Source organism: Zootoca vivipara, chromosome 3, assembly GCF_965207765.1.
Source record: "Zootoca vivipara chromosome 3, rZooViv2.hap1.1, whole genome shotgun sequence".
Classification (NCBI taxonomy): domain Eukaryota; kingdom Metazoa; phylum Chordata; class Lepidosauria; order Squamata; family Lacertidae; genus Zootoca; species Zootoca vivipara.
In genome coordinates, this window is record NC_142586.1 from 117,789,596 (window position 1) to 117,922,314 (window position 132,719).

Sequence of the window (132,719 nt, forward strand, 5' to 3'; positions counted from 1 at the left end):
TCACCCCTTGGAGATCGGGGTTGCACACGACAATGTTACAAGTTTCTAAAAATTCCCAGTGCTGTGATCAGGAGCTAAAGGGATATTGACCATCACAAATGCACTTCCTTGTTCTCCCCTGGACTTCCTTGGCTAAAATGCCTTGGACAAAAGAAGCGGTCATGGCAATATGGAGCTATTGGGTTACCCAGTGGAGGTAACTGAATCAGCCTGGGCCAAAAGTCAGAGGGGGGAAGGGGTAGAGTGACAACTGGATGAAATGCTCCAAATGCAACGGGGGAAGACAACTGGGCCACAGCCGAGAGATTCGAACAGGCCGAGGGCTGCTTCATACCCTCCAACATTTCTCAGTTGAAGATAGGGGCACTTCTCACTCTCCCCTTCAATGGACCCTCCCCAGGCCCCCCGCCCCTTTCCCCCCCTCCCCACCTGAGCATTTCCTATCCGAAGGAGAGCGAGGGCCACAACCCCAACACCCCAACGCCAAGGGGACCCAGCACACACACAGCCTCCGCCATCCTGAGAAAACCCCTTAATCCCGATTTTATTTTAGAAAAAGAAAAACACACAAAATAAATTTTAAAAAGGGGGAAAATGAGACATTGAGGCACAAAGCATTCTTTTAAAAATCCAGACTCCTTGTGCTCCCCGTTTCTTCCCACCTGGAGTGGCCCTGCCCTTTGCCTGCCCTTCAGGACTGGAGCATCATGTGAGGTCGGGCTTTCCCAGACTTCTATTTCAATTTGTTATTTCCTCATTTGCTGTGGGGGGGGGGGACCCCTTTCTTCTACCCAATGAAACTTGTGACGGAATTGCACTCTTGGTGCAGGCTCACTTTGCTATAATTTGTGGCTTGGGTGAAAAAATGCTATTTTTATCTCCCTGGTAAACAAATGTATCGGGCATAGTCCTGCGTGGAAGGGAATTGCCTTCCTGCCACTTAGGGTTTCTGTGACAAATGGTTTGTGTGTGCCATTGCGCTGCCTTTGGAAATTCTCTAATTTGCTGGGCTCCCTCTTTTGTAGTACTGAAAACCAAAGGGGCAGAGATGAAATGCTAGTATTTGTCTGGCACTAGAGAAGGCATCATTTTTCTGCTTTTGGTACCAAACCAGTCTGCAGTTTGAAGATAGGGTCTGTAGGTAGTTCAAGGTGGGATACCGGCCCTGTGGGATGTGATACATAAGTAGCAGTCAAGTACAACATTCCTTGTTTTCCTAGAGTGGACATGCAGGGGGATGTTTGGTCCAGCCAGTTGAAAACTTTCCTGTTTCCTCCTGGCCTGGAGCATCCTTCCTCTTGCATGTGACTGGAGGTGGGTGTGACCTTACCTGTGCAGGTAACAAAAGCACAAGGCACGCAGCACCTCCCTCTCTCTTCTGATTTCCTCTCGTCGTTGGAGCAGCTTTTTAGCTAGAGATGCCCTGTTGGCTATCAGCCAGCAGAGGACAAAGAGACTCTCTCCATATGGGATAAACTCACATGTATATACTTTGTAACTAAGTCTTCCTTCAGGGATCCAACTGTGAACTGAATGTGAGTAAACTACTTTAAAATGTCTTAAATAAGATGGTGGCGTCTTCATTCTTTCAAGAGGGAAATAAGGGATCTTACCAGTAATCTATACTGAGAAGCTTAAACAAGCCTGCAGCCAGTTACCCGCTGTGGGTTTAAAAGGGGAAAGCAAAATTTTGCTAAGTTATAGAACTTGCTAATGCAAGTTAGGAAGGATATTAATAAACAATATATCCTCTCCTGCCACCCTGAGATTCCCACACCATATAGCCCAGCATCCGGTCCTCACAGTGGCCAACCAAATGCCTGTGGAAGACCAGCAAGCAGGATTTGAGCACCTCATCTCCAGCTGTTTCCAGCATCTGGCATTCAGAAGCATTGCTATCTCCATGGCTGAGCATAGTCATCCTGGCTAGTAGTCATCAGCAGCCCTCTCCTCCTCCTCCATGAATATGTCTAATCCTTGAAAGACGGTGAGAAGAATCTGCATATATTGTGGGGGATCTCTTAAGGAAGCCCCAAAGGTGGGGAACAAAACTCACCCCAGACAAGCAGAACGCCACTGACCTGTTGGAGAAGACTTTGCTGTAGTTGAAGACCTGGACCTCCAGCATCTCGTTGACGTCAATGCTGCTTGCAACAGGCCACCGGAAGGTCTGAAGGAAGAGAGGGGAGATGTGAGGGGCATGGGATGTGATACATGAGAGGCACTCAAGTACAACATTCCTTGTTTTCCTAGAGTGGACATGCAAGGGAATGTTTCGTCCAGCCAGTCGAAACTTCCTGTTCCTCCTTCTAAATCCAGTCTGCGGATGGTCCCGGAATCAGTGCATTTTTACATAAGTAGAATGTTTGGTTTTATTTAAAATGCATCTCTGGGTTATTTGTGGGGCATAGGAATTTGTTCTTTCCCAAAAAAAAATATAGTCCGGCCCCCCACAAGGTCTGAGGGACAGTGGACTGGCCCCCTGCTGAAAAAGTTTGCTGACCCCTAGGGTAGATCCACATGTACATACCGTCTGCCTTCAGGAATTTATAACTAAGTCTGCCTTCAGGAATCCAACTGTGAACTGATGTAAGTAAACTTCTTTTATTGACTTTGAATAAGATTGTGGCGTCTTTATTCTTTTAAGAGGGATTCAAGGGAACTTAACAGGAACGTACAATTCAATCTGAGACAGACTGAACTGTATAATAGTGAGAGGCTCACACGAGCCTGCAACCAGCTATCTGCTGTGCATGTAAAAAGGGGAATGTAAACTCTGCTAAGTAAAGGAATTTGCTAGCACAAGTTAGGAAGGATATTAATAAACAATATATCCTGCCACCCTGAACATTCCCACAAGGATGTCCTGCTTTGGCCACAGAACTTATAGATGGAAAAGAAGAGCTCTTCAACCGTGGATTTGAAATTCACCATGTGCTGCATTTTGAAAGAAAAAAATTCTGGAGAGCTGCTTCATAAAGTGGCTGGATCAGCCCCAAAGGGGCCCACCAAGTCCAGCATCCTGTTCTCCCAGTGGCCAACCTGATGCCCCAGTCCCAGTGGGAAACCAGCAGTGTTTTCCCCCACTGGGGATTCCCAGCAACTGGCGTTCAGGAGGAGCCTGGAAGAGGCTTTCAGTCACAGGGCTGGGTGGGCCAGAGGTTTGACCTGGTGTAAGGCAGCTCCTTATCTTCCTGCGATGGTTTCTCAGTTTTACACACAGCTCCTCCAGAAGAAGGACTGAACCGAGGGACTTATATTAATCAAATTTATATACAGTCATACCTCGGGTTGCGATCACTGTGGGTTGCGCGTTTTCAGGTTACGGACGCACTGAACCTGGAAGTACCGGAACGGGTTACTTCTGGGTTTCGGCGCTCGCGCATGCGCATAAGCAATAGATCACGCTTCGCGCATGCGCAGAAGTGCTGGATTGCGTCGTGCGTGTGCGTCGCTGCGGGTTGCGAACTCTGCGGGTTGTGAACGTGCCTCCTGCACGGATCACATTCGCAACCCGAGGTTCCACTGTACCGCTCTTCATCCGAAGATCTCAGGATGGTTCACAAGATAAAAATACAGGATATAAATGACAATACAGTAAAGGAGATTCCAGCTAAACCTTAGGAAGTACTTTTTGACATTAAGAGCTGTTAGGCTATGGAACGGACTCCCTCAGAAGGGGGTGGACTCTCCTTCCTTGGAGGTTTTTAAGCAGAGGTTGGGTGGCCACCTGTCATGGATTCTTTAGCTGTGATTCCTGCATTGCAGGGGGTTGGACTAGATGACCCCAGGGTCCCTTCCAATTGAAGTCTATGATTCTATACAGTGCTTTTTTTCTGGGGGGATGCAGAGGTATGCATACCCCTAAAAATTAACAGTCGTCAACAGGTTTAGCATACCCATTGAGTCAATCACTCATCTCCCACTAAATTTCTGAGAAAAACCCCACCCCACCCTCCCACCACCAGTATATATAATGGTCTGGTGACTTCTGTTTCAGTGTATCTGAAGAAGTGTGCATGCACAGGAAAGCTTATACCCAGAACAAACTTAGTCCGTCTCTAAGGTGCTACTGGACAATTTATATATATATATATATATATATATAATATATATTTTGACCGCGTCAGACCAACACGGCTACCTACCTGAACCCTAAACATTTTGTGAATCTTTGTACTTTGTCCGTATACTGTATTTATTTCCCCCGATTTGAACTATAAAACGGTGGTTTTCTTGAGCCAAAATGAGAGTACATACCGCCTAGACTTTTTTTAAAGAAAAAAAAGCCACTGATTCTATGAACCCCCACTGGCTGCCCACCCCCTGCCTGTCTTTTGCTCTCAATTTCCATGCCCTCTTTGTTCACGCCGCTGGTATTTGTTTGCAAGTCCAGGCGTGCGCCCCGCTGGGCGAAACAATTGCACAGGAAGGTGAAGAGACCGTCTCCAATATCCGAGCGCCGTAACGCGCTCTCTCCTCCCGTGGAGAACAGTTCAGCAAAACGCTGTTGATGAACTGCAAGCAGTAGATTAGCTGGGAAAGGCAAGGAAGCTTCCTGCAGATTCAGCGGGAATGGAAAACTTTCAGGGGCGTGTCAAAGGCTAAGGATTTTCCTTCATTCAATACATTAAGGCAGGGGTCAGCAAACTTTTTCAGCAGGGGGCCGGTCCACTGTCCCTCAGACCTTGTGGGGGGCCGGACTATATTTCGGGGGAAAATATGAACGAATTCCTATGCCCCACAAATAACCCAGAGATGCATTTTAAATAAAAGGACATATTCTACTCATGTAAAAACACCAGGCAGGCCCCACAAATAACCCAGAGATGCATTTTAAATAAAAGGACACATTCTACTCATGTAAAAACAGGCTGATTCCCGAACCGTCCGCGGGCCGGATTTAGAAGGTGATTGGGCCGCATCCAGCCTCCGGGCCTTAGTTTGGGTACCCCTGAATTAAGGGCAGGACCAGTGCCGTATAAGCCAAACAAGCTCTAGCTTCGGGCCCCACTCTCTTGGGGGGGGGCAAAAAAATTAAAGGAAAAAAAACCACTGGATGTACATTTTCAAAATATAAGATTAAAAAAACAAATAAAATAAAACCTACATACAGCAACAGTGTTTTGTGTAGTGTATGGACCTATTAGGTCCATAAATGACCATATAGCACATATGCAGCACAAAAAACAGTGAGAATTTGTTGTTGACAAAGGAGAGCTGGACATAGAATCATAGAATCTTAGAGTTGGAAGAGAAGACAAGGGCCATCCAGTCCAACCCCCTGCCAAGCGGGAAACACCATCAAAGCATTCTTGACCAATGCCTGTCAAGCCTCTGCTTAAAGACCTCCAAAGAAGGAGACTCCACCACACTCCTTGGCAGCAAATTCCACTGCTGAACAGCTCTTACTGTCAGGAAGTTCTTCCTAATGTTTAGGTGGAATCTTCTTTCTTGAAGTTTGAATCCATTGCTCCGTGTCCGCTTCTCTGGAGCAGCAGAAAACCATCTTTCACCCTCCTCCATATGACATCCTTTCATATATTTGAACATGGCTATCATATCACCCCTTAACCTTCTCTTCTCCAGGCTGAACATACCCAGCTCCCTAAGCCGTTCCTCATAAGGCATCGTTTCCAGGCCTTTGACCATTTTGGTTGCCCTCCTCTGGACACGTTCCAGCTTGTCAGTATCCTTCTTGAACTGTGGTGCCCAGAACTGGACACAGTACTCCAGGTGAGGTCTGACCAGAGCAGAAAGGGCCCCGTTCCCTTCAGTAGCTTAGGGCCTCATCAAACCGAAATCCGGCCGTGGACAGGACAGCGATTAAATTCCAGGATGAAAAATGAAGGACTTCTTTCAAAAAATCGTTCCCAAGGTTTTATACATTGACACCAACTGTGAATTACAGAGTTTCACAAGCACAAGAGAGGTCCATAAGAACGTGTTGGCAGTTTATTAAACTGCGTGGCATGGAGAATGTGAATAAAGTGCCCCCCCCGGTGTCTCATAACTCTAGAACTCGTGGGCCTCTCAATGAAGCTCAATGTTGCAAGATTCAGGTCAGAGAAAAGCAAGGCAGCATGGTGTATTTTTGGAGCAGGACCCTTACCTTCTTTAAAATTAAATATTTTTTTCCAGTGGGGGGGGGGCTGGAACAAACATAGATCCAATGCTTGAACCAAAAATCCACTTATATCTGTAATCAATAAAGTTGGGGCCATTTCTAATCCAGATCACACTTCAAAATGACCTTAAGAGACTAGACAACTGGGCCAAAGCAAACAAGATGAATTTTAACAAGGAGAAATGTAAAGTAAAACACTTGGGCAAAAAAATGAAAGGCACAAATACAGGATGGGTGACACCTGGCTTGAGAGCAGTACATGTGAAAAGGATCTAGGAGTCTTGGTAGACCACAAACTTGACATGAGTCAGCAGAGTGATGCAGCAGCTAAAAAAGCCAATGCAATTCTGGGCTGCATCAATAGGAGTATAGCATCTAGATCAAGGGAAGTAATAGTACCACTGTATTCTGCTCTGGTCAGACCTCACCTGGAGTCCTGTGTCCAGTTCTGGGCACCACAGTTCAAGAAGGATACTGACAAGCTGGAACGTGTCCAGAGGAGGGCAACCAAAATGGTCAAAGGCCTGGAAACGATGCCTTATGAGGAACGGCTTAGGGAGCTGGGTATGTTTAGCCTGGAAAAGAGAAGGTTAAGGGGTGATATGATAGCCATGTTCAAATATATCAAAGGATGTCATATAGAGGAGGGAGAAAGGTTGTTTTCTGCTGCTCCAGAGAAGCGGACACGGAGCACTGGATTCAAACTACAGTGGTGCCTCGCTAGACAAATTTAATTCGTTCCACGGGTCTTTTCTTATAACGAAAAATTCGTCTAGTGAATCCCATAGGAATGCATTGATTTTTTTTGGATTTTTTTTTGTCCATAGGAATGCATTAATTGAATTTCAATGCATTCCTATGGGAAACCGCGATTCGCTTGATGAATTTTTCGTAAAACGAATTCGTCTAGTGAGGCAACCTCCACTAGAAAAAAACCTTTCATTAAGCGGAAATTTCGTTAAGCAGGGCATTCGTTAAGCGAGGCACCACTGTACAAGAAAGAAGATTCCACCTAAACATTAGGAAGAACTTCCTGACAGTAAGAGCTGTTCGGCAGTGGAATTTGCTGCCAAGGAGTGTGGTGGAGTCTCCTTCTTTGGAGGTCTTTAAGCAGAGGCTTGACAGGCATATGTCAAGAATGCTTTGATGGTGTTTCCTGCTCGGCAGGGGGTTGGACTGGATGGCCCTAGTGGTCTCTTCCAACTCTATGATTCTATGATCATTGTCTGTCCAGGGGTGGTGGCACTGCAAATATCGGGGGGGGGGACTGAGCCCACAATAAATAATGAACTTCGTGGTGCATCCCCCCACCTTTTTTCCAGAAACAAAGCACCAGAGCCTAGACAAGAGAAGTTAGGGTGTCTCTGCCCAAGTGGGGTGCAGCTGGGCCACCAAGTGGAAAAGAAGGGAGAGGGAGAGAATGGATGTTGCTTATACTTGATGCTTTGGTGTATATTAACATGAGCAGTTTAGGGCAGGCTGACATCAACAGGGGAAAAGCTTTAAATAGCTGGAGTCACTGCATTCCTTGGGTGCCACCACCAGCCAACTGAGGCCAATTTTATTTTAAAAACCACGACGTTCAAAGAGGAGTAGTGCTAGCAGATTGGAAAGAAATCAGCCTTCTCTGAGCCCCAATTAAAAGCAACAACAGGCTTTTCTCTGCAGCATTATTTTTAAGCTTGTATTGGCACTTTTGCAAAGCGACGTGGCTCTCTGAGTGTGAAGCGAACAGCTTGGGTACTGCAGTACAGATCAGAACACTGGCAGAAAATGCTTGCAAATACTAGAGGCACACATTGCCGGCTGCTTAGCAGGGCTGGCTGACAATTCCTCCTGGTGAGAAAATGTTCTTGGGATAAAGTGGTTTTTGTGTGTAATCTGCACAAGAAAACAAGTGTCAACATTGCTCACCGAAAGCATCACCAGGAAAAGCAGTCTGTATATATATATATATATATATATATATATATATATATATATATATATATATATTGTAGGTATGATATTTATTTATTTTTTCCCATCACCAAACCTGAACATTGTTCTTCATGCTTGTATACATATACATACATATACATACACATATACATTTATGTTTGTTTGTTACAATTTTTCGTATCGTATTTCTAATCCTCCTTTCCCAGAAAAAAAAGGGAAAGGAGAAAAAAAAGAAAAAAAGAAAAGAAAGTAAATTTTATCTTTGGACTTCCTGTTATCTCCATCAGCATACTCTCCTCTTTTTGTCGCAGAGTGTATATTCAATCCATGCTATCTCTGTTTTTACATATCGTTTGACACTCCTATTTCTTAAGGAAACTGATTACTGCAAATCCAAACAGATTTTTTCCCTTTTTTACTCAAACGCTATCATAGAAATTTTGTTCTCAGTATATTTTCTAACATATTTCTTGTACCTGTCCCATTTTTTAGAAATGCTTCTTTAACCTTTCCTCTCAAACTGTTTGTTAACTGTGCCATTTCAGCAAACTCTTGAAGTTTATTTTGCCAATCTATAATTATTGGAGCTTCTTTTTCTTTCCATCCTTTGGCAATAACAATACGAGCTATAATATAAGAGAAAACATGCTAAAGATGAACCACAGGTGGTACCTCACACCTTCCAGACTTTCTAAAATGTATAAGAACATCGCAAATGTCTGCTGGAGGTGTGGGGAAAACGATGGGAACCTGTTTCATATGTGGTGGACCTGTGAGAATATCAGGAAATTTTGGGATAAAATTCATGATGAGATCCAAAAAATTATAGGTAGGAATATCCCAAAAAGACCAGAGATCTTTCTACTAAGTATCACCTTTCAAAAAGATATTCCCATACAGGCAAAAGAACTCCTTCTATATTCATTAGCAGCGGAAAAGCAGTCTGTATAAAGTATTATCATGAGTTTGGAGGTGGGGTAGGCTATAGTCCTTGAGCCCCACTTCTAATTCCAGAGCAGCCTGGTAAAGGCCTGCTAAGTTTGGGTCATTAAGGGAACAAAGGAAGTGGCTCTGTGCCAGAGGAAAATTGGGTGGGTCTCCCTCCTTCAACTTCCCATTCCTCAGAAAGACAAAAGGCCAGAGTTGGAAGTGGGCTCATTGAGCTAGAAGTTGGAGGGAAAATCCAACAGCGGGTTGGAAAGGTAGGGAGAGAGCAAGGACCAATTTCTGCTGGAATCCAAGGCTGTGGCTATGAGAGAAGCGAAGAAAGGGGATTCCTAATATATATTAGGACAAACTATCTAACGGTAAGAGCTGTTCAAGGTGATACCCATTTAACCTCTTGACTGAGAATGCGAACCCTGGTCACCCAGATCCTAGTCCAACACTAAGGGGACATGAGTGGCGCTGTGGTCTAAACCACCGAGCCTCTTGGGCTTGCCGATCGGAAGGTCGGCGGTTCGAATTCCCACGACGGGGTGAGCTCCCGTTGCTCTGTCCCAGCTCCTGCCAACCTAGCAGTTCGAAAGCATGCCAGTGCAAGTAGATAAATAGGTATCACTGCAGTGGGAAGGTAAACGGCGTTTCCATGCACTCTGGCTTCCATCACAGTGTCCCATTGCGCCACAAGCGGTTTAGTCCTGCTGGCCACATGACCTGGAAGGCTGCCTGTGGACAAACGCTGGCTCCCTCGGCGTGAAAGCGAGATGAACACTGCAACCCCACAGTCACCTTTGACTGTATTTAACCATCCAGAGGTCCTTTACCTTTTAATCCAACACTCTAACCACTACACCACACTCTCTTAGCACATTAGAGAAAAATAGGGATGTGATTTCATTCTTGTTCCAGAGCCCTCATTGGTTCTGATTAACATCCTCTCATTCCAGCATCTTGTGCCCTCCTGAACTTTGTAAGATCCCGGCCTTCAACCCCCCCCCCATCTAACAATCTTGACCTTACAGCATTTCATTGATTGTTGCCTATTACCTCACAGAGGCTATTAAGGGGAAGCATGAAATGTGAGTTTTGCTCTCCTTTTAGCTTCGCTCATGCTAGTTAACCTCTCTCTCTTCTCATTAGCTGCTTTTGCTCAGCGTTTGCAAGGCAGGGGTGAGCAAAACAAGATTTTTTGCCTACTCACACTTCTGCATCTCAGTCTCTCTCGTAAGGAGCGAGGGAGGGAGAAAAACAAAAACCACGGCTTTGATAAAAACAATGCATAAGGGCTTAAGACACGTCTGCCAGTGGCCTATCTGGGCCAGCATCCTCTTCTCACTGTGGCCCACCAGCTGCCTGTGGGAAAGCAGCAAGGCATGGTTTCGAGCACAAGACCCCTCTCCTCTCCTGGGGTTTCCAGCAACTGAGATTCAGAAGCATTGTGGAGGCAGAGCGTAGCTGTCCTGTTTATAACCTTCACCTCCTCCATTAATTCATTAATTTGTCTCATCCTCTTTTAAAGCCATCTAAGTTGGTAGCCGGGGACCCAGGTGGCGCTGTGGTTAGACCACTGAGCCTGGGGCTTGCTGGTCGGAAGATCGGCAGTTCGAATCCCTGTGACGGGGTGAGCTCCCGTTGCTTGGTCCCAGCTCCTGCCAACCTAGCAGTTCGAAAGCACGTCAAAATGCAAGTAGATAAATAGGAACCGCTCCACGTGCTGCTCTGGTTTGCAAGAAGCGGCTTTGTCATGCTGGCCACATGACCTGGAAGCTGTACGCCGGCTCCCTCGGCCAATAATGCAAGATGAGCGCGCAACCCCAGAGTTGGTCACGACTGGACCTAATGGTCATTTACCTTTACCTAAGTTGGTAGCCATCACTGTTTCATGGGGGAGGGAGTTCCATAGTTTAACTCTCCAGTGCACGAAGAACTTATGTGTCCCGAATCTTCCAACATTTGGCTTCCATAGGATGTCCATGAGTATCCATGCCAGGCATAATTCTATAAACTTCTATCATATTATTGTCTCCTACTCACCTTTTCTCTGAGTTGCAAAGTACTGTACCAAAAGCTGCCATTTTCCTTCATATGGGAGTCACTCCCCCCTTGACTTTTTCTGAACCTTTTCCTCAACATTTTCCAGCTCAACGCTATTTGAGGTGAGGCTACCCAAACTGTACACAATATTCCAAACACAGCAGCACTATAGATCTGTACAGCAGAATTATTGGCAGAAAAGCAAATTAGCTAGTAAAATCAGTATCGGAGGTAATACTCTTATGGTGCTGAAGTGAATGAAGATGTGGGGAAATAAATTCTTGTTTGTGGAAATGTTTTGAGGGTTTTTTAAATAAAAATACCACACACACGACATGAAATTTAAATAAACATAAGCTGGAGCTTAAATGGTTTGTTGCTAAGAGACTGGGGTTCAGAAACCCTATTTATGTGAGGTTTTCTTGCTGTCAGTTTGCAGGCTTAGGTGCCGTCCTCTTCAACGATCAAATATCTCGTGGGAATTTGGTTCATCCTTCCAGCCTCTGCTCTTGGCAGGACCCGAATCTCTCTTCTCAATGTGTTTGCTGAGCTTGCAAGTTGTATGTTGTGAAGGGGAAAGTAGAGCAAGACTTTAGGAACTGAGGTTGGCTTAGATCCAGTGCTCTCTCCCCCCCCCTTTGCTGCTTTCCTGTAATTGCACTCAAGGAAGAGAAGTTGAATCTGTCATTGCCTGGAGTGTGAAGGATCCAGATTGCTGGGAGGATGGGTGTGTGTGTGTGTGTCCCGCAGCACAACTCAGATGAAAAGAGCCAGTGTGGTGTAATGGTTATGACCCGGGAGACCTGGGTTTGAATCCCCAGTTGGCCACGAAGCTCACTGGGTGTGACCTGGGGGGCTACCTCACAGGGTTGCTGTGGGGTGAAATGGGGAGGAGGAGGAGACCCATGTATGTTACCTTGAGCGTCTCAGAGGAAAAGGTGGTGCATAAAGGTAACGAAATAAGTAAGTAAATAAAACAAAAAAGTCATTCCCTTCTCGAGTACTCTTGCCAGATTGAATGTATCTTCCTCTTTCCTTTGGCGATCCCTCGTGGCCAAGTAATATTGTCTTCCATAAACACGGTTTTCACAGCGAGTCCATAAGAGACTGTGGAGGCCAATTCTGGACCCATACGTCCTTCCACAGTGGGGACATTGGCTTCTGGGCGGGAGTTGATCACGGTGTGGATTTGCCAAGCATGCCTTCCTCTTAGCACGTTTCTCCCTTGCACCCTGAGTTCGAGTATCTTCAAAGCCCATGACACCTTTGGGAAAGGCTGTTCTCCAATTGCAACGCTCGTAGGCAAGTGTTTCTCAATTGTTGGTGTTTATACTACATTTTTTAAAAAATTGCCTTGAGAGAGTCTTTAAACCTCTTCTGTGATTTCCCGAACTCCTGGTCATTTCCCAATCTTAGCTCTTTTAATTGCCTCTTGGATTTCTGGGGCTTCGGAAGACGATCATTAGGCATCCGAACGACATGACCAGTCCAACGAAGTTGATGTTGAAGAATCGTTGCTTTGACATTGGTGATCTTTGCTTCTTCCATTACACTGGCATTAGTCCGCCTGTCTTCCCAAGTCATGTGTAAAAAAATTCAGAGACGCCGTTGATGGAATCTTTCGAGGAGTTGGAGATGGCGTTTATAAGTTGTTGTTATTATTATTGAATGTATAAAATGATGATGATAGCCTTCAATGTTGAACAGAATAATGCAACATCCCAATTTTGCAAGAGAAACCAGGAGAGACGCAAAATTCAAGATTTATTTGGAGAAGAAATATAAGATTAAAAATGGACAATAAGGGAAGTGGAAGTACAAAGAGGCTGTAGCAGCAATTAGATATATTAAGGAGGAGTTAAGATTAAATGTAAATTAATTACTATGATCTCTTGATCCAAGGATATGTTGAAATGGGTTGAAATAGTGGGATTTTGTGGTTTAAAAGGATCAAGAATAATATTCATAATGAGAGTTTTAGAAGAAGAAATGATTTAAGAAGTAGAGAGTGCTATATTAGTTATAAATGGAAATGTGGAGGGGGGAAGGAGGAAGTCGACAGAGTAAGAAAATATATTGGAATATTACATTGTCAAAGAAATGTTTTCCTTTTTGTACTTTTTATGTTTTTTCTTTGTTTTTCATTTTTCTTTTATCTATTTTTGTTTGTATTTGTTATAAAATCAATAAAAATACAACAATAATAATAATAATAATTAAGAGAAAGCAGGAGAGACGCTATGACGGAGAGGAGAATGGAACCTCAGGCAGACCAGGGATCAAATGCCCACTTTGCCACGAAGCTCAGCGGGTGAACTTGGGAAAGTGTTTCTTGATGACAACGCAAAAGTGAGACCATGTGGTCAAAGTGTCAGACTGGGCACGCCTCTTGTAGCCATTCCCATAGTATGTATGTGATGCATCTACAGTATATGATGTATGGTAAAGACATGTCTGAATTGTAGAGTTGGGAAGGAACTCCCAAGGCTCATCTAGTCCAAGCCCTGGCGATGCAGGAGTTGGCATTTCAAAAGCAGGGAATCTGGAGTCAGGAGCTGACCCAGCCAGAAGAACTTATTCATCATAAGCTAAGGAGGAGGAGATGTAATAATAATAATAATTATTTATTTATTTAAACATCAAAAAAACCAAGATCATGGCCACTGGTCCCATCACCTCCTGGCAAATAGAAGGGGAAGAAATGGAGGCAGTGAGAGATTTTACTTTCTTGGGCTCCTTGATCACTGCAGATGGTGACAGCAGTCACGAAATTAAAAGACGCCTGCTTCTTGGGAGAAAAGCAATGACAAACCTAGACAGCATCTTAAAAAGCAGAGACATCACCTTGCCGACAAAGGTCCGTATAGTTAAAGCTATGGTTTTCCCAGTAGTGATGTATGGAAGTGAGAGTTGGACCATAAAGAAGGCTGATCGCCGAAGAATTGATGCTTTTGAATTATGGTGCTGGAGGAGACTCTTGAGAGTCCCATGGACTGCAAGAAGATCAAACCTCTCCATTCTGAAGGAAATCAGCCCTGAGTGCTCCCTGGAAGGACAGATCGTGAAGCTGAGGCTCCAATACTTTGGCCACCTCATGAGAAGAGAAGAATCCTTGGAAAAGACCCTGATGTTGGGAAAGATGGAGGGCACAAGGAGAAGGGGACGTCAGAGGACAAGATGGTTGGACAGTGTTCTCGAAGCTACGGACATGAGTTTGACCAAACTGCGGGAGGCAGTGCAAGACAGGAGTGCCTGGCATGCTCTGGTCCATGGGGTCACGAAGAGTCGGACACGACTAAACGACTAAACAACAACAACAACAATTTATTTATACCCCGCCCATCTGGCTGGGTTTCCCCAGCCACTCTGGGCGGCTTCCAACAGAAAAATGAAATAAAATAATCTATTAAACATTAAAAGCCTCCCTAAACAGGGCTTCCGGGGGGGGGGGGCAGAAACTCCAGTTATCCCAAGAGAACGTTGCAGCTTTCAGAGGTAAATGACATCTTTTCCAAAGCCATTTGTGAGGTCTTCATGAATTATTAGGATGGTGCAATGCTGTGCAGAACCCACTGATTGTGAAACAGCTACATTGCTGGCTGGGAAACACCCATCCATTTCGGAAATGACAGAAATGTTGTCCGGAGTTCCTTCAGCATAACACTTCTCTAATCAGATGGGGCCAGAATCTGAAGCCCTGGACAAAGTGCAGGTTGGCGGAGTCATAGAATGAGACAACTGTAGAGATGGAAGGGGTCCAGAGGGTCATCTAGTCCAACCCCCTGCAATGCAGGAATCTCAACTACAGCATCCAAGACCCAACCTCTGCTTAGAAATCTACCATAACGTTAGAACTCATGGACATCCAATGAAGCTGAATAGTAGAAGATTCAGGACAGGTGGTGGGTTTGTTTGTTTGTTTAAAAAGTCCTTCTTCACATACACATAGCATGTAGTTAAACTATGGAACTCCCTGCCACAGGAGGCAGGGGTGGAAGGCTTCAAAAGAGGATTGGACAAATTCATTCAGGAGGAGAGGGCTATCGGTTACCATGCTCTGCTTCCATCGTTGGGGGTAGCAATGCTCCACAGGAGGGGAGAGGACTCTTCTGCCCAGATCCTGCTTGCATGGTCCCCATTGGGGCAACTGCTTGGCCACTGTGAGAACAGGATGCTGGACTAGCTGAGCCATTGGCCTGATCCAGTCGGCTCTCTTTATGCTCTTAGGATAAGGTACCAGTTGGGTTGGGCTAGCATATGTATTTGCCTTCCTTCTGCCTCTAAGCATGGGGCAGACTTTGGAGTGAGCTCCCACCCACCAGTTTACTCTTCTTATTCTGGAAGTGTTAACTGTTGCAAAGGCCCCCAAGTCTCTGGTGTTGTGGCTGGCACAATAGGTTGGCATGGTGCCCTCCTGTCCAAGCCAAAGCACAACGCAGAAAAGCAGTTGGCCTCTCCCGTGGAAAAGGGAGATGCAGGCTTTACTCTTTGTAAATCAGAATTGTGTTTTGTTTTGTTTTGGGTTGAATCATAGAATCATAGAATCGTACAGTTGGAAGAGACCACAAGGGCCATCCAGTCCAACCCCCTGCAAAGCAGGAAACAACCATCAAAGCATTCTTGACATATGCCTGTCAAGCCTCTGCTTAAAGACCTCCAAAGAAGGAGACTCCACCACACTCCTTGGCAGCAAATTCCACTGCCGAACAGCTCTTACTGTCAGGAAGTTCTTCCTAATGTTTAGGTGGAATCTTCTTTCTTGTAGTTTGAATCCATTGCTCCGTGTCCGCTTCTCTGGAGCAGCAGAAAACAACCTTTCTCCCTCCTCTATATGACATCCTTTTATATATTTGAACATGGCTATCATATCACCCCTTAACCTTCTCTTCTCCAGGCTAAACATACCCAGCTCCTTAAGCCGTTCCTCATAAGGCATCGTTTCCAGGCCTTTGACCATTTTGGTTGCCCTCTTCTGGACACGTTCCAGCTTGTCAGTATCCTTCTTGAACTGTGGTGCCCAGAACTGGACACAGTACTCCAGGTGAGGTCTGACCAGAGCGGAATACAGTGGTACTATTACTTCCCTTGATCTAGATGCTATACTCCTATTGATGGTTAGGTTTGTTCCTTAATGGTTCAGGTCCGACTTTTCAACATGGATTGTCAAGCCCTTGCTACTGGAAGCCAGTTGCTGGAAACTGCAAGAGAGGAGAGTTGCTTTTCTGCTCGGATCCTGCTTGCACGTTTTCCATATTGTGCATCTGACTGGCCTCTGTGGGAGCTGGGTACTGGACTAGGAGGGCTGCTGGCCTGATCCAGCAGGTGATTCTTATGTTCTTACTTTGCAGTTGCCAGCCTGAGCAGAAGCTAATAAATACTAAGAATCCCCAAGCGGTGAAGCTTAGGAGCTGAAAAACACAACCCAAAGCACCTTTACTTGGAAGGACGAGAAAGACCCGACAATTTTGTGCGATGAGGGCTGCAGCCACAGCCTGCCTTTTCAAAATAAACATGGTCCCTGGGGAAATTATTTTTTTTATTGCAGCCAATTAAAAACAGCCATTAGGATCCTCTTCCTGGGGAGAAACGTGCTCCATTAGCATCGTGTTAATAAAGCAAAGTCCTTGTGGCTCACGTTTTGCTGCTGCGTTCAGAGGCAAGAGTCAAAGTGTTTTATGGCCCGCCCCACTCACACACGAAACAAAGAACACTACAGCCAACCACAAATGAACCACCGTATCCTAGGCCAACCCCAACATCTCTCACCACCAAAGGAGCGCAAGCGAACAGCAGAGAACCTACACAAGCGACGCTGATGAAGCAAAAAGCCCCCCCACACTAAGCAAAATAGGAACATCGCCACCCGACCCCACCCCCACCCTCCCCCATCTACCTCTTTCCCCCTTTTTCTTCCCAATGTCTCAACAAATGAAACCGATTTGTAAAGATGTTACAAGAGACGTTGCACATACAGTGACACCTCGCAAGACGAATGCCCTGCAAGATGAATTTTTCGCAGGACGAATGTGTTTTGCAATCTGATGGTGATCTGATGGTGACTCGCAAGACGAATTCGTTTTGCGAAAAATTCGTCTTGCGAATCGCGGTTTCCCATAGGAATGCATTGAAATTTAATTAATGCGTCCCTATGGGCAAAAAAAAAGAAATTTCAATGCATTCCTATGGGAAACCGCGATTCGCAAGATGAATTTTTCGCAAAACGAATTGACTCATGGAACGAATTAAATTCGTCTTGCGAGGCACCACTGTATTCTTTGTAATCCGAAATTGTTTAAAGTGTTTTATGGCGAGGTGGAGGACAAAAAACATTTTGGCCTGGAGAAAGCAGCGGTGTGAGTTTTCCAAAACTGAAATTTCTCCCCATGCAAATGAGGCTGAATTGCATAGGACGATCTGAACATTTTCTGGTGCCTGGCAAGGGGAAGCTGAAGGAGTTGCCATCAACTTGGATGCCTTTAAAAGAGGATGAAACACATTCTATAGATGACTATTGATGTCTCCTAGCCAGGATGGCTGTGTTCTGCCTCCACAGACAGAGGCAGAAATGCTTCTGAATACAGTACTGGAAAATGCAGTACTGGAAAATGAATACAGTACTGAATACATTCTGAATACAGTACTGGAAAATGCAGGAAGACAAGAGGGCTCCTGTGCTCAAATCCTGCTTGTGGGTTTCACATAATGGGCATCTGGTTGGCCACTTTGAGAACTGTGGGAATGTTCAGGGTGGCAGGAGAGGATATATTCTTTATTAATATCCTTCCTAACTTGCGCTAGCAAATTCCTTTACTTAGCGGAGTTTACATTCCCCTTTTATATGCACAACAGATAGCTGGTTGCTGGCTCGTGTGAGCCTCTCACTATCTCACTGTCTCAGATTGAATTGTACGTTCCTGGTAAGTTCCCTTGAATCCCTCTCAAAAGAATAAAGACGCCACAATCTTATTCAAAGTCAATAAAAGAAGTTTACTTAAATCAGTTCACAGTGTGATCCCTGAAGGCAGACTTAGTTACAAATATGTACATGTGGATCTACCCCATATGGGGGAATAATCCCAGTGCTTCGATCCAGCAAGCTCTTCTTCATTTCTTAGTTTGATGTGAAGATTGGTGCTCTTTCTCCCCGGGTTTCTACAATCTGGTTGAACATTTTGGATGCCAAGGGACAAGGGGAGGCAACAGCAGATGGCAGACATTCTTATTTTTTGGCCACCCTGAGCCATGCCCTACAGGTTCCTAATTCTTAACAGAGTGGAGAGGGTCGTCCAAAAGTGGTCAGGTTGCAACCCATTGGATGGAGGGAAGTCTCAAGGGTTGGAAGGGACCCAAGGGTCATCTAGTCCAACCCCCTTCACAGTAGGAATAACCCCCCTGAAACCCTCTCATCGCAGGCTTGGCTACTTTTTGCTTTTCCAGAAGGAGGGATTGGAGACTTAAATTGGCCTCCTGAATGAATGGGAGGCAGATGCTTCGGTTCATCTGCTCATCCATCTGGGTGTTTGGCGGCCTGCTGGTTGCCGGGCAACCCATAATTGACTTTCGGGAGGCTCTTTTTGGCGTTTCAGCAAACCCAGAAGCCTGTCAAAACTTTCCCGACAGCCTCTCCAAGGCATTCTAGTTTGGAAGGGGGATCGCTCTGCTTGGTAAAACGGACCCTCCCTCTCCAAACAAGAAATTACGTTGCATAGCTATTGCCATTTCACCACCACCAAATGAGCAAAAGAAGCCCTTAATGAAGCAGGACTGGCTGGCCACATTTTGAAACAGGCTTATATCTATTTTGTTTTGCCAATCTTGCTCCAGAGGAGAATATCCTGGTTTTCTGTAACTGTAGCTCCATTTGAGCAAACTCCTTTCCTGTTGCATGAATTCTGTGTGGTCTCAGATCATCCTAAACACTCTGACACCTAGAGAATTATTGGCTGCTCACTCTCCACCTTAGAACAAATCTACACCACCAGGTGCCATAGAAAAGCACTAGACATATCAAGAGATCCAACGCACCCTTGTCGTTCAAATGAATCTCTTGTAATTTTGGATTATGCGGAATGCTTTATCTGAGTGGATGTAGCAACCGAGTAATTTCGTTGTTCCCGCAAGGGGACAATGACAATAAAGATATCTTATCTTATCTTATCTTTAACATCAATCTACCAAATCTACCTTGCCAACAAAGGTCCGTATAGTTAAAGCTATGGTTTTCCCAGTAGTGATGTATGGAAGTGAGAGCTGGACCATAAAGAAGGCTGGTCGCCGAAGAATTGATGCTTTTGAATTATGGTGCTGGAGGAGACTCTTGAGAGTCCCATGGACTGCAAGAAGATCAAACCTATCCATTCTGAAGGAAATCAGCCCTGAGTGCTCACTGGAAGGACAGATCGTGAAGCTGAGGCTCCAAGACTTTGGCCACCTCATGAGAAGAGAAGAATCCTTGGAAAAGACCCTGATGTTGGGAAAGATGGAGGGCACTAGGAGAAGGGGAAGACAGAGGACGAGAGGGTTGGACAGTGTTCTCCAAGCTACAAACATGAGTTTGACTAAACTGCGGGAGGCAGTGGAAGACAGGAGTGCCTGGTGTGCTATGGTCCATGGGGTCACGAAGAGTCGGACACGACTAAACGACTAAACAACAACAATAACTTCTAGGATTCAGCTCAGTACATAACAACAACCAAAGGAGGCTTCAGAGAAACCTGGGGAACTTTTGGAGGCTGTTTGATAAGTGGCAGGAATGGGGGAGTGGGGTTCTGTTTTCTTTGAGTACTGTAACTCAATTGGGAACAGGAGGGTAGAGAGCTTGGGGAGGCTGGGAATCTATGACCATGTCATTCTGCAGATGTTACCCTTTCTGGCCTAGCAGAAGGACCCCTTCGGGCGCTGGTGCCAATTAAGATGAGCATGCAAGATAAACGAGAATGTGAAAGTGATCAAACACATCATTACAAAAGTCCAATTAAGATTGGAGTTTGGGACAAAGGCAACCTCGATGCTACGCTCAGCTCTGATAAATGATAAGGTCATGTGTCTTTCTGCTTTCAGCTGGGTTGTAAGGGATTCTCTGCAAGCCTCACTCAAAACAAAGAAAATGACCTGTGGGCAGTTCAAACTTCCTGGGGGTGGTGGGGTTTCCCCCTGCATGAACCCAGCCGAAATTTTCTTAATTCTACATGGAGCCTTAATTCTACATTAGAACTCCAGGTAATAATAATAATAGAATCATAGAATTGTAGAGTTGGAGGAGACCACAAGGGCCATCCAGTCCAACCCCCTGCCGAGCAGGAAACACCATCAAAGCATTCTTGACATATGCCTATCAAGCCTCTGCTTAAAGACCTCCAAAGAAGGACACTCCACCACACTCCTTGGTAGCAAATTCCACTGCCGAACAGCTCTTACTGTCAGGAAGTTCTTCCTAATGTTTAGGTGGAATCTTCTTGTAGTTTGAATCCATTGCTCCGTGTCCGCTTCTCTGGAGCAGCAGAAAACAATCTTTCTCCCTCTTCTATATGACATCCTTTTATATATTGGAACATGGCTATCATATCACCCCTTAACCTTCTCTTCTCCAGGCTAAACATACCCAGCTCCCTAAGCCGTTCCTCATAAGGCATCGTTTCCAGGCCTTTGACCATTTCCATTGCCCTCTTCTGGACACGTTCCAGCTTGTCAATATCCTTCTTGAACTGTGGTGCCCAGAACTGGACACAGTAGTCCAGGTGAGGTCTGACCAGAGCAGAATACAGTGGTACTATTACTTCCCTAGATCTAGATGCTATACTCCTATTGATGCAGCCCAGAATTGCATTGGCTTTTTTAGCTGCTGCATCACACATAATAATTTTTTATTTATACCCCGCCTATCTGGCTGGGTTTCCCCAGCCACTCTGGGCAGCTTCCAACAGAACATTAAAATACAATAATCTATTAAACATTAAAAGCTTCCCTAAACAGGGCTGCCTTCAGATGTCTTCTAAAAGTCTGGTAGTTGTTTTTCTCTTTGACATTGGTGAGAGGGTGTTCCACAAGGCAGGTGCCACCACCGAGAAGGCCCTCTGCCTGGTTCCCTGTAACTTGGCTTCTCACAGGGAGGGAACCGCCAGAAGGCCCTCGGTGCTGGACCTCGGTGTCCGGGCAGAACGATGGGGGTGGAGATGCTCCTTCAGGTATACTGGACCGAGGCCATTTAGGGCTTTAAAGGTCAGTGCTCGGAAACGTACTGGGAGCTAATGTAGGTCTTTCAGGACCGGTGTTATGAGGTCTCAGCGGCCGCTCCCAGTCACCAGTCCAGCTGCAGCATTCTGGATTAGTTGTAGTTTCTGGGTCACCTTCAAAGGTAGCCCCACGTAGAGCGCATTGCAGTAGTCCAAGCGGGAGATAACCAGAGCATGCACCACTCTGGCGAGACAGGTAGTGATGGAAGACTATCAATTTCAGTTTCTTATTGTTCCAGTCATTACCACATCAGTCTGTGATTTTTTAAAGAAGTCAAAATCCACACATATTTGTGTGTGCGTTTCACTTCACAACTGTACTTTTTGTGTGGAAAAGACATGCCTTTTTGCAATGAGATTTCCCCTAACATAATGCCTTTTTGTGCATTGCTTTCACCAACACAAACATTTCTTCCTCATGTTCTCCCCTAACAACATGCACTTTAGGGGGACACCTGCTTTGCTCGGGGAAACTGTGTTGCAGAAAATTCAGGAAAGAACACATTTTCAAAGGGCAGCTGTTGAATTCCGGTTTGCACATAGTGGGGAGTGCAAATAAAGGAATGAATTTCTGCCCCCTCGTTGCCCTTTCCAAACCTCAGCAGGCAAGGTGGCCTTGAGGCAAGGAGCAGCCCCCTCGCCTCCTTCAACATTGACACCTCTGCATTCAGCCGGCTGGTTCCGAAGGTTGCAAGCGAAAAGAAGCTTTTTGCAGCACATCTCGGATTTGCTGCAAAGTGGCAGGAGGAGAGGGAGGGAGAGAGGGAGGGAGGGAGGGAGAAGAGGTGGAAGAAGGAAGAACCAGGGGGACCCGTCTCCTGCAACCTGAGTGTTTTTAAGAACTTGGCAAGCGGTGCTGTGAGGGAGGCCGTTATGTAAGGATTTGCAGCACCGGAGGTTTATGTAACGAGAGGAGGAGAATCAGCTTTGCAGACGCAAAATTCGGCAGATAAACTTTGGGAGTAGCCACAGAGGAATTAGCCACCATCTCACGAGCGTGTCGCGGTCAGGCATGGGAGTCTGTTTTGAGTTGGCTGTTGCCAAAGGAAGGCTCGCTCCACCAAGGGTATTTGTGTGTGTCTGTGTGTGAAGGATTTTTTTTTAAGTTTTAAAGTTTCCTTTGGAGCATGCGCAGAGTGTTCATTGCTCATCCCCATCCATGGAATCCCAACCAGCCCACCCAGATGTGGCATGAAAAAGGGCAGAAGTGCAATTCCCTAGCTATTCGAGATGGTAAGAAGAGCCTGCAGGATCAGGCCAGCGGCCCACCTAGTCCAGCATCCCGTTCTCACAGTGGCCAAGCAGATGCCCTAATAATGGGAAACCCCTTAAGAATGTCACGAATGCTTTACCTGAGATTCCTGCATTGCAGAGGGGTTGGACTAGATGACCCGTGGGGGTCCCTTCCAAGTCTACAAATGATTCTATGACCCGAGCACCAGAGCCCTCTCCCCTCCTGTGGTTTCCAGCAAGCGTTGCTGCCTCCGAGTGTGGGGCCAGAGCAAAGCCATCCTGGCTAGGAGCCACCGATAGCCCTCTCCTCCTCCATGAAATGGTCCAATCCTCATTTAAAGCCATCCAAGTGGGTGACCCTCACTGACTCCTGTGGCAGGGAGTTCCACAGTTTAACTACGCACTGCATGGAAACGTCCTTTCTTTTCTCTGCTCTTCAAACATTTAACTTCCCAAGATGCCCGCGAATTCTAGCGTTAGCAGAGAGTGAGAGAGAGACAAAAGCCTTTCCTCCATCCACTTTCTCTACGCCAGGCATCATTTTAGAAACCTCTTTTTGTAAACTTTTCTACCCAGCTGCTGTGGCTCTGTTGCCTCTTTAGAAACCAGCAGCTGGTTCAAATATTCAGTGCATTTTCCTCTCGAGCTTTCAAAACCTGTAAAAAAAGGGATGGATGTTTTAAAAATCTGTCTGACACATCATTTCTACATCCGAAGGAGGCGCACAGATATTTTCTCAGATCAGCCCACAGAACATCTGGGCAATCATCCTGCCTGAAAAGTGTTGCGTTGCTTCCTGACGTATTTCATACTTTCTCCCTTCCGCACATAAACCAAGGGTGCAGGGATAGGACTGAACTTTCTGGGAAATGGGAATATTTTTGCAGGGACTGTCCTGAGCACATTATCTGTGATACACACCTGCCAGGTGAATCATCATAGAATCATAGAATTGTAGGGTTGGAAGGGACCAGAACAGTCATCTAGTTCAATTCAGGGGTGTCCTTACTTCTTCCTAGATGACCCTTTGGATCCCTTCCCATTCTATGATTCTGTGAAATTTGTGCCAAGGGGAAAGGCAGGCATGGTATAACAACATTGTTTTTAAAAACTGTACGCTCTAGCCTTCCCACAACGAAGTGGATGGTGCAATTCAAACAATCCATTCCAGAAAAGAAAAAAGCACTGATATTTGCACACACTATAAAATGGAAATTTTAAAAATGGAGAATTGCAAAGAAGAAAACAACTCCCTGGAGATCTCTGTCCCTCTCATCTTCATCCCCACCGAGACACACCTAACAGAACGCTTTTAAAGTCCCATCAAAATAAGGGTTGAGTGTTTTTCCCTGGCAAGATGATTCCAAAGTCTTGGTGCCACCACGCCAAAGGCCCCGTCCTGATCCTGTTTGCCACCAGCCTCGCTTTGGATGGTAAGAGTCAGGCAACCATCTCACTTGACGGACAGGAGTGAGTGGTTCTTCTACCATCCTAGTTCCAAATGGTTTAGGGTTTTCAAAACCAGCACTTTAAACCATGCCCAACATCCCTTCGAGCAGTGGTTACCAAACATTTTGGAGCGGCCACCTGCTTGGTTCCATAAACTCATCCCCTATAAAAAGCATTATTCAGAATAGCAGTTTGCACAGCCCACTAAGGAAGATAACCAGATCATAAAATCCAAAATAGTAACAATTAATTGCATGTCTATTATTATTATTATTATCCCATCCAGTTAGAACTACCTGGTTCAATTAACTCCACAAAATGGATTAATTGATCGAGCGATACCAGCTTTTCCAAGTCAGAGAAATCATTCACACCTCCAGCAACCCCCTCGCCTCTTAGCGCCCCCCATTGCCCCCTAGAAAGCTGTACCACCCATTGTGGGAAACTTTAGTCTAAGGCAGGGCTGTTCCCAAACACTCCTTGCTGCAGATTTTTTAAAAAATCCTCCGTCCTTACCTCATCGAACGGAGCTTCATCCTCGCAGTTCTCGAGCACTCGGGTGTAGAAGGAGAGGCCTGCAGGAGCCAAGGAGAAAAACAGACGTTTAGCTTTTGCAGAACAGCACAGAACCCAGAAGAACGTGTTGAGAGTTGGGCCAAGAAGTCCTCTTAGCATCAGTTTGCCTTGCTCCATATATACACCCACTGAGCCACTTCAACTGGGGGAACTGGCACTGCTCCAGGAGCCACAGAATACCTGTTCCGCTCCATCCTTGAGTGTGGCAGCCTTACCTTCCAAGTTCCGGACTGCAGAATCCGGGACCGGCAGCCATTTGACACCGGAAGTTGCGTCGATGCCCTTCCGGTGTTGCTTTGCCCTTCTATGGGCACCAAAAATGGCCGCCGCAAGCTTCGAAGGTCACTTGTACGCATGTCAGGAAGTGTGCCGACGCAACTTCCGGTGTTGCTCCGCCCATCTATGGCCATCAAAAATGGCCGCCGCCAACACCGGAAGTCACATCTATGCACTTCCAGACATGCGTAGATGCGACTTTTGAAGCTGGTGGTGGCCATTTTTGGTGCCCATAGAAGGGCAAATCGGAAAGAAAAAAATGGCCACCGGCAGGAGAAAATAACGGAGAAAAACGGGAGACGAAGTGATACGGGGGACCACCGGGAAAAGGTAAGTAAAAGGGGGGTTTTCCCGGGGGAAACGGGAGACTTGGCAGCTATTGTGGCAGCGCCTACACTGCGGAACTCCCTGCCTATCGGCACGAAGCGGATGCTTTCCCTGTTCTCTTTTCGGGGCCTACAAAAAACATTCTGATTTATACGAGCCTACCCAGACATTTATGTTTTAATCTGTATTTAGTTTGTTGTGTGTATGGAAAGAAAGAAAGAAAGAAAGAAAGAAAGAAAGAAAGAAAGAAAGAAAGAAAGAAAGAAAGAAGGAAGGAAGGAGGGTAACACACCACCCTCAGTCTCTGAGTGGTGGGAGATCCCAGGGGTCCAGTAGGGCTTATCCAAGATTCATGATTCCTTTTAGGATATACTAGCTGGCCCTGCCACGCGTTGCTGTGACTCAGTCTGTTAAATGCAGCCTCAGAGCCGCCCTTCAGACTCCCCTCACCTTCAGAGTCCCCCTGTTTTACGCATGTTATGTTTACACAGGCGTATCCCCGCGAATGCCCCCACCCTGTCCCGACCCATGACCTATCCCGCCTCCTCCTCCCCCACCCAGGCGAGCCCCCACTTCCACTCAGTCTAGTCTGGAAAGCGGCCTAGTCTGCAAAGCCGAGCCAAGATGCTGTGGAGAGGGAAGCTTTCCTAGGTGCAGTACCAGTGTAGCTGTCACTAGAGGGTGCTGTTTTGCAACTTCTCCTGTGCTCCCAGCATGCAGTTTCATATGATTTGTGAGTTCTGAAACACGGGGTTTTTTGAGTTTTACCTGGCGTAGGTGACACATCTGTCTTTGAAAACAGTATGGGGTCACTCGGGTAGTCACATTTGACTTTGTGTCCAAATTTCAATGCTATCAGTCAAGCGGTTTTGTTGAACATTGGAGATGAAGGGACGTACCCAGTTCACATTTTTATATATAGAGATGGTTTATTTACACATATGTACAACCTGAGCGAAAGGAAAGTCCGATGCTGTAAAGAAAAATATTGCATAGGAACCTGGAATGTAAGAACCATGAATAGAGGTAAGCTGGATGTGGTCAAAAATGAGATGACAAGAATAAATATCGACATCCTGGGCATCAGTGAACTAAAATGGAAGGGAATGGGCGAATTCAGTTCGGGTGACTATCATATCTACTACTGTGGGCAAGAATCCTGTAGTAGAAATGGAGTGGCCCTCATAGTCAACAAAAGAGTGGCAAAAGCTGTAATGGGATGCAATCTCAAAAATGACAGAATGATCTCGATACGAATCCAAGGCAGACCTTTTAACATCACAGTAATCCAAGTTTATGCACCAACTACCGGAGCTGAAGAAAGTGAAATTGACCAATTCTATGAAGACCTACAACACCTTCTAGAAATGACACCAAAGAAGGATGTTCTTCTCATTACAGGGGATTGGAATGCTAAAGTAGGGAATCAAGAGATAAAAGGAACAACTGGCAAGTTTGGCCTTGGAGTTCAAAATGAAGCAGGGCAAAGGCTAATAGAGTTCTGTCAAGAGAACAAGCTGGTCATCACAAACACTCTCTTCCAACAACACAAGAGACGACTCTACACATGGATATCACCAAATGGGCAGCATCGAAATCAGATTGATTATATTCTCTGCAGCCAAAGATGGAGAAGCTCTATACAGTCAGCAAAAACAAGACCTGGAGCTGACTGTAACTCAGATCATCAGCTTCTTATAGCAAAATTCCAGCTTAAACTGAAGAAAGTAGGAAAAACCACTGGGCCAGTAAGATACAATCTGAATCAAATCCCTTATGAATACACAGTGGAAGTGAGGAACAGGTTTAAGGATTTAGATTTGGTGGACAGAGTGCCTGAAGAACTATGGATGGAGGCTCGTAACATTATACAGGAGGCAGCAACGAAAACCATCCCAAGGAAAAGGAAATGCAAGAAGGCAAAATGGCTGTCCAGCGAGGCCTTACGAATAGCGGAGGAGAGGAGGCAAGCAAAATGCAAGGGAGATAGGGAAAGATACAGGAAACTGAATGCAGATTTCCAAAAAACAGCAAGGAGAGATAAGAGGGTCTTCTTAAATGAGCAATGCAAAGAAATAGAGGAAAACAATAGAATGGGGAAAACCAGAGATCTGTTCAAGAAAATTGGAGATATGAAAGGAACATTTCGTACAAAGATTACCATAATCAAGGACAAAAGTGGTAAGGACCTAACAGAAGCAGAAGACATCAAGAAGAGGTGGCAAGAATACACAGAGGAATTATACCAGAAAGATATGGAGGTCTCGTACACCCCAGGTAGTGTGTTTGCTGACCTTGAGCCAGACATCTTGGAGAGTGAAGTCAAATGGGCCTTAGAAAGCACTGCTAATAACAAAGCCAGTGGAAGTGATGATATTCCAGCTGAACTATTTAAAATTTTAAAAGATGATGCTGTTAAGGTGCTACACCCAATATGCCAGCAAGTTTGGAAAACTCAGCAATGGCCAGAGGATTGGAGAAGATCAGTCTACGTCCCAATTCCAAAGAAGGGCAGTGCCAAAGAATGCTCCAACTACCGCACAATTGCGCTCATTTCACACGCTAGCAAGGTTATGCTTAAAATTCTACAAGGCAGGCTTAGGCAGTATGTGGACCGAGAACTCCCAGAAGTGCAAGCTGGATTTCGAAAGGGCAGAGGAACCAGAGACCAAATAGCAAACATGCGCTGGATTATGGAGAAAGCTAGAGAGTTCCAGAAAAACGTCTACTTCTGCTTCATTGACTATGCAAAAGCCTTTGACTGTGTCGACCACAGCAAACTATGGCAAGTTCTTAAAGAAATGGGAGTGCCTGATCACCTCATCTGTCTCCTGAGAAATCTCTATGTGGGACAAGAAGCTACAGTTAGAACTGGATATGGAACAACTGATTGGTTCAAAATTGGGAAAGGAGTACGACAAGGTTGTATATTGTCTCCCTGCTTATTTAACTTATATGCAGAATTCATCATGCGAAAGGCTGGACTAGATGAATCCCAAGCAGGAATTAAGATTGCCGGAAGAAATATCAACAACCTCAGATATGCAGATGACACAACCTTGATGGCAGAAAGTGAGGAGGAATTAAAGAACCTTTTAATGAGGGTGAAAGAGGAGAGCGCAAAATATGGTCTGAAGCTCAACATCAAAAAAACCAAGATCATGGCCACTGGTCCCATCACCTCCTGGCAAATAGAAGGGGAAGAAATGGAGGCAGTGAGAGATTTTACTTTCTTGGGCTCCTTGATCACTGCAGATGGTGACAGCAGTCACGAAATTAAAAGACGCCTGCTTCTTGGGAGAAAAGCAATGACAAACCTAGACAGCATCTTAAAAAGCAGAGACATCACCTTGCCGACGAAGGTCCGTATAGTTAAAGCTATGGTTTTCCCAGTAGTGATGTATGGAAGTGAGAGCTGGACCATAAAGAAGGCTGATCGCCAAAGAATTGATGCTTTTGAATTATGGTGCTGGAGGAGACTCTTGAGAGTCCCATGGACTGCTAGAAGATCAAACCTATCAATTCTTAAGGAAATCAGCCCTGAGTGCTCCCTGGAAGGACAGATCGTGAAGCTGAGGCTCCAATACTTTGGCCACCTCATGAGAAGAGAAGAATCCTTGGAAAAGACCCTGATGTTGGGAAAGATTGAGGGCACTAGGAGAAGGGGACGACAGAGGACAAGATGGTTGGACAGTGTTCTCGAAGCTACGAACATGAGTTTGACCAAACTACGGGAGGCAGTGCAAGACAGAAGTGCCTGGCGTGCTATGGTCCATGGGGTCACGAAGAGTCGGACACGACTAAACGACTAAACAACAACAACAACACAACCTGAGCCTACGATGGAGGGGGTTCACGGCCTTGACACCCCTGTTTCTCCCTTAGCGGCAGCCTTGGATTCCAACAGAAGTAAAACATTCAGATAGGTAGCCGTGTTGGTCTGACACAGTCGAAATAAATAAACTTATTGTCCAGTAGCACCTTAGAGACCAACTAAGTCTGGACCTTAAAGAAGACTGATCGCCAAAGGATTGATGCTTTTGAATTATGGTGCTGGAGGAGACTCTTGAGAGTCCCATGGACTGCAAGAAGATCAAACCTATCCATTCTGAAGGAAATCAGCCCTGAGCGCTCACTGGAAGGACAGATCCTGAAGCTGAGGCTCCAATACTTTGGCCACCTCATGAGAAGAGAAGACTCCCTGGAAAAGACCCTGATGTTGGGAAAGATGGAGGGCACTAGGAGAAGGGGACGACAGAGGATGAGATGGTTGGACAGTGTTCTCAAAGCTACCAACATGAGTCTGACCAAACTGCGGGAGGCAGTGGAAGACAGGAGTGCCTGGCGTGCTATGGTCCATGGGGTCACGAAGAGTCGGACACGACTAAACAACTAAACAACAACAAAGTTTGTTCTGGGTATAAGCTTTCGTGTGCATGGACACTTCTTCAGATACACTGAAACAGAAGTCACCAGATCCTTATATATAGTGGGAGGGTGGGGTGGGGTTTTTCTCAGGAGGGTAGTAGGAGATGGGTGATTGACTCAATGGGTATGGTAAACCTGTTGAGTGTTAACGACTGCAATTAGTTCCACAGGCCAAATAGGTTGAGGGTGTGTCACAGCGCAAAAGGCCTGACATTGCTTTACATGTATTAGCAATGGAATAACGTGACATTTTTGAACGAGAGCAGTGTGCTCTTGTAGCGTTTGTTGTGATTTAAGTTGTCTGTTGTTGCTTTCATTTTCTGTATACCGCTTAGAGATTTTAAATATATATATATTAATATATATTTTATATATATATTAAGAAATAGTGTAAATCAATAAACCCCTGTATGGAGACGTCCTCGGAGAAGCAGTGGAGAAGAATCTCACACAAAAAGAGGGCCCCTTTTTGCATTACATCTCATCCTTGAACAATTCCAGGTATAGGGCAGTACAGTGGTACCTCGGTTTATGAACACAATTGGTTCCGGAAGTCTGTTCATAAACTGAAGCGTTCATAAACTGAAGCGAACTTTCCCATTGAAAGTAATGGAAAGTGGATTAATCTGTTCCAGACGGTCCGCAGAGTACTCAACCTGAAGCGTTCATAAACTGAAGCGAACTTTCCCATTGAAAGTAATGGAAAGTGGATTAATCCATTCCAGGCGGGTCCGCAGAGTACTCAACCTGAAGCGTACTTAACCCGAAGCATGGGTGTAATTGGTTCCGGAAGTCTGTTCATAAACTGAAGCGTTCATAAACTGAAGCGAACTTTCCCATTGAAAGTAATGGAAAGTGGATTAATCCGTTCCAGGCGGGTCCGCAGAGTACTCAACCTGAAGCGTACTTAACCCGAAGCATGGGTGTAATTGGTTCCGGAAGTCTGTTCATAAACTGAAGCGTTCATAAACTGAAGCGAACTTTCCCATTGAAAGTAATGGAAAGTGAATCAATCCGTTCCAGATGGGTCCGCGGCGTTCGTAAACCGAAAATTCATAAACCGAGGTGTTCATAAACCGAGGTTCCACTGTATATAAATTCATTAAATAATAATAATAATTTGATCAGACTCGTTTGCTCTAAATACATCAAAATAAGTAGTTGTCTTATTCACGCAAACTTGATAAATGGTGAAAAATTGTTTTTGAACAAGAATATTAACTGTGTGAATAATTGTTGCCTATTGTACCGGTTGTACAATCATTAGTAACAGCACAGGTTGTATTTCTTCATGATAAATATATCAAAGCTAAGGAGAGAAGCTGTTCATCCTGGGCATGTATATAAATTTGCATTCGCTTTTTATTGCTCCATTGCCGAGACTCCTCTTTGAATGCAACTTTTATGACATGGCAAGGGACGAGAAACGTTATTAAAATGTTAAGACCATCTACCGCCAAATCGAAATCAACCCTCTTCTCAAAGCCGGTAGGCTTTGGCGGTTATTAAATGTGTCCGCTTCCAGCCGGAGAATCCTGTTTGCTGTTTCTGGTTTTAATATTGCTGTGAGCTGCCTCCAATTTGCATCGGGAATGGCGGAGACTTAGAAGGTTATTCCTGTCGGTGTGGGAATGTTCAGGGAGGCAGGAAAGGGTATATTGTTTAACAATATCCTTCCTAACTCGCGGTAGCAAGTTCTATGACTTAGCAGAGTTTAAAACATTCCCCTTTAAAGGCACAGCGGTTAGCTTGATGCAAGCTTGCTTAAGCTTTTAAATATAGGACTCCTGGTAATTCCCTTTTGTCTCTCTTTTAAAAAAATAGACACGACAATCTCAATTAAAGTCAGTAAAAGAAGTTTACTCAAAGTATCATCAGTTCACAATTGGATTCCTGAAGGCAGACTTAGGTTACCAAATATATACACATGGAACTACCCCATGTGGGAATTAGTCCCATGTGACTGCAAACACGTCAAAAGCAAGATGGAGAAGAGCGAAAGAGGAAGTGTGCTCCCTGCCTTGCCCTTTTGTTACCTGCGCAGGTAAGGCCACGCCCACCTCTAGTCACATGGAGAGGACGTTTGTCCCAGCCTAGAAGGAAAGAGGAAGTTTTCTACTGTCTGGTACAACGCATCCCCTTGCATGTCCCGTCTAGGAATGTTGTAAAGGTAAAGGGACCCCTGACCATTAGGTCCAGTCATGACCGACTCTGGGGTTGCAGCACTCATCTCGTGTTATTGGCCGAGGGAGCCGGCGTACAGCTTCCAGGTCATGAGGCCAGCATGACTAAGCCACTTCTGGTGAACCAGAGCAGCGCACGGAAACGCCGTTTACCTTCCCGCCAGAGCGGTCCCTATTTATCTACTTGCACTTTGATGTGCTTTCGAACTGCTAGGCTGGCAGGAGCTGGGACCGAGCAACGGGAGCTCACCCCATTGTGGGGATTCGAATCGCCGACTTTCCGATCAGCAAGCCCTAGGCTCTGTGGTACAACAGTCATGTTGTACTTGACTGCTATGTGTTTCACATCCCACAAATTCATAGAATCATAGAGTTGGAAGAGACCACAAGGGCCATCCAGTCCAACCCCCTGCCAAGCAGGAAACACCATCAAAGCATTCTTGACATATGGCTGTCAAGCCTCTGCTTAAAGACCTCCAAAGAAGGAGACTCCACCACACTCCTTGGCAGCAAATTCCACTGCCCAACAGCTCTTACTGTCAGGAAGTTCTTCCTAATGTTTAGGTGGAAACTTCTTTCTTGTAGTTTGAATCCATTGCTTCGTGTCCGCTTCTCTGGAGCAGCAGAAAACAATCTTTCTCCCTCCTCCATATGACATCCTTTCATATATTTGAACATGGCTATCATATCACCCCTTAACCTTATCTTCTCTTCTATGCTTCTCCTTCTGGCAGACCCCCAAAAGAGTGACCCAGTAGGTAAGGGAATCAACCCATGGCAGGTGGTGCCAAGGCAATAGGTTTGGCTTGTGTAAAGCTGAGGTGTAGCCTCCAGGTGCTGCCTTCCGGCCCCTGCACCCCTCCCATGTGGCCCTCGCAGCCTTCGCAGAAAACACGCGCAGGGCGGGGTTTTTAAACTTGGCAGGGATGTGACACCCTCAAGGAGTGAGTGGGGAGGCACCCCAGGGAGACAGTCCCCGATTCCCAGACCTGCTCGTGACGCAGAGACGTCTGTGGCAGGCAACCCAGTGAACCAAACCCAGAGAAACTGTGAAGCAAGCGAGAGGACCTATAAATAGGTGGATCTCATGGAGGACGAAGGATATTGAGCAGAGTCAGGCCTGGCTGTGCTGGAGAGAATGAGAGAAGAGAAATTGGTGGGAGTCAGAAGCATAGAATTGCAGGGTTGGCAGGACACCAAGGGTCATCTAGTCCAACCCAGAGGTTGGACAAACACAGCTGAATTCCTCGCAATGCCCTCTTTCGTAGGCACTGTGTGACACACACAGTCAAGGAGCTTTCTGTGTGCCTCTTTCGTAGGCAATGTGGGAAATTTGAATGGGGGCAGCTGCTGGGCATGGATCAGAGCACCAGGGTAATTGGAGACAATAGCAGGGTTGCCAGGACTCCAGGGCTGACCCGGAGGTCGGAGAAAAGAAAGTCCTTCTTCACGAAGCACATAGTTAAACTATGGAACTCACTGCCACTGGAGACCGTGATGGTCATCGCAGCTTAAAAGACAAATTCATGGAGGAAAGGGCAAGCGATGGGGAGCACACTCTCACCTCCTGCAATTTCAAGCAACTGGTATTCAGAATCATTGCTGTCTCTGGCTGTGGAGGGCAGGGCAAGAGTCATTGTGGCTATCGATAGCCCTCTCCTCCATGAATTTCTCTAAAAAATATAATGCTTAGTATTCAAGGTGGCACAAAACTCTCTGCTGCTTTTGCTCCAAGAGGCAGGACCCCTCTGGAAATCGTTTCCAGGTTTGGAGCTCTCATTTCTCCTGGCCTCTTGGCTATGCTTTCCCCCAACCTCTGAAACCATACTCTCCAACATTTTCCCAATGAAAATGGGAACATCCTACGTTGTTGTTGTTGTTGTTGTTGTTGGTTGTTGTTGTTGTTGTTGTTGTTATCATTTATACCCTGCCCATCTAACTGGGTTGCCCCAGCCACTCCAGGTGGCTTCCAACATATATAAAAACATTAAACATTAAAAAAATCTTCCCCATACTGTGCTGCCTTCAGATGTCTTCTAAAGGTTGTGAAGTTACAGGGAACCAGGCAGAGGGCCTTCTCAGTAGTGGCGCCTGCCCTGTGGAACGCCCTCCCATCAGATGTCAAAGTAATAAACAACTACCTGACGTTAGAAGACATCTGAAGGCAGCCCTCTTTAGGGAAGTTTTTAATGACTGATGTTTTAATGTATTTTTAATCTTTTGTTGGAAGCCGCCCACCCACAGTGGCTGGGGAAACCCAACCAGATGGGTGGAGTAGAAATAAAAATTAATTATTATTATTATTATTATTATTATTATTATTATTATTATTATTATCATCCTTGGCTTGGGGGTCTCATAACTCCCTACCCTCCAATGAAAATAGGGGCGTCCCATACCCTCCACTATTTCTCCAATTAAAATAGGGATGTCCTAAGGGAAAGCGGAACATTCAAATCAGAAACCAGGATGGCTTCTGAAATCCAGGGCTGTCCCTGGAAAAACAGGGGCACTTGGAGGGTCTGTGAAACAGCCAGAACTTGAAATGAGACAAGCCTGGAAAAGGCTCAAGGCAGGCTGAGCTTGTGGAGTGCAGCTTTTCCCAGTGTTACTGTGGCTGCTCCTTCCATCTGGCAAGCACATTGAAGCCCCCTGAAGCTTCATCAGCAAGCAGGGATCTGAAGCTTCTAGGCAACAGAGATGAAGAGCACACTTTGAACCCAGCTCCTTTGCTCAAAGGCTGCTCTCTCTCCTCTGCTGAAGGCTGTTACAACACAGAAACCGACGGGGCTGATCTGTGGTTCCCATACTTTTTCCTCTGGGCCACACTCACAGAATAAAAAAATCGCTTTTTATCGATAAGAAGTCCATTGGAAAGCAAAAAAGAAACAACTCCTTGATTTATAACGTACAACACAACGATTTGGGTAATAATACTATCACAGGACATGCAGAAAGTATAAAGCAATGCAGCTACATAAGGACAGGAATCATTCCCAAAGTATAATTATAAATCAGACCTTTGCATATGTAAGATTAATATACAGTGGTACCTCGGTTTAAGTACACAATTGGTTCCGGAAGTCTGTACTTAACCTGAAGCGTATTTAACCTGAAGCGAACTTTCCCATTGAAAGTAATTTAAAGTGGATGAATCTGTTCCAGACAGGTCCGCGGAGTACTCAACCTGAAGCGTACTTAACCCGAAGTATGGGTGTAATTGGTTCCGGAAGTCTGTACTTAACCTGAAGCGTACTTTCCCATTGAAACAAAATAAAAAAATCCTTCCAGTAGCACCTTAAAGACCAACTAAGTTTGTCATAGGTCTCTAAGGTGCTACTGGAAGGATTTTTTTCTTTTGTTTTGACTGCGTCAGACCAACACAGCTACCTACCTGTAACTTTCCCATTGAAAGTAATGGAAAATGGATTAATTCGTTCCAGACGGGTCCGCGGAGTACTTAAACTGAAAGTACTCAAACCGAAGCATACTTAAACCAAAATATGACTGTACTGTATATACAAATTGTGAGAGGGGTGAGCTTGCAGTATCACATTTAAACATGTACAGTACAGTGGTACCTTGGTTCTCAAAACGCCTTGGTATTCAAACAACTTGGAACCCAAACACTGCAAACCTGGAAGTAAGTGTTCCAGTTTGCGGACCTTTTTTGGAAGCTGAACATGCTCCGTTTCGAGTGCCACACTTCCGTTTCGAGTGTTACGCTGAGGCCTGTCTGTTTTTGCTATTTATTTGCATTTTTGTTTTTGCAGCTCTTTTTGTTTTGTTTTTGCGACTGTGTGGAACCCAGTTCAACTACTGAGTGATTGATTGTGTGACTGCAGTCCATTGTTTATTGCTTTCATTTTACGGATCAATGGTCTCGTTAGATAGAAAAATTCATGTTAAATCGCTGTTTTAGGTGTTGGTTTTTAAACGCCTGGAACAGATTAATCCATTTTGCATAACTTTGTATGGGAAAGCGCACCTTGGTTTTGGAACGCTTTGGTTTTGGAACGGATTTCTGGAACGGATTAAGTTTGAGAACCAAGGTATAGTATAGTATCAAAATTAAGCCCCCCCCCCCAGAATAGGAATAAGATATATTTTCCAAAAGAAGAAGGGAGCACCCTGGAGAATCCTTGTGGTTCACATGGTGACCCAGGGAGGGTCTCCTCACGAGCAGGAGTGAGAGCAGGGCTTTGGTAAGGTTGCTCAGGTAAAGGTAAAGGTAAAGGTAAAGGGACCCCTGACCATTAGGTCCAGACAGACGACTCTGGCGTTACGGCGCTCATCTTGCTTTCCTGGCCGAGGGAGCCGGCGTACAGATTCCAGGTCATGTGGCCAGCATGACTAAGCCACTTCTGGCAAACCAGAGCAGCGCACAGAAACACCATTTACCTTCCCGCCAGAGCGGTACCTATTTATCTGCTTGCACTTTGACGTGCTTTCGAACTGCTGGGTTGGCAGGAGCAGGGACTAAACAGCGGGAGCTCACTCCATCGCGGGGATTCAAACCGCCAACCTTCTGATCAGCAAGCCCTAGGCTCGCCGCCAAGCAGCTGGTGTGCAGAACAGAGCCTGGCCTGCGCGATGCTCAGCTAGGAATCTTGCAGCCTGCAGTTCCTCTAGGGAAACTTCCTCTGTCAGCAGCAAATGAAATCTGGAGCTCCAGGCAAGCAGGTACCTCTATGTGTTTTTTTGCAGGTGGATTTCACAGCAAGGCGCTCACGCTCAGCTCAGCTGGCCTGCAGGCTTCACTTCATGGCTGAAGAGCTTGGCAGGAAGCCTCTCGAGCCTGGGTGGTTGTAGATTCAGAGGGTTGTCCCCCCCCCCCAACCATCCGGCTAGCCAGATTGCACATGGACACAGCTGCAGCAGAGAGCCCCCCACCCCGGCAACCCTGCCTGCCTCCCCTTTCCATGAATTATTATTGAACCATTCAATGATTTGGGTTGAATTGTTCTTAAGATGTTCAGTAAATTCATTCTTTCATTTATACCCCACCTTTCACGCCTGACAGGGACTCAAGGCAACTTACGGATAAAACAGGGAAAGCTAAAGACATCGTCAGGGAGAATCATATTTAAATAATCGTAATAATAACTTCCAGCGGAAGAACATGGCAGATTGAGCGTCTTATGCTGGCAGGCTGCTGGCAGAGATAATTACATGGAGATAGATGGTGGTCAGACATAAATCTCAGCCATTGATCAGGAGATTAATGTCCGGTGCTCTGAAAAAAAACTGTTTCTGCATCAGGAGACCAAGAAGCTGTCAGTTTCTGGGAACCCTGACAGGGTGAAGTGACTTGTGAGCAGAGGAATCAACATCTTGCCCAAATGTTTAGTGTTTCTAATGATGTTTTGAAGAGGTGCTCCCCCCCCAAAAAAAAACACAGGGAAGAGACCACAAGGGCCATCCAGTCCAACCCCCGCCGAGCAGGAAACACCATCAAAGCCTTCTTGACATATGCCTGTCAAGCCTCTGCTTAAAGACCTCCAAAGAAGAAGACTCCACCACACTCCTTGGCAGCAAATTCCGCTGCCGAACAGCTCTCACTGTCAGGAAGTTCTTCCCAATGTTGAGGTGGAATCTTCTTTCTTGTAGTTTGAATCCATTGCTCCGTGTCCGCTTCTCTGGAGCAGCAGAAAACAACCTTTCTCCCTCCTCTATATGACATCCTTTTATGTTTGAAACCATTAACCTCAAGCTCAATAAATATTTATGAAAAAATGTAAGTTTGATACATAGGCGCAGTATTGATGCAACAGTGCAAAGGACAACTGGATCAACCATAACCCTGAATGGACAGAAACCTATTGCATCTCATTTGGCCATGGTATCCTTTGCTCTTACTATGTAATTACGAAGAAGAGCTTATGCATTTGGGACAGACAAAGAACAGGAGAGCTATGCCAGTATGAATTATAACATAGCATGTATGCTGAATCAAGGAAGGGTTTTTTTTGGGGGGGTGCAAATCAGTTCACAGATATTCCTAAGACTTATGGTATGGAATGTTGTTGTTGTTGAGTCGTTTAGTTGTGTCCGACTCTTTGTGACCCCATGGACCAGAGCCCGCCAGGCACTCCTGTCTTGCACTGCCTCCCGCAGTTTGGTCAGACTCATGTTCATAGCTTCGAGAACACTGTCCAACCATCTCGTCCTCTGTCGTCCCCTTCTCCTAGTGCCCTCAATCTTTCCCAACATCAGGGTCTTTTCCAGGGAGTCTTCTCTTCTCATGAGGTGGCCAAAGTATTGGAGCCTCAGCTTCACGATCTGTCCTTCCAGTGAGCACTCAGGGCTGATTTCCTTCAGAATTGATAGGTTTGATCTTCTTGCAGTCCATGGGACTCTCAAGAGTCTCCTCCAGCACCATAATTCAAAAGCATCAATTCTTCGGCGATCAGCCTTCTTTATGGTCCAGCTCTCACTTCCATACATCACTACTGGGAAAACCATAGCTTTAACTATACGGACCTTTGTCGGCAAGGTGATGTCTCTGCTTTTTAAGATGCTGTCTAGGTTTGTCATTGCGTTTCTCCCAAGAAGCAGGCGTCTTTTAATTTCGTGACTGCTGTCACCATCTGCAGTGATCAAGGTGCCCAAGAAAGTAAAATCTCTCACTGCCTCCATTTCTTCCCTTTCTATTTGCCAGGAGGTGATGGGACCAGGGGCCATGATCTTGGTTTGGATGGTATGGAATACCGTATCCAGTTCTGGGTACCACAATACGAGGAGGATGTCGACAAGCTGGAAGATGTGCAGAGGAGGGCAAGCAAGGCGATCAAGGGTCTGGAAACCAAGCCTTATGAGGAATGGTTGAAGGAGCTAGGTATGTTTAGCCTGGAAAAGAGGAGACTAAGAGGTGATATGAGAGCCATCTTCAAATATCTGAAGGGTTGTCACATGAAAGATGGACCGAGCTTGTTTTCTTTGCTCTGGAGGGGACGACACAAACCAGTGGCTTCAAATGACAAGAAAGCAGATTCCGACTAAACATCAAGAAGAACGTTCTGACAGCAGGAGTTTGTTTGGCACTGGAATGGTCTCCCTCAGAAGGTTGTGGCCTCTCCTTCCTTGGAGGTCTTCAAGCAAAGATTGGAGGGCCACCTGCCAGCCAGGATCTATTCCGCTAGGATTCCTGCATTGCAGGGGGATGGACAAGATGACCCCAGGGGATCCCTTCCACTTCTACAATCCTATGATTGTATTATTCTGTCTACCCAAGAGCAGGGTTTCCTGCTCAGAGCTGCTAAATTCACAGCTGCGGCACAGAGGCTGAGATAAGAAGCACGTTCAAAACGCCAGAGAAAGCCACATAAATTGAATTTTACTCTTATCTCTGCAGCTTCCTTGTATGGTGTTATTTAACTTCTTCTGAAATTGCTCTGCTGTCTCCTTTTAATCAGAGTTCCATAACAACCCTGCTGGTTATACGCGATTTCATTTTATTATGTGCAAAACAGAGGCGCGCAGGGAGAGAACTCCTAGATTTTTCACTATTTCCGGGCCGGATTCAGTCACATGCCAACGAGTTCAGGATGCAGAACTAAAGTGATTTTGGAACACTTGCAAAGCAGACTTGCTGGTCTTTTTTTAATATAAGGGGTGTGATGTGGAGATGAACTGGTCAGTGTGGGGCTTTGAATCAGTCATTTCAGGTCCCCTCACTTCCTCCCAAAGGAGCCCAGGAAAGAAATAAAAAAAGGCAATGTAACTTTAAAAATAAATTTTTTAAAAGCATTAAGAACAGGGGATCTCAAACTTTTTAAACAGGGCACCAGTTCACTGTCCCTCAGACACTGTTGGGGGCCAGACTATAGTTTGAAGGGGGGAAAAGAATGAATTCCTATGCACAATGCACTTATTTTTCCCCTTTTATTTATTTTGGGGGGCCCAAGAGAGTGGGGCCCTAAGCAGTGGGATGTTTGGGCATCTGGGCAGTGGGATGTTTGGGGAGGGGGTGATGGAGGGAGGCGGCCTGCTAGAGGAGGGGCGATTTTGTGGCAGGAAGAGGAGCTCTCGATGCTTCCGCACACCTGCAGCCGGGAAATCCTCCTTCGCTTGCACACACTTGCACAAAATACACACAGAAGGGGATTAAGAAGGAAACACTCAGATGGCCACAGAAATGCAGCAAGGCACCTCATAGAATCATAGAGTTGGAAGAGACCCCAAGGGCCATCCAGTCCAACCCCCTGCCAAGCAGGAAACACCATCAAAGCATTCTTGACATATGTCTGTCAAGCCTCTGCTTAAAGACCTCCAAAGAAGGTGTGAGGAGGGAGGCCGGCTGCGAGAGGAGGGCCATAGGCCCGTTAGACAGCATGGGTTCAGCAATTGCCAGGTTCAGGACCCTGGCGGTCTGGATCTGGCTTGGGGGCCGTAGTTTGAGGACCCTGATTAAGAACATCTGCAATCACTTCCAAAATATATCCTCACACCTAACAAAGTCTCAAGATTGCTGGGAGCAGTATATTTCAGGAATCTCACAGGCTTATTCCCTTCAAGAAATGTGCCCAGTCTCTTTTTAAAATCCGTCATCACCACCTCTGATATAAAAACAGGGTCTGCTAGCTAGCTTTCTATGCATTGCGTGAAGAAGGATGTTCTGCGCATGAGGCTGGGCATGTTTATATTCTGTGTGCCAAATTATTGGGTGCTCTAGTTAGCATCTCAAATTGTTGGCTTCTGTCTGTCTCAAGAGACAAGGGAGTGTGCCTCCAGGGGTGAAGGCAAACTGCTGCATTGGCAGCACGGAAGTGACCTCCCTGGGGCACAAACCTAGGCAGTGCATCCTGAGGGTTCCTGGGCTGCCCAGATGACCGCTCTCTCAGCCTTGCTGAGGTGGTCCAACGGTGTGGGATGTGACATCACAAAAGCAGTCAAATACAACATTTCCTGTTTGCCCAGAGTGGACACGCAGGAGAATGTTGCTCCAGCCAGGAGGACTTCCTTTCACACCTGGTCTGGAGCCTCCTCCCCCTGCATGTGACCAGGTAGATGGGTGTGACCCCAGGAGACCCATAAAAGGGCTGGTCACGCAGCCATCTTCCCTTTTTCGCCTTGTTCCATTTTTCCTTATGCTGTCTGCTGGCTCTCAGCCAGCAGCACATGGGCTCATCCCTCACAGAGGATGAAGCCACACTTTTCTCTGTAACTGTAACTACAAGCTCAAGCCTGCCTTCAGGACCATACTGTGAACTGAATATAAGTAAACCTTTCTTAAAGAAGACTGTTGTGTCATTATTGTTTTTAAGAGGGATTCAGGTGGCGCTGTGGGTTAAACCACAAAGCCTAGGGCTTGCCGATCAGAAGGTCGGCGGTTCGAATCCCTGCGACAGGGTGAGCTCCCATTGCTCGGTCCCAGCTCCTGCCAACCTAGCAGTTCGAAAGCACATCAAAGTGCAAGTAGATAAATAGGTACTGCTCCAGCGGGAAGGTAAACAGCATTTCCGTGCGCTGCTCTGGTTTGTCATGCTGGCCACATGACCTGGAAGCTGTACACCAGCACCCTCGGCCAATAACGCGAGATGAGCGCCGCAACCCCAGAGTCGATCACGACTGGACCTAACAGTCAGGGGTCCCTTTACCTTTACCTAAAGGGGATTCACCAGGAACAACCCAATCTGGACAAGCCAGACTGGATTGCAGAACTCAAATGATTCTCAGGAATCCATCAACTTGCTTCCTGCTATGTACAAGGGAATGTGCTCTGCTACTAGCTCACTAGCATAAGTGAGGAAGGATAATATTTAATCAATATATCCTCTCCTACTATCCACAACATTCCCACAGGCAGTGAATCCAGAGGTCCTGGGCTGACCAGATGACAAGACTATTGGAATATAATTATATATATATATGATAAGAATAATATTGGAGAAAACTGGGTATTGAAACTTGCTTAACCTAAATCATATATCCCAGTTTTCAGTGGCCCTTTAAAGTACGCTTCACGCAGAGTATACGCAGTCAGAAGTCGACCTGGCTAAGAAAACACCACCAAGAGCGTAGGGAATTATCTCCCTTATATGAAACCCCTTACTAGCTGCACACTTGTAAAAGTATGCAGATGAAAATACAAACTGTTGGGTTTCTTTCTCTCTTAGCAATGTTATCTATCCACATTCAAAACCTCCCACCAACCTCCCATTAAACTATCCGAGAATTAACAGCAAACTAGCATTATAACTAACGGGACCCAGGTGGCGCTGTGGTTAAACCACTGAGCCTAGGGCTTGCTGATCAGAAGGTCGGCGGTTCGAATCCCTGTGACGGGGTGAGCTCCTGTTGCTTGGTCCCAGCTCCTGCCAACCTAGCAGTTTGAAAGCACGTCAAAGTGCAAGTACAGTATATTCCTGCATATAAGACTACTTTTTAACCCAGGAAAATCTTCTCAAAAGTCAGGGGTCATCTTATACGCCGGGTCGTATTTCTTATACAGTGAGTATATCCCAAACTCTATATTTTAACTGGAAAAGTTGGGGGTCGTCTTATACGCCCAGTTGTCTTATACGCCGGAATATACGGTAGATAAATAGGAACCGCTACAGCAGGAAGGTAAACGGCGTTTCCATGTGCTGCTCTGGTTTGCCAGAAGCGGCTTTGTCATGCTGGCCACATGACCTGGAAGCTATACACCGGTTCCCTCGGCCAATAATGCGAGATGAGCGCGCAACCCCAGAGTCGGTCACGACTGGACCTAATGGTCAGGGGTCCCTTTACCTTTTTTAGCATTATAACTAAGCAACTCTCATACTATGATTCAACTAAGGAATCTCTTAAACAGAGAACAACTGAGATTGTGATCTACTAAGAGATGAATCAAACTGAAAGATCTAACTAAGAGATACAGAAGGCTTTCTGGCAGAGCCCTATATACAAGAAGCAGAGCCCACGCCTGGGAGCAATTAACAGAAATCACCTGCACCTGTTTCTCTTAAAGAGACAGTATTTACATTAGACCGGCTCTAAAGTAACTTGACTATTCAAAAGATCCAACAAAGACACCCCCCCCCCTGCCTTGCCGAGGTGGTCCAAAGGAAAGCAGAGCAATATATTTGGCACCAGCTTAGCTTCAGGAGTTGCCGGATGAAGGCAAACAAGGCGCCATCCAACCTACACTAGAGTAAACCCTTCACAAATCCAGAGCGGGTTCCCTGTGTGCTGCCAGTAAATGGTACTCAGCTGTCATCAATAGGGTTTGGGACTCAGTCGCACTTGGCAACGAAACAAAGCAAAGTTTAAGGACCACCGTAGCTGGAGCAAAAATGCACTTCAGAATACGCCTCTCTTCCACTTTCTGTGCCCTGTTCAGAGTCACAAGTGGCTTCTGGTGCAGCAGAAAACAAGCTGGCTCCATCTTCCAATGGAGCAGCCCTTCAGTTATTTCAGGAGGGAGCTCATGTCTTCTCTTCTCCAAGCTAATTCTACCCTCCCTGAAAATGCCCTTTTTGAATCTGTTGGTTTGTTGGTTCAGATCTTCCTCACCTGAAGCTTGCTCCAGCTACCACGTGATAGCCTTTCAGATATCTGGAGATGGCTATCAAGTCGCCTCTCAGACTTCTCTTCTCCAGGCTAGCCGTACCCAACTCCCTCAAACTTAGGAATGCAGAAAGCTGCTTTATACAAAGTCAGACCAGGGAGCCAAAATAGGTCAATACTGCCTGCACTGACTGGTAGCAATTCTCCAGGGTTTCAAGCAGGGCTCTCTTGCAGCCCTGCTTGCAGATGCTGGGGGTTGAACCTGGAATGGGTGTGCAGATTTATTTCTTGTGCGCCCTGCAAGCCCTTGGGCACGCAAGAGGTAGGCTTGTGTAGTGGTTAGAGCAGTGTTTCTCAACCTTTTTTGGGCCACGGCACACTTGTTCCGTGAAAAAAATCACGAGGCACACCACCATTAAAAAAGTTAAAAAATTTAACTCTGTGCCGCCCTATATTATAATTATGACTGTAAGAAGCACTTGCCAAATATTGCTTTCCGGCGGGTGAGTGTTGTGTATTGGCGGCCGCCAGGCTTGTTTGCACTGAGCTTTGGGAAAGAGGAGGAGAAATATTGCTTTCCGGTGGGTCATTGGTGTGTATTGGCGGCCGCCAGGCACGTGACAATGCAAAACGCCCTTCTCGTCGCCGCACGTCGCGGCACACCAGCCAGCGTCTCGCGGCACACTAGTGTGCCGCGGAACAGCGGTTGAGAAACGCTGGGTTAGAGAGCTACCAGGTAACTGGGAATTTTAGCCCTTCCCATTCCTTTAATCCTGGTGGAGATGCTTGGGGAAGTTCCCTCGGCTGTCGCCTGAAACCAAGCAGATCTTTCAGCTTGGCGGGAGCATTGCATTGCAGGGGGTTGGACTAGATGATCTTTGAGGTTCCCTTCCAACTCTATGATAAAGCTTCATTTTCTCTTTTACACACTCCTAGGAAACCAGTGTTCTGAGATGCAAGCCTTGCCCACTTCCCTTGTGGGGTTTCGAGAGGTGGGAATTCCTTTAAAATTTCTTCTTATGCTGCAAACAGCACACCAGCTCAATGTGTTTTGTGCTGGTGGGGGTGTGAAAGCTGATATTCTAGCTAAGTGCCGGGTCTGAATCTCATGCCATCAGCCGCAAGCTCATTGGAGGGCTTTGCTAAAGTCAGCCTTGCTTGCTCTCAGTACCACAATATGACGTTGTTGTTGTAATAATAATAATAATAATAATAATAATAATAATAATAATTTATTTATACCTCGCCCATCTGGCTGGGTTTCCCCAGCCACTCTGGGGGGCTTCCAACAAAAGATTAAAAACACAATAAAACATCAAACATTAAAAAACTTCCCTAAACAGGGCTGCCTTCAGATGTCTTCTAAACATGAGATAGTTGTTTATTTCTTTGACATCTGATGGGAGGGCATTCCACAGGGTGGGCATCACAATACTGCCGGCCTACCTCGCAGGGCCCTTGGTGAGGATTGCCAGCGTAACGGCTGCGGAATTAAAAGCTCAAATTATCGCTCCATGCAGTGGGTGCCTGGTGGGGAGCTGGGCCAAGCGATGCATTTGGAACCCGTGTGCATGCCGTCGGATGCAATAGCTGTGTGATGGAATCTACACCCATGCATGCACAAAGGTTGTGTTAGAGGAGACATCACAAGAAAGGAGCAGAGCAGAGGCTGTGCCTGCAGAGAGTCCGAGCTTCAATGCATAGCACCTCCCCAGGTAAGGCTGGGCTCCGAACTTTGGGCTGGAGTTGGAAAAAAGGGACAAGGTGCATTTTCCTCCTAGTTCTTAGAGCAGGCCATCCCCAAACTGCGGCCCTCCAGATGTTTTGGCCTACAACTCCCATGATCCCTAGCTAACAGGACCAGTGGTCAGGGAAGATGGGAATTGTAGTCCAAAACATCTGGAGGGCCGAAGTTTGGGGATGCCTGTCTTAGAGTCTAGATTTAAGCACTAGGGAGCAGGGATGCCTATAAAAGCACAGAAGCAAAGAATCATAGGATCATATAGGATGCCATATAGATGAGGGAGAAAGGTTGTTTTCTGCTGCTCCAGAGAAGCGGACACGGAGCAATGGATTCAAACTACAAGAAAGAAGATTCCACCTAAACATTAGGAAGAAGAACTTCCTGACAGTAAGAGCTGTTCGGCAGTGGAATTTGCTGCCAAGGAGTGTGGCGGAGTCTCCTTCTTTGGAGGTCTTTAAGCAGAGGCTTGACAGGCATATGTCAAGAATGCTTTGATGGTGTTTCCTGCTTGGCAGGGGGTTGGACTGGATGGCCCTTGTGGTCTCTTCCAACTCTACGATTCTATGATTCTATATACTTGGAAGGGACACTGAAATACATCTAGCCCAACCCCCTGCAATGCAGGAATCTCAGCTGAAGCATCCCTGACAGGTGGCCATCCAACCTCTGCTGATAAACCTCCAAGGAAGGAGAGTCCACCACCTTCCAAGGGAGTCCGTTCCACTGTCAAACAGCTCTCACTGTCAGAAAGTCCCCCCCCCCCCGGTATGTTAGGCGGAATCTCATTTCTTGTAACTTGAAGCCATGAGTTCGAGTCCTACCCTCCAGAACAGGAGAAAACCAGCTTGCTCCATCTTCCATGGGACAGCCCTTGAGATGTTTGAAGACGGCTCTCCTATCTCCTCTCAGTCTCCTCTTTTCCAGGCTAAACATACCCAACTCCTTCAACTGTTCCTCATAAGGCTTAGTTTCCAGACCCTTGATCACTTTGGTTGCCCTCCTCTGCACACTTCCCAGCTTGTCCACATCCTTCTTAAATTGTGTCTCACCAGTCTGGGCTCTGCTATTTGTTTATTTGTTTGTTTGTTTGCTTACTTAAAACATTTTTATGGCCCTACCCATACACCAATTAATCCACCAATTAAGATAGCACCAAAAACAACAGTAAAACCCCCGCAAATATACAAAAGGCAGCACAACGATCAACACAAAACAGAACAGGGCACTGGTTTTGTTGCATTGATCTCCCATGATTGATCTCCTCTCCAAAGAGTTCATGGTTCACCCCTCTCTCTCCTCAGGGTAAGCTGTACAACGACCCTGCAAGGTAGGGCAAGAGGCTGTGACTGTCATCCCGTGAGCTTCAAGACTGAGTGGGGATTCGAACCCAGGTCTCCCAGGTTCTAGTCCAGCGCTCTAACCACTACACCACACTGACTCTTCGCTGGACCCAAGAGGCCAGCTGGAACAAACGGCGTTGCTTATTGACTGCAGAAATGAGGGAGGAAGTGATCGGAGGAGTTCCCCACTGGGACTGGAAAGACTGCAGGGAAAAGGCCGGATTCCGGAGGCTAATAGGGGAAGGGGCATAAGCTCAGTGGTCGGAGCAGCAGCTCTGAATGCAGATAGATTCAGTCCTCAGTGGCATCTCTGGTTAGGGCTGGGAAAAGATCCCAACTTGAAACCTTGGAGACTTTCACTGCTGCCAGCCAGTGCAGAAAAGGGTTTGAAGGAGACAGAGTGATGGTCTGACTCAGTATCAAATCGCTTCCTTCCTATGTTCCTTGCTTGCTGCTTTCTTCGTGAAAGCCGTTTCAGCAGAAGCATCTGAACCCAGGCAGAGGGGCAGGGCACTCCTGTGCCTCCTTCTCCCGCACCCCAGTTGTGGTACAGGATGCGACCCTGAAGCGTCTGCTCTGCAAGGACCTAGCTGGCTCTTTCAGCAACTGCGACTTCCTCCATGTGGGGAGAGCCAGTGTAGTGGGGAGGGGGTCAGGCTAGGAGCTGGAGGAGAACTGGGTTCGAATCCCCACTTGGCTCATAGAGCTCGCTGAGTAGCACCTTGGGCCAGCCACTCACTCTCAACCTAACCTACCTCACAGGGATGTTGTTGAGATTAAATGGGGAATGCAAGCCACCTCGAGCTCCATGGAGGAAAAGGTGTGGTAGCAACAGAATGAATACGTAATAAATAAAAGCTTTTGCAAAGGGTCTCACAAGGATCTGGAGCAAGCCTTCCTTCCCCCATCTGTCTCAATTTATATAACCCACTTGGGCAGCATGACTACCGCGCTCAGTCGGTAGAGGATGAGACTCTTAATCTCAGGGTCAGGGGTTCAAGCCCCACATTGGGCAAACAAATTCCTGCTTTGCAGGGGGTTGGACTAGATGACCCATGGGGGTTCCCTTCCAACTCTACAATTCCATTATTCTTTGGGAGGATGTGGCCACACAGTCAGGACTAACTCAAGCCACCAGAATCCTCCCCCTTTAAAAAAAGAAAATCAACTCCAGCCAACTTTGGCATGTGCAAAATGATTGCCCCCCCCCAGTTTCTCCCCAGGTGGCAGGCAGGTGAGAGAGCCCCCTCTCACCTGGGCCCTCTCCTTGAGGCTGCAGCCCAAAAGCGACTCCCCTGCAGAGAACTTTTTTGCTCCCATGGGAGCACCTGCGCATGCAACATCAGCCCAGTGTGCCCCCTACGTACCAGCCCCCCTCCCCACACGCGGACATACCTCTGAAAGCTACTTTGGCGATCCGGTCTCCTTTGCCCCGCAGGTCAGTGACCGTCTTCAGGTGCACGACCAAGGCCATGTTGACGGTGGGGCTGCTATGCCAGCCCAGTCGCTACGACAGACTGGCAAGGTTGGACCAGCCAGGGCGCATCTCCTTAGCCGTCGGTGTTTCCTCCTCCCTTCCGTGGACCAGGAGGAGAGGCGACCCGGAGCCGTGTGACGGTTCGGCTGCCTCGCAAGCGCTGCAAGCCGCTTGCTTGCCTCAATTATTCAGGAGCTGTCGCAGAAAAGTGCCGCTCGGCTCTCGCTCTCTCTCTCTTTGCACAACCCTCCGGCTGGTATCCTGGCTCACGGGCAAAGCTCTCCTCTGCCCTGGGTCCCCCCGCCGCCGCCACCACCTCCTCCCTCCTCCATCCTTTGCTGCTGCAGCAGCAGCGCTCCCTCGCAGCCTCTCCAGCCGCGCGCAACTTGGCGGATGTCTCAGGGATAACGGAGGAGCATCATCTCCCCGCTGCCTTCATCCAGGGGCGGCTGGAGCTACAGCTGGCTGCGGTTAACCGCTTAGCTGCTGCACCTTACAAAGAAGGGGGAGAGGGGGCTTTGCCTTCTCCAGCTGCTGCTGTTGCTGCTCTGAAGATTTAGGGAATGGGGTGCATATATAGCCCAGCTCCTTCAGGCTGCAGCACACGCAACTAGCTGGCGCATCCGAGGGCGGGCGGAGGGAGGAGGGTCCCCAAATTCTGATGCTGAGCCTCTCTTGTCGTCTCGGTTTCCCCCACCCCCACCCCTCAAAGCACAGGGGATCCGGCGCTGCCCGCTTCATTTCTGTATGCTTCAGGCGCCTGGGTCGGTGAGGATGACTTGCTCTTATGGAGCCCTGCGGAATACTCAGGTCCACCCTGGTTTTGCAGCAAACGATTCGAGGGATCCCCCAAGCAGGGCAGAGATTTGCTTAAGTTTCTTATATATTCCATTGCATTTAAATCCCACCTTTCGTCCAAGGAGCTCGAGGCGGTATACATGCTTCTCTCCCCCCACTCCTCATTTAATCCTCACAACAACCCTGCGAGGTAGGCTAGGCTAAGAAGCAGTGACTCCCCACCACCACCACCAAGGCCATGGCTTCATGGCTAAAGGGGATTGCAACCCTGCTCTTTCCCAGGTCCTAGTCAGAACACCCTAACCACTACACCACACGGACTTGTTCCAAGAGCTTTGAAGATGAACCTCCACTTGCAGAAGCAGTCTACCCTTGAGACCCGGCTGCTCGGAACCAGTAGTGGAGCGGGGAGGCTGCTGTCCTCCTGCCCTGCTTGGGGGATTCCCGGAGGTGATCGTTCTTGGCTTTTATTTCCACAGCCATTTTCAATAGGAAATCAGAATTTGACATTCATTTTCTCCTTCGCCTTTGCAGCCACCCTGCAATGTAAGTTGGGCAGAGGGACGGTGAACACAGGCCATTTCTGTAGGACTGGAGTGTCCAAATCCCCTTTTAAACCCATCCAAGGTAGAGGCCATCCTATTCTTGCATTCTTAACTTGGTAGTTTGAGTAATCTAAATTGGTTGTTTGTTATAGGGACCCAGGTGGCGCTGTGGTTAAACCACTGAGCCAAGGTCGGCGGTTCGAATCCCTGTGACGGGGTGAGCTCCTGTTGCTTGGTCCCAGCTCCTGCCAACCTAGCAGTTCGAAAGCACGTCAAAAATGCAAGTAGTTAAATAGGAACCGCTACAGCGGGAAGGTAAACGGCGTTTCCATGTGCTGCTCTGGTTTGCCAGTAGCGGCTTTGTCATGCTGGCCACATGACCTGGAAGCTATACGCCGGCTCCCTCGGCCAATAATGCGAGATGAGTGCCGCAACCCCAGAGTCGGTCACGACTGGACCTAATGGTCAGGGGTCCCTTTACCTTTACCTTTATAGGCTGGTGTGCATTGACATAAAACCAAAGAACTTTTGAGCCATCTAGTCCAACTCCCTGCAATGCAGGAACCACGGGTAAAGATTCCTGTCCGAAATGCCTGAAGGCCACTTTGGGGGAAAGGTGCCCTAGTCAGGGACACCATGAGAAAGGTGCCTATGCTCCCTTCCTCACCCAGGGTGCTCTTTTAACAACAACAACAACAACAACAACATCAACTCATTATTTATACCCCGCTCATCTGGCTGGGTTTCCCCAGCCACTCTGCGCAGCTCCCAACAGAATATTAAAAACAGAATAAAACACCAAACATAAAAAAATTTCCCTAATCAGGGCTGCCTTCAGATGTCTTCTAAAAGTCAGAAAGTTGTTTATTTCCTTGACATCTGATGGGAGGGTGTTCCACAGGGAGGCCGCCACCACCTAGAAGGCCCTCTGCCTGGTTCCCTGTAACTTGGCTTCTTGCAGGGAGGGAACCGCCAGAAGGCCCTCAGAGCTGGACCTCAGGGCTGAATGATGGGGGTGGAGTCAAGACGCTCCTTCAAGTCTACTGGGCCAAGGCCGTTTAGAACTTTCCCCTTAATTAGATGACCTTTTGAGTTTGTGCAGGTAGCAAACATGTTTTAGAGGTGCCCCCACACTTTCCATGCGCCTCGTTGCAGAGGATGACTCAATGCGCCTCCGCTCCAGAGAGCACCTATTGGAGCTAACCCCAAATGGTTCTTCATTTTAATGAGGCAGTTCTTCAGCTCGTGGGCCTGGCGACAGACAGGCGAAGGAGCAAGCAGCCTTGGGCAGCCAGGAGAAGTGTCTCCCTGCTGGGCTATCAGCAGCGAAGGAGAGGCAATGAAGTGGAGCAGCCGGCAGAGTGACTGAGGATTATAAGAAAAAACCTAAGGCTCCAGGGCCCAATAAACCGTCTCCCTCTCTCTTCCCTGAGGGCGTTTCAGATACACTGCAAATACTATTGATTATCAGCTCTACTGCTTGGGAGAATTTGGGAGGTTGAGTAATCCAGACTGGTTAGAGGATGATGTGGATTAATGCTTCTGCCAGGCACATCACCCAGCGAATCATGGTCCTCAATCAAATTTCCATGTGGTCCAGTCAGGTCTGACATCCAATCAGGGGCTCAGCATCTTGCTTCTCACATAGGATGGCTAGAAGCTTCTCTCCCCCCCCCCAACCTCCAAAACCTCAAAGCTTATTGCCAGTACTGTATCTGATGCCTCCCCATAAACTAGCGGTGTGCTGGAAATAAATGGGGGCACTGCACACATGGCATATAATGGCATGCACTCAAAGATCTTGAGTCCCAAAACTGGGATGTGAGTCTTCCTGTCTGTGCTCCCATGTGAGTCATGTGACCCAGGCAAGATTAAGGAGCTGAGAAGATGTGCTGCTTTTTTTCAGGGCTGTGCTCACGTAGTGCCCTAAAACGCATGTTTTGGGACACTGTTCATGGTCGTGGCTTAGAAAAGGAGCATTTTCAGGGAGGGCAGAATTAGCCTGGAGAATCGAAGACATGAGAGCCCTCCTGAAATCTCTGAAGGACTGCCCCATTGGAAGATGGAGCCAGCTTGTTTTCTGGTGGATTCAAAGGACAAGAAAGGAGATGTCAACTAAACATCAGGAAGGACTTTCTGACAGTGTTTGACAGCAGAATGGTCTCCCTCTTCCTCGGGAGGTGGTGGACTCTCCTTGGAATTTGCTACCAAGGAGTGTGGTGGAGTCTCCTTCTTTGGAGGTCTTTAAGCAGAGGCTTGACAGGCATATGTCAAGAATGCTTTGATGGTGTTTCCTGCTTGGCAGGGGGTTGGACTGGATGGCCCTTGTGGTCTCTTCCAGCTCTATGATTCTCCTTCCTTGGAGGTTCTGAAGCAGAGGTTGGATGGCCACCTGTCAGGGATGCTTGAGGTGAGATTCGGGCGCTGCAAGGAGTTGGACTAAATGATCCTTGGAGCGCACCCCAACTTCTATGGTTCTATGTGCCTGAGAGAAGCATCAATGCACATCATCCTATAACATGTATAACAAACCATCTAGTTTGGTGGCCATCAATGCATAGTGTTCTGTACAAAAATTGGAACTGAATCAGGACTATGCATCCTTTCCATTCCTGATGCAAAAAAAAGAAGCTATATGATTTGAAACTCAAAAATCCGAAAGGAATAATCCAAAGAAATGGATTTTGGAAGGCTCTCAACCTGCAACTGTTTTTAGCATGTATGAACAATGAGCTCCAGGGGGGATTTCCCCCACGCTTTCTTTCCCCCTGATAATTTAGCAGCTTAGGGTGGGTGAGCGTGTGGGAAGAGTGTTGCATTCTCATTCAGTGTCAGAAATCACCTCCCACCTCTGCTCAGGCATGCTGCTAAATGCATGCAATTTGCAAAATACAACTGTGTGCATGAGAGAGTTGTGAAAGGAGAAACATTGCAATGCTCTTCTTGGCGGGTTATCTGGACAAAACACCCCTCTCATTTGGCACTCAAGAGCCAGTCATTCTCCTAATGTCTCCTCCTAACAGTGACCAGCAGGTATTTTTCTGCTGTGGCTCCACCAGAGACGGCGACGGAGAATGTTTTCTAAATTCATAGCTGATTGGCAATTAGCGTCTGCTGCGATAAGAGCAAACCGTGCTCGGTTTCCACTAGGATCCCACTGCCAGCCTGGACACCTTGGAGAGCAAAAGCTGGGCAGTAATTTCACAGCATAAATAAGAACACATAGAGAAGGGTTAACCCTTTCTAAACAACAGGAAGGCTGGTGCTTCCTGAAAACAGCATTGGGCTCTAATGAGCACCCCAATTTTCCAGTGGGTGAGAATTTTCCAAGGTTGCAGCCTTATAACCAATGTCCGGTTTCCTTGTGGGGGAGGCAGCTGTAGGCTCGTTGCATTTTCTAATATGGAAAGCCTGATGGATCAGGCCAATGGCCCATCTGCGGGATGTAACAATAATAACTTTACTCACATTCAGTTCACAGTTGGATCCCTAAAGGCAGGCTTTAGCTTAGAGTTACAGAAGAGCCATGCTTTTTTTCTTTAAAAGGGGGAAATCACCATTTTATAGTTCAAATCGGGAAAAATAAACGCAGTAAATGGACAAAAGTACAAAGATTCACAAAATGTTTAGGACATGCGTCCCCCTGTGTCCCCCCCCCCAGAAAAAAAGCACTGCAGAAGAGGGTTTGAGTTCATCCCATATAGGAACTGATCCCACATGCTGCTGGCTGAGAGCCAGCAGAATTCCAAGAGAAGAAAAGGCATCGAAAGAGAGGAAGGTGGTTTTGGTTGCCCTCTTCTGGACACGTTCCAGACACCTGGCTTGAGAGCAGTACATGTGAAAAGGATCTAGGAGTCTTGGTAGACCACAATCTTGACATGAGTCAGCAGTGTGATGCAGCAGCTAAAAAAGCCAATGCAATTCTGGGCTGCATCAATAGGAGTATAGCATCTAGATCAAGGGAAGTAATAGTACCAGTGTATTCTGCTCTGGTCAGACCTCACCTGGAGTACTGTGTCCAGTTCTGGGCACCACAGTTCAAGAAGGATACTGACAAGCTGGAACGTGTCCAGAAGAGGGCAACCAAAATGGTCAAAGGCCTGGAAACGATGCCTTACAAGGAACGGCTTAGGGAGCTGGGTATGTTTAGCCTGGAGAAGAGAAGGTTAAGGAGTGATATGATAGCCATGGTCAAATATATGAAAGGATGTCATATGGAGGAGGAAGAAAGATTGTTTTCTGCTGCTCCAGAGAAGCGGACACGGAGCAATGGATTCAAACTTCAAGAAAGAAGATTCCACCTAAACATTAGGAAGAACTTCCTGACAGTAAGAGCTGTTCGGCAGTGGAATTTGCTACCAAGGAGTGTGGTGGAGTCTCCTCCTTTGGAGGTCTTTAAGCAGAGGCTTGACAGGCATATGTCAAGAATGCTTTGATGGTGTTTCCTGCTTGGCAGGGGGTTGGACTGGATGGCCCTTGTGGTCTCTTCCAACTCTACGATTCTATGATTCTATGACCTGAGCACAAGAGCCCTCTCCCCTCTTGCAGCTTCCAGCAACCGGGATTCAGAACCATGGCCACCTCCAGCTTTGCAGAGCAAAGCAGAGTAATCCTGGCTAGTAGCCATCCTATGATGGTTTGAGTCCTGCCCTCCAGAGCAGGAGAAAACAAGCTTGCTCTGTCTTCTGAATCCCAGTTGCTGGAAACCAAAGGAGGGAAGAGTTGGCCCTGAGCTTGGATCCTGCTTGCAGTGGTTTCCCAGGGGTACCAGGTTGGCCACTGTGAGAACAGGATGCTGGACTTGATGGGTCATTGGCCGGATCCAGCAGGCATCTTCTTAGGTTCTTATGTTGGTTGGTTCTTATGTTTTCTGATATTATGCTGTTTGTCCCTTTTATTAATCTGGATCCTCTCTTCTCTTTGAAGTGTTACATAACATGACTGTCTTGTGTGATGCATCATAGCTGCTAAGTGGGAAGGGTTTCTTTTGTTGCATAGGTGCTGTTGTTGCTCAACCTTAAAATGAAAAAGAAATTTAAAAAAGCCACTCCAACTTATTGGTCCTACTCCAGACAGTGTTGCAATGGAGTCCCCTGGTCTCCCTCATTCTGAGGAATCTGAGGAGAGCAGCAATAGGAGAGGAAAAGTGCAAAAACGGATCTGTTTACACCGCTTGGAAAATTAACGCAAACTAGGTCACTGCAGGACACCAAGCGCTTTTCCAGGGCCTTTGGTGTAACCAGGTACGTAGTACTTTGGGAGGTTTTATTACAAGCAGGTAGATTCCACAGCTGATGTGGACATTTAACCCGTTCTCTACCAGCTGTGTGCCCAGAACTGTGTCCCTGGGTTGGGGCACTGGCAAGGGATAGCTGCCATATGCATAATAATATTATAATAAGTTATTATACCCCGCCCATCTGTCTGGGTTTCCCCAGACGCTCTGGGCAGCTTCCAACAGGAGATTAAAGATACATTAAAACATATGCAGAGCTGAATCTCCTCCAGCTCGCAGTGGACCCCCCCCCCAAGGCTCAGGCGTGGGTCTTCCCCAGCCCAGCTAGCTGAGATCCCTTTTCACTGGAGATTGAGCCAGGGACCTTCCGCTTGGAGGGAACCTAACCCTGTGTGAGCTTTGCACACTCTTCCATCTGAGCTAGGTTGCAGAACGCAGCCGAGCGGCATTGCAGAACAAAATTAAAAAATTCCTTCAGTAGCACCTTAAAGACCAACTAAGTTTTTATTTTGGTATGAGCTTTCGTGTGCACTTCATCAGATACACTGAAACAGAATCCACAAAACCCTTATATATATACAGAGGGTGGGGGTGATGGGAATGGGTGATGGGTGATGGGCTGATGGGAGTGGTAAACCTGTAGATGGCTGTTAACGACTGCTGATGGCTGCAATTGGTCCTGGGGGAAAAAACAAGGGCTGAGGACCAATTGCAGCCATCAGCAGTCGTTAACAGCCATCTACAGGTTTACCACTCCTATCAGCCCATCACCCATTCCCATCACCCCCACCCCCACCCTCTGAATATACATAAGGGTTTGGTGGATTCTGTTTCAGTGTTTCTGGCGCCAACTACAGGGGCTCTGGGGGCCTGGGCACCCACAAAAAAAATTCTGTATAAGGCAGATTTCTCTGCTGCTGTGTGAACAGTCATCAAGGGCAGCCCCTGGAAGAAGGCATTACAGTTGCCTAGCTTCATGCTTTGGTGCTGAATCTATCCCAATCTGCAAGGGAATCCCAGGTGGGCTGGCGGCTGGGGGGAACACTGCAGCCAGCCCATTTATCATGGTTGCAAACCCGCGATGTGCTCAGTGGCGGAGTAAACTGGGATAATGAAGAGGAGGAGGGTGAGTGGCAAGGAAATGGGGCTGTCAGACGCATCCTCTGCCTCGTCGAATCCCAAAGGAGCACCAAAATGCTCATCACTCCAAAGACTTAATGAGACACGAAGAAGAGCCTTTTGCGAGCTGTTGTTCTCCTTCCGATTATCTCTTTTAATGCAGGGAGTGTCTCACTGGGGAAGAAAGCATCGGTGGAACACGGGATTAAAAAAGCATTATTTATTCCTGCATGATAGAGGCTGAATGGGGGGGGAGCTGTTTGCAGAGGCGCCCAAAGCAATTGCAAAAGAGCAACTTCACCTCTCACTCCCCCACAAATTGTCTCCAATGAAGCTGCTCTCACCAGGATGCTCAGCTACTCTTTCGATCGCCCGCTTTTACTTCTCAAAACAAAGGCTCCCAATTACCTTTGCGACTCCCACCTCCCATTAGCACATTTGTGCTGGAGAACAGAAGCATTGGCACCTGTTTAGACTGCCAGTAGAGCATTGTCAGCACTGACTTACTCATTAAGTGATGCTGTGGGTTTGTGGGGAGGGGGGTCAGCTTGGATGGTGCCCCGAGTTCCCTTCGGATTCCTGAACCCAAAGAGGGTTGGGATGTAACAGAGGACGACAACAAAAATTGACGACAAATATGAAGGACCAGGAGGAGGAGTCGCTGAGGGAAGAGTGGAATCCATTTGTAGACTACAGTACTTGAAGATATACAACAGTCAGATAAACTTACAAGTAGGATCAGAACTGTGGACAGCAGCGGAAAAATAAGATATTAAGTATAGTGAAATTAGGGAAGACATTACGTATTCCTTAATGTAGGAAGGAAGGTGTCAGGGTTTGTTGTGGCTACTCTTAATGACCCCCCACATCTGCTTGTCTTTAAGATGTTTTTATTTGTGCATATTATTTACAGTGCAAAGTGTCTATAAATCATGTCTGCCGTAGGAGCAAGGGGAGGCGCTTTGGGGTTCCCAGGCTGTTATGTTGGGCGCGAAACAGAAAGCAGCCATTGCGAGATTCTGATTCAGACTGAGTCAGAATCTCGCAATGGCTTCTTTCTGTTTCGCTCCCAACATAACAGCCTGGGAACCCCAAAGCGCCTCCCCTTGCTCCTACGGGGAGCCGTTTGTCTCAATTCAGGCACTGGGGGGGAATGGCCTCACTTCTGACTGTTTGCCGGTCCCTTCCTCCACCGCTCTCTCTCCCTCCCCTTGGAGCAGGGGCTCTCTGAGGCTGCCAGAGCCTTGGGTCTCCCTTTCTGTTTCCTGGCTCTTGTAATCTGATCCTGTGCTGGACTTACTGCTCTGCGAGGAACTCGACCTGATTGGGGGGGGGGCTGTTCCCTATAAGCCTTTCCCCTTACAGAAGGGTATAGCAGCAGGACAAGAGGAGACACGAAAACCATGAAGGGATGGAGGGGAAGTGAATATCTATTGGGAAGGTGGTGAAAATCAATCTCACGAATCAAAGTTTTGGAAAATCTTTGAATAAAATGTTTATTTAAAGAAAGAATGCAGCAGAAGAGGCTGCTTAGCTGGGCAGGCAAATTTCCTTATAAGACAAGGGGCTTAGCTGGCCTTAGAGTGTCCTCACCAGCATCCCAAAAGAGCTGCAACTAAGTGCTGGGGGGCTCCAGGCTTGGGAATAGGGGGCTTTCCTCCACCTCCCTTATTTAGCTGCCAGGTAGCAGAGCAATAACCAGAATTTCGGGGATGTGAGCTGAGCCAAAAGCAAGCTGGCAGCTGGAGACCCAGAGGCCCGCTTGCTCCGCGCTGGGTCCAAAGCTGTGGCTACTGCAAAAGCAATATCTGCTGGGGGGTTTCGTGCCCCTCCATCCTATGCTCAGGTTGTAAATAAAACCCTATATCCTACAGACACAGCAGTCTCTGCTGACCTTCATTCTAAAGAAACCAAACTCTGGTCACGCCTGTGACCCCGGATTCTCTCGCCCCTTGGCAATTGGATGTGTGTGTGTCTGCAGCAATGTTAATTCATCTAGTGTCCCTGAAGCCTTACTTTCAAATTGCTTATGATGGTGAATGTGCCTTTTTTTAAAAAAAAAATAACACGAAAGGCTCGTCTCCCTATCCTGGATCTTGGGCCGTTTTTCAAGAGCTCGTCATCGTAGTCGTTGATCTGGAAGAAAGCGGCAGAGCATCTTTCGTCAATAAATATTGTATGGTACGCAATCCAATACGTTCCGTGACCAAGCAAGATAAGAGGTTGGAAGCAGCTTTCCACACACACACACACACACACACACCTCTTTCTTTCTTTCTTTCTTTCTTTCTTTCTTTCTTTCTTTCTTTCTTTCTTTCTTTCTTTCTTTCTTTCTTTCTTTCTTTCTTTCTTTCTTCTAACTACAGTTCTATGCCACCTCAATTTTTGTGCTGGCAGATACACCAGAGGTTCCAGGCCCTTTCCCGAGTTCAGTTTCCTTGGAAGGATGGTGGTCATTCATTCATTCATTCATTCAATTTATACACCGCCCTATAACCGGAGGTCTCAGGGTGGTTCACAAACAAGAACATAACATATAAAATCAAACCAAATACATATAAGATCAAACCAAAAACAATAACCCCCCCAAAAAAACTCAAAAGAACTACGTTCTAAAAGGGTGTTGGATGTCAAGAAGATCAACTAAAGGCCTGGTTAAAAAAGGAACGTTTATGCCTAGCGCCTAAAAGAGTATAATGAATGTGCCAGGTGAACTTCCCTTTGGAGAGCATTCCATAGACGGGAAGCCACTCACTGCTAGCTTGGTGGCCCCCACTGCCTCTGGTGAGAATGAGTTCCATAGGTTATCAGTGCTCTCTGACTCCACACGCTTATTTCTGAGTGTTTGTGTTGGCCAACGAGGAGGCAGCTCAGATGAATTAGGGACCTGGGTATGTTTAGCCTGGAGAAGAGAAGGTTAAGGGGTGATATGATAGCCATGTTCAAATATATAAAAGGATGTCATATAGAGGAGGGAGAAAGGTTGTTTTCTGCTGCTCCAGAGAAGCAGACACGGAGCAATGAATTCAAACTACAAGAAAGAAGATTCCACCTCAACATTAGGAAGAACTTCCTGACAGTAAGAGCTGTTTGGCAGTGGAATTTGCTACCAAGGAGTGTGGTGGAGTCTCCTTCTTTGGAGGTCTTTAAGCAGAGGCTTGACAGGCATATGTCAAGAATGCTTTGATGGTGTTTCCTGCTTGGCAGGGGGTTGGACTGGATGGCCCTTGTGGTCTCTTCCAACTCTACGATTCTATGATTCAACCCTGAATAAGCAGGTTGTCTAGAAAAAGCCAGCAGCATGAAAGGTAAGGAGGACCAATTGGCATGAAACCCCTTGCAAATATTGTATGGATTTATCACACTGGGAAATCAACTCCCCAAAGTGAGTGATGTGCCAGAAAGGAATAGAGTCTAGACCAACGACCAAGGTTGAGTTCGCATATTATTGATATCCTTACTACATCTCCCCCAAAGATTTTAATGATTGGACAGGTCCACCATTTCTGTCCCTTATCCGCCTTCAAACGGCCACATCGCCATCACTTTCCATCAGAGACAACGTCAGTTTTACTCAGTGTTTGTGGAACCATATACCATAGAATCATAAATTGTAGAGCTGGAAGGGACTCCAAGGGTCATCTAGTCCAACCCCCTGAAATGCAGGAATTTCCAGAGCAGTTTGTAATGAATTCCACCAATGTCGACACAAAAAGATCATGTTGGTTCCCAAGTTTTCAAAAAACATTCTTTATTTTTGTTCAGAAATTGGTCTGCGTATTATTTTTACCCTTTTTCCATTAAAGTGTGTGCCCAAATGTGATTTCAATGCATCCAGGAAAACATATATTTTGGATAGAACCCCTCTTTGGATATTTCTTCGAAACTTGACTGTACTCTTGCCATCTCTTTATATCATATTCTATATAACTTCTCAGTTATCTATATTGAAACCTTTGCAGGATTGGACCCATTCGGGTCCTTTCCGTCATAGTTTTGCAACGACAGTTATTTGCAATTTCTTCCTTTATTGTTTATCCAATTAGATATTTGGCCTGCAATCTTAAAATACATGTTAAAAATTGCTTTTAAAAAATGCAAACGGATTTATCTTAGGGGTTAACAACATTTGTCAGCTGTTCCAAATATCCAGGATTCCATCTATACAAGGATTACATTTTGCCAAAAATAAAATAAAATCGATTGTCCTTTCTCTTTTTACTGTACCATGGGATAATTGCTAGCGAGATTTTAACACAGCTCTCTCATATATACCTGTGAGACATTCAGCCATTGGGTTATTACTTCTACATGTGTAGCTTTATAATATTTTATGTTCAGATTTTTTTTTGCCATTGTAGCTCTCTCCCCCCCCCCCAAGGTTGCCATGGGAACAGGAGCTTTTTATGCATTCCACACAAAGTTTGCAAGTAGTTTTTGCCTGTCCAATTTGGGACCATTTTTAAAACAATTATTTCCCCACTGCAACCACCACCGGTTCATAATTTAATTTAAACAGCTCTTCTGTGTTTGACAACAACCAGACTCCTCAATATTTCATCGGCTTAACTGTCCAATTCATTCCGCTTGCTCTCATCAAATTTGCTCTAATTGATTGCAACACATTTATTCCCGTAATTTCAGGGTTTCTCGGGTTCGTTTTGTACACAGAGACTTCACCAAACTCCTCTATTAAGCACTTATTTATTGCTTTTTCCATGTATACATCCTCTAACAATATTTCTCCAACAATATTCCATATTTTCCCCCTCCTCCCCTGGACTTCCCCTATTTTAATTATCATTAATATTTTTTTAAAATCTATGCTGTCTGCACCCTTCGTTGCAATTAAAAAATTGTTTTTCAAATTTTTATTTTACACTAGCTATTGATAGCAATCATTCGAAATACAGTACCTGGTTATGCCTTATTATGAATATGTAAAATAAACAAACAAACAAACAAATGTAAACAAATGTTGTTGTTGTTGGCATCTGTATGGCAAATAAGTCAATAAAGTAAAAAAAAGAAGAAGAATGCAATAGGTAACAGTTGTTGCTTTTGGCAGCCTTACTACGAATATATAAATGAAATGAAATAATTTTGAAATGCAACAAATAATCGGTGCTTTTGGCATCCCTGTGCTTTCTGGTGAATGTGGAAATAAAAAATTAAAAATGCAATAAGTATTATTTGCTGTTGGCATCTGTATACTTTATTGCGAATGAAGAAATGCCAATAATAAACAAGGTGATAAAAGGTGATAAAAATAATAATAAACAAGGTGATAAAACATAATAAAACATCACAAATACATCAATAGCAACAATAATAATAATAATAATAATAATAATAATAATAATAATAATAATAATAATAATAATAATAATAATAATAATAATAATAATAATAATGCTGCAAGCTTGTCCTGGGAGCAGATCTGATTGGGAAACAGCGGCTGATTCTTGCGCGCATTTCTTTCTCTTCTGCGCCTGCGCGGCTCCTTGGCCTCCCTCCCCTCCCCGCCCTCCTCGTTGCCATGGCGACGGGTTTGTGACCGCCGCGGCCTACGGCCCTCCTTGAAGCCTCGGCCTCGCCTGGGCGCCTCGCCTGCCTCCCCGCTTCCCTGCACGGCCGACGAAGGAGCAGCGGGGCCATGGCTTCGCGCAGCGCCGGGACGCTCCTGACCCAGTACAACGCGGCCTACGTGCCGCCGGGGCTCATGCCCGGGTGGGTCGCTGGGGGGGGGCGCCGTTTGGGGACCGAGGGGGGGGGGAGAAAAATTTTTTTGGGGGAGGGGCGGATAGAGAGAAAGAAAGCGCTGGTTTATGGCTTGCTTCTTCGGGGAAAGAAAAGGGAAAAGGCTGGATGACCTCTGGGGATCCTGCCCAGCTCTGCGGTTCCTTAGCGTGGCTGCACAGGAACTTTGGAACTCCCTGCCACTTGATATCAGGCAGGCACCTTTGCTGCGCTTAAGCACATCCTTGTTTAATCTGCATTGTAGGCAGGGGGTGGGCTGGATGACCTCTGGGGGTCCTGCCCAGCTCTGCGGTTCCTTAGCGTGGCTGCACAGGAACTTTGGAACTCCCTGCCGCTTGATATCAGGCAGGCACCTTCGCTGCGCTTAAGCACATCCTTATTTTAGTCCTGCCTGGACGCTTAGGAAGTTTGCACAAGTTTTAATTCCTCTTAGTCTATCCTCTTGGGGTTTTAGCTTTCTGTACGCTTTAAATCGCACTTGTAAACTTATTAGGGATGGGTTTGTTGTTTCGTCGTCCAGTTTCTTCCAAGATGGACGGGTGCCAACATTAGCTTTCTTTTATTGTTTCATATTTTTCATAAACCACTTAGAGGTCGTCCCTGTCCCCCCCTTGCAATCAAGCAGTATATATAGATTTTATGGAATAAAAAGTGCAGCTCCCTGCACAGGATCAGAGGAACTCTTGGTCCCAGCATTTACTCTAAAAAATGAAAAGGGAAAAAAGAAACAAAGCAGCCGCTCTCGGTCAGAAGGAAAAGACACTCCGGACAAGCTCAGAGGCACTTAGGCTAAGGTGCTGGAATTCTTTGTGTGTGTGTGTGTGTAGCAGGGAAAGGAAACGGGGAAACAAAAAAATGTCAAAATTCCCTGCAAAGAATCTGCGTCTGCCTCTCATCCCCATGGAGTTGCTTTAAAGTAGCTTTCAATGGTTTTCGTCGAATGGCTTTTTTCTTCTCTTTGTTATGTTTGCACCTTTCGCCATTGTTGTTCCCTTGTGGGCACCATCTCTCTCTCTCTCTCTCTCTCTCTCTCTCTCTCTCTCTCTCGGGAGACAATGGAGTTCGCCTCTGGGGGTGAAGTCAAACCGAAGGGACTTCCCCACCAAAGTGACTTCAAGTGCATGGAGGCAGGGCCGGATTTAGGTTGGATGAGGGAATGGCGCCCTTCCCATATCCAGCTGTCCTTTGTCAACAACAAATGGTCGCTGTTTTTTGGGGGGGTTGAATATATGCTATATGGTCATTTATGGACCTCATAGGTATCTCAAGACACTTGCACATGTTGCCATGCAACCAGTCCATGCAGAATTTAGGCACCCTATATATAAAGGTAAAGGTAAAGGGACCCCTGACCATTAGGTCCAGTCATGACCGACAATAGAACACGATAAAATTGTACATGGCATGGAGACAGCTGGTGGAGAAACCAGAGTGGATAGCTTGAGGATGATGTCCACCCAGTGTGCAGTGGCTGTGGGGAAAGGGAAATTCTGTGGGGTGTAACATAAGCAGTAAAAGGTATAACATAAGCTGTGGGGTGTAACATAAGCAGTAAAAGGTAAAGGGACCCTTGACCATTAGGTCCAGTCGTGACCGACTCTGGGGTTGCGCGCTCATCTCGCATTATTGGCCGAGGGAGCCGGCGTATAGCTTCCAGGTCATGTGGCCAGCATGACAAAGCCGCTTCTGACAAACCAGAGCAGCACATGGAAACGCCGTTTACCTTCCCGCTGTAGCGGTTCCTATTTATCTACTTGCATTTTGATGTGCTTTCCAACTGCTAGGTTGGCAGGAGCTGGGACCGAGCAACGGGAGCTCACCCCATCACAGGGATTCGAACCGCTGACCTTCTGATCAGCAAGCCCTAGGCTCAGTGGTTTAACCCACAGCGCCCAGTGATGTTTTAGGGAGCAGGGCCCATGACTTACACCATAGGAGCCTACACAACACAAAACACGGTTGCTGTATGTAGGTTTTATTTTATTTCATTATCTTATACAGTTTTTTCTCCTTTAATTATTTTGGGGGGCCCCCAAGAGAGCGGGCCCCTAAGCTATAGCTTGTTTAGCTTATACGTAAATCCGGCACTGCGTGGAAGTCCTGGGCTGCCCAGACAACGAGGCCACCCTCTCCTTGGAAAGGTCACCATGCAAGATATCTCCATTGGTAGAGCATGAGACTCTTCATCTCGGGGTCGTGGGTTCAAGTCCCACGTTGGACAAAAAGATCCCTTAATTGCAGGGGGTTGGACTAGATGGCCCTTGGGTTCCCTTCCAACTCTACCATTCTATGATTTTGTGATTCAAGACATTGGGCACCAGCTTGGCTGCAGGCAGGGCATTTTTTGCAGCTGGACCTCACCGGGACTTAGTTCCGGGCCGGCACCTCTCAGGTGGGTTCAATTGCCATTCTATAAGAATGAAGGAGGTGTTCATGGTGAGATCCGGCACTTCTTTTTTCTATAAAAATAGCACTGGCTGCAGGAGATGCTGGAAGGAAGTGTACAAGGCGCCACTACAGATTTGTGTAGGGTTCACTCCTCAGCCTTTTCTTCTCCCGAATATAAGGTTTAGGATCAGCGTTTCCTTCTCTTATATGGGCCCCCTTCCCGGGTTCACGAGCCCACCTGCCCCTCGCTTCCCCCTACAGCACATGCAGAAAAAATAAAATACATATTTTTTAAAAAACAATATGTTTCAAGGAGTTCAGCCATTTGGAAGATCGGCAACAGCCCCCTTCTTGGGTGCACAGTCGTTCTTAGTTTCCCTCTCGTTGCCTCTTTCCTAGGGAGAAAGATCCTTTCCCCAAGCATAGAAATTGCCTGTTATGGCATTGATCCAATGTCGCATTGGAAGCGGCGCTTTCCTTCGATTCTGCACCTACCCGGTACCGGCATAATCATTACTTGTGGTTTGTTGCGGCGATGATTGCAAAGGACTGCGCTTCTTAGGAGAGCTGGGGAAGTGATTTTTCAATAAAAGATAATGGCAATTGTTTGGGCCCTTCTTCCCCAGTTTTGCTCACCTTCCACCTTTCCCCCTCTAGGTATCGTGGCCATGTCCCCAACGTGGCGTTTTCCTTTGCGGATACCTATGGAAACACCACCATGAAGTACTTCCAAGATTTCCGAAGTGCCCTCATGGAAACCTGCCGCGGCCCCTACAGCAAAGGGGGCCAGTTCCCCACCCTCTTCTCTCCCGACCCAGGCCTGGTGATTGGGGCAAGGGCCAGGGGGTGGGACCGCTGGCTGCACACCCCCAACTACTCTCGCTACAATTTGGATATCAACCGCACAGCAGAACTGAAGGAGTTCTACAAGGTAAGGCAGGAGGCCTGGACCCACCGTCACCCCAGGTGGCCATTGACTCATACTGGAAACCATAGTATTGTAGGGTTGGGAGGTACCACAAGGGCCATCTAGACCAACCCCCTGCCATGCAGGAATCTGTTGCCTATCTTAGTGTTTTTAAGTGTCAGGTGTAACTTCAGCCTGAACACAGCAGAGTTTGCGCAGGTTTTTCCGGAAGCTTCTGGCGGTAACTTAAATGACTAGACGTCTGGACGCAGAATAAACTATATACAGGATTTATGAAAATAAAAGAAATCCAGAGTTTCTATGTGCAACTTTAGAACTCAAAAACAAAGTAAAATAAATCCTTTCCTCTCTGTCTCTCAACCGATACAGCACCTTTCCTCCTACACTCACCACACTCACCACACCACGTACTGTGCTAGCTTTCTCTGATAACAGGTCTCAGTGCTGAACTCAACCAATGAGAGCGCAGTTACTATGGCAGAAGTAGACCTTGGCTTTCTGCCCAGTGTTAATTGCTTGTCCTAGAGTTGATTGTGTGAAGAAGCAATCTGATGGCTTCTCATGCTACTAATTTAGCAAAACCCGAACAGCCTAGCATAGGACTTGAACCCACAGCCCTGAGATTAAGAGTCTCATGCTCTGCTTGTCACAGAGGATTCTGGTTCTTGGTTACGGGGGGCAGATTGGCCAGGCCTTTTGCCCTCCACACTCTTGCAGGGAACATTGCCTTTGGCAGGTGGGTCCTCATTTGGGGATGACCGGCTGTGCCGCTCACAGATCTCCATGGAACCCCTGATAAGCTTCCAAGGGACTTCTCCCCAGGGTCCCCTGCAAACTCACTTTGCAAACGGCGTGACCAGCTGATCCACTCGATCCCTTAAGAATGGAAGAAGAGCCCCGCTGGATCAGGCCCAGGAACCCCCCCCCCCAGGCCAGCACCCTTGTCACCAGTGGCACCCCCTGGATGCCAACAAGCCACCCTCCCTGACTGTGGGTTCATCCACACTTACCTTTTGCCCTGCGTTTTCTAGGCACATGCCCGCACTTTAAAGATCTGTCTCCCAGCGCTTGTTTGTGTGTGTGTTTTGCCCCAGCACCCTCCCCACAAAAAGCCATTCTTTAACGCTGCACCGAAACAAGCGGCAATTCGGGTTTCCTGCAGGTTGCTGTTTGCTCCGATTCAGCAGTGAAGAGTGGGTTTTCACAGGGAAAACACGGGGGCTTTTTTATTTTATTTTTTAAAGTGCTTTAAAGCGCACACCTGGGGCTGGAGAAACACAACACAAAAAGAAGTCCCGCCGTGCCCTCTCTTTGTCTGCTGCCTGTACGGCTTGCTTGTAGCTCCTAGTCGTTTTATGTTTGCAAAGGAATCGACAGCAACAGAAGGGCTGCAATCTTGGCTGTGCAGGGCGTGTGGGTGGTGCTGGGGGATTTGTGGAAAGTCTGCTGGTGGGTCGTGTTGCCTTCTGGAATCCAGGAGCCAGACACCCCTCCCTCCCTCCCGCCCGGCCGTGCCAAGCTCAGCTTCATAATCTCTGTCTCCCAAACCTGGAGCAGAGTCACTTTCTCCTTTCCCCAACGTTAAACAAGTCCGCGGCAGTCACGCAAGCTATAAATAATGAAGAGTGGGTAGCCAAAATTAATGAGCTGAGAACAGACACTATTTATTCAGATCTTCCTTTTGTTTGTTGGAGCTGGTATGGGTAGGTGGGTGGGGAAGTTTGATAGGTGGCTGGCCTACCTGTCAGTAATCTGATGTCACAACGACACCATTGCACGGTTTGGGAATGATGGTCTCTCCTCCTGCTCAGCATCTGGGTTCAACAATTACTGTAAATGGGAGCTTGGAAAGCTGTGATTTTGACTGGAGTATCCTTGCAGGCTGTATCTCCTTCTCCCAATCACCCAGTGCCGAATTTACGTAGACGCTAAACAAGCTATAGCTTAGAGCCCCACTTTCTTGGGGGGGGGCCAAAAAAACCTAAAAGGGAAAAAACACCTAGATGTACATTTCCAAAATATAAGGCAGGCATCCCCAAACTTCGGCCCTCAAGATGTTTTGGACTACAGTCCCCATCTTCCCCAACCACTGGTCCTGTTAGCTAGGGATCATGGGAGTTGTAGGCCAAAACATCTGGAGGGCCGCAGTTTGGGGATGCCTGATATAAGGTAAGTTCAACAATTACTTTGATAAAACACATATTTTGTTATGTAGAAATGGCTTTAGATAACTATTAGGTCCATAACTTACCATATAGCATATATTCAACACAAAGAAACCAGCGACAATTTGTTGTTGACAAAGGACAGCTGGACATATAAAAGGGCCCCATTACCTTCAGCAGCTGAGGGCCTAATCAAACCTAAATCCGGCCCTGCAATCACCGCTCCCCGAGCTCCTGCTTCCCCTTGAAGCACTTTTGCATATCTACCCTTTGTAGCCGAGACATGCTTTTCAAAGGTGCCCCCTCGCCTTTTCCCTTAACCCCCCCCCCCTTTGCAGAATTACAGGTGGGGAACACTGAAAATTCCCATGTCCGTTTTGCCTTTATGATATGCAGGGCCATCCCAGTGTACTGTTAGGAGTTTGATGAGGTGAATGCCTGGGTGATGGGCCATTAAGGGGAACAAAGGAAAGGGGCTCTGTGCGAGACAGCAAAAGGGTGGCAACTTGCAATTAGTTGGAAGGACAAAGCCAGGGTTGAGAGTTGCAGTGGCGAGGGGGAAACAGCAAGTTGGAGAGAGTGTGAATCCAAGGCCGCAGCTATGGGAGAAACAAGACCCTTTGGGGGTGTTAATGCTGTGAGCCCCCTCCATCGTAAGCTCAGGTTGTAGATATGTGCAAATAAACCATAGATCCTAAAGGCAGCAAAGTCTCCGCTGCGCCTCATTCCAAAAGGAATCACAAACCCCTGGAATCTCATGCCGCTCAGAGACTGGGGTGGCGTAGCACATTCCCTATTCCGCTTGAGTCGCTCACCTGCTTCACATTTCCCTCCCTTGTGCGCACAAATCCATTGACGCCATCCACCTGAAACGCAATGCTGCTTCCTTCTCTTTCTCACACACACACACACCCTAACAGCTCTGTAGCACTCGGGTGCCAGCAGGTTTTTTTGACAACTTCAAAACACTAGAATGCCCACTAACACCTCAGCAGCTGAGACAATAGCTGAGCAGGGCTCATTTCTGTCTGCTGAAGCCAAATTCTCACAACCAATTGCAGAGAAAGCTTCAAAAGACCATAGAGGGTTTTCCAGCAGCCTTTCCCCCTTTCGTAGAGCAAGCCGGAAAACATCTGCTTGTTCCTTTGATTTTTAGTGCATCTGCGTGCTCTTGTGTTTGAGCGGACTATCTCATTTGTCCGTGACGCAGCGGATTATGCAAAGATGGCTTTGCCTCTGGGAAAAGATGGGGGAGCAGAAAGGAAGCAAAAGTTGCTGTCTAGTCGATGCCCGCCTAGCCTAAAAAGAGGACCACCTGCCTGCTTGCCGACACCCCTACAGACTACCCTGTGCCACCCGTGTCCTGACTGACCACAGGGACATTGCTCAGGAGCACCCATCACAGCCCACCGGTCTTGGATCTGGCTGCCTGGAATAAGCAAAGGAGGATTGAAAAGAGGATAAGACAAATTCGTACAGGAGAGGGCTATCAATGGATGTTAGCTATGATGACTAGCCATGCCTCTGGGTAGCACTTGCTGGAAATTGCAGGAGGGGAGAGGGCTCTCCTGCTTGGATCCTGTTTGCGGGTTTTCGCAGGAATCTGGCTGGCCACTGCAAGAACTGGCTGCTGGACTAGATAGTCCCCCCCTGATGCCTGATCCTGCAAGCCCTTCTTAAAGGAAGGCAGGCACTATTGTTCCATGGTGCAGGACTGAGGACAGGCTGTGCAGGGCCACTTCAGATGGCGCAACCAAGAGAGTGTGTCAAGCAAATGCTCGGGGGCAAGGAAATGGGGCCACGTAGTCTCTGCTAGATTTTTGTCCCATCTTTCTTGCAAAGAACAGAAAGCAACATTCATTGGTTTATTTTTGCTCCTATTTTTATTATGCATTTTGTGTTTGTTATATTTAATGTTGTGAACCACCCTGAGATGTAGAATAATAATAATAATAATAATAATAATAATAATAATAATAATAATAATAATAATAATATTTATTTATTTATACCCCAGCCATTCTGGGCGGCTTCCAACAGTATATTAAAATACAGAACATTAAAAGCTTCCCTAAACAGGGCTGCCTTAAGATGCCTTCTAAAGGTCTGGTAATTGTTATTCTTAAGTTAGAACTGGATATGGAACAACTGAGTGGTTCAAAATTGGGAAAGGAGTACGACAAGGTTGTATATTGTCTCCCTGCTTATTTAACTTATATGCAGAATTCATCATGCGAAAGGCTGGACTAGATGAATCCCAAGCCGGAATTAAGATTGCCGGAAGAAATATCAACAACCTCAGATATGCAGATGACACAACCTTGATGGCAGAAAGCGAGGAGGAATTAAAGAACCTTTTAATGAGGGTGAAAGAGGAGAGCGCAAAATATGGTCTGAAGCTCAACATCAAAAAAACCAAGATCATGGCCACTGGTCCCATCACCTCCTGGCAAATAGAAGGGGAAGAAATGGAGGCAGTGAGAGATTTCACCTTCTTGGGCTCCTTGATCACTGCAGATGGTGACAGCAGTCACGAAATTAAAAGACGCCTGCTTCTTGGGAGAAAAGCAATGACAAACCTAGACAGCATCTTAAAAAGCAGAGACATCACCTTGCCGACAAAGGTCCGTATAGTTAAAGCTATGGTTTTCCCAGTAGTGATGTATGGAAGTGAGAGCTGGACCATAAAGAAGGCTGATCGCCGAAGAATTGATGCTTTTGAATTATGGTGCTGGAGGAGACTCTTGAGAGTCCCATGGACTGCAAGAAGATCAAACCAATCCATTCTTAAGGAAATCAGCCCTGAGTGCTCACTGGAAGGACAGATCCTGAAGCTGAGGCTCCAATACTTTGGCCACCTCATGAGAAGAGAAGAATCCCTGGAAAAGACCCTGATGTTGGGAAAGATTGAGGGCACTAGGAGAAGGGGACGACGGAGGATGAGATGGTTGGACAGTGTTCTCAAAGCTATGAACATGAGTTTGACCAGACTGCGGGAGGCAGTGCAAGACAGGAGTGCCTGGCGTGCTATGGTCCATGGGGTCACGAAGAGTCGGACACGACTAAACGACTAAACAACAACAACAACAAATTGTTATTCTCTTTGACCTCTGGTGGGAGGGCATTCCACAGGGTGGGTGCCACTACCAAGAAGGCCCTCTGCCTGGTTCCCTGTAACTTGGCTTCTTGCAGCGAGGGAACCGCCAGAAGGCCCTCGGAGCTGGACCTCAGTGTCCGGGCAGAATGATAGGGGTGGAGACACTCCTTCAGGTATACTGGACCGAGGCCGTTTAGGGCTTTCAAGGTCAGCACCAACACTTTGAACTGTGCTCAGAAACGTACTGGGAGCCAATGTAGATCTTTCAAGACCGGTGTTATGTGGTCTCGGCGGATGCCCCCAGTCATCAGTCTAGCTTCATCTATGGATGAAGGGTGGAATAATAATACTGTAATAATAATAATAATAATAATAATAATAATAATAATAATAATGGCCTCCACCTGTCTTAAATTCTCTCTATAATCCTTCGAGGCAGAATCAGCTGGGAAGCAGTGATTTCCCAAGGCCACTCAGTAGGGAGGTTATCTTCCCATTGCAAGGATTTGAACCCGAGTTTCCCTGGTTTTAAGTGCAGTGCACCAAGCCATCCTTCCCCAATGCCTGTGCCATTCAGATGTTTAGGACTACATCTCCCATCAGCTCCAGCCGCCACGGTATCCAGCCCCCCTTTCCGGCTTTGAAACTCCCTGCCTAGAGAAGATAGACTGACTCACCAGCAAAGTGAAGATTGTTTCATTCTGAAAGGCGTTTGGGAACTGACTGCTTTTGAGGAAAGGCCCGGTTCTGTGTTGCTTCACTTGTTATTGTGCTTAATGGATTTTCCATACTATTTTAATTCTATTAGTGTTTAATTACATTTTAATCATGGTCTCTTCCGTGTTTTTCCCTTGTTCTGTTTTATCTGTGTCAGCCGCCACGAGTTCCAGACTAGGGGAAAGGCTGGATATAAAGAAATATAATATATATTTTTAATAAACTTTATTTTAATTATGCAAACACAGGTTACAAAAAAAATTCATTAACCAAAAACAAAAACAAAGCCAAACAAAATATAAGAAAATCATATTCCAAACAACAACAGAAAATTAAAAATATGAAGAAAGAAGAAAAGGAAGCTATATATATGTATGTATATATGTACACACATATATATAGAAAAGCAGAAAACATATAGACACTAGCTTGAAATGTTATTCTATTTCAATAGCCTTAGAACTTAACATAACAAATAATATAGTAAATAATACAAATTAATATAACATAATATAACAAAAATCAACACCTATAATAGTATAACAGGTAAGATATCTTACAAACTTAAGATTTGGGTTATAAATCCTAAAATAAAGAAAGAAAAAAGAGAATTATAGATTAAAAATTGAAGATTACAAAAAGAGCTTCCCACTGTCCATACATCACTTTATTTTCCAAGCTTACCAGATTCTTGCTTCTTTTTAGTTACCCTTAAATTCCTACTGCTATTTTTTATAATTGTTATTAATTTTTCCCTGTTTTCTTTTCAATATAGGCATATCACCAGATCTATGTTGAAATTCTCTTTTCTTAGATAATCCTCTACCTGTTTCCATTCCTTAATACATTTCTGCTTGGGGATATTTCTAATTGCTGTGGTCATTTTATCTAAATTCATGAACCCAAAGCGAAATTATCCTGGTTGCAGCTCCAGGTCCCTTGATGCAGCTTAATTCAGTCTCTCTCCTCCCGTGGCCTGACCCTTATAACCTGTTGGTGTTTCACCTGCAGCTTGCTCAGATGCATCGCGAGCACTACATGGACAAGACCGGGACGGTGCACCCGGTTCCGTATTTTGTGATCCCCGTGAAGGAGAAGGAGAAGTACCCTCACCCTCTTGACCTGTGAGTCTAGTGGGCAAGAGTCAGGGTGGGTTGGGGAGGCCTCTGTTTATCACCATACGCTCATATAAGGGAACCCTTTTGTGTAACTCAGGTGATTTCCTTTGGGGGAAAAGGGTGTTCTAGGTTCACATACGACCTAACTTCCACTGAAAGAAACGGGGGGTTTCTCAGAGATGTAAATGGTGTCATGGAATTCTACTCAGTAGTGATCCAGAGCATATTCCAACATATAGTTAGCAGAGCAAAAACTTAAGCACGTTGCAGGATCCCCCCAAAATAGACCAGAGGCAATGAGTATTTCATCCAGCAGAACTTTACTCCAGCTGAAAGCAAATGAGCGTAATGGTCACAAATCCAATACATTCAGGATTGGCACAGTCCATAAGAAATCCAGTTGCAGCAGACTTAACCTAAACTTGCAATAATTTATAACAAGTCTAAACCTTAACACTAAGCATACTGTGTACAGAACACCACACCAGAAGGAGAAGAGAGACAGAGAACGTGAAACCCAGGCTCCTTCTGGCCTCCCTATTATAGTCAGCATGACCCTGGCAGAAGAGATAGCAGGACCGGTTTAAGGCAGCTGTACTCATCTTCTCGGAAGCAATAACCCAAACATCAGGAACCCTCTGCTTGTTTCTTTCACACAGAGAAGTTTCCAGAACCCTCTTGAATTAATTAGAATAGGAAAGATCTCTACACATCAGATCAATACTTTCTGCACTAAGAAATGCAAACTGACAGATAAACAAAAGACCTTCAGGGCTGGCTCAGAACCCTGTAGTTTTACTGGCACAGCTTTATACAGCTGCAGATGTCTGGTTCGAATCCAGACACCTCTCATGGGAGGAACCAACTCCTTGAGAGGCTTTCAAGTGTGGAGAGGAAGCGACTGGGATCCCTATATTTATTTTGGAAGTGGGGTGTTTTGTTCTGTTTCATTTTTTGTTGTTGCCCTTGTTTGGAATATAATTTTGCTCTTCGTTTTGCCATAGGTCTTGATCCCTCTTAGCTCTTTTCAAAAAGCAGCACGTCCTACGGCCCTCCCGCCAACCCTGAATGCTTCCCTCTGATCTCCTGGGAGGACCCCTCTCCCCCCCCCATCTCCTGTCCTTCCCTCGAGGCTGATGCTCACAACAGCTTAACCCTGGTCTGGATCACTCCAAAGGAGAAATGGTGGCTTTCCTCAGTGGTGGATGAAGCAACCCGGGGTTTCCCGGAGATGTTTACGCTTGGAAACCATGGAGGGGCAATCTGTGTGCTTGTGTGAGTGTGTGTAAGAGAGAGAGGCAGATTAATTAAGAGAAGAGAAGGCTGGTAAAAAAAATAGTACATAAAGATTCGCATAGGGGCAGGGAGGATAGGCGTGCAGCCTGGAACACAGGACCTGTCTGGAGAGAGCTAGCAGGAAATCACACCGTTCAAGGGGGAGTTAGCTCTTTACTAGCAAGAACGTGATCTGACTTGGCTGAGTGTCAGGCCTAATGAGCCTAGCAGCTCATCCCTGGTAGGTCTTGCCCCATGGATCAGTTGCTGAGACTGAAAGTCCCTGTCCTCTCCAGGGTTGCCCCCAAGCAATCGGAGACTGTGTCTGCGTGAAGCTGACTTCGCCACCCTCTTCATACCTCTTCTGGTTCTGGGAGGCAAGCGGGAAGGGGAGCTTGTTGCAGCAGGAGGGGGAGACCCCCCGTGACTCTTCACCAGCCTGACTCATCTCTGCTTCTTGGCCTCCCTCTTCCCCTGCTTCATCTTCTGCCTCTGATTCCGGACTTCTCTCTGCCACAGACTCCCCCTGCTCACTAAACCCTGTTACCTCTCAAGCTTCCAACACCACCTCCTCCCAGCCTTCTCCTTCTTCTCCCTCTAACCACCCATCATTTCTCAGCTGATTCCCCCAACCGTTCCTCTGTATCCAACCAGTCCATGACAGAATCATAGAATTGTAGAGTTGGAAGGGACCCCAAGGGTCATCTTGTCCAACCCCTGCAGTGCAGGAATCACAACCGAAGCATCTGTATGAAGCTACATTACTCTGAGCTGGGCCATCAGCTCAGCTAGTCTTACCTCGTTTGACAGGCAGCAGACCTCCAGGGTCTCGGGCAGGCAGGGCAAAATCTCTCCTAAGCCCCCCGGGGCCTTCTGCATATACAGCAGGTGTTCTGTCCCTGAGCTGAGATCCTTTCCCTCTGCATCTTGTGCCACTTGCTCAGGTGTCATGATCCGGGCTCACCGACCAGGAATAACTCCATCTTCTTGGTTCTATGCACACAATAATTGGAGCAGAATGGGATTCACCTTTCGCCAAAGCAATGAACTGAAACGGAGAAATCCCGTCTCTTGCCTTGTGCTTAGAAGGTGTTAATGGACAACTAACCCACCTTACGCGATCTTAAGTAGGTGGCCTTTTAGATTACAACGGGCCAGCTCATGGGTTCTAGCTCAGCTCTCTCGGCACACAATGCTGGCTTTCCTGACAAACTTTCCGTCACTTTATTTTATTTACACACACACACACACACACACACACACACACACACACACACCATTCAAATGCCCACACATTTAATCCCTTGAGCTTAGAGGGTGATGGATCTGTGGTTCTGGCGCTTGTCCAGGGTCCGTGTTTCCTTTGGAATGAGGCACAGCAGAGACTGGTGTCTTTAGGATATATGGCTTATTTACACATGTCTACAACCCGAGCCTACGATGGAAGGGCACCCAGAATTCACACCCCGGGAAGGTCTTGCTTCTCCCATGAACACAGCCTTGGGTTGCTGCAGAAATCAGGCATGGCTCTGTCGCTCTTGGTTTGCAACCTGCTGCTTTGCTTCTCGCTCACATCACTTCAGACCCTCTGCTCTCAACTCTGGCTTTGTCTTTCCAATGGCTTCACCCATTTGTCATCTCACATAGAGCCCCTTCCTTTGTTCCCCTTAATGGCCCATCATCTCACTGGGAAGCTAGCCTGGCTATTCCAGGAATTAGAAGGGAGCCTAGGCTTTCAGCCTAACCCAGGGGCCAGCAAACTTTTCCAGCAGGGGGCCGGTCCACTGTCCCTCAGACCTTGTGGGGGGCCGGACTATATTTGGGGGAGGGGTGAACGAATTCCTATGCCCCACAAATAACCCAGAGATGCATTTTGAATAAAAGGATACATTCTACTCATGTAAAAACACCAGGCAGGCCCCACAAATAACCCAGAGATGCATTTTAAATAAAAGGACACATTCTACTCATGTAAAAACATGCTGATTCCCGGACCATCCGCGGGTCGGATTGAGAAGGCAATTGGGCCGCATCTGGCCCCGGGCCTTAGTTTGGAGACCCCTGGCCTAACCCCTTGCCCCTCAAACACATAACACTGTGGATCTGGGAGCTCCCCACTTTCTCATCTCGCTTCTGTTTCTAGCAGGGAACAGGGTCTTCCCTCCCCACACAATCAACTTTGTTTTGAGATTCCTCTAGGCCACCCCTAGACAATGTCGTTGGGCTCTCAGCTGCGTGTTGTGCTTGAATGCATCGTTTGAAGGCAGTATTTACAGTTTTTATTGCAATTGTATCTTTGTAATTCATTGTGAATGTAATCTGATTAAAATTATGGTGTGATTTTGTTGTACCCACCGGGAGTGGGCGGGCGAACAGTTGTAGGAGAACAGCTGTAGGTGGTGAGCAAGTCTTTAGAGTTAGCAAGTAAAGATCTCCTGGTCGATATGAAGAAAGGTCCCCGCCTCTTGGATGAGGCTTCTTGCTCTCAGGACACACTCCTCATTTGTATTTCTTGTGCATTCCTCTCTGAGACGATGGTTTGTTTCCTGAACCCTCATGCATGTCATTTTCATTCATAACCTGAAGCTGATTCCTGTAAGTCTAAAAGAATTGCAAAAGCCTGTTTGAAAATCCTTTCCCTCCCTGCTCCTGGCTTATCTCTGTGCATTGCTTTGAATAAAGCTCACCAGCCTTTGCCAGCAAGGCCTTCCATCTGTGTGCGTCCTTATTTAAGGAGGGTGGCCTGAAAAGAGGAGGTGGGGAGCGATCCTGTGTGAATGGCAAAACAAGCAGGGAAGACCTCTGGCCTTGGCGCTTGCCCTGAGCCTATGGCGTTCTCCATGTGCTAAATGCTCTGTAAAAGTGTCCTCTAAGATGCTGTGCACTTCTCCACTCAGCGCACAGTGGAGCTGTGGAACTCTCTCCCGCAGGACGCAGTGATGGGCCCCAACCTAGATGGCTTTAGAAGAACAAATCAATGGAGGAGGAGAGGGCTACCAATGGCTATTAGCTTTGATGGCTCTGCTCTGCCTCCACAGTTGCAGACAGCAATTCTTCTGAACCCCAGTTGCTGGAAACCACAGGAGGGGAGAGGGCTCTTGTGCTTGAATCTTGCTTGCTGGTTTCTCACAGACATCTGGTTGGCCAGTGGGAAAACAGCATGCTAGACTAGTCAGACCATGGACCTGATCCAGAAGTTTCTTCTTCATAGAATGACATGGTTGGAAGGGACCCCCAAGGGTCATCTATTCTAACCCCCTGCAATGCAGGAATCTCAGCTAAAGCATCCCTGACAGATGGCCATCCAACCTCTGCTTAGAAACCTCCAAGGAAGGAGAGCCCACAACCTCCTGAAGGAAACTGTTCCACTGTCGAATGCCTGTCAGAAATTTTTTCCTGATGTTTAGTCAGAGTCTCCTTTCTTGCAACTTGAATCCTTTGGTTTATGGAAGTTTTTAATGACTCATGTTTTAATGTATTTTTAATCTTTTGTTGGAAGCTGCCCAGAGTGGCTGGGGAAACCCAGCCAGATGGGCAGGGCAGAAATTATTATTATTATTATTATTATTATTATTATTATTATTATTAGATCATTGTTATTATTTGGTTTGGGTCCTTCCCTCGGGAGCAGGAGAAAACAAGCTTGCACCCTCTTCCATGTGACATGGATATTTGAAGATAGCTATCATATCTCCACTTATCCAGGCTAAACACACTGCTTTGGGGTTTCCATGGGTATCTGGTTGTCCATTGTGAGAACAGGAGGCTGGAGCAGATGGGCTGCTGGCCTGATCCAGCAGGCTGTCCATAGGTTCTCCCTGCCCAGTGCCCAGAAGGGGGTGAGCAAGGGAGAGGAGCTTAGAGCAGCTGCTCCCTTCCCAGCTTACCCAGAAGTGACAGGGCAGCACCACGTGAAGGACGGTTAGGGGGCTTCCTACCTGGAAGAGGGGCCTTCTCCCTGCCCCTTTCTGGCACCATTCCTGTGGCATCTGCTGGGGGAATCTCAGCAGGGTAACGCTTGCCTCGCTGCTCGTGTTGCCACGTTTATGCCACACAGCTGTTGAAGGTACAGCCAAACCCTGCCGGAAAAAGCATTGGCAATCCTGAACCAAACGGCTGTGCCAAAAGAGCAGACTGGCATCACCAGAGCACGATGTGCCAGTGGCACAACCATTCCTGCTTGTACCGCCCCCGCCCACAAAAATGCCTATTTTATGTGCCTGTCTGGGAGAGCTAAGTGGCGCATTCAGTATTGCCAGTCAGCCTGCCGTTGCAAAGCGACCTCTCTGGGGCAGGCTGGCATTACTCACGAATGATCGGCTCTAAGAAGCATTTTTCTAGGGCATGTTGCTCTGCCAGAGAAAATAGGTTACCCTTGTGGATTTGTGCTGGCCGGATACGAGCTGTGTATTTTCGGGTCTCCGTAATCCGGAGAGGGCAGTGTTTCTTCTCAGGCTTCCGCGGCCGATAGACGTAGCTGTCGTTTTGCCTGCTGTCTTGGGGCGAGGAGATGTGTTGCTCTCGAATGGCAGCCGAGCAAAAGAGAGAACATCAGAAGGGCCCTGTAGCTGGGTGAGGCCAATAGGGACGCATCTAGCCCAGCGTCCTGTTCTCACTCCTGCCAGTCAGGTGCCTCTGGGAACCCCACAAACAGATTGCAAGCACAGGAGCAGCCCTCTCCCATCCCGTGGTTTCCAGTGACGGGGATTCAGAAGCACGGCTGCCTTCAACTTTGGAAACAGGGCAGAGCCATCCTGGCTAGTAGTAGCCATCAACAGCCCTCCCATCCTCCGTGAATGGGTCCCATTATCTTTTAAAGCCATTGAGGTTGGCGGCCATCACTGTCTCGTGTGGCAGTGTAAAGAAGGGCTTCTTTTTATCTGCCCCGAATCTTCCAACATATTATTATTATTATTATTATTATTATTATTATTATTATTATTAGAGTTTATATACCACCCTATATACCGCCCTTTATATACCGCCCTCAATCTTCGTGTGGCAGCACCTACCCTTTGGAACTCCCTGCCTCTTGAGGTCAAGCCTTCATTGAATTCTTTTCGGAAAATGGTCAAAGGCCTGGAAACGATGCCTTATGAGGAACGGCTTAGGGAGCTGGGCATGTTTAGCCTGGAGAAGAGAAGGTGAAGGGGTGATATGATAGCCATGTTCAAATATATAAAAGGATGTCATATAGAGGAGGGAGAAAGGTTGTTTTCTGCTGCTCCAGAGAAGCGGACACAGAGCAATGGATTCAAACTACAAGAAAGAAGTTTCCACCTAAACATTAGGAAGAACTTCCTGACAGTAAGAGCTGTTCGGCAGTGGAATTTGCTACCAAGGAGTGTGGTGGAGTCCTTCTTTGGAGGTCTCTAAGCAGAGGCTTGACAGGCATATGTCAAGAATGCTTTGATGGTGTTTCCTGCTTGGCAGGGGGTTGGACTGGATGGCCCTTGTGGTCTCTTCCGACTCTATGATTCTGTGAGTCTATGCCCGGAGGTCTCAGGGTGGTTCACAGGGGCAAAAATCACAACATACTGTATTTTTCCGTGTATAAGACACCCCCTATTTTAAAAAAACCCAAAATTAAGAAATTAATTTGTTTAGCTTTTTCTTTGGGGGGGGGGAGGTCACTTCTGCCAATCGCTCGCCCGCCACTGCCGATCACTTGCCACAGCCACTGCCGATCACACACCGTGCCGCAGCCGCCACCAACAGCCCACCCACCCACTTGCCGCAGTCGCCAATCGCCTGCCCAATTGCCACAGCCACAGCCAATCACCAGCAGGCCTTGCCGCAGCCACCAATCACCCGCCCAATCGCTGCTGCCAGTCTCCTGCTTGCTGCTGCCACTAATTGCACGCCCCCCCCCCCGCATTCACTATCCGTGTATAAGACGGCACACAATTTTTGCCTAAATTTTTAAAGCAAAAGGCATCGTCTTATACACGGGAAAAATACGGAATTTTTCGCACCATAGGACGCACCTAGTTTTTAGAGGAGGAAAACAAGAAATTGTCCTAGGCATAGCAGCCAACTCCTAGAGGCCTGGATGCCTTTGCCCCCCCCCCTAAATATTTGAGGAAGCTTCTTTTGCAAAGGGGGAAAGCTCCCATTTATTTCGAGGATCAGCTCAAAGTTGTGCAGCTTTTTTTGCAAATTGGAAAAGCCTCGTTTTGGAAGCGGGGATCAGCTCACAGTTGTGCAGCTTTTTGAGCTTACCTTGCAAAGGGGAAAAATCCTGTTTTTATGGGGTTCAACTCACAGTTCTGCAGCTTCTCTAGGAAAGGAAAGGGACCCATTTCTACAGTTTCCAGACAGATAATCTAATCAGCCAGTCACAGGTCGCTGGGGAAACAAGCAGCCCCTCTGCAGACAACAATTGAGGCCTGGGCAAGGGGCCTGGGCAGGCCGGGAAGGGAGCTAGCTCCCTTATCTCCCTCCCCGATCTCTTGCAATCAGCTGCTGAGCGGGTCATTTCAACACTCTCTTTCCCTCTTGTTAGTCTTTAGCTCAGGGGTCCCCAGACTTACCGGGCTTCGGGCCGGTGCCCGCCGCGCCTATCTTGATTTCAGCAGCCTATCTTGATTTCAGCAAGGCCTTTGACAAGGTGCCCCATGATATTCTTGTAAAGAAGCTGGTAAAATGTGGGCTAGACAATGCTACCATTCAGTGGATTTGTAGCTGGATTACTGACCGAACCCAAAGGGTGCTCATCAATGGCTCCTCCTCATCCTGGAGAGTAGTGACTAGTGGGGTGCCACAGGGTTCTGTCTTGGGCCCAGTCTTGTTCAACATCTTTATCAATGACTTGGATGATGGGCTTGAGGGAATCCTGAGCAAGTTTGCAGATGACACCAAGTTGGGAGGGGTGGCTAACACCCCAGAGGACAGGATCACACTTCAGAATGACCTTAACAGATTAGACAACTGGGCCAAAGCAAACAAGATGAATTTTAACAAGGAGAAATGTAAAGTGCTACACTTGGGCAAAAAAAATGAAAGGCACAGATACAGGATGGGAGACACCTGGCTTGAGAGCAGTACATGTGAAAAGGATCTAGGAGTTTTGGTTGACCACAAACTTGACATGAGTCAGCAGTGTGATGCAGCAGCTAAAAAAGCCAATGCAATTCTGGGCTGCATCAATAGGAGTATAGCATCTAGATCAAGGGAAGTAATAGTACCACTGTATTCTGCTCTGGTCAGACCTCACCTGGAGTATTGTGTCCAGTTCTGGGCACCACAGTTCAAGAAGGATACTGATAAGCTGGAACGTGTCCAGAAGAGGGCAACCAAAATGGTCAAAGGCCTGGAAACGATGCCTTATGAGGAACGGCTTAGGGAGCTGGGTATGTTTAGCCTGGAGAAGAGAAGGTTAAGGGGTGATATGATAACCATGTTCAAATATATAAAAGGATGTCATATAAAGGAGGGAGAAAGGTTGTTTTCTGCTGCTCCAGAGAAGCGGACACGGAGCAACGGATTCAAACTACAAGAAAGAAAATTCCACCTAAACATTAGGAAGAACTTCCTGACAGTAAGAGCTGTTCGGCAGTGGAATTTGCTGCCAAGGAGTGTGGTGGAGTCTCCTTCTTTGGAGGTCTTTAAGCAGAGGCTTGACAGCCATCTGTCAGGAATGCTTTGATGGTGTTTCCTGCTTGGCAGGGGGTTGGACTGGATGGCCCTTGTGGTCTCTTCCAACTCTATGATTCTATGATTCTATGATTCTATGTGGCGGGCCGGAGGGCAGGGGAGTGCGCGAGCAGCGGGCCGGAAGGCGGGGGAGTGCGCGCCCATGTGCATGCGCACACGCACATGGTCGGGATAAAAATCGCTGAAAACCGCTTGTGTGCATGTGTATGGGCCTCCCCCGACACGGAAGTGCATCGGAAATGGCCTCTTCTGGGTCGGGAGAGGCCCATACGCATGCGCACAAAGGATTTTCGGCGATTTTTTGCCGATTTCGAAGATCGTCGCCGCGCTGCGCGCCGTAAGAGTGGGCGGCGGCAGCGGGCGGCGGGGGTCGTCGCGGGCCGGATTGGGAGGCCAATTGGGTCGCATCCGGCCCGGGGGCCTTAGTTTGGGGACCCCTGCTTTAGCTCTTTCTTAAAATAAAATAAAAAAACACGATCTGCATTTCGCCCCTGGACAATTCGGCTCCAGGGACCCGGCTCCAGGGACCACGCATTCGCTCCATAAGACGCACAGAATCTCCGCTTACTTTTTAGGAGGAAAAAGGTGCGTCTTGTGGAGCGAAAAAATTGGTAATCGGAAGAAAAACAACATCCCAATAACTCCCCTCCCTCCCCGGAAAGAGCCACATTTTAAAAAGGCATAGGATGCCAATCAGATCAACCAAAGGCCTGGTTAAAAAGGAATGTTTTTGCCTGCCGCCTAAAGGTGTATAATGAAGGGCCAGGCAAACTTTCCCTGGGGAGAGCATTCCGCAGATGGGGAGCCACTGCAGAGAAGGCCCTGTTCTTGTGTTGCCACCCTCTGGACCTCTTGAGGAGGAGGCACACGAAGGAGGGCCTCAGAAGATGATCTCAGGTGGGTCCATATGGGAAGAGGCAGTCTTTGAGGTATTGCGGTCCTGAGCTTTGCCGGACATTTGCGAGTTCGGCGCCAGGTTTAGAATGCGGTGAGCAGTTCCACTGCACTGGGTGCCAAGCCAAGAGGTGCAAAATTGAGAAGATCCATAATTGAGAAGATCCATTTGGGAATGCCAAATTTTGGCCTTGCACGGGGTGCCACATTACAAAAGGTGACCAAAGTCTGCCCCTGAGGTTTTCTAGTGTTAGGAGCTAGTGCAATTCTGGGCTGCATCAATAGGAGTATAGCATCTAGATCAAGGGAAGTAATAGTCCCACTGTATTCTGCTCTGGTCAGACCTCACCTGGAGTACTGTGTCCAGTTCTGGGCACCACAGTTCAAGAAGGATATTGAAAAGCTGGAACGTGTCCAGAGGTGGGCAACCAAAATGGTCAAAGGCCTGGAAACAATGCCTTATGTTTAGCCTGGAAAAGAGAAGGTTAAGGGGTGATATGATAGCCACGTTCAAATATATAAAAGGATGTCATATAGAAGAGGGAGAAAGGTTGTTTTCTGCTGCTCCAGAGAAGCGGACACGGAGCAATGGATTCAAACTTCAAGAAAGAAGATTCCACCTAAACATAAGGAAGAACTTCCTGACAGTAAGAGCTGTTCGGCAGTGGAATTTGCTGCCAAGGAGTGTGGTGGAGTCTCCTTCTTTGGAGGTCTTTAAGCAGAGGCTTGACAGCCATATGTCAAGAATGCTTTGATGGTGTTTCCTGCTTGGCAGGGGGTTGGACTGGATGGCCCTTGTGGTCTCTTCCAACTCTACGATTCTATGATTCTAGGAGAGAGAAAAGCCTTTCCTCTCACCACTTTCTCCGTGCCATGAATGATCTTATAAACTCCTGTCGTGTGGCTTCATCCTCGCCTTTTAGCCGAACGAAGGCATCCCAAATGCTTGATCCTTTCTTCAAAGGGGAGTTGCTCTCCCACCCCCCCTTTGATCATTTCGGTTGTTCTGCTCCAGGGGAGAGAGCGCCTTTTGAGTTTATTTGTGCGAGTCTTCCAATGCTGGCTTTGACCACAACGCTTCTCCCTGTGGCCACTGCTGTGAGAATGACTTCTGGAAGCGACCTGATTCACACCTTGAATCCCCCCCCCCTGCCGCCCCCCTGTATGAGTAGGCATACAGCCCTGAACCGTCTTGTGCTTCGTGACTGCCCTCTGGTGGCTCAGCGTGGCAGTTCCACCACACTGCGACCTCGAGGTTTTCAGGAAAAATAGGGGCTGACGGACACCAGATGAGCAGAACGCTTTTATTAGTGCGCACTTATGTGTGCCTAGTGACCAGCCCCTGTGGTGGGGTAGCATTGATGTTCCAGCATGGCTTTGCTTCAGCCACCGACTGGTGACGCACAGATCCTGCACATATCACAAAGAATGGCACATGGGTTGAGGTTAGGGAGCAGTCTTATTTTATAATTTAAAAAGGGAAAGGACCCCTGACAGTTAAGTCCAGTTGCGGACGACTCTGGGGTTGCGGCACTCATCTCGCATTATAGGCTGAGGGAGCCAGTGTTTGTCCGCAGACAGCTTCTGGGTCATGTGGCCAACATGACTAAGCCGCTTCTGGCGAACCAGAGCAGCGCACGGAAACACCGTTTACCTTCCCGCCAGAGCGGTACCTTTTTATCTACTTGCACTTTGACGTGCTTTCGAATGGCTAGGTTTGAAATAATTAGGATGGTGGTTTTGAATTCTGTGCCCCACCCTTGTGTCCATTATTGTTGAAGGGTGAGCTGTAGATGTTGTTGTTGCTGTTTAGTCGTTTAGTCGTGTCCGACTCTTCGTGACCCCATGGACCAGAGCACGCCAGGCACTCCTGTCTTCCACTGCCTCCCGCAGTTTGGTCAAACTCATGTTCGTAGCTTCGAGAACACTGTCCAACCATCTCGTCCTCTGTCGTCCCCTTCTCCTAGTAGATAGTTTTAATTAATTACTTAACCCTTTAAACAGGGCCCATCCATCCAGGCACCTTTCCTCGGTCACATTGCCTTAGGATCGTAAGAAGTTCTGTTGGTCCATCAAGCTCAATATTGTCCACACTGACTGGCAGCTGCTGTTGCCATTTGTCTGTCTTGAAAAACCAGGGAGGGAGCCCTGAAGTCAAACAGCTGGCAAATACTCCTGCTTGCAATCGCTGCCCATCAGATGCGGCACAACCACTAGGGAAAAGCAGCCCATGTAGGAGAAGGCAAACTCTGGTCCTAAACCTCTTCTGCCTTGCGGGAGATCTTTGGGAGAAGAAAAGGCTCAGGAGTAAACCCTACAGCAGGGATGTCCAACCGGTTGGCCGCGATCGACTGGTCGATCCCTGGGAGGTTTGAGTCGATCGCAGGCTCTTTTACCTTCAGGGTGGGGGGGGGAGAGGGTCCTCCATTTGCGCATGATCGCTAGAACGAAAGACGGAGTTTTCGCTGTGAGGCTGTTTGTTCCCTGATCGTTCTTTTGGTGAGTGATTTATTCCTTTTCCCCCTAAAGAAAGCTCAACATTTTAGACCTGCGCTGTAAAAACAGGTCAACAACTATGACTTTCCTCCCTAAAAAAAAAAGCTTTGATCTGATCACTTCCAGTCCCCCCCCCCCTATGAGTAGATCGCAGTCTCTTGGGAGCTGGACGTCCCTGCCCTACAGAAATCCGGAGTGGAGTCCCTAAGGCGGTTGGGTGGCACCTCGTACGCCTCCTTCCGTCAGTTCCTGCAGCCAAGCTGGTGCCAAATGTCTTGCTCTGCTTTCCTTTGGACCACGTCAGCGAGGCCGAGGGGAGGGGGGGGTCTTGTCATCTGGGCAGCCCAGGACCTCCATGCACGCTGCCCAGACTTGTGCACTTTGGTGCTGCAACTGCAGCAAGAACAACACAGGAGAGAGCAGCTGCAATTTCACTGCAGCCACAGCAGGCGCTGTGATTCTCTAGCAGTTTAACTCCTGGGATCGCACTCTATTGTCTCTCGAGACAGATGGATGGGGTATAAATAATAATAAAATGATGATGATGATGGTGATGATGATTAACGAAATGCCCCAGTTGTGGTCTGCAAAAATCTACATTGCCCAGGTTCCACAAAGAGTCTGTCTGTGGGGAATATCTTAACTTGTGTCCTTGCACTGTCCTTTCTGCCACCCGCAGAGGCAAATCCTGACCCTTTTTCTCCTCTCTCTCTCTCTCTCTCTCTCAAAAAAGCCTTCTCTGAGCCAGAAGCATTCATGCACAAAGCAGGTTCTGAAAAGTAATTTTCAGGAAAACAAAACAGTTCAGAAAGGCAGCCCCAAACAGCTGTGGCTGTAGGTTTGGATCCATAAGACAAGAAATTGGAATTAAAGGGGCCCGCCTGAAATGCGGATCAATAGCAGATGAGTGAAGCAAAGGAAAAGGTAGAAGGTGTTTGTTTTTCTCTGGCTGGTAAAATGTGAGCTGTTCTTAGGAAATTCGGCTTGTCTGTTTCGTTTATTGGATTGTGTTTATATTTTGCTTCTCGTTTGGCAAAGAGGAAAGAGGGAGAAATTCAGTCCATTTCACATTTTAACGTGATCCTACCTGTTCCACCCTTTCCAGAACAAGACAATGCCCCAAGATAAGGCCATCCTTTGATGCTTTCACTCTCCCAATTTTGCAGAACAGTTCTCCAGCCAAAACAATTAAATAAATGGGCATAGGAATGTTTCCCACCCCCATAAATATGTGTATATAATCGCAAAAATAACATACAATAATGCATTTTATTTTGAGAGGTCGCTTGCATATTGTGCAAAATTACTCCAAAAGACTTGCATGCTAAAACGATGGCAAATGCTTGTGAATTAAGATAATTTGCAAACTGTGATGGCAGTGTAAAGAGGTGAATTTAAGACTGAGTGAGAAATCAAAACGGAAGTTGGCAGACCTACCCATTTTGAATCCAGTTGCACATTGTGTGGCCCCCAGGCCTAGTTTTTTAGTGCCCTGGAGTTTAGGGAGCTCCAACTGGGGTATTCCTTCCTTCCTTCTTTTCTTTTCTTTTTTTCCAGAGCATACAAGATTTATTTCAGGTATTTACAGCCTGCTTTCCAATTTGAGAATGAGAACTTCCACGGCACATTTTGCTTTCTCCCCGTGGAAACTGCTCTTTATTATTTCCTTGCATTTATACCACACTCTTCCACCAAGGGAACTCAGGGCAGCTTTAGGCAATGCTTCCTCAATCAATCTTTTTTCAAGTTAGGAATCGAAATACTATGAAAAAGTTTGATTCTTGCAGACTCTGTTAAGCTCTAGCAAAGAGGCATCCTAAACTACTACCGTATTAAAAAGGGCACACTGTCAATAGAAAGGTTGGAAAAAAATCATAGTTTTCTTATGGGGATGTTGACCGTTTCCCCCCACCCCAACCCAATCGTGTGTGTGTGTGTGTGTGTGTGTGTGTGTGTGTGTGTGTTGGTCTTTCTTAACATGGTTGATATAAGCAGGAGTCGCCAGACTTACCCGGCTTTGGGCCGGTGCCCGCTGCGCCGATTGCGCGGCGGGCCGGAGGAGTGCGTGCCCGTGCGCATGCGCACACACACTTACTGGCGCAGTGGCGCGCTTCCAGGTCGGAAAAAACGCCGAAAATCATTTGTGCGCATGCGTATGGGCCTCCTCCGACCCGGAAGTGCACCAGTAATGACCTCTTCTGGGTCGGGAGAGCCCATACGCATGCGCACAAAGATTTTCGGCAATTTTTTCTGATCTGGAACTGCGCCGCCGCGCAGCACGCCGTAAGAGCGGGCAGCGGCAGCGGGCGGCGGGGGTCGTCGCGGGCCGGATTGGGAAGCCAATTGGGCCGCATCTGGCCTGCGGGCCGTAGTCTGGGGACCCCTGGTATAAGTATGCAAAAACTAAAAATCCAAGGCTGCAATGAATATTCCACAATAACCTCCAGGGGTGCAGAGGAAGTGCCTCTCTGGGATTCCCATTGTTATAAGAAAAAACTGCTCCTTTTTCCCTTATGGGGTATCCAAGAGCCCATATAGAGTCCTTAAGTGGGTTCCCTATCGGAAGGGGAAAACAACAGAGGCCAACCAGAGAATATGGAGAAGCAAAGCAGCTAGGGAGCCTGATCTTTATTAACTGTTGCAACAGGGTCCCCGTTCCCCACACGCAGGAGGAAGGAGAACCCAGAACAATGGTGCGCAAGCCCTTATACAGACTATTGAAATTGCCTCCCCTGTAGCTCAAGACCACCCCCCAAAACATCATACATGCCTCACAGAAGGAGGTGGTCCCCAGCAGAAATTGGAGTGTGTTGCTTCTCTCCTGTCTGCCAGGATACCTGATAAGGCCTTATCTGATCACCTTTTCTGGGTAGCCTGGCCATTCCTTTGAGATGGCAAATACTTCCTGAATCTCTATCTGATGTTCAGAAGACATCTGAGGGCAGCCTTGTTTAGGGAAGCTTTTAATGCCTGATGTTTTAATGTGTTTTTATTCTTTTGTTGGAAGCTGCCCAGAGTGGCTGGGAAAACCCCGCCAGATGGGCAGGGTATAAATAACATTATTATTATTATTATTATTATTATTATTATTATTATTATTATTATATCACTTACGCATATTGATAGTGTGCTCAGCTTAACTGATACTTGCCAGACTGTATTTACAGGGAGGTGCAAGCCCCTACCGTCCAGAGACAGTTTGAAAGCTTTTCCCATTTCCTTCCTCCTTGCAGAGAAATATTTGAGGTCCATTTGGGAGAGTCAAAATGGCCTCAAGATTGTTCTCCTGTTCTAGTTCAGACACGTGGTTTATATACTTATGGATGTGTTTGCCGTGCACATTTATGAACACGTATTTAAGACCTTAGAATTCCCATAACGCCACCCCCCCCCTGCGTTCAGGTCTCAGCCATCAGCCATGTAACCCATTTCCCCCCTTGTGTGCTTGTTCTCCCCCCTGACCTCCAGCCCGCCGCTGAGTGCCAAAACATTGTGGCACCTCCATCGTGTGTCTCCGGAGAACCTACGGACATACCAGACTTTCCCCTCGGGGAAGAGGGTGACCTCGCAAGAGAGAGAAGTCCGAGACAGCTATTTCGAATACAGGGCCTGAGCAGAGACCGCCACGTCGCCGTTGACAGCCTTTGTCGGCACGGATGTCAGAGCCGGGCGACAGGAGATCATAAGAGCTGGATTTTCCCCTCCTGCCCTGCCATATCATGTTGCCCCAGGAATACCTGGGGGAAGTTCCATTCCATAAAAAATGAACTTCTGGGGCATAGCCCAGTGATTAAATTCCCCCACCCACCATCCCTCAGACACACACGCTAGCCTCAATTTTTGTACCGTCTGCTGTGTTGTTTGCATTGCACACAATCCTGGACACGGCAAATAGCCAAACTGCGGGATTGACTCGCAGAAGATGCGATGTCAGACCCCCCAAGTATACCCTGTTTTCTAGGGGCAGCCCCGGATTGACAGAAGCCGTCCCGGGTTCTGATTTGATCCCGGAAAGCCTCGCTTTTGCTTAGGACGTCCCTATTTTCATCAGAGAAAAATGTTGGCGGGTCTGAGATGCAACCATGGACCACTGACTCGGATGCCGTTAAAGGGGAATTAGACCGACTCCTGGAGGAATTGGCTAGAGGCTATCGGCGGCCTCTGGTCACAAGGGGTATATGAAGATCAGTTTCTGGGAAACAAAAGCGGGAGTGCGCTCCCGTGAGCATGTCTTGTTTGTGGCAACCAGAGGCATTTGCTCGGCCACCGTGGGGAAGAGGATGCTGGACTAGATGGACCTTTGGTCTGATCCAGCTGCAGGGCTCTTCTGATCTTAGAATGGTAGAGTTGGAAGGGACCCCCAAAGGTCCTCTAGTCCAACCCCTTGCGATGCAGGAAGCGCAGCTAAAGAATCCCCAACAGATGGCCCCCCGACCTCTGTTGAAAAATCTCCAACGAAGGACTATCGGCTCCCGTGGGTGTCCGTTCCTCTTGTGCATCAATCAGCAAAACACCACCCCATCTCCACTTTCCAGAGTGGGGCACTATCAAGTCCAGACAAGTTCCTGGCAGGCAGAGGCACTGAGCTTGCAAAGATTCAGCTGAGTTGCTTGCCTGGAACCCTACGCACTCTACATCCTCGGGGAGATAATATTGTGCAAATGGCTGACTTGCCTTCCTTCTGGGTTAATGGTAGGCGTTCCATCTGTTACCGTAAGAGAGGGCTCATCCACACTTACTTTTACACTTACTCGCACTTTGAGTTTTCTGCAAATGGCTGTTTCCTCCGATTCAGCGGTAAAGTCATGGGCAAAATCCCAGGGCCAAAAAAATTAAGCATTTGGACACAATGCTTTAAAGCACAGACCCATGGCTAGAAAACACGGCACAAAAGGAAGTCTGGGTGAGGCCTTCACTGCAGCAAACATGATTCTGTGCAGCCCAAAGAACCAAGATTGAGGTCAGGGTGAGACGGTGCCAATCTTACTAAAGGGGGGGACAGTCCCTTGCTGGAAAAACCAGATAATAAGCTGAGAGTCTTTGGGAGCTAAAGGAAAAAGGATGCTTTCATACTTGTTTGGCCTGAGTTTATTTCTTTTGTAAGTAAAGAAGAGCAAGGACTTCCCTTGCCCAATAAACAAATATGGCAGATACAGTGGTACCTCGGTTTATGAACACAATTGGTTCCGGAAGTCTGTTCATAAACTGAAGCGAACTTTCCCATTGAAAGTAATGGAAAGTGAATTAATCCGTTCCAGGTGGGTCCGCGGCGTTCGTAAACCGAAAATTCGTAAACGGAGGTGTTCATAACCCGAGGTTCCACTGTATAGCGAATCAGGGCATTGGAATATGTTAATTCATTTCCCCTGGTATAATAGAGTCCATGTTTTGTCACCTTGTCTTGTTCAATCGTTAAGGTAAAGGGACCCCTATTACATCTATGCAAAAATAGCTCCTGTCGCTACCTTCCTCGCATTCACATGCCTGCGGTTTATTTATTTGGTTTTCGTTATATTGTCTGCATTTCTTTGACAGTGATCTGCAATTGTACATCGACTCAGTATATTGCCTTCAGATCCCTTTTGGGGAACACTGTATTTTGCAGAATTTTGTATCAAGTTTTTTTTATAAAAAGGTAATAAAAATCATTTAAAAAGAAAACAGAACTGGAATAGGGGTCGGGGAGCATAACCAGGGACGCTTGATCTGCAAAACAGATTTCTCTGTGCAAGGAATTAAGGGTGCAAATGGGTGTGGAGAAATTCCCACCCCCTGGAATTCCACGAGAAAAATCACCGCCCTGCCCTGCCCTGCATTTTGCCGGAACCAAGGTGTCCAACCCTACCATTCCGCCCTCCCTTTTGTAAGCAGGAGCCCAGTGCCCACTCTGAACTGAAAACGCAACCGCTCTCCAAGACTGCCATGGCGAGGAAAAGAGGGAGATATGAGATACTCCATGTTCTTTGCCTTTCCTCAACAGTCAAATTTTATTCTCCTGCGAAAATATACAGACATATCTGTCTCCTGGGTTCCTTCCCTACAAAAATATATGTGATGGAAGCGTCCCTCTGGAAGAGTTGGTTTTGTGCGTCTTGGCTTGTGTGCCGTCCGGATATCGTGTGCCGCCATCTTGCCGCCCCGTCCTCAGAAGTAGAGCCTAAAATAGCTGCGGGGGAAGGATGGGCAATAAATCCTATATAATAATGTGCAAGTGTTTCTGCGTCCAGATTCCCTGTGTCCCTGTGTCCGCGCTACTGCGCATGTGCCCCACGGACACAGGGATTGGACGCAGAGACTTGACACAGACGCACGCTCTCCCCACCCACCCCACCCCTCTGCCTACCGTTTCCCTCGCAGTCCTCAGAAGAATCGCGGCCTTCTCCTGGGCGCCCGCTGGCCAGCTGGGCTCAGCGGAGCGCCCCGACAAAGCGGCAGCTGTGGGAGGGGCCAACCGCCCCCCCATGCGCCGCCGCCACCCAAAGAGGCTGAATCACAGCCTTCTCCTGGGCGCCCGCCAGCCAGCTGGGCTCAGCGGAGCACCCCGACGAAGCAGCGGCCGTGGGAGGGGTCAATCGGCCCCTCCACGCGCTGCCGCCGGCGAAAAAGGCTGTATGCTCTAGCGCCCGTTTATTAAACGGGCTGAATGACACTAGTCTATTATAATAGGCAAGGAATAGTGGGAATGAGCATAATAGCTCTGTCCCCTGGCAATTGTCGCCGCCACCCTCAAGCTGGAGGGTGACTGTCATGGAAAGCTTGCTCTAGTCATTTTGTTAAAGTTTGGGGCGGGAACTAAGGTACGGGAGCGGGATTTCGGAGCTGGGCCCGTGACGACAAGGTCTGGGTGGCTCAGGTGAGTTTTTGACAGGGTTCTTACTGTAGGAAGTCTGGAGCCTTGGTCATGGCGTGTTCGAACTCCACCAGGGAGAGCATCTTGTCGTTATCCAAGTCGGCCTCCTCCAGGACCTGCTCGGAACGGAAATGTCTGCCTTGAAGACCACTCACTCCTCCCTGACACAGGTGTCCCAACCAAAGGGAATGCCCTGTGCGAGAGACCTACACCTCAAACCATTGGGCTCTGGACATGAGATCAGCGTCTCCTGTTCGCTAGCCAAGGGATGGAGCAAGCCAGCTGTCCCCAACCTGGTACCCTCCCAATTTCTTTTAAAAAAATGTAACTGAGAGAAGATCTCAGAGCCTGGGTGGGTTTGTAGGAGAATATATAGACTCACAGTCTTGAGATTGGAACATCCCTCCCAACACTGCCCTCAAGGCACATGGAAATCATGCGCCGAGGTCCACACCTAAAGTTCTCCCGGTTCACCTCCTTCATCTCATGCTGCACCTCCATCTTCTTAATCAGCAACTCAAGGACCACCTGCATCATCTTCTTGGTCAAAAATGGACTACGACTCCCAACAGCCCCTGGGGCCATGGTGTTGGGTGCAGTGGTGGCTAGCGCTGGTGGGGGGGGAGAGACAGGGAGCCCAGCTGACTCAGGCTGATGGGAGTTGTGGTGCCAAACATCTGGAGGGTACCAGGTTGAGGAAACAAGCTTGCTCTGCTCTAGTACTGCGCTAGGAATTGGTGTCCTCCACCTCCCCTGGGCCTACTTTGGCCATTGTCTCGAGGTCTCTGGAGATCTCATAAAAGGAAGGGCATGCTGGGACGTGGGGCGAGACGTACGTGGTTGGCCAGAGACGCAATCTCTTCCTCGCTGAGGTTGTTCCTGTCAATCAATCTGCGGATGACATTCTGGAGGTCTTCCTCGTCAACAAAGCCGTCGTCGTTGAAATCTGGTCAAGGGAAGTGTTGCAAAATGTACGGATGGAATGGGTCACAACATAGGAACATCAGAAGAGGCTGCTGGATCAGGCCAATGGCCCACCTAGTCCAGCATCCTATTCTCACACTGGCCAACCAGATGCCCAGTATGGGGAACCCAGCAAGCAGGATCCGAGCACAAGAGCCACACTCTGGGCGATGACCACATTCCTCGGACCCCGGTTGCCACAAGGGGAATTCGGGGGGAAATACCCTACCGTATATCAGAAAAGCATACTCCATCTTAATGCTCTGGCATGCCCGGTCACTGAAGACAGACGCCATCCCAAGGATGTCCTCAAAGGTGAAGTAGCCGTCAGTGGAGAAGACCTTGCAGATCCGGTCGCGGAAGGGATTCACCTGTGTGGACGGACGAAGGGGGATTGATGCCTGAAGAGAAATCCCATACCCCAGGGGCAAGGGAGCAGCTGGTGAAGGAGGCAGTGGTCCTTCTCGAGAGGTTCAGACCTCGACTATACGGAAATGGCGAAACTGACTGTTAAATGAAGAGGACATTGTGAGGAATTGTTTAAGGAAGAATAGTGACCATTGATGGACTAGGTAAAAGGTAAAGGACCCTGGACGGTTAGGTCCAGTCAAAAGCGACTATCTCCAATTCCTCAAAAGATTCCATCAATGGTCTCTCCGGAAAAATTTGCACATCACTTGGCAAACTAATGCCAGTGTATTGGAAGAAGCAAAGATCACCAGTGTTGAAGCAAGGATTCTTCAACATCAAGTTTGTTGGACTGGTCATGTTCTGCGGATGCCTGATGATCGTCTTCCAAAGCAACTACTCTATTCCAAACTTAAAAATGGAAAGCATATTCCTGGTGGTCAACAAAAGAGGTTCAAAGACTGTCTCAAGGCAAATCTAAAAAAAGTAATATAAACACTGACAACTGGGAAACAGTGACCTGCGAGCGCTCCAGTTGGAGAACAGCCTTTCCCAAAGGTGTCATGGGCTTTGAAGACACTCGAATTCAGGACTCAAGGGAGAAACGTGTTAAGAGGAAGGGACACTTGGCAAATCCACACTGTGATCAACTCCCACCTGGAAACCTATGTCCCCACTGTGGAAGGAAGTGTGGATCCAGAATTGGCCTCCACAGTCAGTTAAAGACTCATTGTTATAACCGTATTTATGGAAGACAATCTTACTCAGCTACGAATGATCGCCAAAGAAGAAGAAGATGGCGTTGCGGCGCTCATCTTGCTTTCAGGCCGAGGGAGCAAGCGTTTGTCCCCAGACCAGCTTTCCAGGTCATGTGGCCAGCAGGACTAAACCACTTCCGGTGCAATGGGACACCGTGACAGAAACCAGAGCGCACAGAAATGCCCTTTACCTTCCCACCACAGCGGTACTTATTTATCTACTTGCACTGGCGTGCTTTCGAACTGCTAGGCTGGCAGAAGCTGGAACAAAGCAACGGGAGCTCACTCCGTCGTGGGGATTCGAACCGCCGACCTTCTGATCGGCAAGCCCAAGAGGCCCGGTAGTTTAGACCACAGTGCCGCCACCTGCGTCCCACTACCTAGCAAACTGTTATTCATACATGAAGTGACAGGCCAGGATTTAAAATATAAGCAACGGGTTATTGAAAGAATTGATGATATCGGGGCTTAGATAACAAATACACATGTGTTCTAAAGGAGAGTCTCATGCTCTATCAAGTGAGCTAAAGGAAGCGGATTATCAATCAACAATGGTTGTCTTTTTTATTTTGAATGTGGAACCTGTATTTCTCATGTGGGGTTTTGTTTTGTCAGGATTTGCAAGCTGCTAGCAGATCACTGTTGAAATCTGAAGCAGCGTCTTTATTAATTAGTTAATTGATTAACTGAATGAAGGCCTCTGACTCCCCCCCCCCCCAAAAAAAACTCAGGCAACATCCCAAGCAGTACCCCTCTTCTACCACCGGGAGGCAATAGGGAGCTTCTTCTCCCTGCCTCCTTTTGTCCAAAGGAGATTAAATTTCCACTCTAGGTAATATGATAATCTCCAAATGCAGACTTATCGCTCGCAGTCTATGAAATGCCCTTTTGAAACCAGCGCTCGACTGATGCATTTAAGATCGGAAAGGCGAATAAATGGCTCCTGGATCATTCCTTTAAGCCGCAGAAGAGTCCAACGATAACCCTTGCCTGATGCTGGGAGCAGAGTCAGGGGGTCTGCAACCCACCTCAGCCCCACCAACTTCCACCACCACCACCACCACCGCTGCCCCCTCCTTCTGCTGCCCCAGATGCTTGCTATAGGGCAAGAGCATGTTGTGGCCCCGGGGTCTGTGGGTGCTCCCCCCACCCAGCTCCCAGAAGTGTGTCCTTTCACACGGCCGTTGGGGGACTGAAAATCCCAGAAAATCCTCTTCACAGGTACCTGTCTTGACAGCAGCAGGTGTGAACAGGACCCAGGGGTCTTAGCCAGAAGCGTAGCAAGGTCAGGTGGTACCCCGTGCAAACAATTCTTTGTCACACACCCCCACACACCCCCACACACATTGCAAATTTTGGGAACGTTTGCCAGAGTTGTTGAGCTTCTTTTAGGGAGGGTTGGCTGTGAAACAGATACGCCCGCTGGTTGTGAAAACCCAACCATTAATCACATAAAACCGTCAGGATGATCGCTGGGCATATTTGCACTATCAGCAGGTGTATTTTCACCACGGCGATCGTGCCAACCACAAAAATCCACCCGCCGGGGTTGTGAGCACTGCCACGCTGATCCGCTGGACGGGGGGGTTATCACACACCCGGCATGACACCCAGGGTGGACCGCGCGCCCCGCACCCCCTTGAGACGCCCCTGGTCTTAGCAGACCACAAGCTTAACATGAGCCCACAGTGCGATGCATTAGCAGAAGGTGAAGAAGATGAAGATGAAGAACAAGCAAATGCTGTTTTTGGCTGCATCAACAGAAGTCTAGGGTCCAGATTAAGGAAAGTCATAGTCCCACTCTATTCTGCCTTGGTGAGTCCACATCTGAAATACTGTGTCCAGTTCTGGGCACCCCAATTTAAGAAGGATGTTGAAAAGCTGGGATGTGTGCAGAGGAGGGCGACCAAGATGATCAAGGGTCTGGAAATCAAGCCTCTCTAAAATAGATCTCATCTCATAGCCCAGAACAGTCAGGAACAGCAAGAGAGAAAAAGAGAGAGAGAGAGAGAATCTCCATTGTTCCGTCTGAAAGGAAAATAAGTGCTTTCCAAAAGAGTCCTGGATAGTGTGTTGTGCTTGCATTACTTTCGCTGGAAAGGATGGCTGTGCCCTAAAAAAAGGGGGAGGCATTTATTTTGGGGAGGAAGCAAAGCGTCAGAGGCTCAGAAGAGAATGGAAAGACACCCAGCCCAACCCACCAATTTAGCCAAGGTGCCTCAGGTGCTGAGCATAAGCACAGAAGAAGAGGCTGCCGGATGAATCCAGTGGCCCATCTAGGCCAGCATCCTGTTCTCACAGTGGACAGCCGTATTCCTGTGGGGAAACTGAGAAGCAGGATCTGAGCAGCAGAGCAACTCTCCCCTCCTGGAGTTTCCAGCAATTGGGATTCAGAAGCCCACCTGACCAATCTGTGGAATGGGCACTATTACAGGTGCCACATTATACTGGGTCTGCATTTGTAAGAAATTGATCTTTGGGTGTGGCGGATCCTGCCCTTTGGAACTCCCTGCCTATTGATATCAGGCAGGCAACATCACTGAGCTCTTGTTGGTGTCTGCTGGAAACATTTTTGTTCAGCCAGGCCTGCCCAGGTGTCTAGAATACTGCTTTGTGTTTCAATCTGTTTCCAGTTCAGGAGAAGGGGACGACAGAGGACAAGATGGTTGGACAGTGTTTTCGAAGCTGCGAACATGAGTCTGACCAAACTGCGGGAGGCAGTGGAAGACAGGAGTGCCTGGCGTGCTATGGTCCATGGGGTCACGAAGAGTCGGACACGACTAAACGACTAAACAACAAGTTCAGCACTGATTTTCACTGTTTTGTCTAATCCTGCTTTAAAGCCATCTGTGTGTGTGCTTCTTGATCAGACAATCGATTGAAAATCAGACAATCGATTGAAATACAAGTTCAAATCAAATTAAAATCAGAATAAAATCAGATGGCAACCCGCAAATTATAACTATAGGGGTTGGGGTTGGGGTTGGAAGCAGTGTTCTGGTTTTTGAACATTTTTCAGAACCAGAATATGCTCTGTTTTGAATGTTATGCTTCTGTTTTGAGTGTTACGCTGAGGTCTGTCTGGTTTTGCTATTTATTTTGCTTTTTTTGCAGCTCTTTTTGTTTTGTTTTTGTGACTGTGTGGAACCCAGTTCAGCTACTGATTGATTGATTGATTGTGTGACTGCAGTGCATTGTGTATTGCTTTCATTTTATGGATCAACGGTCTCGTTAGATAGTAAAATTCATGTTAAATTGCTGTTTTGGGGGTTGTTTTTAAAAGTCTGGAATGGATTAATCCATTTAGCATTACTTTCTATGGGAAAGCGTGCCTTGCTTTTGGAACGCTTTGGTTTTGGAACGGACTTCTGGAACAGATTAAGTTTGAGAACCAAGGCACCACTGTGCAGCAGAAAAAGAAAACTCCTTTATGCCCCAAGATCAGTCCCCAATGTTCTTAGGACAATTTTCTGCTCACTGAGGGCATTTTCAGCCCTCCCACCAGCAATTGTTATTTTGAAAAGAGTACAGAAAGCAAACATCAAAAGGACATTTTGTCTCCGTTGCTGTAAATGGAAATAGTTTTGTCTCTGGAGCCAAGACTGGACATTGGCCCCTGAAGTCCTGAATGGAATGGTGATCTGACTCAGAACAAGGATGGAAAGATGGGTGAAAAGAGATATTATAATTATAATTATAATTTATACCCTACCCATCTGGCTGGGTTTCCCCACGCACTCTGGATGCCTTCCAACAAAATATTAAAAATACAAGAAAACATCAAACATTAAAAACTTCCTTAAACAGGGCTGCCTTCAGATGTCTTCTAAAAGTCAGATAGTTGTGTATTTCCTTGACATCTGATGGGAGGTGTTCCACAGGGCAGGTGCCACCACTGAGAAGGCCCTCTGCCTGGTTCCCTGTAACCTCACTACTTGCAATGAGGGAACTGCCAAAAGGCCCTCGGCGCTGGACCTTAGTGTCCAGGCTGAACGTGGAGACGCTCCTTCAGGTATACTGGACCGAGGCCATTGAGGGCTTTCAAGGTCAGCACCAACACCTTGAATTGTGCTCGGAAACGTACTGGGAGCCAATGCAGGTCTTTCAGGACCAATGTTATGTGGTCTCGGTGGCCGCTCCCAGTCACCAGTCTAGCTGCCGCATTCTGGGTTAGTTGTAGTTTCCGAGTCACCTTCAAAGGTAGCCCCATGTAGAGCACATGGCAGTAGTCCAAGTGGGAGATAACCAGAGCATGCACCACTCTGGCGAGACAGTCCGCGGGCAGGTAGGGTCTCAGCCTGCGTACGAGATGGAGCTGATAAACAGCTGCCCTGGACACAGAATTGACCTGCACCTCCATGGACAGCTGTGAGTCCAGAATGACTCCCAGGCTGCGCACCTGGTCCTTCAGGGGCACAGTTACCCCATTCAGAACCAGGGAGTCCTCCACACCATCCTGCCCCTGTCCCCGAAAAACAGTACTTCTTCTGTCTTGTCAGGATTCAAGCTCACTCCGTTAGCCGCCATCCATCCTCCCACCGCCTCTAATCAGTCCCTCTAATATCCGACTAAAGTGGTTAGTGCTGGGGAAAATGGAGCCCAAACACAGGGATACTGCTTAATTTTCACAAACTCTGTGTTTCTGCCTGCCAAGGACTTGTCTGGACTAGATAGCGCCCACTCCGGGAAGCAGAGGCTTCACTGTTTGATGCAATAGAGAAATGGTCTCCCTTGGAAGGTTGTGAACTCTCCTTCCTTGGAGGTTTTTAAGCAGAGGTTGGATGGCCATCTTGTCATGGATGCTTTAGCTGAGATTCCAGCATTGCAGAGGGTTGGACTAGAGGACCTTCTGGGTTCCTTCCAGCTCTACAATTCTATGATAAGGTTGCTGCCTGTTCCTTATGGATGCCTAGCTACCTATCTGAAATATACTCGGAGTCGAGAGTGAATTTCATGCTCTTTATTCAGCTCATAGTCATCAAGGAGAAGAAGAGGAGGAGAAGAATCCCCTTTCCCCAAAACCATCTGCTTATATACATTATTTACACAATGGGCCTTGCGTGATTGGCTACTTCAGGGCTACACCTGTGGGCCAATCAGTTTGTGGATTGACTTCTGCCAGCAGCCTGATTGGCTGCTCCTGCAGGCCAATCAGGTTGTGGATTCACTTCTGCCAGCCGCCTGATTGGCTGCTCCTGCAGGCCAATCAGGTTGCGGATTCACTGTTTAGGGAAGCTTTTAATGTTTGATGGATTTCTGTATTTTAATGTTTGATGGATCTCTGTATTTTAGAATTTCTGTTTTGTTGGAAGCCGCCCAGAGTGGCTGGGGGAACCCGGCCAGATGGGCGGGGTATAAATAATAAATTATTATTATTATTATTATTATTATTATTATTCCACCTGGAGTTGGATTGGGTGGCTCCTGCGGACCAATCAGACTGCTGATTCTGGATCCTATTGTTCTATGATTCAGCTCAGTACATAACACTATCTTAGACAAATTCATGGAGGAGGAGAGGGCTATGTATGGCTCCTAGCCAAGGTGGCTCTGCTCTGCCTCCTTGGGTCCGAGGCAGCGATGTTCCTGAATATAACAGTTCCTGGAAACAGCAGGAGAGGAGAGATGCTCTTGTGCTCGGATCCTGCTTGCTGGTTTCCCAGCCACTGTGAGAACAGGATGCTGGACTAGATGGGCATTGGCCCAATCCAGCAGTCTCCTTTTTTTCGTTCTTCTCTTTAGACGAAAAACCACTTTTCTCTTTTGTACAGGTCCCCACCCCACCCCCCAACACTATGAAAAGCAGGAGGGTATTATTATTATTATTATTATTATTATTATTATTATTATTATTATTATTATTCTGCCTGTTACATGCCAGACCACAGAGCCTGACCTTTTAAAGGCTAGTTTAGACAACTCTGGGGAGGGAGGGAATTTTCTCCCCAAGAGGAGCATCTCACTTCATAGCCAACGCATTTCCCCACCTCAGCAGGAAATCAAGCAAAATGGGATGAAGTTCAAAGCAAAGTAACCTTTACGATTTATTTATTTTTTAAAGGAAAGTGCCGCAACCCCAAAATGCTGAAAAACAGCCTCATGCAGTTCTAGCAAAAGCACATTTCACCCCCATCCAGCGGAGTAACTAGAATATGCTCCCTGAGAGCTTCAATAGCTTCGGCACAGACGGATCTGCAGAAAGCATCCAAGCGGAGAGGCGGAGAATGGAGGAGACCTTCCCTGGTTGTGTCACAACCATGCACATTTCCCTCCCCGTTTTCGCTGAAGGGTTGAAGCAGGGTAGGGCACAAGAAGAAGCTCCTGGAAGAGAGGGGGGTGGGGGGTGTCAGTCTGGACGATGCCCTGAGATCCCTTCCAATTCTGTGAGTCCTGCACCCAGTGAGGGTTAGAACCTAAGGGAGGAGGCTGCTGAACCGTTCAGGCGAGTTTCTTCGCAAGAACCTTAGCTGGCCACTCAGGTGTCCTCATCGGCATCCCAAAGGAAGGAACCAGGTTGCAAGAGCTACAACTAAGGGGTGGGATCCTCCAGGTCAGACATAGACAAACTCGGCCCTCCAGATGTTTTGGGACTACAACTCCCATGGTCCCTAGCTAGCAGGACCAGTGGTCAGGGATGATGGGAATTATAGTTCCAAAACATCTGGAGGGCCGGGTTTGCCTATGCCTGTTCCAGGTTGTGGGATGTAACATCACTGTAGCAGTCAAGTACAACATTTCCTGTTTCCTAGAGTGGACACACAGGGGAATGTTGCTCCAGCCAGGAGGACTTCCTGTGACACCTGGTCTGGAGCATCCTCCCTCTGCGTGTGAACAGGTAGATGGGCGTGACGCTGGCAGACCCCATAAAAGGGCTGGCCATGCAGCCATCTTCTCTTCTGATACTGATACTTTTGCTGTCTGCTGGCTCTCAGCCAGCAGCACATGGGCTCAAGCCCCACATGGGATAAACCCACACTCTCTTCTGTAACTACAAGCTAAAGTTTGCCTTCGGGGAACTTACTGTGAACTGAATGTGATTAAACTTCTTACTACTTTTAAAAGAAGTCTGTTGTGTCTTTATTCTTTTTAAGAGGGATTAAAGGGGAATTTACCAGGAACAAACCCAATCTGGACAAGCCAGACTGGACTCACTAGAATGAGTGAGGAAGGATAATAATGTAAAGTACTACACTTGGGCAAAAAAAAATGTAAGGCACAAATACAGGATGGGTGACACCTGGCTTGAGAGCAGTACATATGAAAAGGATCTAGGAGTCTTGGTAGACCACAAACTTGACATGAGTCAGCAGTGTGATGCAGCAGCTAAAAAAGCCAATGCAATTCTGGGCTGCATCAATAGGAGTATAGCATCTAGATCTAGGGAAGTAATAGTACCACTGTATTCTGCTCTGGTCAGACCTCACCTGGAGTACTGTGTCCAGTTCTGGGCACCACAGTTCAAGAAGGATGCTGACAAGCTGGAACGTGTCCAGAGGAGGGCAACCAAAATGGTCAAAGGCCTGGAAACGATGCCTTATGAGGAATGGCTTAGGGAGCTGGGTATGTTTAGCCTGGAGAAGAGAAGGTTAAGGGGTGATATGATCGCCATGTTCAAATATATAAAGGGATGTCATATAGAGGAGGGAGAACGGTTGTTTTCTGCTGCTCCAGAGAAGCGGACATGGAGCAATGGATTCAAACTACAAGAAAGAAGATTCCACCTAAACATTAGGAAGAACTTCCTGACAGTAAGAGCTGTTCGGCAGTGGAATTTGCTACCAAGGAGTGTGGTGGAGTCTCCTTCTTTGGAGGTCTTTAAGCAGAGGCTTGACAGGCATATGTCAAGGATGCTTTGATGGTGTTTCCTGCTTGGCAGGGGGTTGGACTGGATGGCCTTTGTGGTCTCTTCCAACTCTACGATTCTATGATTCTAATATTTAATCAATATATCCTCTCCTGCTATCCACAACATTCCCACAAAGGTTAGTGGGAGGGTCTTTCTTCTGCAGGTAGGAGGTGGGGTGTGAGCTGAGCTGGTAGCAGGGCTTGCTCTGTGACAGATGCAGAAGCAAGATCTGTTGGGATGTTACTTCTGCGAGCCCGTCCATCCTATGCTCAGGCTGCAAATAAAACCTAAAAAAAACACACCACAGTCTCTGCTGATCTTCATGCCAAGCAAACCAAACTAGGCATGTTCTCTCTCCACTTGGAGGCTGGGGTGTCATGGAATTCTTTCTTTCTTAGATTTATATCCCACCCTCCTTCCCAGAGGAGCCCAGGGCAGCGAGCAAAAAGTGATAAAACAATCAGGACATCCATGAAACGTCTTAAAACTTACTCCAATATAGATGCAAGCTGAGAAAGGTCTCAGCTGAGAAGGTCTTGAGCAGGTGGTGAAATGCAACGGAGGCAGCGCCTCTCTAAAAATTAAACTGAGGGCCACCGCATAAAAGGCCCCGCTCCTGCATTAAGAACATTAGAATGGAAGAAGAGCCTGCTGGATCGGGCCAAATGATAGCCCAGCATCCTGTACATTTGCCAAACAGTTGCCTGTGAGAAACCTTCAAGCAAGATTTGAACCCTCCTGTGGTTTCCACCAATTGGGATTCAGAAGCACAGCTGCCTCTTGACCGCAGAGGCAGAACAAAGCCCTCCCGGCTAGGAGCCATCGATAGCTGTCTCCTCCTCCATGAATTCATCTAATCCTCTTTTACAGCCATCCAAGTCGGCGTCCATCCCTGCTTCCTGCGGCAGCGAGTTCCATAGTTAATTATGTAATTAATTTCAATAGCAGGGGAATGTGAAGCAAATAACATTATTTATGCTATTTACCCCTTATATGCCCACTTGATCGTTTCAGTCCGTGGAACGGGCACTGTTACAGGTGCCACACAAAACCGGGTCTGCATTTTAAAAAAATTGATCTTTGGGTGTGGCGGATCCTGCCCTTTGGAACTCCCTGCCTATTGATATCAGGCAGGCAACTTCACTGAGCTCTTGTTGGTGTCTGCTGGGAACATTTTTCCAGGTATCTAGAACACTGGTTTGTGTTTTCATCTGTTTTTAGTTTATCAGTGGTTTTAACTGTTTTTGAACATTTTAAATACTTTTTAAATTGTTTTGTTTTGTCTTTACCATGAATCAGGGTTTTACAGTCAAGATAGTGTGACCTATTGGCTAGTGTCAGACTAGAACCCAGGAGAGTCCAGGCTCCTAGTTCCCACTCAGCCATGAAGCTCACTGGGTGTGACCTTGGGCCAGGGCCCTGCCTCTCAGTCCAACCTACCTCGCACGCAGGACCGGCCCTAAGGCAAGGCTGGGTGGCGCAATGCGCCAGGGCGGCGGGCCGCCAGACAGCTGCCGCGCTGCTGCGCCTGCGGCAGCCACGCTTCAAAAATGGGCGGGGGGCCCCGCTGGCGGGATCTTCGCACCACGGTGCCAGGGCACCAGATATGCTCAAGACGGCCCTGCTTGCAGGGTTGTTGTGCAATTTAAACAAGGGGCGGATAACTTATGCATGCCAACTTGTACTGTGTTGGAAGCTGCACAAAGTGGCTGGGGCAACCCAGCCAAGATGGGTGGGGTATAAATAATAAAATTATTAGTATTAGTATTATTATTACTAGTGTCATTCAGCCCGTTAAATAAACGGGCGCTAGAACATAGCAGTATGTGAGAGGAGCGGCGGGGCCGCGGCCTTCCCTCCCTTTAGCAGTGGGCGCTCTGCTGAGCGCAGCTGGGCAGCGGCCGCGATTCTCCTGAGGACCGCGAAGGAAACGGTAGGCAGAGGGGTGGGGGGGAGAGTGCGTGCGATGGCTGCTTGCTGCTGGTCGCCGGGGGGGAGCGTTGGGGGGGGAGGAAAAGGAAGCAGCCTCCTCCTCGCGCAGTGAGGCGCTTGTCCGGTCGGGAGCAGCGGTTGGCGACAGCAGGCAAACGGTAGGCAGAGGGGTGGGGGTGGGGAAAGCTCGCGCGTGTGTGTGCATCCAGTCTCTGCGTCCAATCCCTGTGTCCATGGGACACGTGTGCAGTAGCGCAGACACAGGGACTGGACGCAGAGACACAGGGACTTTATTATATAGGATGAAAAAGCAGGTGGGATGTAAATGCAGCAAATGAATAAATAAAATGTTACACAATAAAAAAATAACTTGCCTAAGTTTTGCACACTTAAAAAATGATAGTGACGCTTTCATTCGCTTGCCTGATTTCCATTCCTGCCCTCTAACAAACATGAGAATCGTAGGACTTTCCACAACCGTTTTGCTTTTCTTAACAGATCTCTGCAACACCCCGAACCCGGAGTCTGTAAGGAGCTTTTTAAAAACAAGATTAAAAAAAAAAAACCGGCTGACTTTCAACAGTTTTTAAACCTCCAGCCCAGTGTTGCTAAGTGACTTGCAATTGAGATGGAAATCCTCTCCCTGGTAGAGAGACTGGCGATGGTTCAGATACAACTCCTGATGAGAAAAAGAGAGGAAGCTCTTTGCCAGAGCACAGGCTGCATCCCAAAAAGATGTCGCGGAAGCGCTCTCCCCCCCCCTCTCTCTCTCTGCCCATTTGATCAATGCAAAGTTCTGCATTAGGTATTCCGAGGAAACGGCTTTTTGCCTGCGGGGGAAATTCTTCATTTAAGTACAGAGGCAGGGAGGTGGGCTGAAAAGGCTACAGAAGGGACCTTGAAATAGGGAGAGTTTGTGTTCTGGGGGGTGGGTAGTGAGGGGACAGACAAGAGGGGTTCTCCAGGGAGCTGCTGAATAAAATAATTTGGAGGTGAGGAATGGCCTGTTCCTACTTTATTTTTAAAAGGATCAGGTTTTAAGTGAAGTTTTGGAAAACCACACTTGGGGGGGGGGGGTTCAGTGGAGATACAATAATTCAGCAAATGCAAAATTGTTAGACCATAACAGTCCAAAGGGATGGGGGCAATGAGATGCTCAGAACATTTTGTGGGCTTGGGGGGGGTCAGTATGGATGATGCCCTGGGTTCCTTTCCAATTTTTGCAGTCCTGTATACAGGGAAGCCTCGAATCTAATACTGCAGAGGATTTTATTTGCTGAACTGGTCCAAGAAGTTTCTCTGTACCTTAGCTGGCCATTGAGCGTCCTCAAAAGAATGAGCCAGGTTGCAAGAGCTACAGTTAAGGGGTGGGGTCCTCTAGGTTCATCGGTGGGCATTTCCTCCACATCAACAGGTGGAAAGGGAGGGGGCTCCCGGTTGCTGCAACTGCTTCGCAGAGTGTGCACCTGGAAATAGCTGCCCAGCCGCTAAATCGGTGCTCTTAGTTATCCAGAGCTGTAGAAGCGACTGTAGCTGTAATCTTTGGCAAAAGACAATTTGCTATCTGCCCTGTGTGCACTGCATTGGACCAGGAAGCACACTTGACCCTGGAAGAAATGCAGAGGAGGGGCACCAGGCTGATCCAGGGTCTGGAAGCCGAGCCTGATGAGGAACGGTTGAAGGAGCTGGGTATGTTTAGCCTGAAGAAAAGAAGACTGAGAAAGGACGAGAACCATCTTCAAAAGATGGAGCAAGCTGGACTTCTGCTGCTCCAGAGAACAGGAGCCAAACCAATGGACAGAAGTCGCACTGCAGCCATTTTGGAACTGGGCAGAGCAGCATCAAAAGTCGCTTCTGAGCATGCTCTGCCCAGTTCCAAAATGGCCGTCGTGCCAGAATAAACCGGGAAAAACAAAAAAAATCCGTTTTTTCAGCTAGGAACAGTTGGAAAAACGGGGATTTCCCGGGGAATACGGGAGGCTTGGCAGCTATGCCAATGGATTCAAAGGACAAGAAAGGAGGTTCCAACTAAATGTCAGGAAGAAGCTTCTGAGGGCAAGAGCTGTTTGACAGTGGAACGGACGTCCTCAGAAGGTGGACTCTCCATCATAGGAGGTCGTTAAACAGAGGTTGGCTGACTGTCTTGCCAGAGTTGTGCATGCTCTTGTTATCTCCCGCTTGGACTACTGCAATGCGCTCTACCTGGGGCTACCTTTGAAGGCGACCCGGAAACTACAACTAATCCAGAATGCGGCAGCAAGAGTGGTGACTGGGAGCGGCCGCTGGGACCACAGAACACGGGTCCTGAGAGATCTACACTGGCTCCCAGTACATTTCCAAGCACAATTGAAAGTGTTGGTGTTGACCTTTAAAGCCCTAAATGGCCTCGGCCCAGTATACCTGAAGGAGCGTCTCCACCCCCATCATTCAGCCCAGACACTGAGGTCCAGCGCCGAGGGCCTTCTGGCAGTTCCCTCATGGCGAGAAGCAAAGTTACAGGGAACCAGGCAGAGGGCCTTCTTGGTGGTGGCGCCTGTCCCATGGAACAACCTTCCACCAAATGTCAAGGAAATAAACAACCATCTGATATTTAGAAGACATCTGAAGGCAGCCCTGTTTAGGGAAGTTTTTAATGATTGATTTTTTAATGTATTTTTAATCTTTTGTTGGAAGTCACCCAGAGTGGCTGGGGAAACCCAGCCAGATGGGTGGGGTATGAATAATAAATAATAAATTACTGCTACTACTATCCATTGGATATTCTTTAGATGAGATTAATGCAATGCAGGAGGTTAGACTAGATGAACATTTAGGGTCCCTTCCGAGTCTGCCATTCTATGATTCTATTTATTAAAACAAAACAAAAAACCAAGAAGCCCAAAACCAGCCATCTATTTGTGTTTGTTGACATGTGAATGTCAAAAGGCGACACTGAAAATAGCCAGATTCTGCAACGCAGCCTAATTAGGGAGGGAGGGAGGCTTCAGTACAAAAGCAAGGAACACGCTTTGCAATGTTTTCAGAGAGGGAAACAGGCGCATCTTAATGAGCCTGCTTTTTTCACTGCCGGATCCTGGCAAGGTAATGGGCCAAACAGCATCTGCCCTGAAAATTAGAGGGTGCGTTTGCTACAGGGCAGGTATAAATTTAAATCCTCGATCTGCGTATGGGGTGTCAGCCGGCTGAAGCCTTTGGAGGAGGAGGAAGGAGTCATCTAAATAACTTCCTGACTTTTATTAATAAGCTAACAATGAAGTTTAGGAGAGGAGGAAATTCTGACTTTAAACTTTCATGTTGTGTGGATGCACCACAGACAAAACTGCAGGGGGAAGGGGCAGAATTTATTTATTTATTACATTTATGGTCTGAAGCTCAACATCAAAAAAACCAAGATCATGGCCCCTGGTCCCATCACCTCCTGGCAAATAGAAGGGGAAGAAATGGAGGCAGTGAGAGATTTTACTTTCCTGGGCTCCTTGACCACTGCAGATGGTGACAGCAGTCATGAAATTAAAAGACGCCTGCTTCTTGGGAGAAAAGCAATGACAAACCTAGACTGCATCTTAAAAAGCAGAGACATCACCTTGCCTACAAAGGTCCGTATAGTTAAAGCTTTGGTTTTCCCAGTAGTGATGTATGGAAGTGAGAGCTGGACCATAAAGAAGGGTGATCGCCGAAGAATTGATGCTTTTGAATTCTGGTGCTGGAGGAGACTCTTGAGAGTCCCATGGACTGCAAGAAGATCAAACCTATCCATTCTGAAGGAAATCAGTCCTGAGTGCTCACTGGAAGGACAGATCGTGAAGCTGAGGCTCCAATACTTTGGCCACCTCATGAGAAGAGAAGACTCCCTGGGAAAGACCCTGATGTTGGGAAAGATGGAGGGCACTAGGAGAAGGGGACGACGGAGGACAAGATGGTTGGACAGTGTTCTCGAAGCTACGAAGATGAGTTTGACCAAACTGCGGGAGGCAGTGCAAGACAGGAGTGCCTGGTGTGCTCTGGTCCATGGGGTCACGAAGAGTCGGACATGACTAAACGACTAAACAGCAACAAGTAAATAGTATTCAATTTAGTTTATTCATCTGTCAGTGATCCAATGCTTCCTCCCATTGCACAGGAATGTGGATCCATCTGAGATCATTGTAGAGGTGTCATATCGTACGTAGAATCATAGAATTGTAGAGCTGAGAGGGCCAACCTCTTCTTTAAAACATCCAAGGAAGAAGAGTCCTCCACTGAGGGCGTCCATGGGCCTGATCCTGCAAGCTCTTCTCAACTTCTTATGTAACAGGATGCTGGGCTAGATCTGCCATGGACCTGATCCAGCAGGCTCTTATGTCCTTATCTCTCCCTCTGTGCTCCCAGAAACCTTCAGAGGCCGCAAGGCAAAGGCAGTGGTAAGAGGCACAGTTAAATTTGTCAGCTCCTCAAGAGCTCCCTGGAATTATCTGTGCATCTGAGCGAACGCAGCGGCACTCTTCCGATAATGCAGCGCAGGGATCCCGAAAAGGCTGCCCGTTGCCAAATGGCACCATGTCGAACATCGCTTGCCGGATCTCGCACGGAGCTCTTTGCGAGGCAGCCCTCGAGGAGAGGGAATTAATCATCCCGGCCATGTTCAGCATCTCTGCGTGCCATCATTTCTCTCCCTGACAGCCACGTCTCTTAGCGGTGGCCCAAAACATCCCAGTGATCCTTATTTAGAAATTCAGCAGCAAGCACTGGGTTGGAAAGCAGCGAGCTTAAAGGCTTCTGAACTGTGCAACAAAAGCAAACTCTCTCTGGTGTTGGTTTCTTTGCAAATACAAGGTGACATTCCTCTCTCTGCAAAGGCAGAACAATTGCAGCCCTCTCTCTTCCCTCTGCCCTGCCTCCAAATTAAGGTACTATTTCTGCCAGCAATGTTTTCAGGTGCTACAGATGCTTAGCGAATGTCTCACACCCCCATGATGACCTCAGATGGACCCACACTTCTGTGCTGTCAGAGGCAGCATCTAGACCGCATCAACAGTACAGCAGTCCCCACAAAGCAACGTAAAACTACCACTCTGTTCTGCCTTGGTCAGATCCCACCTAGAGTCCTGTGTTCATAGAATCATAGAATCCTCAAGTTGGAAGAGACCACAAGGGCCATCCAGTCCAGCCCCCTGCCAAGCAGGAAACACCATCAAAGCATTCTTGACATATGCCTGTCAAGCCTCTGCTTAAAGACCTCCAAAGAAGGAGACTCCACCACACTCCTTGGTAGCAAATTCCACTGGCGAACAGCTCTTACTGTCAGGAAGTTCTTCCTAATGTTTAGGTGGAATCTTCTTTCTTGTAGTTTGAATCCATTGCTCCGTGTCCGCTTCTCTGGAGCAGCAGAAAACAACCTTTCACCCTCCTCTATATGACATCCTTTGATATATTTGAACATGGCTATCATATCCCCCCTTAACCTTCTCTTCTCCAGGCTAAACATACCCAGCTCCCTAAGCCGTTCCTCATAAGGCATCGTTTCCAGGCCTTTGACCATTTTGGTTGCCCTTCTCTGGACATGTTCCAGCTTGTCAGTATCCTTCTTGAACTGCGATGCCCAGAACTGGACACAGTGCTCCAGGTGAGGTCTGACCAGAGCAGAATACAGTGGTACTATTACTTCCCTTGATCTAGATGCTATACTCCTATTGATGCAGCCCAGAATTGCATTGGCTTTTTTTAGCTGCTGCATCACACTGCTGACTCATGTCAAGTTTGTGGGTCAACAGTGTGATGCAGCAGCTAAAAAAGCCAATGCAATTCTGGGTTGCATCAATTCAGTTCAGTTCTGGGCACCACAATTTAAGAAGGATATTGACAAGGTGTGCAGTGGAGGGCAACTCGGATGATCAGGGGTCTAGAAACCAAGCCTTATGAGGAGCTGGGGATGTTTAGCCTGGGAAAGAGGAGACTGAGAGGAGATATGAGTTGTTGTTTAGTCGTTTAGTCGTGTCCGACTCTTCGTGACCCCATGGACCAGAGCACGCCAGGCACTCCTGTCTTGCACTGCCTCCCGCAGTTTGGTCAAACTCATGTTCGTAGCTTCGAGAACACTGTCCAACCATCTCGTCCTCTGTCGCCCCCTTCTCCTAGTGCCCTCCATCTTTCCCAACATCAGGGTCTTTTCCAAGGATTCTCCTCTTCTCATGAGGTGGCCAAAGTATTGGAGCCTCAGCTTCACGATCTGTCCTTCCAGTGAGCAGAGATAGGAGAGCCATCTTCAAATATCTCAAGGGCTGCCCCATGGAAGAGGAAACAAGCTTGTTTTCTCCTGCCCAAAACAATGGCTTCAAGTTACAATAAAAGTGATCCCAAATAACATCAGGAATAACTTTATGATGGTAAGAGCTGTTCAAGAGTGGAACGGACTCCCTCTGGAGGGGGTGGACTCTCCTTCCTTGGAATGTTTTTAAGCAGAGGTTGGGTGGCCATCTGTCAGGGATGCTTCAGCTGAGATTCCTGCAGTGCAGGGGGTGGGACTAGATGACCCTCGGGGTCCCTTCCTACTCTCCAATTCTGTGGCCCAGCTAGTCCAGTATCCTGTTCTCACAGTGGCCAGACAGATGCCTTAATGGGAAACCCACAACCAGGACCCAAACACAAGAGCAACTCTCACCTCCTGAGGTTTCCAGCAATTGGGGGCAGGGCAGAGCCATCCTGGCTAGGAGCCATTGATAGCCCACTGCTCTATGAATCTGTCTAATCCTCTTTTGTTCTAATATTCTTGGTTCTTAAGCACCACCGAGACATAGCAATGGTGTTTCTGGAGTGCTGTGTGCGTGTTTGTGTGTGCATTGGGGAGGGGGGGGGCTTTAAATTGTCCCTTGCACCACAGCCCTGTGATATTTTCAGAGGAGCGGGATAGCATTTCTCATTTGCGAGGAGTGCGCTTCAATAAATGCCGAGTGCCTCCTCCTGCATCCTCCTATGCAAATAGCATTAATTAAATGTGCAAAAAAATGTAAACATGCCCGCTGTAATCCAAATTGACAGTGTGGCTAAATATATTTATTTCCTGGGTTTTAATTAAACCCCGCAGTGCCTGAATCTTTAAACATGACTTGCATGGGCTCTGATGAAACAGGCCTGAGTTGTGGATCAGGAGACGCAATTAGCACTCGCTGCCTGAGTGGCCATCTCAGCTATTGTCTTGCAGGAGAGGGTCTTGCGGTTCGAGGACCCGCCCCCCGCGAGAAATGAAGACACAGTGACACATGGATCTGAGTTAATGGGTAAAATAAGGCCACAACTTTATTGGTTAGAGCAAGTGAGGCATTGGACACCCTAGCAAGCATGACCCCACCCCGCTCTGCGGGGGGTCATATCAGGTTAACACCCCGAGGGAGGAGTCTGTTGATGCAAATACAACTGAAAGCTCACCCTTGGGAGGTCGTGCCATGGCCCTAGCCTCAGCAGGGCATCGGACGGGATCCACGACCGCCGGATCCCTTAAGGGGATACCCCTATAAGAGGAGGGTTGGATGATGGCCACAACCAGTCCTCAAACACACCAGACAACTCCATATTCCAATGCCTAACCACCAAATACCGAAAGAAAGTTGTGACAAATTGCTACGAGGTAGGCGAAAAAACCAAGAGGCCGGTGCCAATTAGCCAAATGGATAAAAAAAACTCCTACCAGGCCCCTTGGGCAACCAAAGGCGACCAACCGAAGCCCATAGCACACGCACAAATGGAAGACCTAAAGGGAGGGTGGGCGGGAGATCCGTCGGAATGCCGAAGGAGAAGGAGGATTCCCCTGCTGCCGCAGCTATTTAAAGTAAAGGTAAAGGTAAAGGTAAAGGTAAAGGGGCCCCTGACCATCAGGTCCAGTCGTGTCTGACTCTGGGGTTGCGGCGCTCATCTCGCTCTATAGGCCGAGGGAGCCGGCGTTTGTCCGCAGACAGCTTCCGGGTCATGTGGCCAGCATGACAAAGCTGCTTCTGGCGAACCAGAGCAGCGCACGGAAACGCCGTTTACCTACCCTATTTATCTACTTGCACTTTGATGTGCTTTTGAACTGCTAGGTGGGCAGGAGCTGGGACCGAGCAACGGGAGCTCACTCCGTCGCAGGGATTCGAACCGCCGACCTTCTGATCAGCAAGCCCTAGACTCCGTGGTTTAACCCACTGGGTCCCTCGCCGTGGCTATTTAAACGTCCGCAAAGCCCACCCCCCGGCCGGCCCTATTGGCCAGCCAGAGGCTTGGTGCGGCAGCGCGGAGCGTGTCCCACCCACAAAGTCTCCACTCGTGGAGGAGGAGAGATGTTGCCTTAAATGCAAATATATTTGGGGGGGGGGAGTGAGAGTTTTGCATCCTAAGGGAGGTTCACCTGCGTTTCCTGATGCAGAAGAGTTTCTGATGGGTAGGAGAGACCCCTGTCTGAAAAGTTGGAGACTTTGCTTTCCTTGCCTGGCTTGCCATGTTGAACCAAATCTCTTGGCTAGGCTGCCCTGTCTGGACTAGAACCCCATGTGACCGAGACTGGACTGGGGCCAGTGCCGGATTTACGTATAAGCTAAACAAGCTCTAGCTTAGGGCCCCACTCTCTTGGCCCCCCCCCCAAAAAAAATTAAAAGAAATAAACCTGGATGTACATTTCCAAAATATAAGATAAAAAACAAATATAATTAAAAACCTACATACAGTTAGAGCTTAATAATTATTAAACCTACATACAGTTAGAGCTTAATTGTATTTCACTATTAATATACTTCTTAATTGTACAGTGGTGCCTCGCTTAACGAATGCCCTGCTTAACGAAATTTCCGCTTAATGAAAGGTTTTTTCTAGCGGGGGTTGCCTCGCTAGACGAATTCGTTTTATGAAAAATTCATCTCTCAAATTGCGGTTTCCCATAGGAATGCATTGAAATTCAATTAATGCGTTCCTATGGGCAAAAAAAAATTAAAAAAAATTCATTCCTATGGGATTCGCTAGACGAATTTTTCGTTATAAGAAAAGACCCGTGGAACGAATTAAATTCGTCTAGCGAGGCACCACTGTATTTCAGTTCAACAAATACTTTCAAAAAATACACATTTTGTTATGTGCAAATGGCTTTAGATACCTATTAGGTCCATAAATTAACATATAGCATATATTCAACACAAAAAAACAGCGACAATTTGTTTGTTGACAAAGGGCAGCTGGACATTTAAAGGGCCCCGTTACCTTCAGTTTCTTAGGGCCTCATCAAACCTAAATCTGGCCCTGCCTGGGACAGTTGTTGTTGTTGTTGTTTAGTCATTTAGTCGTGTCCGACTCTTCGTGACCCCATGGACCAGAGCACGCCAGGCACTCCTGTCTTCCACTGCCTCCCGCAGCTTGGTCAAACTCAAACTTATTTTGATATGCTTAAACGTCCGAGGCGTGCATTGCAACATACAGAGAATCCACGAGGAGCTCAGTTTGTGGCAGAGCAGGCAAATCCAGGTCCCACCTCAGAGGATGGGCAAGTGAATGGAAAGGTTTGCATAGCAGACCTGCCCCATCGCCAAAGTGCCTTACGGGGCTGCTCTGTGCACCGAGGAGAAAGTAATGAAGTGAGAGTTCATTAAGAAGAAAGCACTGGCTCCTTCTTATTTGTGCAGTCACCCATCCCAGGATGGCTGGGAGCTTCACGTTAATTAAAAGTGTTGGATTTTTGAAGGAAGTTGGGGTTTGCACACGAGCGCTTGGGTTGGGAGGCAGCAAGTGGAAAGAAGACTTTGGAACCAGTGCAAAGATTTGCATAAGCCTTTTGCAGAACAGTTGAGGGCGTTTGGCATGTCTAGTCTGGAGAAGGGAAGGCTGAGAGGCAATATAAAAAAAATCCTTCCAGTAGCACCTTAAGGTAAAGGTAAAGGGACCCCTGACCGTTAGGTCCAGTCGTGACCGACTCTGGAGTTGCGCGCTCATCTCGCATTATTGGCCGAGGGAGCCGGCATACAGCTTCCAGGTCATGTGGCCAGCATGACAAAGCCGCTTCTGGAAAACCAGAGCAGCACATGGAAACGCCGTTTACCTTCCCACTGTAGCGGTCCCTATTTATCTACTTGCACTTTGATGTGCTTTCGAATTGCTAGGTTGGCAGGAGCAGGGACCTAGCAACGGGAGCTCAGCCTTTCGCAGGGATTCGAACCGCCGACCTTCTGATCGGCAAGCCCTAGGCTCAGTGGTTTAACCCACAGCGCCACCGCCAACTAAGTTTGTCATTGGTATGAGCTTTCGTGTGCATGCACACTTCTTCTGATACACCAATACAGAATTCACCAGACCCTTATGTATAGTCAGAGGGTGGGGGTGGGGGTATTGCTCAGAAGGGTGGAGGGAATGGGTGATTGGCTGATAGGAGTGGTAAACCTGTTGATGACTGTTAACAACTGCAATTGGTCTTACAGGAAAAAGCAAGGGGTGAGATGGCTGAAGAAAGCTTTATCATGTATAATGAGATAAGAATCCAATGTCCTTATTCAGACCAGGTCGCTCCATGGTTTTAAGTTTGGTAATAAGTTGCACTAAGTTGTAATAAGTTGAACTGGAACTGGATATGGAACAACTGAGTGGTTCAAAATTGGGAAAGGAGTACGACAAGGTTGTATATTGTCTCCCTGCTTATTTAACTTATATGCAGAATTCATCATGCGAAAGGCTGGACTAGATGAATCCCAAGCCGGAATTAAGATTGCCGGAAGAAATATCAACAACCTCAGATATGCAGATGACACAACCTTGATGGCAGAAAGCAAGAAGGAATTAAAGAACCTTTTAATGAGGGTGAAAGAGGAGAGCGCAAAATATGGTCTGAAGCTCAACATCAAAAAAACCAAGATCATGGCCACTGGTCCCATCACCTCCTGGCAAATAGAAGGGGAAGAAATGGAGGCAGTGAGAGATTTTACTTTCTTGGGCTCCTTGATCACTGCAGATGGTGACAGCAGTCACGAAATTAAAAGACGCCTGCTTCTTGGGAGAAAAGCAATGACAAACCTAGACAGCATCTTAAAAAGCGGGAGGCAGTGCAAGACAGGAGTGCCTGGCGTGCTATGGTCCATGGGGTCACGAAGAGTCGGACACGACTAAATGACTAAACAACAACAACAATAAGTTGCAATTCAGCAACTTCTCTTTCCAGTCTATTTCTGAAATTCTTTTGTAATAAGACAGCTACTTTGAGATCTTGTATAGAACATCCTGGGAGATTGAAGTGTTCTCCTACTGGTTTCTCTGTCTTGTGATTCCTGATGTCAGATTCCTGACATCAGATCGTGAAGCTGAGGCTCCAATACTTTGGCCACCTCATGAGAAGAGAAGACTCCCTGGAAAAGACCCTGATGTTGGGAAAGATGGAGGGCACAAGGAGAAGGGGACGACAGAGGACGAGATGGTTGGACAGTGTTCTCGAAGCTACGAACATGAGTTTGACCAAACTGCGGGAGGCAGTGCAAGACAGGAGTGCCTGGCGTGCTCTGGTCCATGGGGTCACAAAGAGTCAGACACGACTAAATGACTAAACAACCAAACTTAAAACCATGGAAAGACCTGGTCTGAATAGAGAATCATCGTTGCTTCTTCCACCTTCTGGGAAATAAAATTGTCAGCAGGACAACTGAGGAATGTTTAAGGTCCAACAACCTATATTTACATGCTTTACTTTGCTGCACATTTTCTTATTTTCAATCTCTGCTGGGGTTCTCTCGCCGAAGAGTACTTGCCCCAGACATGGATCTTGGCATCCAGGAAGTCTCCTTTTTATTCTTTTTCTCTCTTTTTTGCACCAACACCTTGACCAGCTCCCCTCCTGTGTTCGACATTTCCATGCCTTTTTGCAAAGAGATGCTCTTCCAGAGATCTCCCACCCATGAAGTCTGAGCAGGTCACCCCAGAGGGCAGGTCATACTCTCATCTGGCTGATAGGCTTACCTTCAGCTGGGGCCAGGTGGACACCTGATCAGAGGTGAGTTTCTCCTGTCTATAATCCTTTCCTTGAGGGCAGTCACTGCAGAAAGCATCATAGATTCTGAAAGCGAAGGAAAAGGGCAGGCGGTTGGCTGGGCTGGGCTGGCCTTGCACTATCAAGGCTCCTTAAGGAAATAAAGTGGTACCTTGGTTCTCAAACGCCTTGGTACTCAAACAACTTGGAACCCAAACACTGCAAACCCGCAAGTAAGTGTTCTGGTTTGCGAACTTTTTTCAGAAGCTGAACGTGCTCCATTTTGAGTGTTACGCTTCCGATTTGAGTTACAGGTAGGTAGCCGTGTTGGTCTGAGTCGAAGCAAAATAAAAAAATTCCTTCAGTAGCACCTTAAAGACCAACTAAGTTTATATTTTGGTATGAGCTTTCGTGTGCATGCACACTTCTTCAGATACGTATCTGAAGAAGTGTGCATGCACACGAAAGCTCATACCAAAATATAAACTTAGTTGGTCTTTAAGGTGCTACTGAAGGAATTTTTTTATTCCGATTTGAGTGCCACACTTCTGTTTTGAGTGTCTGTTTTTGCTATTTACTTTGCATTTTTGTTTTTGCGGCTCTTTTCGTTTTGTTTTTGTGACTGTGTGGAACCCACTTCAGCGACTGACGGATTGATTGATTGACTGCAGTACATTGTTTATTGATTTCACTTTATGGATCAATGGTCTTGTTAGATAGTAAAATTCACGTCAAATTCCTGTTTTAGGGGTTGTTTTTTAAATGAAATGGATTAATCCATTTTGCATTACTTTCTATGGGAAAGCGTGCCTTGGTTTTGGAACGCTTTGGTTTTGGAACAGACTTCCGGAACGGATTAAGTTTGAGAACCAAGGGACCACTGGACCATAATAGCTTAAGAAGACCCTGTTGGATTAGGCCAGTGGCCCATCTAATCCAGCATCCTAGAATCATAGAATCGTAGAGTTGGAAGAGACCACAAGGGCCATCCAGTCCAACCCCCTGCCAAGCAGGAAACACCATCAAAGCATTCTTGACATATGCCTGTCAAGCCTCTGCTTAAAGACCTCCAAAGGAGGAGACTCCACCACACTCCTTGGTAGCAAATTCCACTGCCGAACAGCTCTTACTGTCAGGAAGTTCTTCCTAATGTTGAGGTGGAATCTTCTTTCTTGTAGTTTGAATCCATTGTTCCGCGTCCGCTTCTCTGGAGCAGCAGAAAACAACCTTTCACCCTCCTCTATATGACATCCTTTTATATATTTGAACATGGCTATCATATCACCCCTTAACCTTCTCTTCTGTTCTCACAGTGGTCCAACCAGAGGCCTCTGGGAAGCCCACAAGCAGAAGATGAGCGTGGGAGTCTTCTCCCCTTCTGTAGCTTCCAGCAACTGGGATTCAGAAGCATCATGGCTCCAAGAGTTAAGTTAGAGCAGATCCATTGCACTGATGTAGAATTTCTGTGCTGTGCTCATCTTATGCACAAAAGTGCAGCCTAAGCATAAAACTGTTAAGGACCAGTTCAGGAAGAACCTAACGCATGAATGTTAAAGTGGAAAACAACCCCAGATGAGGTACAAGGAGGAGCCTGAGAGGTACTGTGAAAATAGGTTGAGTAAAGTTGCGTTTCAAGGACCGTGGTTAGATGAAGAGATGGTGAAGTGCAGAGGGACCAGAAGGTAATTGGGTTAAAGGATGAACAGCTAAGGTGAGGTATATCTGCTGCATAATTTGTGTGCTAGACTCTTTGGAATATGTCCTTTAATGTGTTACTGAATGCAGCCACCCAGAGTAGCTGGGGAAACACAGCCAGATGGGTGGGGTATAAATAATAAAATTATTATTATTATTATTATTATTGTTATTGTTGTTGTTGAAGTCTGACTGGTCACGGATCTGATGAGAGCCTCCGTACTTGAACCCTCAAGAAGTATTTTTCCCTCAGTGCTCAGCAGCCACTGACAACCCTCTCCTCCGTGAATCTGCCTAATCGTTTTTTAAAAAGCCATCCAAGTTGGTGGCCATCACTGCCTCCTGTGGCAGGGAGTTCCATAGTCTCTCTCCGCACTGTGTGTGAAGAAGGGCTTTCTTTGATCTCTCCTGAATTTTCCAACATCCAGCTTCATTGGATGTTCCCGAGTTCTGGCATTATGAGAGAGGGGGGAAACTTTTCTTTGCACACTCATTCTGCGCCATGCATAATTTCATGTCACATCTCGCTCATCTTTTTTTCTAAGCGTAAAAAGTCCCCAATGTTGTAGCCTTTCCTCACAGGAGAACAAGCAGTCCCCCTTCACAGGGAACTCTGGGAATTATGGCTCTGCTACAATGCAAAGAGAAAGAAGGCACCTTCTATCATATGTGGTGGAACTGTAAGATAATAAAAGAATTCTGGAAATGATATATAATGATTTGAAAAAAAAAATGTTTAAAATAACATTTGTTTAAAAACCAGAAGTGTCTTTATTAGGAATTGTAGCCGCAGAAATACCAAAGGAGCAGAAAAGACTGTTGCCAGGATGCTTTTAGCCCAGAGATGACAAGGTCCGTACCAGAGTGGAATGGCAGACCAAGTTGATGGACTATGCAGAGGTGGTGAAAATGACCGGGAAAATCAGAAATCAGGAAGATCAAAATTTTAATAAAGAATGGGGGGAATTCATATTATAATTGGGCAACCACTGCAAACAATTGAACTTTTTAGGAGGACTCAAATAACGCTTGTAATGTAACAAGGACTTTGAATATAATGGACAATCAAATAATTGGAGCGACTTAAAATATGCAATAAAAAAGGACAAGTACGGAAGCCATGGAGCGGTGGAGGGAAGTCAAAAGATTCAAGAGAATCTTATGTATCTGTTTTTATTTGTGATTTGGAATGTAAACATTAATTTGTAAAACCAAATAAAAATTGTTGCTGTTGCTTAGTCGTTTAGTCGTGTCCGACTCTTCGCGACCCCATCCATTTAGCATTACTTTCTATGGGAAAGCGCACCTTGGTTTTGGAACGCTTTGGTTTCGGAATAGACTTCCGGAATGGATTAAGTTTGAGAACCAAGGTACCACTTTTAAAAATTATGCTATGGTCCATAACTAATATTTTTTTTAAAAGGAAATTGTGGCTCCCCTAACAACTCTCAGCACCCTTAACAAACCACAATTCTTCAGGGAAAGTCATCGCTGTTTAAACATAAGGGGTGGACGGGGTCTCAAGATGCCTGTACGTAAATAGCCGGACCGGAGAGCAGCTAGGAGCCAGATTAGAGATGGACCTACCGTAGGATCTCCCCCTTGGTAAGAAATGTCAGCACCTGCAGGAGAGATAATGCAACAACATGAACCATATATTGGATCTGATGGGGGCACCCAGCTCATGTAATAAAACACACATTGCAAGAACATAAGAAGGTAACAAGAGAATCCTGTTCTCACAATGGCCAGCCACATCCCTCAATAGGAAACCCAAAAGCAGGATTCCAGCATAAGAGCACCCTCCCTTTCTGTGATTTCCAGCTACAGGTATTTAGAATCTTCTTCTTCTTCTTCTTCTTCTTCTTCTTCTTCTTCTTCTTCTTCTTCTTCTTCTTCTTCTTCTTCTTCTTCCTCTTCCTCTTCCTCTTCCTCTTCCTCTTCCTCTTCCTCTTCCTCTTCTTCCATAAACACGGTTTTAACAATGATGGGACCTGATGGGATACCTGCCAAAGTGGGTGGGATTTCGAACCATTGCTGCCTCCAACTGGGGATGCAGAGCTTAGGCATCCTGGCTGGTGGTCATCTCCACCCCCATCGCTCAGCCCGGACAATGAGGTCCAGCTCCAAGGGCCTTCTGGAGGTTCCCTCACTGAGTAGCAAAGCTACAGGGAACCAGGCAGAGGGCCTTCTCGGTGGTGGCGCCTGCCCTGTGGAACGCCCTCCCGCCAGATGTCAAAGAGATCAAGAACTACATAACTTTTAGAAGACATCTGAAGGCAGCTCTGTATAGGGCAGTTTTTAATGTTTGATGGTTTGTCATGTTTTTAATATTCTGTTGGGAGCTGCCCAGGGTGGCTGATATTAAAATGTAGCCCTATTAGCTTCTAAGGGTCCTTTAAGTTGCGCCCAGGCAGGGTCAGAGACAGCCAATAATGACACCGAGGGTTGAATCCAAAGAAAGAATTTAATTCTTATATTTAAGAGACTCTTGGTGATCAGCTCCACGACAAGAGTTCTGAAACACAAATTTGCAAAGCTTCTTATACACTTCTTGGGCTCCTTTCCCCTTCCTCTGTAAATGTGCGCACGCAAGGGGGTCATGGGTTACAAATCCATATTAGGAAAATCCGTATCCTGTCCTTCTCATAAACACAAAGGGGGTCACAAGTACATATAAGGAAGATCCGTGTCCGGTCCTGTGCATAAACACATGCTGACTCATGCTACGCCGGTAGCATCCTCACTCAGCCTTGAGTGGGGGCTTGAATTCCTATCTATCTTGCCTGCGCTTTGCGTCAGACTGCTAGCATCAGACAAGACAGTCATGCGGCCTTGATAGCTTAGCAGGGCATTCTGTATTACACTTTGGCCCACTTTGGTGCACAGACGCAGAGGCAAAAAGGAAAGCCTTTTAAGAAGCATTTTAGGGATATGGGGGGCTAAGCCATACAATCAGAATTATACAATGCAAACTATATGATCAGATTTAGCACAATAACACAATTGGCAAAGCTCTCCCTTCAGTAGTAGTAGTAGTATTACCATCTAGGTTGGCGGCCATCACAGCCTCCAGTGGCAGCCAGTTCCATAGTTTAACTCTGCATGCCATGAATAAGTCCTTCCTTTTACAGTCGTACCTCGGAAGTCAAACAGAATCCGTTCCAGAATCAACTTCCAAAACGTTTGGAAACCAAAGCGTGGCTTCTGATTGGCTGTAGGAAGCTCCTACGACCAATCGGAAGCTGCGGAAGCCCCGTCGGACTTTTGGGTTTCAAAGAATGTCCACAAACTGGAACACTCACTTCCAGGTTTGCAGCATTTGGGAGCCAAAACATCCAAGCACCAAGGCGTTTGGGATCCAAGGTCCGGCTGCATCTGTCCTGAATCTACCAACATTCAGCTTCATTGAGTGTATAGAAGTTCCAAGTGTTATGGCATAGCTGCCAAGTTTTCCCTTTTCTCGCGAGGAAGCCTATTCAGCATAAGGGAAAATCCCTTAAAATAAGGGATAACTTGGCAGCTATGGTGTTATGGGAGATTTTTTTAGCTATCCACTCCCTCCATGCCATGCCTAATTTTATGAAGTTCTACCATGTCACCTTCTTCCTCGCCTTTTCTCTAAAGTCTCAAATGCCACAAACTTCCTTCATTCAAGAATCATGAATATCTAGTGTAAAAATAATAATAATTCCCAATGGTTGCAGAGCTGAGATAAAATGCAATGTTTAAAACTCCAGAGTTGAGTCATGGGCCTGGGTTAGGATCAATCAAAATGACAACAACTGCATTACCCTGCTGTGGATTTTGGAATTGCTTTTAATATTTTTAAAGCTGCTATGTCCTGGTGTTTTGTTCTGTTTTTGGTGTTAAAGATTGAACAAGGAAATACTAAACAGTGCTTTCTTTCCAACCCTGAGTGATAGCTTTGGTTTATTGGACAATACATCAATTCACACTTCCACACTTCCTTGAATATCTCAGAAGGGAGCCTACATTGAAGTTTTCACAGCCTGCGTGCTTAATTACATGCAGGCAATGAATTAACCAATTAAGGCAGCTGACTAATCAGCTAAGGTGATTAATTGGTGGAAACTGCCTCATTCCCCCTCCCCCAACAAATGTGAGACTAATTTAGGGGCTTTCATGAGATCAATACTCCCATACATTTTTCAGGGGAGTTAAAATAGAATCATGGAACTGTGGAGTCGGAAGGATCCCTAAAGGATCATCTAGTCCAACCCCCTGCAATGCAGGAATCTCAACTAAAGCATCCACAATACTTCTGAGATCTGTAGATTTTGCTTGGAGGGACTTGAAGGGACTCTATTTAAGAGCGAGGGAAAAGTCACACATCTTCTGCAAGGTGTCAAGGAAGGCAAGGAAACATTCATGTTGCTGTTGCCATGGGGGCGGCAGTCAGCTGCCCCCAAACCAGTACCTTCCGGACATTTATGGACCACCAGACACTCCCATCCGATCACAGTCTCTACCCTCTATGCCACACTGATGGGAGTGGTGGGTCCGGAATGCCTCGAGGGCACCAGCTTGGGGAAGGTTGCTCAAAGGCCTGGATGTGACCCACACTTACAGACAGGACCTCTCCTGCCTGTTTCAGCCATCTTCATCCCAGGTCAGTGTGGTTTCCCTTCAGCCAGACCTAGGGTGCGATTCCTTGCTGTTGGCCAGGATCGTGGCTGGCATAAGCAGTGTGGCCTAGCGGTTAGAGACCTGGGAGACCAGGGTGCAAGTCCCCATTCAACCAGGAAGCTCATGGGGCCAGTCGCTGTCTCTCTTGTCCTCACAGGGTCGTTATGAGGATAAACTGGAGAGGAAGGGAGCCATGTATGACAGCAGATCAAATATAACAATGCAGGAGTGTTCTTTTGCTTCACGGACGACACAAGATATCTGTCTGGGGCAAGTGACGATGACCAACAGGAGGGGCTGGGGATTGTCTGTCCCACTGCTCACCTGATATTCTTCCAGGTCCTTTTTCTTCATGGAGTGACTAAAACACTGACCCATTCTCCTGCCCGGAATGTCAATCCCAGGGAGAAGAATGGAATGAGGGACCCAGTAACCATTGGTGACAGAATGCGCACCAGGGACCCCAGGCCTGCTTCTGTCATAGGTTCCAATAGACTCTTCCCATAAAATGGGCATGGGGACATCCCTTGGCTCCAGAGAGCTGGAGGCTTGTGGGGGTCTCTCCTCTGTTTTCATTGTAATGATCTGCATTCTGTCATAAAATGTGTGTTTGTTTAATTTTTTGAAAAATGATCAACAGGTATGTCTTTAGCTGTTTCTGTTTTAGATGTCAGCCACTTTGTGTCTTTGATGAAGGGAAATTAATAGTAATAGTAATAGTACCACTGTATTCTGCTCTGGTCAGACCTCACCTGGAGCACTGTGTCCAGTTCTGGGCACCACAGTTCAAGAAGGATACTGACAAGCTGGAACGTGTCCAGAGGAGGGCAACCAAAATGGTCAAAGGCCTGGAAATGATGCCTTATGAGGAACGGCTTAGGGAGCTGGGTATGTTTAGCCTGGAGAAGAGAAGGTTAAGGGGTGATATGATAGCCATGTTCAAATATATGAAAGAATGTCATATAGAGGAGGGTGAAAGGTTGTTTTCTGCTGCTCCAGAGAAGCGGACACAGAACCATGGATTCAAACTACAAGAAAGAAGATTCCACCTAAACATTAGAAAGAACTTCCTGACAGTAAGAGCTGTTTGGCAGTGGAATTTGCTGCCAAGGAGTGTGGTAGAGTCTCCTTCTTTGGAGGTCTTTAAGCAGAGGCTTGACAGGCATATGTCAAGAATGCTTTGATGGTGTTTCCTGCTTGGCAGGGGGTTGGACTGGATGGCCCTTGTGGTCTCTTCCAACTCTACGATTCTATGATTCTATGAAAAAGCTGGGGTTATAAATATTATTATTATCAGTGAGTGTTTTTTTCCAGGGGGTACTCATAGGTACCCAGTACTGGCACCTCTTTTGTTTTGTTGTTAATAAGTGTGACACTTCATGGTGACTACTTGGAGAGGCCCATCCCTTAGCCTGTAGCTCTTACAACCTGGCTCTTTCTTTTGGGGTGCTGGTGAGGACACACAAGTGGCCAGCTGAGTCTTACAAAGATCACTTCTCCTACCTGGGCAGTTATCTTTCTACAGGGGCCGGCACTGATGCCAAAATCCAGCATCGCCTGAGCTCTGCGAGTACAGCTTTCTCCCAATTGAAGTGCAGAGTGTTTGAGGACCGGGACATTCGCAGGGAAACCAGAATGCTTGTTTGCAAAGCTATTGTGCTACCAAGCTTAATGTATGCTTGTGAAACGTGGACCACTTATAAACCCCATCTCCAACTCCTCAAAAGATTCCATCAATGGTGTCTCCGAAAAAATTTACACATCACTTGGCAAACTAATGCCAGTGTATTTGAAGAAGCAAAGATCACCAGTGTTGAAGCAAGGATTCTTCAACATCAAGTTTGTTGGACTGGTCATGTTCTGCAGATGCCTGATGATCGTCTTCCAAAGCAACTACTCTATTCCGAACTTAAAAATGGAAAGCGTAATGCTGGTGGTCAACAAAAGAGGTTTAAAGACTCTCTCTCAAGGCAAATCTTTTTTTAAAAGTAGTATAAACATGTTATTTTTTATACGAGCGCTCCAGTTGGAGAACAGCCTTTACCAATGGTGTCATGGGCTTTGAAGACGCTCAAACTCAGGACACAAGGAGGAAACGTGCTAAGAGGAAGGCACGCTTGGCAAATCCACACTGTGATCAACTCCTGCCCGGAAACCCATGTCCCTTCTGTGGAAGGACGTGTGGATCCAGAATTGGCCTCCACAGGCACTTGCAGACTCATTGTTAAGACCGTGTTCATGGAAGACAATGTTAGTTGGCTATGAGTGATCGCCAAAGAAGAAGAAGGTCTTACAAAGAAACTTGCAACCTCCTCCTCTCTCCCCTGGAGTAAAGAACCTCAAGGATTGAATGGGATCACAGGGCAACATCCAGACTGCCTTCCCACCAGCTCGCAACATCCAGAGGAGCCTGCTGGATCAGGCCAGTGTGTTATCTAGTCCAACAGGATGCTCTCACACTGAGGATCTGAACACGTCAGCATTCTGTATTTTTAATCTTTTGTTGGAAGCTGCCCAGAGTGGCTGGGAAACTGAGCCAGATGGGCAGGGTAGAAATAATAATTTATTATTATTATTATTATTATTATTATTATTATTATTATTATTCCCTTTCCCACTGTTGAAGGCAGCAGTGCTTCTGAATACCAGTTGCTGGAAACCACAGGATGAGAGAGGCCAGGAGTGCCAGCTTGTCCCCACAACCATGGGTCCCCGGGGTTGTGGGTGCAGTGGTGTCGCAAGGGGGGCGGGGAGCAGTGCGCCCTGGGTGCCATGACTGAGGGAGGTGTGACAAGAAGGCCCCCTACAGGGTGCTTGTCCCGCCCCCCAGCGCGGTGGCGCAAGCAGCCATTGTGCCACCGCAGCCGCCTGTGGAGGCTCCTCCGTTCGCAGCTGCAGCCACCAGCAGAGGATCTCTCCGCCATCCATACGGCGTTCAAGGGCGGCAACAGCAAACCACTATGTACAACACATGCGTGGTGTCACACCCATGCGCTGTATGTAGCGATGCCACACATGCGTCGTACTTAGTGGCGCAACATGTGCGCAGCCGGCGGTTTGCCCTGCCCCGGGTGTCAGTTAGCCTTCGCTCGCCCCTACGTGGGTGCAATGCAGCATGCATGGCCCTGGCACTGAAATTTGTGGGTGCCCAGCCCCTTCATGGGGAATTTTGTGGGTGCATGAATATGAGAGAGGCAATGAATGCAAAGCCTGCTTGCAGAAAGAGAATGTGGTGCACAGACTAAGTGTTATGTACTGAGCTGAATCCTTGAACAATAGGATTCAGAATCAGCAGTCTGATTGGTCCGCAGGAGCCACCCAATCCAACTCCAGGTGGAAGTGAATCCGCAACCTGATTGGCCTGCAGGAGCAGCCAATCAGGCGGCTGGCAGAAGTCAATCCACAACCTGATTGGCCCACAGGTGTAGCCCTGAAGTAGCCAATCACGCCAAGGCCCATTGTGTAAATAATGTATATAAGCAGATGCTTTTGGGAAAAGGGCATTATTCTTCTCTTCTTCTCCTTGATGATTATGAGCTGAATAAAGAGCATGAAATTCACTCTCGACTCCGAGTATATTTCACTAAGGCTTCCAATCTGCGCCAGATTTAAGGTGGGGGGGGTTCCCCCCACACAAGGCACCCAACGGACTCAATAATAATACAGTAATAACTTTGAGAAGATCCACTTAAAAAGGAACTATACCAAAAGGCATTATTGTTGAAATAAGACATATTGGAAGGGGTTTTTTTTGTCTCACTCAGGGTGCCGTATTACCAAAATCTGCCCTGTTTCCAATTCCCCCTTTGCAACCACAGCTTTAGCTACGGAGGGTTTATCACCCAATTGGAAGATTTGTGAAACTGAAAAGCTTTCATCTTTCTACACCATCCCAGGTTGGTGCCTTGTTTTGCCAATATCTCCACGCAGGAAGAAAACGGAGAGTAAAGCAGAATAATTCCCCACGGCACTTGCAAACTGTCACACATGCATTGCCAAACGGCTTTGCCTTGCGAAATGGGCTCTTCCTTTTTGAAAAAACAAACAAACCCACGAAACTCTCCTCCCGCCTCTCTGTGTTTGTAAGGGGGGGGGAGGGAATCTTCAGTCCCTTTTTAAAAACCAGTCCTGGTCCGGGTGGTCTTTTGAGGCCTGACCTGTCGCTTTCCAGCTGAGTAGACATATGGTCTTCATAGATAATTCAGAGTTTAACCACATTAGTCAGTCTAAAAATAAACTCTCCTGGAAGTGTGGGCCTTTGTCGTCGTCCTCAGAGAGGGCCACGTGGTTGTGGCAGCCATGCCAGCTGGAAGACTCAAGGCTGGGGCTCCCATTCGGACTTCTGCTCGTCTGCAGGATGGTTTGCTAAACAAATGAAGATCTAGCTGACCTTGGGGGGCAGATTGGCCACATCTTGAAAGGCCCTGATTTCCTCAGGGTGTGGTCTTAGAAGCACAGAGTTGTAGAGTGGCAAGGAACCCCGAGGGTCATCCAGTCCAACCCCCTGCAAGGCAGGAATAGAACCGTAATCGCTGCCCCCTTCCTGAAGATGAGGAGGGTCTGGCTCTGGTCACTGCTTGGATGAGTCGTTTTCTGGGAGCCACGTGGACAAGGCCTTGGGTTCCATGATGGAAGAAAGAGGAGACAAATGGATGGGAAAGGAAGGAAGGAAGGAAGGAAGGAAGGAAGGAAGGAAGGAAGGAAGGAAGGAAGGAAGGAAGGAAGGAAGGAAGGAACATGGGCATAGACGGGGGGCAGGAGGGGGCAGCTGCCCCCCTAGAAGCAGGGCTGGCGAAGCAGTCGTCCAAGGCGTCACGTTCTGGAGGGCGCCAAAGAAGAGGCAGAGGCTGGATGCAGCGCTCTTGTCCACCTCCGCCATGCCGCGCTACGGCTGGAGCCTCTTCCCTGCCGGCAGCGCCGCCCTCCAGAGCCTCGCCGGCAGCGCCGCCTCCACCATGCCGCCCTGTGCTGCAGCCAGAGTCTCCGTCCTGCTGGAGCCGCCCTCCACTTGCTCCCCGCCCGGAGGGGGAAGTGAACACTTTCAACAGGGGGAAAGTGAGAAATATGTTAAGAAGTGAATGAGATAAGTTCAGATATTAGGCATAGATATTGGAATGTGTGCTCTAAGAATAAGAATTGAAATTGGGATGAAGAAATCTGCCATGATTATTATTAGAAATTGTGAAAATCAGGAAGAGGGGATTTGAGGAAGTCATTAAGATAATGCTAAGAGATTCAAAATATGAGGCATTTGTTTGCTTGTTTCGTTGTTTTCTTTTTCCTCTTTTGTTTCTTTTCCTTTTTCCTTTTTAGATTTTAATGTAATTATGGAAAAATTAGCTGGGTGGACACTTTCCTTCCCATCCTGGAGCCTCTGGTGGCAGGGGGGGTTCGGGGGGGGAAGAGCGAGGTGGGGAGAAACTCAACTATAAAATGGACTACCTTCGACTGCTCACCTTTCATGAGACTTGTGGCAGAAGGAGACTCGTGGAGGGAGGGAGAGAAGAAGGGGGAATATGTTTTGTATGTTTTTCTTTATTATGTAAAATTAATAAAAAATTATTATATATATTTTAAAAAACGGAGGGAGCCGTCCCTTCTCCCCGGCTGGCTGTGGGGCGGGCGGAGGGAAAGCCCCAGAGCCGCACAAAGCGTTTGGCTGGCTTTCCCTCCACCCGCCCCACAGCCAGCCAGGGAGAAGGGAGGCGTCCCTTCTAGCCGGCGATCACGGAGGGGGAGGAGGGGATCGGAACAGCCCGATTTCGGGCTGATCCTGGCGCCCCCTCACCCCTGCCGATCACGGAGGGGGAGGAGGGGATCGGAACAGCCCGATTTCGGGCTGATCCTGCTCCTGATGCCCCCTCGCCCTTGTCGGTCGCGGAGGGGGAGGAGGGGGTCGAAGCAGCCAAATTTCGAGCTGATCCTGGCGCCCCCTCGCCCCTGAACGACCATGGCTTTCCTTGCCCCATTGTGGCCCCGCCCCTCCTGTGCCTTGGCCCCGCCCCTTGCCCCCCTAATTTTGATCCTGGCTACGCCCCTGGGAAGGAAGGAAGGAAGGAAGGAAGGAAGGAAGGAAGGAAGGAAGGAAGGAAGGAAGGAAGGAAGGAAGGAGAGAGATCGATTATAGTGAGCTTAGAGGGGGAAATTGCCCTTTGGAAGCCAAATTTACTGCTTGGGGCAGTAAAGGCAAGTGATGGACAGGAATCCTGTTGCCTTCCAGATGCTGTTGGGTTCCAGATGCTGTTGGGTTCCAGATGCTGTTGAGCTCCAGTTATTGTTGGGTTCCAGATGCTGTTGGGCTCCAACTCTCACCAGCCCCAGCTAGCATGACCAATGGTCACAGATTGTGAGAGCCGCATCTGCTGGGCCACAGGTTTAAACCAATCCAAGTCACTGGAGGGCTAGTATGGTGCAGTGGTTTTGGTGTCAGGCTATAACCTGGGCAACCAGGAGTTCAAATCCCCACTTGGCCACGAAGCCCAGTGGGTGACCTTGGGACCAGTCACTCGCTCTCAGCCTAACCTACCTCACAGGGTTGTTGTGAGGATAAAATGGGCAGGAGGAGAACTATGTATTGAACACCACATCGCTGGAGGAAAGGTGGGATGGAAATGCAATCCATTCATCAGTTGAGTCGAAGTGCAGCATGCTGCTTAGAGTGTCAGCATACCGGGACCCAGAAGAGACCCAGAAGTTCAAATCTCTGCTCAGTCGTGCGGCTCACCAGGTGACCTTGAGGCTGGTCATTGCCTCTCTCAGCCTAAGATACCTTGCAAGATTGCTGTTGTGAGGATAACATGGAGGAGGGGAGAGAGCTAGCTAGCTGGATGGATGGATAGATGATGACAGACAGACAGACAGACAGACAGACAGACAGACAGACAGACAGACAGACAGACAGACAGAGATATGGATGGATGTCAAGGAAATAAACAACTACAGTGGTACCTTGCAAGACAAATGCCCCGCAAGACGAATTTTTTGCAAGATGAATGCGTTTTGCGATCTGATGGTGACTCGCAAGACAAATTCGTTTTGCGAAAAGTTCGTCTTGCGAATCGCGGTTTCCCATAGGAATGCATTGAATTTTAATTAATGCGTTCCGGACCCAGGTGGCACTGTGGTTAAATCACTGAGCCTAGGGCTTGCTGATCAGAAGGTCGGCGGTTCGAATCCCTGTGACGGGGTGAGCTCCCGTTGCTTGGTCCCAGCTCCTGCCAACCTAGCAGTTGGAAAGCACGTCAAAACGCAAGTAGATAAATAGGAACCGCTACAGTGGGAAGGTAAACGGCGTTTCCGTGTGCTGCTCTGGTTTGCCAGAAGCAGCTTTGTCATGCTGGCCACATGACCTGGAAGCTATACGCCGGCTCCCTCGGCCAATAATGCGAGATGAGCGCGCAACCCCAGAGTCGGTCACGACTGGACCTAATGGTCAGGGGTCCCTTTATGGGCAAAAAAAGAAATTTCAATGCATTCCTATGGGAAACTGCGATTCGCAAGACGGATTTTTCGCAAAACGAATTGACTCGTGGAATGAATCAAATTCGTCTTGCGAGGCACCACTGTACATGACTTGTAGAAGACATCTGAAGGCAACCCTTCATGTTTGATGTTTTAGCGTGTTTTTAATATTTTGTTGGCAGCTGCCCAGAGCAGCTGGGCAAACCCAGCCAGTTGGGTGGGGTATTAATTATTATTATTATTATTATTTATTATTTATTATTATTATTATTATTTATTGTTATTATTATTATTTATTATTATTATTATTATTATTATTTATTATTATTATTATTAAAATATCAGGACCAGTCCTCCTATTATGCAAAGTGAGATGACCCTGCCTCGGGCTGCAAATGTGGAGGTACAGTGGTGCCTCGCTAGACGAAATTAATTCGTTCCACGGGTCTTTTCTTATAGCGAAAAATTCATCTAGCGAATCCCATAGGAATGCATTGAAATTTTTTTGAATTTTTTTTTGCCCATAGGAACGCATTAATTGAATTTCAATGCATTCCTATGGGAAACCGCGATTCGCTAGACGGATTTTTCGTAAAACACATTCGTCTAGCGAGGCAAGCTCCACTCGAAAAATCCTTTCGTTAAGCGGAAATTTCGTTAAGCAGGGCATTCGTTAAGCGAGGCACCACTGTACCATTAACAAAGAAGCCTTAATTCATGGTTCTCTATTGTTTAATCCCTGTAGGCGGGGCAGGCTTGGGGTGTTCCACCTCAGGCAGAGAAATATCTTGTGCCACCTCTGCATTTGCACCTCTGTGTGCCGCTCACCGAAACCCACAGATTCCTCCCCCTCATTTTGCATGCATGCAACGGATGCTGCTCCTGTCGGGTGAGGGAGCCCCCCCCCCGCCCCTCCCCTGCTCTTGCCACCCTCGCTCAGGATGCTGCCGAGGTGCCACCACCGGAGGCTGAGCTTGCAACTTGGCTGCTTCGGTAATTGAATTAAGCTCCTTAATAAAGCTACTTGCTATTTCCCTAATTCCTCTCCAGACACTCTAATGCTATTACCCCCCAAACAGAGCGCCATTTAAACTGCTTAGTTTTGATTGCTTTGCAAGCGAAGCCTGCAGGATGAAAGTACCACACGCCCAGCATGGAATCCAGGAGGACCACGGAGGCACAGAATTGGAGGGTGGGAAGGGCCCAGTCATCTAGTCCAACCCCCTGCAATGCAGCGCAGGAGTCTCATCTGAAGCACCCAAGACAGATGGCCACCCAACCTCTGCTTTAAAAACCTCCAAGGAAGGAAAGTCCAATATCTTCTGAGGGTGTCCACTCCACTGTCAGAAAGTTCTTCCTGATGTTTATTTGGAATCTCCTTTCTGGTAACTTGAAGCCATTGGTTCAGGTGCTACCCACCAGAGCAGGAGAAAACAAAGCTGCGCCCTTTTCCATGGGACAGCCCTTGAGATATTCGAAGGTGGCTACCATATCTCCTCCCAGTCTTCTCTTCTGCATGCTAAACATCCCCAACTGCCTCATAGGTTTCCGGGCGGGAGTTGATCGTGGTGAGTGTTTGCCAAGCGTGCCTTCCTCTTAGCGCATTTCTCCCTTTCGTCCTGAGTTCGAGTGTCTTCAAAGCCCATGGCACCGTTGGTAAAGGCTGTTCTCTAATTGGAGCGCTCCCAGGCCAGTGTTTCCCAGTTGTCGGTGATTGTACTACATTTTTTTAAATAAAAAAATTCCTTCAGTAGCACCTTAAAGACCAACTAAGTTTTTATTTTGGTATGAGCTTTCGTGTGCATGCACACTTCTTCAGATACACTTGAAACAGAAGTCAGTCCCTTATATATATACAGAGGGTGGTGGGGGTGGGTGGGAATGGGTGATGGGCTGATGGGAGTGGTAAACCTGTAGACCTGTATATATATAAGGGACTGACTTCTGTTTCAAGTGTATTTGAAGAAGTGTGCATGCACACGAAAGCTCATACCAAAATAAAAACTTAGTTGGCAGGGGTGTAGCCAGTAGCCAGGATCAAAACTAGGGGGGGGGGCAAGCCATGGTCGTTCAGGGGCGGGGCCAAGGCACGGAAGGGGAGGGGCCACAAAGTGGGCGGGGCTAAAGGGCCAGCGGGCCTGATGACATCGTGGCGGTGGCAGCAGCGGCCACCTTGTGCTTCTGGGGCTGGTAGCGTTGGCAGCTACCCTGCTTGGCTGGAGATGACGGGAGGGTCGGGCAGGCGAGAGGGGGTGGCAGGGCGGGCGAGGGCGAGGCAAGACACGGCCGCAGCCACGACGGCTCCGAGGCGTTGCTGCATATCAGCATAATATTTCAACCATGGTTCAAGCCCCACCTTAGGAAAAAAATCCTGCATTGCAGGGGGTTGGACTAGATGACCCTTGTGGTCCCTTCCGACTACAATTCTATGATTCTATTGATATATTACCATAGCATATGCATCATTCTGCTTTCTTGAATTGTCCTACTCCTAGGCATAGCATCCAACTCCTAGAGGCCTAGGTGCCCCCCCCCAATTACTGGTAAATACCGTATTTGAAAGAGTCATGTCCCCATGTTGATGGGCTTTCTATGTGGGGCTTATCTGCCCCCCCCGTATTTTATTAAGGATGGAAGAGGGAGAGAAGGAAGGAAGAAATAGAGAGAGAGAGAACTCATATTTGTGGGTGTCGATGGATGACGCTGTGATGCTGGAACTCTGCAGCAAGAGGACAGGAGGGTCGGGCAGGCGAGAGGGGGTGGAAAGGCGGGCGAGGGCGGGGCAAGGCATGGCCGCAGCCACGACGGCTCCGAGGCGTTGCTGCATATCAGCATAATATTTCAACCATGTTTCAAGCCCCACCTTAGGAAAAAAATCCTGCATTGCAGCGGGTTGGACTAGATGACCCTTGTGGTCCCTTCCGACTACAATTCTACGATTCTATTGATATATTACCATACCATATGCATCGTTCTGCTTTCTTGAATTGTCCTACTCCTAGGCATAGCAGCCAACTCCTAGAGGCCTAGGTGCCTCTCCCCCCCCCCAATTACTGGTAAATACAGTATTTGAAAGAGTCATCCCCCCATGTTGATGGGCTTTCTATGTGGGGCTTATCTGCCCCCCCCGTATTTTATTAAGGATGGAAGAGGGAGGGAAGGAAGGAAGAAATAGAGAGAGGGATAACTCATATTTGTGGGTGCCTCTGGGTGACGCTGTGATGCTGGAACTCTGCATGTACAGGAGCCTTGTAAGCAGCTTTCTCTCTGCTTGATTTACAGCAGGCACGTCCAACAGGTAGATTGTGATCTACCAGTAGATCACTGGATGTCTGTGGTAGATCACTGGTAGGTCACTGGCCCCCCTAAAAAAAGCTCACCCAAAATTTTCCTCCTCCCTCAAAAAAGTTGAACTATGACCTGAAGCCCTAAACAAAAATGGGCCTCCCTCCCTCCCTCAACAAGTTTGTCCTAAACCCAAAAAAACAGGGCTTCCCTTCCTTTAAAAAAAACTCAACAGCTTTGACCTGAACCCCCCAAAAGGGGGTAGATCACCCCCAGTTTTAAACTCTGAGTAGATCAGAGTCTCTTGGGAGGTGGCCACCCCTGATTTACAGTATACAGATGCAGGAGGAGGGGCAGACTGGAACACCAATGCTTTTTATAAACATCACTGTGTCTGTCAAAGCTACAGCCCCCCCCTTTCTTATTCACTTCTTTTTAGCCTTGCAGAGCCACCTTAGTCAAATTGAATCCTCTGAGTCTGCACCCTCATTAAATCGCCAATAGAACTCTTAATGCTCCTGAATGCTCATTAACAACTCCCACTTAAGAACAATATGGTGAAATGGTCAGCTATCGAATCTTGCCTGGGGATATATGCTCCATTGTCTTAACTGCTTAACTACTGGTAGCCACTTTGCTTTATTTATTTGATGTGTTTTTGTTACTGCTGTGTGTCCCCCCCCCCCAGCAAGCGGAGACTTAGCTGCTCTTGCTAAAGCAAAGCCCTTTCCACTTCAGTTTTTGGAGGGGAAAAGTGCTGGTTATGGTCTGTAAAATACATTAATTTGTTTGCTTCTAGGGGGGGCAGCTGCCCCCTCCTGCCCCCCCTGCCTACGCCCATGTTAGTTGGTCTTTAAGGTGCTACTGAAGGAATTTTTTTATTTTACTTCGACTCAGACCAACACGGCTACCTACCTGTAACTAGAACTATGGAAGGCACTA

The 132,719-nt window shown here is 47.4% G+C and overlaps 2 protein-coding genes across 2 annotated transcripts; one reads left to right on the forward strand and one right to left on the reverse strand.

Annotated features, from left to right (window-relative positions):
• The first annotated feature begins 61,033 nt into the window (after positions 1-61,033).
• On the forward strand, positions 61,034-89,660 carry CIMIP2C (ciliary microtubule inner protein 2C). The gene is made up of 4 exons (XM_060273204.2): positions 61,034-61,230; positions 64,306-64,579; positions 71,567-71,679; positions 87,463-89,660. Exons 1-4 carry the CDS (start codon positions 61,157-61,159, stop codon positions 87,605-87,607), a joined length of 606 nt encoding a protein of 201 aa, XP_060129187.2. The 5' UTR covers positions 61,034-61,156; the 3' UTR covers positions 87,608-89,660.
• Positions 89,661-89,880: 220 nt separating this feature from the next.
• On the reverse strand, positions 89,881-121,554 carry CIB4 (calcium and integrin binding family member 4). The gene is made up of 7 exons (XM_088666987.1): positions 121,356-121,554; positions 117,969-118,003; positions 114,677-114,773; positions 92,037-92,178; positions 91,681-91,790; positions 90,872-90,960; positions 89,881-90,160 (listed from the first exon to the last, which is right to left on the reverse strand). The coding sequence occupies exons 1-7, from the start codon at positions 121,545-121,547 to the stop codon at positions 90,139-90,141; spliced, it is 687 nt and encodes a 228-aa protein (XP_088523113.1). The 5' UTR covers positions 121,548-121,554; the 3' UTR covers positions 89,881-90,138.
• Between the last annotated feature and the right edge of the window lie 11,165 nt (positions 121,555-132,719).

Coding starts and splice junctions, on each gene's coding strand:
- CIMIP2C (XM_060273204.2), top strand. CDS start 61,157: ATGGCTTCGCGCAGCGCCGGGACGCTCCTGACCCAGTACAACGCGGCC. Junction 64,580..71,566: donor AACTGAAGGAGTTCTACAAG/GTAAGGCAGGAG, acceptor TTTCACCTGCAG/CTTGCTCAGATGCATCGCGA. Junction 71,680..87,462: donor TACCCTCACCCTCTTGACCT/GTGAGTCTAGTG, acceptor CCTGACCTCCAG/CCCGCCGCTGAGTGCCAAAA.
- CIB4 (XM_088666987.1), bottom strand. CDS start 121,547: ATGCCCATTTTATGGGAAGAGTCTATTGGAACCTATGACAGAAGCAGG. Junction 92,179..114,676: donor CCACCTGGCCCCAGCTGAAG/GTAAGCCTATCA, acceptor CCGTCCACACAG/GTGAATCCCTTCCGCGACCG. Junction 90,161..90,871: donor AAGGCTCCAGACTTCCTACA/GTAAGAACCCTG, acceptor CTTCCCCCGCAG/CTATTTTAGGCTCTACTTCT.